Genomic DNA, 144,179 nt, shown 5'->3' on the forward strand with positions numbered 1-144,179 from the left:
AACATACAAGGTGCAATATAAGTTAGAACAGCACGGTAGCAGGAGTGGATAGCACTGTGGCTTCACAGTGCCAGGGTCCCAGGTTTGATTCCCCGCTGGGTCTCTGTCTGTGTGGAGTCTGCACATTCTCCCCGTGTCTGCGTGGGTTTCCTCCGGGTGCTCCGGTTTCCTCCCACAGTCCAAAGACGAGCAGGTTAGGTGGATTGGCCATGATAAATTGCCCTTGGTGACCAAAAAGGTTAGGAGGGGTTATTGGGTTATGGGGATGGGGTGAAAGTGAGGGATTAAGAGGGTCGGTGCAGACTCGATGGGCCGAATGGCCTCCTTCTGCTCTGTATGTTCTATGTTCTAACACAGAGTTTAGCGATTTGTACACTGGGTATAAAATATATAGAACAGTCATTTTTGTTCAGATGAGACAGTAACGTGAAACTCCATTTCCCCTCTCCGGTGGACCGAAAAAAACCTCATTGCGTTCTATTGAAGAATAGTTGGGAATTGCTCCCTGGCACAATATTTATCACTTAACTTAATTTTTATCCAAATTAGCTGCTGTGTCTTCTGAATCACGAGATTGACTCCTCCTCAGAAAATACTTCTTTGGTGGTGAACTGCTGAAGGCATTGGAAGCTGCAAAGGCTATGGGCCCTGACAATATTCCGCCAATAGTATTGAAGATTTGTGCTCCACAACTTGCCTTTCCCAAGTTGCCAGATCTAACAGTGAAAGAACGGCGATACAGTTCCAAGTCAGGATGGTGTGTGGCTTGGAGGGCAGTTTGCAGGTGGTGGTGTGTATGTCCTTTGAGATGATGCAGGTCACAGGCCCCTGGGATCTACCAGCCTCACTGAGGAACCCGACAACCGGGGACCAGTCAGAATCAGAACGGCACTTAGGGGGAGTCTCCTGGGAGATTGGAGCCCCGGGTGGTTGGAAACTGTTCGCGTGGCACCCTGGCACTGCTGATGCCACCCTGCCACTGCCAGGTGCCCAGGTGACAATGCCAGGGTGACAGGCTGGCAGTGCCAAGGTGCCCCGGTGCATTTTGCCCACACCGGGGAATGAGCTCGGGGGGTACCTTGCCTGTATGAGGTGGGGTGCGGGGGTGCTCGAGGACCCCCCCAACAGGTGAGTTGGCGCGTTGGGGGGAATCCGGGGTTCATATCGAGGGGTCGAGAGATTGGATGCCATTTTATCTCTCCCTGCACTGGCGAGCGGAGCTCCTCAGTGCAGGAAATACAACTGAGTGCAGCCTCAGCGGGGTGTTCCCCACTGAGGCCCGATAAAAATAACAGAGTGCCGTTCATTAGCGGCGTAGTTTCTGCCCATACATGTGCTGGGAACGAAGCCGCTAATCCCACCCAGAGCGGGACTCCTTTATTGTTAATACGCGCCTGGATCTACAGCAATGTGGTTGACTCTTACTTGCCCTCTGATGTGGCTGAGAAAGCCACTCGGTTCAAAGGAAATTAGGGATGGACAGCAAAGGCTCCTTTGACAGTGGCTTCCAAACAGGTGACCTGCACCATCTCGAAGGACACACACACCACCACCTGCAAACTGCCCTCCAAGCCACACACCATCCTGATTTGGAACTAAATCGCCGTTCTTTAACTGTGGCTGAGTCAAAATGCTGGAACCCTTTTCCTAACAGCATAGTGGGTGTACTTACACCCACATGCACTGCAATGGTTCAATGAAAATTAGGGATGGGCAATAAATATTGATCTCGCCAAAGATGTCACCATCCTGTGAACGAATAAATTTTTAAAAAGTCTGTACAGCATTGTGTGCACAGATTGTAGAAAGGAGATACTGTGCACAATTGTGGAAAACTCCAAGTCGGGCATCAATGTGTACCACAGTGGTTGTGAAGTACTGCACACTGGATAATGTATGGATTGGAATGCATTCCCAGAACAGAGTATTCACTTTATTTTAATAGTTCTTTAGTGGGTTGCACCACCCTATTATTTATGATTTAATTTATTTTGATTTGCATTAAAACTATATCAAGTTGAGCTGTAGACACTGCGGTGATGACTTTGCAAAATTGCACCGAGCCGAGTATGGTTGCTGTGGAGACAGAAGATGTTATTAGGTAATCAGTGCTGCAGTAGTCCAGCTTCTACTTTGTTTGCTGGGAAATAGTTGCACACAAACGCAGCGGATGTAGACTTGCAATGTTGCTCGGAGGGGGAAACATTTTCACATCCGAGTTATCAGTTTGCGCATTTAAATCCCACTCCAGACGCTCAAGAACATAGACTAACGCTGTACTGCAGTGGCGAGGGAGTGTGTATTGTTGGGAGGTGCCATGGGCAGCATGGTAGCACAGTGGTTAGCACAGTTGCTTCACAGATCCAGCGTCCCAGGCTCGATTCCCGGCTTGGGTCACTGTCTGTGCGGAGTCTGCACGTTCTCCCCGTGTCTGTATGGGTTTTCTCCGGGTGCTCCGGTTTCTTCCCACAGTCCAAAGATGTGCGGGCTATGCTAAATTGCCCTTAGTGTCCAAAAAGGTGGGGTTACTGGGTTAGGGAATAGGGTGGAAGTGTGGGCTTGGATAGGGTGCTCTTTTCAAGGGCCGTGCAGACTCGATGGGCCGAATGACCTCCTTCTGCACTGTAAATTGTGTGACCAGGCCATGTCTGCCCTCCCAGGTTCAAGATTCCACTGTACCATTTGAAGAGGGACAGGGGAGTCCCCCTTGATGATTTGACTAATATTCGTCACTCAACCAACATTACTAAAATAGGGGGCGGGATTCTCCCAGCCCTGCGCTGGAGAATCCTCGCGAACAGGCCCCGACGCCGGCATGCGATTCTCTGCAGTGCGGAGAATCGGCGTCGGCGTGGGTGGCACGGCGCCAGTCGCTGGCTGCTCTACACGGCTGGCCCGCCACTTCTCCGGCCCGGATGGGCTGAGCGGCCGTAGGTAAAGAGCCGAGTCCTGCCAGCGGCATTCTAACCTGCTCTGGGCCGGCGGCACCTCGGCGTGTACGGGTCGGGTGGCGGCCTGTTGGGGGGGGGGGGGGGGGGGGGGGGAGCCTCCGATGTGGCCTGGCCCGCGAACAGGACCCACCAATCGGCGGGCCGGCATCTGTGGCTGGTAGCCTCCTCTCCTTTCTTGCCGGCCCCTGTAGCCCTGCGCCATGTTGTGTCGGGGCCGGCGCGTTGAAGGAGGCCACTGTGCATGCGTGTGTTGGCGCTGGCGCCACTGCGCATGCGCAGATCCCACGGCGCCCAGTTCGCGCCGGGATCTGCAGCTGGAGCGGCACGAACCGCTCTAGTGCTGTGCTGGCCCCCTGTAGGGGCCAGAATTAGACGTGGGAGCGGCCCATTCAGGCCGTCGTAAAACACGACGGCGTTTACGACAGCGTGGACACTCTTCCGCGGGATGGGAGAATCCCGCCCAGGTTGTCTGGTTATTTATCACATTGCTATCTGCACGAGCTTGCTGTGTATCGTCTGCAGTTACTAATGATCCAAAAGCACTGTACTGGTTGGAAAACGGTGAGAGTTGTACTGAGGATATAAAAGGTGTTATATAAATACAAGTCTATTTTCTATTTTCTTGGAATAAATTATACGATTGTTACACTCATCATCACAATGATGCCATCAAATTACAAGGGGAAAACACACCTGCTGATTCTCAACAGGTAAAGGCACGATACAAACCCACAGAAAATTTCCATATCTGGTATTTGGCTTGATTAGAATTAGCTGATTTCAGCAGGGGTGACACTTTTGGGGAGAGGTGATCATGACGCCAGTGGGGGTCTGTAAGAGGACGGGGTCTGTAAGAGGACGGGGTCTATAATAACCGGGATCCTAACCACTAGGCAGCAGCAAAAAATGTTCCTGGTGCTGATCATTCAATTATTCATGGTAGGAAGTGGACATTATATGATGCCGCCTCTTGATATATAATCTGTTAAGTGCATGATCATGGCTCACAGGTAAATAATGAGCATGTGGATGAGGTACAACCATCTTGTATCTGACCCACATGCTGATTCTGTCCTCTGTGAGCCTGAACTGTGACAGCTGGCCATTTGACCATGGGAAGCATCACAACAAAGTCTACTTGTGTCTTCACTCAATGCCCACTCTCTGGCAGGAGTGATCAGAGGAGATTCGCTAAAGCTGTCTCCAGCACTCTTAAGAGGACATGATGGATAAAGATGAAAAACTCACTCCAAAACATCTGGAAATGTATTGGCCTGAATTTCAAGGTGGGCTCAGAAGCAAAGTGACTGCAGCTTCTTCTATCCAGGAGGGTCATTCCCTTCTGTAAACTCCCTTGCTTCCACAGCAGCTTCCAGCTCTATTCCAGCATTTACTGCTCACACCGAGGGCATTTGAGTCAACCACATTTTTGTGGATCTGGGGTCACATATAGGCCAAGGCGGGTGAGGACATTAGTGAACCAGGTGGGTATTTGCCAAAATCGACAATGGTTTCATGGTCCCCAAGAGACTTTTAATTCCATTTTTATTCAATTCAAATTTCATCAATTGTCATGGTGCGATTAGAACCCTGATCCCGAGAACATTGACCTGGTAACAATACCACTACTCCATGACCTCCCCTGTCCCAGGCCAGAGAGCAATATGAATGGCACAGATTGAAAATAGGCCCATTTGTGCTTCTCATGCCCCCGGAATGAGATGGTAAAACATGCCAAACCACTTAGCACAATTAATTAGTCAAAGAACAAAGAAAGGTACAGCACAGGAACAGGCCCTTCGGCCTTCCAAGCCTGTACCGACCATGCTGCCCGTCTAAACTAAAATCTTCTACACTTCCTGGGTCCGTATCCGTCTATTCCCATCCTATTCATGTATTTGTCAAGATGCCCCTTAAATGTCACTATCGTCCCTGCTTCCACCACCTTCTCCGGCAGCGAGTTCCAGGCACCCACTACCCTCTGTGTAAGAAACTTACCTCGTACATCTCCTCTAAACGTTGCCCCTCGCACCTTAAACCTATGCCCCCTAGTAATTGACCCCTCTACCCTGGGAAAAAGCCTCTGACAATTCACTCTGTCTATGCCCCTCATAATTTTGTAGACCTCTATCAGGTTGCCCCTCAACCTCCGTCGTTCCAGTGAGAACAAACCAAGTTTATTCAACCGCTCCTCATAGCTAATGTCCTCCATACCAGGCAACATCCTGGTAAATCTCTTCTGCGCCCTCTCTAAAGCCTTCACATCCTTCTGGTAGTGTGGCGAACAGAACTGAACACTATATTCCAAGTGTGGCCTAACTAAGGTTCTATACAGCTGCACCATGACTTGCCAATTCTTATACTCAATGCCCTGGCCAATGAAGGCAAGCATGCCGTATGCCTTCTTGACTATCTTCTCCACCTGTGTTGCCCCTTTCAGTGACCTGTGGACCTGTACACCTAGATTTCTCTGTCAATACTCTGGAGGGTTCTACCATTCACTGTATATTCCCTATCTGCATTAGATCTTCCAAAATGCATTACCTCACATTTGTCTGGATTAAACTCCATCTGCCATCTCTCCGCCCAAATCTCCAAACAATCTAAATCCATCTGTATCTTCTGACAGTCCTCATCGCTATCCGCAATTCCACCAATCTTTGTGTCGTCCGCAAACTTACTAATCAGACCAGTTACATTTTCCTCCAAATGATTTATATATACTACAAACAGCAAAGGTCCCAGCACTGATCCCTGCGGAACACCACTAGTCACAGCCCTCCAATCAGAAAAGCACCCTTCCATTGCTACTCTCTGCCTTCTATGACCTAGCCAGTTCTGTATCCACCTTGCCAGCTCACCCCTGATCCCGTGTGACTTCACCTTTTGTACCAGTCTGCCATGAGGGACCTTGTCAAAGGCCTTACTGAAGTCCATATCGACAACATCCACTGCCCTACTTGCATCAATCATCTTTGTGACCTCTTCGAAAAACTCTTATCAAGTTAGAGACACGACCTCCCCTTCACAAAACCATGCTGCCTCTCGCTAATACGTCCATTTGCTTCCAAATGGGAGTAGATCCTGTCTCGAAGAATTCTCTCCAGTAATGTTCCTACCACTGATGCAAGGCTCACCGGCCTGTAGTTCCCTGGATTATCCTTGCTACCCTTCTTAAACAAAGGAACAACATTGGCTATTCTCCAGTCCACCGGGACATCACCTGAAGACAATGAGGATCCAAAGATTTCTGTCAAGGCCTCAGCAATTTCCTCTCTAGCCTCCTTCAGTATTCTGGGGTAGATCCATCAGGCCCTGGGAACTTATCTACCTTAATATTTTTCAAGACGCCCAACACCTCGTCTTTATGGATCTCAATGTGACCCAGGCTATCTACACACCCTTCTCCAGACTCAACATCCACCAATGGAGCAGCTGGTTATATAGACAAAGCAAGGGGGAAGGATCTGGGGGCAGGGGAGGGTGGTGGTGTGGGGTTTCAGTCAATTTGTGACATAATTCAACTATATCAGTACGACGCAGTCTGCAGCCAAGATTATTGATCCAAGCCCAGTTGTGGGGCTCAAGGCCACAGCATCCCCTCACAGAGGTGGAAATGGGGGCACACCACAATAGCACCAGGACGTTAATGAGGTTAGAAGGGTGAAATTATCAGAACAGGTTGCGTAGAAGATGAGTAGAGAAGATTAAAGGGTGATCAGAGGGTTAAAGTGAGCTAAGAAAACTCCAGACTTTGATAGGGTAGGGTTGGAGAGAGAAGCCATTTCCTCTGGTGGGGGAGCCCAGAACAAGGGTGTATAACCTTAAATTGGAGCTAGGCTGTTCTGGGGTGATTTCAGGAAGAACTTCTTCACACAAAGGGCACTGAAAATCTGACGCACTCTGCCCAAAAAAGCTCCTGCAGCTGGGGATCAACTAAGCATTTCAAAACGGATATTGATATTGTTGTTAGGCAAGGGTATTGAGGGAAATGGGACCAAGGTGGGTAAATTGATTTGATACTTCATGATGTAATTGAGTAATGCAACAAACTTGACGGGCCACCTGGCCACCTCTGGGGCTGGTTTAGCACAGTGCTAAATAGCTGGCTTTTAAAGCTGACCAAGGCAGGCCAGCAGCACGGTTCAATTCCCGTACCAGCCTCCCCGAACAGGTGCCAGAATGTGGCGAGTAGGGGCTTTTCACAGCAGTTTCATTTGAAGCCTACGTGTGACAATGAGCGATTTTCATTTTCTCATTTCTTGTGCATATATTCCTAAAGGGTTGTGTGGGCTATCACAAGAACACAAGTTTATGTATTTTAAGAAAAGCCTATCGTACCAATATAATTGTTCAACATTGTGAAAGGAATTATCTGCATATTGTACGTGCCAATCAGCTGAAGTTATTACTTTGAATGACTGGTCCAGCCAATTTATGTGGTCTGATGCATCTCTGCAGAGAATGTGCACACAGTTCCACAGTGTTACAGCAGGGGGAGTCTGTACCCAGCTTGGCTCAGAGGACCAGCTCAACAGATTGTGGGTCATTCACCAGAGCATGCTGACCCTGTACGTAGGGCCAAAAGAACACATACTATTCATTCTCCATAAATGAAACTCCAGTTGAATTGAGCATACAGTGAAGTGACATTCGCACAATCAGTTACAGAAAGGAGTCTCAGAAATTTCACTGCTGTCATAGAATCATCAGGATTTCTCCTGGTAAGGGATGTCAGTGACTAATATTAACAGTTCACTGTCCAGATTTTTCTATAATTCAAAAGGAAATAGTTTGAATATTGGGGATGTGGTAACAGAGGAACTTGGAAATCAGACTCTCATGAAGTTAAATCATTGGTTGAAATAACAGCCACAAATCCAAGGATAACTCCGGCTCCATAGATACTTTGGGCTGGATTCGACGACCCTGCGGATATGTTCGCAGGATCCGTCTGGTCTTATGACCAGAAAGTCGGCTCCACCCCCGCACAGATCCTCTGTCTGGTGGGGGGCTAGCAGCAACACAGCGTGATGCCCCCAGGCTTTACCTGCGGAGACGGCCGGAGAATGGCCTGGTCTGTGGCCGCGTATGCGCACGGCGGCGGGCGCGCCATGAAACATGGCGCCGGCCTCGCGCAGACCCAGCCTGCAGAAAAACTGCCCTCCTGTAACCAGCCTCGCCACCCCCAGACCACCCCCCACTGAAGCCTCCCCCCTGCTAGCAGAACCCCCCCCCCCCCAAATGTGGCGGCGCTGGACTCAGGTCCACAGTCGCCACGCGAGGTCCCCGAACGGTGTGAGCACACGTGTCTCAAGCCGCCGGGGACTCGGCCCATTGGGGTTGAGCATTGGGGGGAGGGCCTCAGGTGAGTTCCTGAGGCTGTCCATACAGGTTGTGGCGTACTCCCCGAGTACGCTGTTTTTGAGGGGATGGAGCATCGCACAAACGGCGGCACCCCTGATTCCGGCATAAATGGGGATTCTCAGGCGATCGCCGAACGCGATTTCAGTGTCAGCAATTCTCGCATTGAGTTAGGGTTAATAACTCAAGCTATCAGACTGAAATGAAGGTGAACCAGAATAACGGAGCAGAACTCTTTGAAATCATTCAGTTTGGTGTAATCACACAGGACAATAAAAAAAAAATTCTATGCAAGCTTTCATGTTCAACAAGCTGGAGTGTTATTTTTTCCATGTGTGATCTGTGCTGAGTGAATCTTTCTCAGTATGGATGGCAATGGCACTGTTACAACTGGTTGCATGCTCTCCGGGTTGTGGAATGGGGGTGCGGGGAGACAGCATCAAGAGTCCTTGATGAAATGCTCGAGCCTGTGGATTGGAGGGCAAGATCAGGTTCAGCTGCAAAACTCGGTGGGGAGAGAAACGTTGACAGACCCAAAGGATCACAATGAAGAACTGCCATGAGGACTGTCAGCATCATTAGGAAATGAAATGAAATGAAAATCGCTTATTGGCACAAGTAGGCTTCAATGAAGTTACTGTGAAAAGCCCCTAGTCACCACATTCCGGCGCCTTTTCGTGGAGGCTGGTACGGGAATTGAACCGTGCTGCTGGCCTGCCTTGGTCTGCTTTAAAAGCCAGCGATTTAGCCCAGTGTGCTAAACCAGCCCCTATGAGGGAGTGGGGTAAGGACAAATCTGCAAGCAAAGTATAGAGCAAGAAAAGGATACATTTAAGACACAGCCCCTTTGCAGGACTGCTTGGTTTAAGTGTTTGGGGGACATTATTATCCAAAGTAAGCCCAAGAAGAACAAGGATTCAGGTATTGCGAAATTATGCCCAATGCTGAGAAAAAACACATCAAACATCACAATGTAACCAACTTTAATTGTCAGCAATCTTCAGTTCCATCTTACAGTAACAGTGAAATTACAACATACATTTGCTGTACACTAAATTTAAGTCAGTATTGCTTCAGACATTTCAATTCCAACATTCAAACCAAATATCCACCATCCTCACAATAATCAGGAAAAAAAAAAAACTTGTACTGTATCTGCTCTACATTTAATATTCCAGAAATATGGTATAAAGCCTTTAAATAACACCGCACCTTACATAGCAGTTACGTAAATCTCATGTTGATTGAATTATGTTATTTATAATCTATATAATAATTCCTGATCATGCACAAGTCCAAATGCAAGCACAAGAAATTCAGAACAGTTTTCTTTTTTGCAAATGCAACCCATGCAAACGAGGATAGGAAATGTACAGAATGAAACAAAATAGTGGCAAATATTATCAAGTTATCAGATGTCGTCAAACTGCAGTTCTACTCTATGATCTATACTGTACTATGAAGGGTTAAGTTTTGCCTGTGTTATTCTTCTAATGAGAGAGAGTTGTTAGAAGAATTCAGGTCAATGTCAAAGTCCAGAATTATGCATTCGTAACTTTGAAGTGAGACTGAAGAGACGTTTATATATTTGTGCAAAGCCAATCAGGTGATATGCTGGTTTAGGACAGGTGTGCGCCCCAATATACTAATCTGCATCCCTTCAAGTTTAACAGATGTTAGATAATTGAATTTTATAGATTTGCCAATTGTTGTAAGTATCGGCCTTCAGTTCAGTAGTACCCAACATTGAAGTAACTGGCTTTGTCTCTTTTTAAAAAATAAATACTACATTTGTATCTAGTCACACAAACGTAATGTTTGCTACTAGCCTTAAAGAATAAGCATGTTACAGGATTGTAATCAGCTAAAATTAAAACGCCTTTTTCAAAGTCACTGTTTTATTGCAGTCCATCATTGGATTTAGTCCCTCTGCAATCATTAAGCCACACATGCTATTCTCAAGTCCCGCCGCATGATTCAAGCAAAAGTTAGATTGGCAGAGATAGGACAGCAAGCTCCCTGCTCATCCTCCTTGACTATGTAATACTACTTGAGTGAACAGAGATAAGATTTGAATGAATAAAATAAAATAGAGAGCAAAAAATAAAATTAAATTCAAGCTGGAAAATGCTGCTACTTTAGTAGGAATCAAACTGGTTTGTTATTTGTCCCCTTCAGTCAAACTCCAAAAAATGAGACTCCACATGAGCTTGATAAACATTTTGTTTGTTGTCTGGGAAGTGTTTTTGGCACACAGGGCAATCGTAAACAAAGTGCTTCTGAACATGTTGCTCGAAGTCAAAATCGTCCAAGTTGAGTGGGAACAGCACTTCACATACTGGGCATTTTGGCTGCAAATATTGTTTAAATGCAAGCATGAGATTATGTGAATATACAGAGAACAGAGTTACATTTAATTTGACAAAATACTGGGTAATGCAACATTTTGTTTTAGAAAAAATGAGAAATGTCACAACAATGTGCTCTTACCACTCAGCAAGAATCCCCTCTACTGTGTTCTGTGAATTCTCCTGTGTATAGAAAAGAACAATTAGCCCTAAACGTGGGTTCTCTCCCCAGTACAAACCGCCACCATTTGCGCATATTCTCAGAATGGTTCCATGCTCTGAGATTTGGAGGATTTGATCCAGTTTCAAATGTGCAGATTCTCAACTCCCCCCCCCCCCCCCCCCCCCCACCCGCCCTCAAAACCACCATCACAAAACACTGCATGTCCAAAACTACTTTGTGCAAAAGAAACCCAGCTAGCTGAAGCATCACCGAAGTCATTTCTGCAATTGTGTCATTAGAACAGAGAAATTAAAGTGATTTGATTTTCCCCTTAAAGAATTACTAAACTGCAATGGTTGTGTCCATATCATACAACTGCTGAATTATTACTCCAGGAAGGATTCCAAGTGTGAACCCTGCCCTTGTTGGCAGATTGGAAAAGGGAGGCTTGGGCATGAATAAAACACAACCAAGGTTCCCCACTCCTGACTGCCAATGATCTATTGTGGGACAAGGGCTGGCTCAGATTTGGCAGTAATGGCCCTCCGTGGTCATTAAACTGTCACGACTCACTTGCACAGACCTGCAGATGTAGAATGGGATACAGAAGCATAATGATTATGTTACTGGACTAATAATCCAGAGGCCTGGATTTATGAATTCTTGACAGGAGTTCATATCTTATCCACAGCTACCGAGGAATTTAAATAGTTAAATAACTAAATCTGGAATAAAAAGCTAGTATTTGTAATGCAGACGGTGAAACTATCAGATTGTCATAAAAAGACAGCTGGTTCACCAATATCTTTTCGGCGTGAAATCTGATGTTATATCCGTCTGTCCTCTGTATTACTTTAGACCCATCGCAATGTGATTCACCCTTAAATGCTCTCTGAAATGGCCCAGAGAGAAAGAGAGGTGGACAGAGAAAGAGAGGGACAGAGAGACAGATTGATTGAGATAAACGAGAAAAAGGGCACCATATTATTGGTCCCAAAAATATAAAACCTAAAAGTCTGATGCACAATGAAGCAGCATTTTGGCTTAGTCTACATTCTCAGCATCCCAGCTTGATATACCGCTTTTTCAATGTCTATTCTAACAAACATGAGGAATTGGAATAGAAATTTACACCTTCAACTTCATCCCAGTCTATCAAAGATGGACTAAATACAGCATTTGAGCACCCTCATCCCTATCTTCCATGTGTGTGTATGCGTGCGTGCGTGTGTGTGTGCGCAAAAGAGGTCCAATGAAACTGTTCTACTAACAAATGATAGCACACCTGTGGCCAAGCCTGGTCTAAACCTGGCCAATGTAGTTTAGTGTCATGCTGACAATTTTAGGGAAGAAGCTGAGAAGATACAAATTTGTGTGCAGCCTCGATAAAAGCTGCATGCCAATCAGCTATTTGCCATGAAATCATGGACTTGCTCAACTTCCATGACATGGTGTGCTGTGCTACTTCAAAATGCTAGATCTGCAAGCCAAGGGCAAACTTGGTTGGCAGGTACAAATATCAGCGTGGACATCAATCCAGAGTCTCCTAGAAGAAAAACATGACCCCCCCCCCCACCCCACCCTGCTCTCACCATTGAAGCTATTGGACCAAATTCCCTTGCAGAACCTTTTTGATGTGCGTGTCGAATGAGCTTCCAGCATGCTGTGTTTCGAGTTAGATGAAACAGAAATTCACACCAAGTAGTGAGGCACAATCAATTTGGCTGGAGACGAAGTTGAATTCAAACTGAGGCTTCATTAGTATCTGAAGTGTGGCCTCCTACAGCAGCTGACAAAATGGCTGCTAGCTGAAGGCCACGCATATTTATAACCCGGCTCCTGGGCGGAGCTAGCATGCAGGGGCCCAGGTGAACCTGTAGTGCAGGTTCTACCGTACAACCCTCAATATAGGAACACAGTGGTTTACCACAAGTAGCTGCCACAAAATCAAATGTTCCGCCACAAGAGGAAATACATTTTAAAGATTTAGTTTAAGAATTAGATGTTTTACCGTGCCATCCGGGTTTTGTACAACATCAAGGAATTCATCACTCTCTGCTTTGTTGACACCTGGAGGATCAGAAAGAAAAAGACAATTCAAAAGAAATCAAAAGTATCATTTGTAATAGGCAACCAGACAGGTGGGATCTTTGGAACGGAGAGGCTGTTGCAGGATTAACATGAATCGGAGAAACTTGAATACATGGATTGCCTGGTTGTGACTAGTAGCTGCAGTTTCCTCTCTGCTTTAGATGTGCATTTTGTACAGACAAAAGACCAAATGAAAAAGTGACAAAAAAAGCTGACCCATCAATACTAAAACAAAAAAAAAATACATTTTGTGAAATTGGAATTGCAAAAGAACCTCCCCAAGCTAAATTCCAGGAACTGGCAGAAGTGATAATCAAAACTCTGCAGGAAGAAGAGCTGGTCAGTTGTACATCAATTGTGATGACGGGTTCTGCCTACAAACATACAATATTCAAATATCTTTGGTTTATTGCATGGTTTCTATACAGCTGGTGTTTCATTTCGAAGAGCAAAACTGCAACTTCTTCAGGAACTGCTGGGAATAGGCTTATCAGGACTCGCCCAGAATGGTCATTTGAGAGAGCTTCCAGTGGCTTGGAACAACCCTTCAAATTACAAGGTGACTCCATACCAGTCAGGGCTTTTCTATGCTGGGTTTTCAAAGAGAATGGGAGTGTATAGTTTTTTAAGCTATGAAGATTTACCTGAAAACCCATCAGAATATATTATAAGATTGTGATGTTCAGAAAACAGATTTCAACACCCTGAATGAAGACTGACATTTCGGAGACCATTGAGAAAATAGTCAAACTGTCCTGAGATTGATCAGGCATGACTGGGAGAGCAAGGTAGTTTGTAGGATGCAGCAGTGAGCCACTTCGTGAACAGCTGCAGTCTGTGTGTTTGGTACATATTTAGTGAGATAATGTGAAAGAGGGAGAGAAATAGAATGTGTGCACAATAAAATGAGTTGACACCTCACTGTAAGACTAATTCTTCAGCTGAATTGCTGTAACTATTTTGAGGGAGAACTACATTCAGGGGATGGAGTGAAATGAACATTTTCTGGTTACCAGAACACTCCTACTACCTGTGACTTGATGAGGAAGGATTAATAAGTTTAAAAACTCTGGAAACCGGCTGGTGGTGATGTCTATTAGCATGCTCACAAATGTTTTGGTGGGGTGCGTACTTCTTTCCGAAGTTATTTCAGGTGCAGAAAACCTCTCAAATATTTTGCAAGCACAGAGATAGGGAATGGGGGTGGTGCAAGATCAAAAGGGGAGGTCTATGATTGGGTGGATGGAAGACAGGAGAGATTAAATGACAAAAGGATGGATGATTTGTTGATATTCCATACACACACACATCTTCGAAGTTTAATTCCACCTGGTGTCCCCCCCCCCCCCACCCCCCGGTCTCTTACCCTCTCTACATCATTTCATTGAGAACTGTCATTGACATCTGCTGTCATCATTTCGCTGATCTCCTCACTCATTGTTATCTGTCTCCCTCTGAACTTGCAGCACACCATTCTCTCAGGGCCAATCCCAATATCATTATCAAACCTGCTAACAACAGCCCCAAGTGCTCCTATAGGTGAACAGAGATTTATTTGTATTTCAACTCGGCATACTGTATTTGGAGATCTTGTGGTCTCTTCAACATTGGGAAGATCAAACACAGATTGGGTAACCATTTTGCAGAACAAGTCTGTTCAGTCCACAAGTCTGACCCTGAGCTTCCGGTTATGTCATTTTAATTCTCTCCCACTGCCATTCTGATCTCTGTTCCTCCATCTACACTGTTCTTGTGAAGTTTTGTGTAAACTTTCAGTGTTCCCAACTCATTTGAGTTAAAAACTTCCAGATCATAATCTGTCCTCATTTTTTTTGGGGGGGGGGGGGGGGGATGACAGTTGTTGGTGGTATTCTATTCCCATTTACTTCGCCTCTCAACCCAATCTTTTATTATTTATTTGGCCCATTGCAACTCCCTTTGGCCCTGAACTATAATTCCTCTTGTTCTTTGCCCCTTTCCCCGTCTCTGAACATGCTCAAAACTGGTTCCATCTCTAACTTTTACCCGTTCTGATGAAAGGTCATTGACTTGAAACATTAACCTTGTTTCGCATTCCACAGATGCTGTCTGATTGGATTATGTTTTTAGCATTTTCAGTGTTTAATTCAGATTTCGAGCATCTACAGTATTTTAATTTAGACCTTTATTTTAGTATCTTTTAGCAGCAACACTACAGCTCCACAGTTTTAAATATTAATGGGCAGTTTCTTCACTTTGAAAATGATGTGTTTGTTGGGAGAAGTGAAACAGGAATAACAAGAGCGCAGAGACAGATATGTCAAACTTTGGACTCTTTATTGAAATAATCGCACAATGGGCTGTTTCCCCTCTCCTCACTGATCATGTTAACAACAGGATCTGCAGTTCCTTGTCATGTTGCGGCCTCTGTATGCGACTCCGCCATTATTTCAGCCATTTTTTCTCCCACCCTCTATCTTGCAGGAGAGCCCCATCTGCCTAACCCTGCTTGAGGAAGGAAAAAAAACACAAACACACACACATACACCACTCATTAATTTCAGATCACTAGAATTCAGATATCACATGAGTCAGGCACATGGATTTCCAAGTGCACTGGAACTTAATAGGAGAAGGCCATTCGGTCTGTTGGGTTTGCTCTACTATTCATTGAGATCATGTGAGACTCAGGTTCGATTGCCGGCTTGGGTCACTGTCTGTGCGGAGTACAAAGAAATGTACAGCACAGGAACAGGCCCTTCGGCCCTCCAAGCCTGTGCCGACCATGCTGCCCGACTAAACTACAATCTTCTACACTTCCGTGGTCTGTATCCCTCTATTCCCATCCTATTAATGTATTTGTCAAGATGCCCCTTAAATGTCACTATCGTCCCTGCTTCCACAACCTCCTCTGGCAGCGAGTTCCAGGCACCCACTACCCTCTGTGTAAGAAACTTGCCTCGTATATCTACTCTAAACCTTGCCCCTCTCACCTTAAACCTATGCCCCCTAGTAATTGACCCCTCTACCCTGGGGAAAAGCCTCTGACTATCCACGCTGTCTATGCCCCTCATAATTTTGTAGACCTCTATCAGGTCGCCCCTCAACCTCCGTCGTTCCAGTGAGAACAAACCGAGTTTATTCAACCGCTCCTCATAGCTAATGCCCTCCATACCAGGCAACATTCTGGTAAATCTCTTCTGCACCCTCTCTAAAGCCTCCACATCCTTCTGGTAGTGTGGCGACCAGAATTGAACACTGTACTCCAAGTGTGGCCTAACTAAGGTTCTATACATGTTATCCACCTATCTGCGTGGGTTTCCTCCGGGTGCTCCGGTTTCCTCCCACAAGTCCCGAACAACGTGCTTGTTAGGTGAATTGGACATTTCGGAATTCTCCTTCTGTGTACCTGAACAGGCGCCGGAGTGTGACGGCTAGGGGATTTTCACAGTAACTTCATTGCAGTGTTAGTGTAAGCATACTTGTGACACGAATAAAGGTTATTATTATTAGTGAGAAAATGCAGGACAGATGCAGTATAATGTGGATAAATGTGAGGTTATGCACTTGGTTGCAAAATCAGGAAGGCAGATTATCGGAATGGCTATAGATTGAGAAGGGGGAATGTGCAACGAGACCTGGATGTCCTTGTACATCAGTCGCTGAAGTAAGCTTGCAGGTGCAGACGGTAAAGAAGACAAATGGTATGCTGCCCTTCATAACGGGAGGATGAGAGTCCAGGAGCAGGGATCTCTTGTTGAAATTATACAGGGCCTTGGTGAGACCACACCTGGAATACAGTGAGCAGTTTTGGTCTCCTTATCTGAGGAGGATGTATTGCTACAGAGGGAGTGCAGCGAAGGTTTACCAGACTGATTCCTGGGATGGCAGGACTGACGAATGAAGAGCGAGTTGGTTAGGATGATATTTGCTGGAGTTTAGAAGAATAAAAAGTAAATAAATGGGGGGGGGGGGGGGGGGGGGGGGGGGGGGAGCTCGTAGAAATCTATAAAATTCTAACGGGACTGGACAGGGCAGATGCAGGAATCATGTTCCTGATGGATGGGGGAGTCCAGACCAGGGGTCATATCTAAGGATAAAGGGTAAACTGTTTAGGACTGAGATGAGGAGAAATATCTTTACTAAGAGAGTGGTGAGCCTGTGGAATTTACTACCATAGGAAGCAGTTGAGGCCAAAATATTCCATGTTTTCATATAGCTCTTGGGGCTAAAGGTATCTAAGGATATGGGGGAGGGGGTGGAAAGCAGTAACAGGTTACTGAGTTGGATGATCAGCTTTGATAATATTGAATGGTGGAGCAGGCTTGAAAGGGCCAAATGGCCTACTCCTGCTCCTATTTTCTGATCGGTACTTCAGATATTCTGCTTGTTTAAACCAATGGGTTTGTTCCCACATGGCCAGTGAAGTCCAGGAAACCTGATCTGCTTCTTCTTTTTGAACTTCATGGGCCTTGGAAGTTTGGAAGAGGCTGTTCAGTCAACCCATCGACAGATCCGTCCTAAACCAGAATCCCCAAATATGTTGTCACAAATTGAGATTTATGGAATTAATAGGAACAGGGATTTCAATAATGAGTGGTTGTCGAGGATATGGGTACATATCTATGCCGTCCATAAGACATTAAGCTTGGACACATATGGCCTGCATAGAAATTTTATTTAATATGTTTGTAAATGGGATCCTATTGAAGAGGTGTATTAATTACAGGGAATATTCCATGACAAGATAAATACTGGCATTCCCAAATTGTGATTTATAATCCTGAAGGCAACATCTCAACAGTGCAATTTAAAAAGATGATTACAGGAACGTTCCCAGAGTTCCCAGACCAATACTTACCCCAAATTTAAATCAGGTTTGCTGTGTGAAACTGGCCGCTGTATTTCCTATAATACGACAGTGACTATACTTTTAATTGGCTGTAAAATGCTTTGGGATGGCCGGAGGTGTGAATGATGCTCTCCAAGTGGATTTTTTTCTTTTTTCTTTCCTCCCATTGAACAGGAATTTTAATCTAACCAGACTGTTGTTATTTTCAAAGAAAAACTTGCAAAGGATCAGGATCCACATTACAGGACATTTCAACTTTTGAAAAAAGAAATTCGAGAAAACACATCCAAATTGTAAATTCCCTCTCTTAACACTTTCATCTTTCAAGATTATCAAAACCCACTTTTCAATCGAGGTTTCAGTCACCATTTTAATCACACGTCTTCCACTCGACGGTTCAGCACTGACCGGGTTATCTATTTCCACACTTGTAACATTGCCTTGTCCTCAGCCAGCTTGCTGCTAAAACCCACACGTCTGCTAACTCCACCCCACCATTCCACAAACTGCTGGCCAACCGCCTTCATCAAACTCATAAACCTGCACTCATTCAATGCTCTGCTGCCCATATTCTAGCCTACAGCAAGTCATGCTCAGTCAGGACATGTGTGTTTAACAACCTGTATTGCCTTTGCGGTTTTGATCCTCCTCCCTATCTGTAATCTCTTCCAAGCTGATAACCCTCCTGGAACATAGCGTTCCTTAAACTCGGGCCCGTCACGTATTTCCCTGCACCTGATTTTCTTCAACCTGTCACTGGTAGTTATACCTTCCGCAGCCGAGGCTCTAAGCTCTGGAATTCCCTCTTCAAACCTTTCTGCCTCTCCATTTTCAAGACCCTCATGAAAATCTTCCTCTTTGATCAAGCTTTTGATCTCTCCAGCTGATATCCTTCTTTAGCTTGAAGCTATTTTTTGTTTGATAAAGCTCTGTGAAGTTTAATTGGAATGTTTCCCATGTTAAAAGGTCCTAGTTATAAATACAAGTTGTTCTTGCGTGACAAGGTGAGTTTGAACCCATACCGGAATCAGACTGAAGCACAAACAGGAGCATGAGAGCATGTATGAAAGGACATGGAGTACGGAATTCTGGATCACCTACCGCACTCAGAGTATGGGTTACCGAACAGGAGTCCAGTGTGTCCGGAATGGACTTTTGGAACAGTCAAACTGTAGGGATTAGGGTGTTCCAGTTGAAATGAGCCGCTCCGGTGGTTTGAACCCACCCGCAAATCATCAATCTTCCTATTCAGCTTCTGTAAACAGAAGACAAATTATTGCAACTAACAGACACAGGAAAAGACCATAGACACATCTGCACGAGGGTGGATCAGAACTCGCAATTTAGCAGGATCATATTATCTGGGTTTGCTATTCTCCCCACCATCCCCGTGCTGCCGCTTAGAAAGAGCTATCTAATTGGTTCCACTGTCCCGCTCTTTCCCTGTAGGCCTGAAGACATTTCCCCCCTTCAAATATCTGATAGTACAGGGCTGCCAGTTGCTGTAATAATCCATATTGCTTATCCCTTAACCAACATCATTCAAAACAAACTTACCTAGACATTCGTGTGGTATTGTCACTGGACTAGTAATCCAGAGATCTGGGGACCCGTGTTCGAATCCCACCATGGCAGGTGGTGGAATTTAACCTCAATAAAGAATTGGAATTAAAAGTCTAATGATGATCAAGAAACCAATGTCGATTGTCGTAAAAACCCCTCTTGCTCACTAACATCCTTTAGGGGAGGAAACCGGTCATCCTTACCTGGGAATGGCCTACATGCGACTCCAGGCCCACAACAATATGGTTGTCTCTTAAATGCCCTCTGAAATGGCCTAGCCACTCAGTTGAATTCAACCGCTACAAAAAAGGAATGAAACCAGACGGACAGCCCAACATCAACTCAGGCACTGCAACTGGCAATGGCAAACCCAGCACTGTGGTCCCTGCAGCGTCCTCCTTAACATTTGGGGGCTTATGCTAAAATTGGGAGAGCTGTCTCACAGACCAGTCAAGCAACAGTCTGACATAGTCGTACTCAGAACGATACCTTACAGTGTCCCAGACATCACGATCACCATTCCATGATATGTCCTGTCTCACGGGCAAGACAGATCCAGCAGAGGTGGCAGTACAGTGGTATACAGTCGGGAGGGAGTTGCCCTGGAAGTCCTCAACATCGACTCTGGAGCCCATGAAGTCTTCAGGTTAAACATGGGCAATGAAACCTCCTGCTGATTACCGCGTACCGGCCACCATCAGCTGATGAATCAGTACTCCTCCATGTTGAACACCACTTGGAGGAAACACTGAGGGTGGCAATGGCGCAGAATATATTCATTTCTTTTCTTTATAAATTTAGAGTACCCAATTCATATTTTTTTTCCAATTAAGGGGCAATTTAGCGTGGCCAATCCACCTAACTTGCACACCTTTTGGGTTGTGGGGGCGAAACCCACGCAAACACAGAGAATGTGCAAACTCCAGACGGACAGTGACCCAGAGCCGGGATCGAACCTGGGACCTCGGCGCCGTGAGGCCGCAGTGCTAACCCACTGCGCCACCATGCTGCTTTACACAGAATATATTCTGAGTGGGGGACTTCCATGTGCATCATCAAGATTGGTTGAGTTGTATCACAGTCCGAGCTGGCCAGGTCCTATAGGGCACAGCTGCCAGAATGGAAGTCCAGCAGGTGGTGAGGGAACCAACAAGGGGGAATAACATATTTGATCTCATCCTCATCAATCTGCCTGGTGCAGATGCATCTGTCCATGTCACTATCGGTAGAAGTGGCCACTGCACAGTCCTTGTGGAGACAAAGTCCCGTCTTCACATTGAGCAGACCCTCAATTGTGTTGTGTGGCACTACCACCGTGCCAAATGAGATAGACTTCAAACAGATCTAGCTACTAAGGCTGGGCATCCATGAGTCGCTGTGGGCCATCAGCAGCAGCAGAATTGTACTCAATCTCAATCTGCAACCTCATGGCCCAGCATTTCCCCCACTCTATCATTACCTTCAAGCAAGGGGATCAACCCTGGTTCAATGAAGAGTGCAGGAGAGCATGCCAGGAGCAACACCAGGCGTACCTGGTGAAGCTACAACACAGGACTACTTGTGTGCCAAACAGTATAAGCAGCAAGTAATAGACAGAGCCAAGCGATTCCACAACCAACGCATCAGAACAAAGTCCTGCAGTCCTGCCACATCCAGCAGTAAATTACTTGCTTGGATAGAAGACTGGCTGATGGACAGAATACAGTCAGGAAAAATGTGTCTTTTTCTGGATGGCAAGATGTAACTAGTGGGGTGCCACAGGTTTCAGTCCTTGGGTCCCAACTATTTACAATCTATGTTAATGGCTTGGATCCAGGGATAGAAGGATCTATAGCCAAATTTGCAGATGACACTAAAATAGGTGGGACAGTAAGTTGCAATGAGGAAAGAAGAACCTTACAAATGGAATAGATCATAGCATTTACAGTGCAGAAGGAGGCCATTCGGCCCATCGAGTCCGCACCGGCTCTTGGAAAGGGCACCCTACCCAAGGTCAACACCTCCACCCTATCCCCATAACCCAGTAACCCCACCCAACACTAAGGGCAATTTTGGACACTAAGGGCAATTTATGACGGCCATAATCATCTAGAAAGGAATAATTTGATTAGAGATAGTCAGCACGGTTTTGTGAAGGGTAGGTCGTGCCTCACAAACCTTATTGAGTTCTTTGAGAAGGTGACCAAACAGGTGGACGAGGGTAAAGCAGTTGATGTGGTGTATATGGATTTCAGTAAAGCGTTTGATAAGGTTCCCCACGGTAGGTTATTGCAGAAAATACGGAGGCTGGGGATTCAGGGTGATTTAGCAGTTTGGATCAGAAATTGGCTAGCTGGAAGAAGACAAAGGGTGGTGGTTGATGGGAAATGTTCAGACTGGAGTCCAGTTACTAGTGGTGTACCACAACGATCTGTTTTGGGGGCACTGCGGTTTGTCATTTTCATAAATGACCTGGAGGAGGGCGTAGAAGGATGGGTGAGTAAATTTGCAGATGACACTAAAGTCGGTGGAGTTGTGGACAGTGTGGAAGGATGTTACAAGTTACAGCGGGACATAGATAAGCTGCAGAGAAGGGCTGAGAGGTGGCAAATGGAGTTTAATGCAGAAAAGTGTGAGGTGATTCATTTTGGAAGGATTAACAGGAAGACAGAGTACTGGGCTAATAGGAAGATTCTTGGTAGTGTGGATGAGCAGAGAGGTCTCGGTGTCCATGTACATAGATCCCTGAAAGTTGCCACCCAGGTTGAGAGGGTTGTTAAGAAGGCGTACGGTGTGTTAGCTTTTATTGGTAGAGGGATTGAGTTTCGGAGCCATGAGGTCATGTTGCAGCTGTACAAAACACTGGTGCGGCCGCATTTGGAGTATTGCGTGCAATTCTGGTCGCCGCATTATAGGAAGGATGTGGAAGCATTGGAAAGGGTGCAGAGGAGATTTACCAGGATGTTGCCTAGTATGGAGGGAAGATCTTATGAGGAAAGGCTGAGGGACTGGAGGCTGTTTTCATTAGAGAGAAGGTTAAGAGGTGACTTAATTGAGGCATACAAGATGATCAGATGTCTAGCACGAGAGGACATAGCTTTAAATTGAGGGGAGATAGATATAGGACAGATGTCAGAGGTAGGTTCTTTACTCAGAGAGTAGTAAGGGCGTGAATGCCCTGCCTGCAACTTGCCAACATTAAGGGCATTTAAATGGTCATTGGATAAACCTATGGATGATAAGGGAATAGTGTAAATGGGCTTTAGATTAGTTTCACAGGTCGGCGCAACATCGAGGGATGAAGGGCCTGTACTGCGCTGTAATGTTCTATGTCTATGTTAAAATGGAGAACTGTGACCAGTGATGTTCCACAGGGATCCGTGCTGGGACCACTGTTGTTTGTGATATACATAAATGATCTGGAGGACGGTATAGGTGGTCTGATTAGCAAGTTTGCAGATGACACTAAGATTGGTGGAGTAGCAGATAGTGAAGGGGACTGTCAGACAATACAGCAGAATATAGATAGATTGGAGAGTTGGGCGGAGAAATGGCAGATGGAGTTCAATCCGGGCAAATGCGAGGTGATGCATTTTGCAAGATCCAATTCAAGAGCGAACTATACGGTAAATGAAAAAGCCCTGGGGGAAATTGATGTACAGAGAGATCTGGGTGTTCAGGTCCATTGTACCCTGAAGGTGGCTGCGCAGGTCGATAAGAGTGGTCAAGAACGCATACGGCATGCTTTCCTTCATCGAAAGGGGTATTGAATACAAGAGTTGGCAGGTCATGTTACAGTTGTATGAGACTTTGGTTCGGCCACATTTGGAATACTGCGTACAGTTCTGGTCGCCACATTACCAAAAGGATGTGGATGCTTTGGCGAAGGTGCAGAGGAGGTTCACCAGGATGTTGCCTGGTATGGAGGGCGCTAGCTATGAAGAGAGGTTGAGTAGATTAGGATTATTTTCATTAGAAATGATGTGGAGATGCCGACGTTGGACTGGGGTGAGCAAAGTAAGAAGTCTTACACCAGGTTTATAGAATTTACAGTGCAGAAGGAGTCCATTCGGCCCATCGAGTCTGCACCGGCTCTTGGAAAGAGCACCCCACCCAAGGTCAACAACTCCACCCTATCCCCATAACCCAGTAACCCCACCCAACACTAAGGGCAATTTTGGACACTTAAGGGCAATTTATCATGGCCAATCCACCTACCTGCACATCTTTGGACAGTGGGAGGAAACAGGAGCACCCGGAGGAAACCCACGCACACACGGGGAGGATGTGCCGGCTCCGCACAGACAGTGACCCAAGCCGGAATCGAACCTGGGACCCTGGAGCTGTGAAACAATTGTGCTATCCACAATGCTACCGTGCTGGTAGCATGGAAATGGCAGATGGAGTTCAATCCGGGCAAATGCGAGGTGATGCATTTTGGAAGATCCAATTCAAGAGCGAACTATACGGTAAATGAAAAAGCCCTGGGGAAAATTGATGTACAGAGAGATCTGGGTGTTCAGGTCCATTGTACCCTGAAGGTGGCTGCGGAGGTCGATAGAGCAGGTCGATACCGTCCAACAGGTTTGTTTCAAACACTAGCATTCGGAGCACTGCTCCTTTCTCAGGTGAATGTTTCATTAGAAAGACGGAGGTTGAGGGGGGACAAATCATGAGAGGTATAGACAGGGTGGATAGCAAGAAGCTTTTTCCCCCAGAGTGGAGGACTCAATTACTAGGGATCATGAGTTCAAGGCGAGAGGGGAAAAGTTTAAGGGAGATATGCGTGGAAAGTTCTTTACGCAGAGGGTGATGGGTGCCTGGAATGCATTGCCGGCGGAGGTGGTAGAGGCGGGCACGATAGTGTCATTTAAGATGTATCTAGACAGATACATGAATAGGCAGGGAGCAGAGGGATACGGATCTTTAGAAAATAGGGACAGTTTTAGATAGAAGATCTGGATCGGCGCAGGCCTGGAGGGCCCAAGGGCCTGTTCCTGTGCTGTAATTTTTCTTTGTACTATCTAGAGGACAAGAGCAGCAGATATCGGGGAACCCACCACCTGGAGATTCCCCTCCGAAGTCACTCACCACCCTGACTTGGAAATATATCACCGCTCATTCACTGTCGCTGGATCAAAATCCTGGAACTCCCTCCCGAACTGCACTGTGGGCATACCTACACATGTACATCTCAGAGACTGCATTGGTTCAAGAAGGAAACTCACCAACACCTTCTGAAGGGCAACTAGGGCTGGGCAATAAATGCTGGCCTGACCAACAATGCCCACATCCCAAAAATGAATTTAAAAAATCACATTTCTGTTTGTGACAGCTTGCTGTGTGCAAACTGAATCTTGCATTTCCTACATTACAATAGTGATTATCCTTCAAACGTATTTAATTTCACCATGAAAGGTCTATCTCTTCACAGAAGTCAATGGGAATTTAGCAAATGGATCCTTCCCTTGCCTTGTGTAATGCAGTCAATTATCATGCTGACATCACTCAAACTGAGCACAGACAACTCAACACAGACGGGAGGTAGAACCCTTGAGCAACATGGCTCATTATCACACTTGGCAGCCTAGACACAGTGCATCACTCATTGTTTTATGCTGCATTTATACTGTCATGATTATGGAGCAAAACCAAGAATTATGTATACAAAGAAAGCCAATGGAATGTCACACCCTTTGTCAGACATAAATTTCAAAGGAGGAAGCCATGCAAGCATGAACTGCCATCTCCTGTGGAGTTAATGGGAGCTGATTAACATCTCAGCAGGAATTTCCTGTAAATTATGCCGTAGACCGGTTTTGTGCCCCCCCCCCCCCCCCCCCCCCGCTCTCCCCCAAGGAATACACAATGGTCTGGTATAAAAAGTCAGCTGCAAAACCTGGTCAGCATGGACTAGTGCTGGGTGTGTCAAGAGTGTGTGACACAGAAGCAAGGAAAGACAGTAGCAGTCACTCCTGCTCTGGCAGGTAAAATAACAGTCTCTCCCTCCCCCAAGTGCTGCAGTTTCCTCCGCAAACCTCTCCTTTCTTCTTTTAAGACACTCCTGAAAACTCAGCTCTTTGTCAAGCTTTTGGTCACCCCCTATTATCTTCTAATGTGGCTCAGTGTCATTTTTTAAAAGTACGCCTTGGTAGCTGCTGGAGATGTTTCACTGTATTGAAGTGGTTATATATGAGTTTTTTTGTTGTTAACACAAATACAACACTGAAAGCGAATTGCACAGCACCCACCTTGATCTCTTCTTGTAAATCAGCCACTTCCATAGTGCGAAGGTCGATGATATGGGTCTTGGTATCAAGTTCATGCTCGATATCTTTAAACCTAACCTAAAAGACACAAAAAAAAAGTATTTGGATTATTTACAAAAACTTACTTCTAGCTTATTGCTTTTCAATTCCTCATTCAGGTTGCCCTTTGCTGGTGAATATTTCGATTAGTGATCAGAGACGTGCATTCCATTCTAGTTTTTGCTCCCCTACCCTCTCATCTTTACCTTTCTCTCTTCCCTTAAGTTGCTATTTAAAACCTGCTTCTTTGAACAAGCTCTGGTCACCCGTCCAAATAGAGCTTCATTTTGTTTTCTAATTTAATTATGCTGTGAAACATTGCTACATGAATGCGAGTTGCTGTGGCGATGCTACACCATCTCAGCAGATTTTCGGAAATCCCTGAATAAACACAAAACAAAAGCAGTGAAATGCAACGCCTGTCGGGACTGAATTCAGCTTGAATGGATCCTCTAGCAGCAGCCAAAGGCAGCAACACATTTCAAAGAATATTGCACTTTGTAATGTCACATAATTAGGTTCTTTAAAAAAAACTATTGCAATGGTCGAATGCACCTTTGAAATCAGTCAGGTTGGTGTCAGAGTAAACACGTGAAACAACTTCCTACCCATTGGATAAACTCTTCAAATAATAAAGCGGTTCCAAATAGAAATAAATGTTTTTGAACATTTCTTCATTCATGGGTTTATGGACATTGGTGGTATTTCCAGTATTTATTGTCCATCCCGATTGCCCTTGAGGTGGAGGTAATGTACCACCTTCTTGAACTGCTGCAGTTTATGTGCTAATGGCACAATGGAGGTGCTCTTAGGAGTTTCAGAATTTTAATCCATCGACAATGAAGGAATAGCCAATATATGTCCAAGTCAGGACAGTGCAATTTGGAAGTGATGGTGCACCCATGCACTCTCTCCCCTCCATCCTTCTGGCTGGCTCATAACACAGGCGTCTCCCTCCGCACGCTCAATTTGTAATGCTTTCCACACAACTCTATACTCTTGTTGGCCAGATGCCGTGGTGGAACCTCATGTTTCAAGTGCAAATTTTTTTATTTAAAAAAAAAAACAAAAAATGTTTTTATGAAGAGTACCCAATTCTTTTTTTTCCAATTAAGGGACAATTTAGTGTGGCCAATTCACCCAATCTGCACATCATTTTGGGTGTAAGGCCCACGCCGACACAGGGAGAATGTGCAAACTCCACACAAACAGTTATCAGGGGCCGGGATCGAATCTGGGACCTCGGCGCCGTGAGGCAGGATTGCTAACCACTGAGCCACCGTGCTGCCCATGCTTCAAACTTTTATCCCTCTGTATCATCCTCAATATTCAAAATCACGAAGAGGTTTACAGGAAGATACTGTTTCCACTGGCGGGGGTCATTAGTAACTAGAGAACACTGCTTTGGAGGGAGTACAGAGAAGATTCAAAAGAATGATTCCAGAGATAAATAACTGCGGCTATGGGATAGATTGGAAAGGTTAGGTCTGCTTTTCTTGGAGAAATGAAGGCCAAGAGGAGACTTCTTAGAGCTTTCAAGATTCTGAGGGGTATGAACAAGGTAAATAGTGAGAATCTGTTCCCACTCAAGACTACATCAAGGACGAGAGGGGATTCAAAATAATGCACAAAAGGAGATAAGCAATGTAAGGAAGACTTTTTCACCCAGAGGGTGTTTTGAGTCTGGGTCAATACTCCGGAGAATGTGGTGGAGGCAGGTTCAATTGAGGTTTCAAAAGAGAATTGGATTGCTCTCTAAAATAAATGAACATGCAAGGTTAAGGGGATAATTCAGGAAAGTGGGATCAGATAGAATGCTCTTTCAGTGAGCCAGTGCAGACTCGATGGGCCAAAAGGCCTTCTTTTGCACTGCAAAGATTCTGTGAATTAATGTAATTGCCGAAAGGACCAGAGAGAAAGAAAGAAAGGATGAGAGTTTCCTTTTACACAGTGTTACAATCCTAGTTATTGTTATAACTGGACAGGAAGGTCCCAGATTAGAACCGGACTCAAAAGACTAACTTTTAATTCTTTTCAGAAAGTGTGGAAGAACAGTCACAGGGCTACCAGTTAGCTTAAGAAAAAAACATTCATTAAACATCAAAAGTTTGACTATAATACAATACTTCTTCACTCCCACTTACCTTTACAACTGTTCACAGATGTTAAGGATAACACAAGAGTACAAAAAATGTCTTATTCTATAATATGGTCAGTAAACACAAAGTCCCCGTAACCCATGAGGCCATCTGTGGTCAGACAACACCCCAATCGTAACCAAATGGCAGATGCCACTAAATCAATCTTCTGTGGATTTCTGCTCAAATCTCCGCCCCCCCGCCCCGGTTTCTGGAACCAACTTTCCTTTAGTTCCTCGAGAGCTTGCCTTCATGCACATTACACCATTGTATAACTCTCCCACTTCCAGCAAAGCGGAGAGCTATTCCCTCTCTAGGTTCCTATACCCACTGCCTAGATTCAGTTGAATGCGAAAATTCAAAAGACCTTCTCTCTAAAAGTGACCCGTGGTTGCTGAGCAACATCGCATTCTTTCTCCAAGCTCGTGTTCACTTTTCCCACCATAAACCCCTCAGCACAATAGAAACACAATTTGAACTGAAACCAACACCCCCATACATGAAAACACCTTTGTTTAACATGAATCTACCTAGATTTGCACCCTTTCTCACACAAAAATATTAAATTTAATCCACTGAAATTGATACCTTGGGCGTCATTCTCCGACCCCCCAGCGGGTCGGAGAATGGCCGTTGGCTGCCGTGAATCCCGCCCCCGCCGCCCACCGAAGTCTCCGGTACCGGAGATTGGGCGGGGGCGGGAATCGGGCCGCGCCGGTTGGCGGGACCCCCCGCTCAGTTCTCCGGCCTGGATGGGCCGAAGTCCCGCCCAGAAATTGCCTGTCCCGCCGGCGTAAATTAAAGTTGGTATTTACCGGCGGGACAAGGCGGCGCGGGGCGATCTGGCCCCGGGGGGTGCCCCCACGGTGGCCTGGCCCACGATCGGGGCTCACCGATCCGCGGGCGGGCCTGTGCCGTGGGGGCACTCTTTCCCTTCCGCCTCCGCCACGGCCTCCACCATGGCGGAGGCGGAAGTGACTCTCTCCACTGCGCATGCGCGGGAAACTGTCAGCGGCCGCTGACGGTCCCGCGCATGCGCCGCCCCGAATGTCATTTCCGTGCCAGCTGGCGGGGCAACAAACGCCATTTCCGCCAGCTGGCGGGGCGGAAATCCCGCTGGCGTCGGCCTAACCCCTCAATGTCGGGGCTCGGCCCCCAAAGATGCGGAGCATTCCACACCTTTGGGGCGGCACGATGGCCGTCTGATTGGCGCCTTTTGGGCGCCAGTCGGCGGACATCGCGCCGTTGGGGGAGAATTTCGCCCCTTATTTCTAATATTTAACAATACAAATAGAGATCACTTATACCTACCCCTGTTTCCTGACAATAAGAAGTTATTACAACCTGTAAAGCTCTGCCTAAAAGGACAGTGGGAGCAGATACTAGTAACTTTCAATGGGATTTGGATAAATATTTGGATAAGGAGAAATTTGCAAGGCTATGGGGAAAGAGCAGGAGTGGGGGAATGGGGTGGGGGGTGGGGGTGAGGGAGTAGTGGGATAATTGGATAGTTTTTTCACAGAGCTGGCACAGGCATCATGGACTGAATGGCCTATTTCACTGCTGTAAGATTATACTGGTCCTGTGAACCACTTGTGAGCAAATGGCACAAATGGACAAACCTGCAAACCAATGCAAAATCTGCAACATCTTTATAAACGCAGCAGTATGCAAGTCACTCACCATTGCCTTCTCTGCTCTGTCCCCAAGCTTTGACTTTATTTCTGCTAATTCAGTCCCAGGCTGCTGCACAGACACCCCCCCTGAATTGGCTGCTTTTTGTAGAGCAAAAAAACACACGGTAAGGAAACAGAAAAACAAGAAAACAGTCTGTATATAGCTGGACTCTATTTTAGTCTTATAATTCTAGCGATAGCCTCTGGTGTGTTAACCAAATGTACAGTGAAACTAAAACTGGTCAAATTCACATCTGTCTATCACAAACACGGAAAACATACAGTGGGGTAGTCAGCTTCAGGAAGGGAGAGATTCCTTACAGCAGCTTAATGTTTAGAATTGGACCTGCCATTAGATTTTATCCAATTCTTACTGACCAGCAGTACATTTCCAATATTTTCTGTTTCGGGTGAAAAATCCAGCATTCCTTTTCTGAAGAAAATAAATCCAATTAAAGTTCAGGAAATGCACCAGTTCAGATGGAAGAGGATTTATGCGCCAACTCATTTTAAAAAGCGTGCGAGGGAATGAGGAAGAAGTGGAGAGGAAGGGGAGAAGATTATGAGCTGAAATTCAATTCCAGAGAAATGGCGATGCACATCCCAGCAAGCAGGAATTGTTTTGTCCCCCCAGTATTGCTGCATTCATGAATTGGCTAAACATTCTCAATGAAATCTTCTCAAAGAAATCTCTCCACAATAAGAGGCATTGAAAATTTGAAGTCTTGAAAAACAAAAATTGTTGCCGTCCTTTTACCCAAACTTGCAAGCATTTTTGATTTAGCTAAAATAAATGTTTGGAAAACCCAAGAACTAAAATCCAAATAATTATTTAATACAGTATCCCCATGACCACAGCACATCATACTCTCTTATCACAGTTATTTTTATCCCCACTAAGAATCAAGCAGGTTTCGTACAATGGGACCAAGTCCTCAATTGAAGAACGCACACCACCAGACGGGACTCAGTGGGAGCACTCACACCTTGGTGTCAGAAGGCAATGCGTTCCTTCCAGAGTGCATTAGCTAGACTGGCATTCTAGTGCTGGAATGAGGGAGCATTGCATTGTTAAAGGTTTCCTCTTTCAGATGAGAACTTTGCCCCCTCAGCTGGATATAAAAGATCCTAAAGTAACGGAATTCTCCCGATAACCTGGTTCCTCAACCAAGATCACTAAAATAGATCAACAAAAGGGCAGCACGGTGGCGCAGTGGGTTAGCCCTGCAGCCTCACGGCGCCGAGGTCCCAGGTTCAATCCCAGCTCTGGGTCACTGTCCGTGTGGAGTTTGCACATTCTCCCCGTGTTTGCGTGGGTTTCGCCCCCACAACCAAAATCAAAAAAAAATGTGCAGGCTAGGTGGATTGGCCACGCTAAATTGCCCCTTAATTGGAAAAATGAATTGGGTACTCTAAACTTATTTTTAAAAAATAGATCAACAATGTTGTTTGTCGGAGCATGTCGGAGCGGAAATGCATGAATTGATTACTATGTCCCTACATTCCAACAGTGACTATATTTTAAAAGTACTTTATCGGCTGCAAAGTGCTTTGGGGTGTCGTGAGGTTATAAAAAACCCTATAAATAGAAGTCCTTTTAAAAAATAATTTTACAGTACGCAATTATTTTTTTTTCCAATTAAGGGGCAATTTAGCGTGACCAATTCACCTAACCTGCACATCTTTGGGTTGTGGGGGTGAAACCCACGCAGTCACGCGGAGAATGTGCAAACTCCACACGGACAGTGACCCTGGGCCGGGATTCGAACCTGGGTCCTCTGCTCCGTAGGCAGCAGTGCTAACCACTACGCCACGTGCCGCCCTCAAGTTTTTTTTAAAGAATCATGATGTACTGAATAAGACTTTGGCTGGGTTTCTCCGTCCCGTTGCACCAGATTTCTGGTGGGGCATGCCGTCGGGATTCTCCGTTTTACCGGTTGGTCAATGCGGTTTCCCATTGTGGGACAGCCCCACGCCGTCAGGAAACCCCGAGGCTGCCGGCAAAACGGAGAATCCCGACGGTGGAGAATTCTTTGCTGCACTGTTTCCAAACAATGAAAAATACAAGTTTACAAATAATGTTGCAGTTTACGTTTGTAGGCAGGCTGGCCCCAGTCATAACAGAACCAAGTATTTTATACAAGGTCCATTTTCTTTTGCAATGCCACAGTACCAGAGTTTTGCCATCAGAGGTACTCAGTGAGCTAAACAAATACTGGTGTGAGGGAAAGAACAGAGGTCACTACAACATTTCAACTTAGTTAACATTGCATCCACACAGTCAAATATTATAAAGATAGATCCAATGTTACTCAAAATCCTGGGAATGCTGCAATGTTGCAGCGCCCTAACTTGGAATATTTATATCTAAGATTTCTTTGAAAATGTCTTGAATTTTATAGATAGCTTTCCTGCTTACATGACAATGCATGCGGAATAATTGAAGACTATGGAGAGGAAATTTGTCTGATGGTGTAAAATGAGTGATATCAGGTTCCCGCCTATTCCACCCAGCATCTGATGCTATTCCACTGATTGCAATGTAACTCAGCAGCAGGTGCTGCGTATAGTGAGTGCGCAATCTGATACACCACCATCCAAGACAATTTTCTAATCCTATTTGTCCTGCTTTAAATTCCAGTTCTTTTTCTCTAATCATTCCACCCCTCTACCTGTCTCTGCATTTTCTGTGATCTCAACAATCTCCTTGATTGGAGAGTGGCATTTATTCTTGTCTTCCTGTTGCACAGAAAACAGTTATTGTTTATAACGACAATGAAGAGCACTTAACAAAAGCTACTCATGCATTCAAATATGTATCACCATAATCGGGGGGGGGGGGGCGCGCGCGTGTGGAACTGCTACTGGTGGGAGAAGCAGAGACTGAAATGGGTCTCATCACAGTCAACTGTCAAGACTGCCAGATAGATTTGGGGAGTGAGCCATGGTAACCAGCATCTGGATCAGCTGAAAATTTTAGCAATTTTATCCCTCTTTCCCTCACAAGAGGAGTGCAGAAGTGAAGCAGAACTGAAACAGAGTGGAACAATTGCATTGTTGAACTTGGGAGCAACAATGATGGACTCTACAAAAATGTGATAAGAGAATTGATCTTCCTTGCCCAGTTCACCTGTGTGTGTGGCTGGTGTCATCAGGAATCTTTAAAACAATTTTTTTTGATGAACAAAGGAGTTTTATCAACTTTCAGATTTCCCATTATTGATCAAGAAAAAGCTTCTTGCTCGGCATATTGTCAGAAAGACCCGCTATGGACTCCGTAATTAGTTCAGCCAATGGTGCATTTGTATTGTGTGGAGTGGTCAAGTGAATTAGGCAGACCCGTTTGATGCAGTTGGCCAGAATCTCAGCATTATCTTCACGAGGGAGCTGGATCAGAGCACAAATTCAGAAAATCTAACTCAACAGTCTTGATTATCTTATTTTAAAAAAGCTGTGGATAGGATGCTTATGTTCGTACAGAGAAATAGAACATTTTGCTACTTCAATTCAACGTCTCTTCCTGACTTTGATCCACAAATGAATCAGGTGCAGGGGCATGATCCTGGCACACGGTCCTGATTTGCCAACTTGAACAATAAATGCCCATGTACAGTGTGTACAGTTCCTCTTTGCTGTCCCCTGGACTCAGGTCTCCAAGCAAATGGCCCAATCACCCTTCGGACCATTAAACTGGAGACTGCGGGAGGGAGAGCGCAGTGTCGTATCTAATTCTGCATTCCACGTCTCACCTTCACTTCTTTAGGCCACTCTCAATGTTCTCCAGAAAACCTGAGCCAGGGCGGCACGGAAGCGCAGTGGCTAGCACCGCAGCCTCACGGCGCCGAGGACCCGGGTTCGATCCAGCCCTGGGTCACTGTCCGTGTGGAGTTTGCACATTCTCCCAGTGTTTGTGTGGGTCTCACCCCCACAACTGAAAAAGAGGCGCAGGGTAGGTGAATTGGGCATGCTAAATTGCCCCTTAACTGGGGAAAAAAATGGATACTCCAAATTAAAAAGAAAACCTAAACCAACAGAAAATTTCTGCTGATACAGAACATCTCCTGTGGAATGGCAGCTGTTCTTAAGCAAGGACCCTTCCCATGGGTGGAGACAAAACAAGCCTTTGCTTATTTCACCAATTGGTCCCAAATATACATTTATACACTTACATTAGTTCACTGAAACTAAAGGTGAGTCAGTCTCAGCCCAGTTATTAGTAGGCATGGATTCACACCACTAAGTGCCCTTGATTCAGCACTGGATTGGCAACAGGTTAGCTGGTGAGAAATGGGAAAATGTCACATTGGCACAGGGGGAACTGGTCAGTTCTGGCTGTGCCTCAATGCAAGACATTACTATTACATTTAATTATACCCCACCTGATCTGAACTTACGTGATTCTGATGTTAGGAGCCTGAAATGGAAAAAGTGTTCCATTTTCCTGTGGTAAATAACACTTTAGAACTTAAGTCAGGAGATTCTGAGACCTCAGAAACAATAATTATATCAACAAGCTCCAGAATAGGACACTATATTGAACAATTAATCTAATTTATAATGACAGCTACATCGTTGGGGTTTGGGAATAGTTCAGATGCATGTAAAAGTTTTGTCTTAAATAAAAATTTGGTGCCTTCATCCTATAATTCTCATACAAGGTGCTTATTTTCAGACAGAGGTCCTACAAACATACCAATAATGCTTTCAACTTTTCGATCTGTTTGTGCAGTCTCTGGCACTCCTTGTACTTTTGTACATAGCAAGACTTTCCTGTCAGTAGCTTAGTTTTTAAACTTGCAATCTCCTTCTGGAGTGGATGCTCTGTTGGGCTGCCCCCCTCAGTACAAGCCTATAAGGCACAATAGAAACACAAGGATATATTTCTACAATTTTAACCAGAGTTTCTATGTTAGTTCCGATTCAGCATATTGTCAGAAAGACCACTATGTTACAATGGGCTCCGTAAAGGTTCAGTCAATAGGTGCATTTTATTGTGTGGAGTCAAGTAGATCTGGCTGATGCAGTGGTCTAGAATCTCTGCATTATCTTCAAGAAGGAGCTGGATTAGTTCCTGAATGGAACCACGACCACATTCCCAGAGGACAAGTGTCTTTAACATTTGGCCCACGGGATCTAATGGCTCCATCACTTGAGGGGATCAAAGAGGGAATATCCAGAGTTGTTTTTCTCCCCTTTGACCCTAGGATTTTTCTGCCTTTCATAGGAGATTACATAGCTGCGGGAGGAGGGTGACAGAAGTAACGTTTAGTCACAAAGTTCCACCCATCAAGGTTTGGAGCGGGTATAATGGAAAGAACAGCTGTTCTCTTCGAGTGCATCAGTTTTGCATGATTGTATCCCTTTGCACTGTATGTGCTGAGTTGAGTTTTCAGTAGGAGAAATCTGGTTGACTTTTGTCTTGTAAAAGGGGGAATAGCGTGGGAGGGATGGATACCAAATTTGGTGCTCTTGATGATGATCCAGAGGCATTGTTGGGAAGTGCCTACATTGGGATTGTGGTGCAGAATAGGATTCAGCGGTGATATCCCAATGGATATTGCTTTAGTCTTGGGTCACCCAGTAACAAAGGCATGTACGAAGCAACAAATAAAGCTGGGAACAGTATGTCCTTAGCGGTCATTGACAAGAACAAAGAAATGTACAGCACAGGAACAGGCCCTTCGGCCCTCCAAGCCCGTGCCGACCATGCTGCCCGACTAAACTACAATCTTCTACACTTCTTGGGTCCGTATCCCTCTATTCCCATCCTATTCATGTATTTGTCAAGATGCCCCTTAAACGTCACTATCGTCCCTGCTTCCACAACCTCCTCTGGCAGCGAGTTCCAGGCACCCACTACCCTCTGTGTAAAAAAACTTGCCTCGTACATCTCCTCTAAACCTTGCCCCTCGCACCGTAAACCTATGCCCCCTAGTAATTGATCCCTCTACCCTTGGAAAAAGCCTCTTACTATCCACGAGCGGGATTCGCCCACTAACAGGGTGCTGCCATCGAGCCAAGGAGACACTCTGCCTACCACACAAATGAGCAATGTGGTATATGAATTTCAGAGCTGGTGTGATACCAAGTATGTATGCCTTACACCCCACTGATTAGTGGATCACATCAAACAGCGCTCAAATAGCCCGCCCTTGCAAAACTGAAAACAGTATCAAACATTAGATGTGATTCCGTGATTGGACGACACATATTAAACAATCCTGACTGTGCTTAGAATTACACTCACAAGCAATTTAAGATCAGCAGTTTGAAATGAAAATCGCTTATTGTCACAAGTAGGCTTCAAATGAAGTTACTGTGAAAAGCCCTTAGTCGCCACATTCCGGCGCCTGTTCGGGGAGGCTGATATGGGAATTGAACCGTGCTGCTGGCCTGCCTTGGTCTGCTTTCAAAGCCAGCGATTTAGCCCTGTGCTAAACAGCCATTGCAGTTTGGCTTGCAGTGTAACTCACTTACTGGTGTTAGAAGCAATACATATTCACGCACAGGACCCTGTCTTTTTCAAACAAAAAGGAGCCCATGCACTGCGCTTTTTTCAACTGAACAGAAGATTGGGGATAGCTATTCACTGTTTTATTTCCCATGGCAATGCTTCAACCAGAGTTGACTTGCGTGGTTTGAATTTAAACAAAAGATTGGTATTTAATCTCTGGTGTTGTTTCTCTTGGTACCAATCAGAATCCACTTGCCAATCTTCTCGTGAAATATAAATTGTTGTTCTCTTGAGATTTGATATTCTTACATCTGTCCTAGTGAGTGAAAGATGAAAAGCTTTGACAGCATGTCTCTTTTTTTAGCAACACGCAAGTTCTGTACTACCTTGCGTCTATGTGCATCTGATTTTTATGTGACTATACTATGTGAAGCCAGTCCTAACCAATCAAAATTCTTAAAAATAGACTACACAAAGATACAGAATCACATGCAGTGTAATATAGACCAAAAAATTCAAATTAGTTCATCATTGGAAAATTAGCTAATAAAGTTTCATCCCCTAAAGTAATAAAAGCAATCGACTCAACGCGAAGCAGATTCTGTTATGTGTAAATAATATTCAGTAACACCCTACGATCAAGGCTCAGGTTATTACACACCAAGATCTCTGCTGGAGTCAATACTACTGTGTCCACGGTGATTCACACAGAAATAAGAAATAAACGACTCCATCATGTGGCTTAATCGACTCATGGGTCACTCAGTATACAGACAGTCATCCTATAAAATCAACCATCCTCGGTGTTCTCCCAATTATACAATCTATAGACACTTCAGAAATATATACTGCATTTGCAATCTGAACTGATGAAGCAGAAGTCTTAAAATGGTGCGTTTTTGATTAATAAAAAGCCACTTAGTTCCAGTTCAGTGGCAGCACCATCGATAGTAGTGTTGCTGTGACTCCATCAGTGAAAGCATTGTCAGAAGGTTAGGGCAGGACAATTAACTTGCCAAGCTGGATCGGCCGACTATGTGTAGGAATTTATATCTCTGGTGGGGACATGCTATCGAAAGACTTGTAGTGAACACAGGAGACCTTTCTCTTCTCTTTGCTCTTCTGGGCTTTCCTCTATTTTTTAAAATTCTAGGCTGACATTCCAGTTCAGTACTGAGGGAATGCTGCACTGTCAGAGGTGCTATCTTTCAAATGAGGTTGTAAACGGAGGCACAGTCTGCCCTTTTAGGCCAATGTAAAACATTCCGTGACAATATTTGAAAGAGGAACTGGAGGGTTCGCCCCAGTGTCCTGGCTGATATATATCCTTTAATCAGGAGCACAAAACACACTAATTAGTCATTATCACATGGCTATTTGTGCGAGCTTGCTGTACACAAATTGGATTCTTGGGCGTCATTCTCCGACCCCCGCCGGGTCGGAGAATGGCCGTTGGCCGCCGTGAATCCCACCCCCGCCCCCGCCGAAGTCTCCGGTACTGGAGATTGGGCGGGGGCGGGAATCGGGCCGCGCCGGTTGGCGGGACCCCCCGCTCAATTCTCCGGCCCGGATGGGCCGAAGTCCCGCCCAGAAATTGCCTGTCCCGCTGGCGTAAATGAAACCTGGTATTTACCGGTGGGACCAGGTGGCGTGGGCGGGCTCCGGGGTCCTGGGGGGGGCACGGGGCGATCTGACCCCGGGGGGTGCCCCCACGGTGGCCTGGCCCGCGATCGGGGCCCACCGATCCACGGGCGGGCCTGTGCCGTGGGGGCATTCTTTCCCTTCCGCCTCCGCCACGGCCTCCACCATGGCGGAGGCGGAAGTGACTCTCCCCACTGCGCATGCGCGGGAAACTGTCAGCGGCCGCTGACGCTCCCGCGCATGCGCCGGGAAACTTAGCGGCCGCTGACGCTCCCGCGCATGCGCCGCATTTCCGCGCCAGCTGGCGGGGCAACAAACGCCATTTCCGCCAGCTGGCGGGGCGGAAATCCCTCCGGCGTCGGCCTAGCCCCTCAATGTTGGGGCTCGGCCCCCAAAGATGCGGAGCATTCCGCACCTTTGGGGCGGCGCGATGCCCGTCTGATTGGCGCCGATTTGGGCGGCAGTTGGCGGACATCGCGCCGTTGGGGCGAATTTCGCCCCTTGTGTTTCCTACATTGCAACGTTGAATATATTCCAAATGTATTTAATTGGCTGTGAAGCACTTTGGGAAATCCTGAGACCATGATGCTATATACACACTCAAGTATCTTTTAAATTCCTCCCGAGGCCAATGAATCTTATACCCTCTCATTCCCCTTCCTGCATTATCATGACAACAAACTGAAGACATTCAAACACCGAATTTCCCTCTGGCTTTAGTTCTTTCTCCAGGTAACCACTATTTTACCATGTAGCTGGTCCCTTCTTAAACTCATTTGAACTTCAGTATGTCTTGTACATTGACCCTTGGTCCTTAATCCAAGTTTCATGAATTTAAAAAACCCTTGCATGTATAGGCTTCCGGACGCGCACAGAGGTTGGAGTGGTCTCCTCCTGTGTTGTGTCGTTCTATGTATGACAGCCAGCCGCAGGGACTTTTATACTTGATGTACTCAGAAGAGTCACTAATATACGCACACTGATGATTAAGGACTTGCAACATTATTTTTTTCAGAGCTAGGGCCCTAGGTTCACAAGTCAAAATGTAGGCAATTCTGAACCTGCATAAGTTGTTAATTTGAAGCTGAGAGCGCTATCATGAGTGAGGCACCTTCACGCCAGAGACGGGGAAAAGTGTAAGTGTCACTTCCTTGCACCCGCCAGCCTAAACATTGAGGTTAGGCAGGATAGACCCTTATGTGGCCACTAAAGGGCCCCAATAGGTGAAAGGGCAGGTTTCTCACCTGAGGCCCTGTCAGTCCCAGCGTGAAATTGCACCTGGATTTGGGCGGATGAGTTCCCAGGGACAATCCCATCCATTTAATTTTTATGCTCCCCCACCCCACTGTGCCTCAGAACCCATCTTTTTTTTTGGGGGGGGGGGGGGGTGGGGAAAGGAGCGCAAAATTTGCCTATCATACCCTTTGCTTGGAGCTGATCAAGGAATCATACAGAACAGAACAGAAAAAGCCATTCAGCCCATTGTGTCTGTGTTGACCAACATGTTCCAATATGGACCGGTTGGTACGGAGGTCACAGCATCCTCTTGGTGTGAGATAGCAAAGGGAGAATTACACAAATACACGTCACTCCTTTGTTATTATCACACAATTAAATTAATCTTCTCTAACAGAGGAAGGCTCTCTGCAAAAGTGGAGATTTTTTCTACTACATAGTGCCTAGTTGTTGTTTGATAAAACAGAACTTTGTTTATACAACTGGATTACAAATCAAGCATAAAGACCTCAGATTTTTATCTTGTTTGGAGAAACAGGATCGAATTATTTATTTTTGCTTGCTGCGGTAGTCATACAATATGAAAGGATTCAACTTACACCTTTCATTCTCCTTAATTTGTTGACATTTTAAATGCTTGATTAACATGGATTGGGTATAATTAGATATTAAAAGAAATGATTTTTAAAAATTTAATTTAATATCTAATTGCAAGTGTGATCAGAGGTATGGGGACAGGTATAAATTTGACAAAAATTGTGCCACAGGCCGCTATCACAATTTAGCCTGATTATCTGCGGGATCGATCAGTGAACATTTCTGCATAACATTTCCTCAGGAGAGTCAATGGGTGGGATTCTCTGTCGGAATTGGGAAATGCGATTGGGCGGAGAATCGGTTCAGGTGCCAAATTCACAGTGGCCGCTGATTTCATGCCAAATCGCAATTCTCTGTCACCTCGACAGTGGCGTCAATACGTTCCAGAACACACGTACAGTAAACACTGTTGGCATATTAGCGGACGACCCGGTATTCTCCAGGGCCTCTGCGATTCTCCGCCTCCGATGGGCCAAGTTCCCAACGGCGAGGTTCACTTGTGCTTTTAAAAATCATGAAACAGGCGCCGTGGCTTCTGAGGGAGAGAGCGGGGGAAAGTGTCCCAACATCACCATAGTTTGCTGACAGTTGTGCTGCTGGCCAGGGGGATTCCGCCAGGTGGGCTGTGGGGTTGGGGTGGACAGGCACGGAACATCACTGCCATAGCCTGCAAGGCAGCCATGCAGCATCGCATGCCTTTGACTGCCCACTGTAAACTTAGGTCTGCGGGTCATATGGGTGTCCCCCAGAATAACGCCCCCCCCCCGGCGCCCTCTGACCCCAGCTCAGCCATATGGGCGCGGTCCAGCGCAACCAATGCCATCTTGTTGGCTGGGATGGTGTGTGTGGGGAGTGAAGTATATGCAGCTGTAGCTTGTCGGCCTCCCGAGTGTCAATCGCGAATCCGGCACCATTTTTCATTGGAATCGATTGTGTTCCACGTGGTGTCGGGGCTCGCCCCTTAACAGTTGCTGAATCAATCCAGATGTGGCGCCAGTTTTGCGGTCTTGGAAGACCATGAATCCTGACCCGGCATCAACACTTAACCTCAGGAATGGGGAATCCAGCTGAATGGCTTTCACATCCAAGATCTATTACATGCTGAACTGCATTAAAAAAGTGTGCTTAACAGGCCAAATGTACTTTGTCACTTTATTATATCAATAGCATTCCATTGGTTTATTGGAACATTTCATAGCAAATCATTGCTGCTTTTCTCCTGGTGTGAGGATCACTAGACAGGCCATGCGTAGGAAGTAGGGCATAGGGCTTGATGTCACAGCCCCAATTCCCTGGACCACAGACTTTACTAGAGAGGCATCAGCCATGGCTCAGTTGTTACCACTCTCCCCACTGTCAGAAAATTATGGTTTAATCCCACTCCAGAATCTGGAGCACAAAGTGGGTGGCACAGTGGTTAGCACTGCTACCTCACAGCGCCAGGGACCTGGGTTTGATTCCAACCTAGGGATGACTGTCTGCACATTCTGCCCATGTCTGCGTGGGTTTCCCCCAGGTGCTCCAGTTTCCACACACAGTCCAAAGATGTGCAGACTAGGTGGATTGGCCATGCTAAATTGTCCTTAGTGTCCAATGGTTAGATGGGGTTACGGGGTAATGGGGGTAGGACCTAGGTAGGGTGCTCTTTCGGAGGGTCGGTGCAGATTCGATGGACTGATTGACCTCCTTCTGTCCTGTATGGATTCTATGAGTCCAGGCTGACATTTCATTGCAGTCCTGAGGTGTGCTGCACTGCCAAAGATTCCACTTTTTTGGTTGAGACATTAAACAAAGGCCTGATCTGCCCTTTCAGGTGGATGTGTTCAATCCTGCGGTATGACCTGGGCCACATTTATCCCTAAACTGCAATCAACAACATAAAGAAATATCGCCATTATCACATTGCTGTTTTGTGAGACTTTGCAAATTGGCTGCAGCGTTTACTATAACAGTGACCTGCTAAGTATTTTGTTGGTTGGGAAGATTTAGGATGTCCCATGGTCAGAAAGTGTGTAACCCAGATGCAAGATATTTTCTCTTTATTGTTTCTCACTGGGATTGTAACTTCATCGATTTCCAAGTCATCTCATACCAAAGAGTACTGTGCGTTGTTTTAATGGAACTATTAAGCAATGTAAAATAAACAGGTATTCGATTAAAAGTAGTAAACGTTTTGTAACAGTCCAGAACATTTCCCCATCTTCTGCAATCTTTCTACCCACCTTTCCCCTCCCCACCCAGCTGAATGCTGAGAAACTGCCTCTCTTTCTCTCCAGTTGAAGAACAAGGGTACACACTCAACAAAGGGCAGACTTCAAACCTGGTTTGAAAATCCAAGAGTACAACCATGTGTTTAGCAAATAATTTCTCTTCTAACCAGTGTGGAACCTGAACTCTGAATTGCTTCCCAAAACCTCTCTACCTCCTTACTGCTCTCTTCCTTATGATGGTCCTCTGTAACCAAGCTTTTGGTCCTCTGTCCAAACACCTGCTGATGTAGCTTGGTTCCAAATTATAAATACATTTCCATGTTAAAAGGTGCAATATAAATGCAAGTTGTTGTGGAATATTTTACGATAATTTTCTGACCTCGCTCTTTGAAAACATTTGGTCCATCTTTTCAAATTTGCTTTTCCAATGCTGGATTTCTTGGTGAGCATCGTGGAGATTGGCGTCACTTCTCTCCCGGTCGGCCTCTGCAGCTCTCAGTTCCGCGGTGGTTTGAACGTGCCGTTGCTCTGCCTTCTGCACCTGCTCTTCTGTGGCTTTCAGACGATGGTGGAGGTTCTCTACCTGCTCCTGGAGCTGTCGGTATAAAACCAGAACCAGACACACAAGTTGATTTTCAAAAAGTAATGGCTGAATTGATTGAGTATACAATGTAGTGAAACACAGAGATATATTTACCAAGGGCGCCGTAAGGTACAATTCTACAGCGCAGAAAGAAGCTATTTCTTTCTTCGAAAGCGCTATCCTAATGGTCCTACTGCCCTGCTCTCTCCCCATAGAGAATTTCTCCTTTTCAAGTACTCATTCCAATTTGCTTTTGCAAGTTATTAGTGAATCTGCTTCCACCACCCTTCCTGGATTCCAGATACAACAATTTGCTGTATTCATTCCCTTCTGCTTCTCCTGTCAATTATTTTATATTCCTAATAAATATCAGCACTTTGGTCAGACACGAGGAGGAGAGAGAGAGAGAGAGAGAGAGAGAGAGAGAGAGAGAGAGAGAGAGAGAGAGAGAGAGGGAAGAAGAAGAACACTTAACAACTCAAATTGTATTTTAGGAGCTAGGCTGCATTGGGGTTCACATTACCTGTCTTTCAGTATTTGAATGGGAAGCCTTCAGCTTTTCAGAATGGGACAAGGCTTGCTGCAAGAGGTGAACCTTGGCTATTTGGTTCTGCAGCTCAGTCTCAGTTTCTGACATTTTCTTCAGCTCCTCTGTTAACTTTTCATTTTCTTTTTTTTGTTTGTTGAGGTCAGACTAGAAAGTTAAATTAGAAATATATCACAATAATTTTGTAGATGTAAAATACTGAGTTTGTTCCGCCTCTTCCCATCTTGTTAACTCCATGCGAGGCAACGTTACACAGGTAATACAGGCTAGGAAGGTTCGAGATTCAATCCCCAGGTTGTGCTGCATTCTGATTTCAGCTGCACTGGTGCTTCCTCCTAAAATTTGGTTTCATGGGGCAGAGAGAAAATTGATCACGTCGCCTGCGCTAGAGCTGCAAGTGCACTAGGACCAATCCCATGTGAAAGTGGCAATCAGGGTATCTGCTATCCTGTCACAATAGAGAGTTTTCTTGATGCTTGCTGTGAAGAGTCACATGTGCTGAAGGCCCACTTGTTGAGGCACACAAGGACATGCGGAATTCTACTCTAAGAAGAGGTTAATCATTTCTGGGTGTGGTTTTGGGGCGGGGGGGGGGGGGGAAGTAGGGATGGATGAAAGTAGAAAACCTAGTACAAAAAAAAGAGATGATGCCTTAATGGTTAACTACCATTATATGTAGAGTTAATCACAACCCAAAGGAACCATCAGGAAAAGCAGTTTTAATATTTTACTTGTTTTATCCTTTGCCAATCTTCCAGGCTGATGCAAAGACAATATTCCTATTTTTCCTAGAGCTGATGGAAGAAAATTTATTTGGACTGAGCATGTGGAGGAAATATGTTCGATTGGAGAGTTCAGCTGAAGACACTGCCACACACTCCCAGTCTGTTTTTTTCCTATGCAGCAATAATGATCAAACTTACCCAGAGTTACAATCTTATCAAGTGTTCCCACAAATTACCCTTACTCAGAAGAAGTCAACACAAGCTCTTACCTCAATTAAATCACCTTACCTGAATGTGCTGGAGGTTGTCCAGTGCAACTTTTAGCTCTCTTGCAATCTGGTCCTTTGTTTCTGACAGACTGCAAGTTAAAATACACAAGGAGTCATCAGAAGAAACATTCCAACATTTAATTTGCTTTAAAAAAAAGTAAAGCATTCAGTAATCTTGAACAAATATCTTATTAGAAAAGAATGATTCAATGAGCTATCATTGTGTAAAAACTGAAGATCAGATTTTATTCCACATTTGGATATTTGTCTGTGTGAACCCAACTTATCAAAAAATGAGGTACTCGGTCACACAGTCTACATCTTGCAACATTTTCAAGACTACAGGAATTGCTAAGGATTTGTAGGAGTTACTATATTTTCCTCCCAGGTAGTGTCTTTACTCGTCTAACACTGCTGGAATGGTAGGCACAATCCCTTTGGCCAGAAACTAGAAGACAATAAATGCACCGATCACTTGATCAATTTCCCTTCCTCTGATTGGCACAGTAACCCTCGTTTGGTGCAACACAAATCAGGAATTGAGCAGGCTCCAACAAGAATCTTTGATTGGCAACCAATGGCACTGGGGTTCTTTTCCAATAAGTCAATGGACTTGTCAATGACTCGCCGCATTTTAAGGCCTCACCCCTGCTACAATGGGGCTAAGTATCCACCCCGAACCATAAGGTCCTAGTGCAGAAGTGTTACACTGTTTTGGTCACGTGTTAATCAGAGGTTCCAGGTACCCTCTTAAGAAAAGAGTAAAGAAAATTGTCCCCATTACTCTATGGTGGACAATATTCAGCCCTCAACCAAAGTTCCTTAAAGACATGTTATATGGGCATTTATTTCATTGCTATTTGCAGAATCTTCCTGTGTGCAAATTGGCTGCCATTAGAACAATACCTAAAGGATTTTCTTTGCTCCAAAGTGCTTTGAGTTTTCCAAAAGGTGATATACAGGGTGGCATGGTAGCACAGTGGGTAGCACTGTTGCTTCACAGCTCCAGAGTCCCAGGTTCGATTCCTGGCTTGGGTCACTATCTTCTTTTAAAATAAATTTAGAGTACCCAATTTTATTTTTTTTATACAATTAAGGGCCATTTTAGTGTGGCCAATCCACCTAACCTGCACATCTTTGGGTCGTGGGGGTGAGACCCACGCTGACACAGGGAGACTGTGCAAACGGCACATGGGCCCAGGGCTGGGATCGAACCTGGGTCCTCAGCGCCATGAGACAGCAGTGCTAACCACTGCACCATCGTGCCACCTCTTAGGTCACTGTCTGTGTGGAGTCTGCACGTTCTCCCTGTGTCTGCGTGGGTTTCCTCTGGGTGCTCCGGTTTTCTCCCACAAGTCCCGAAAGATGTGCTGTTAGGTAATTTGGACATTCTAAATTCTCCCTCTGTGTACCCGAACAGGCGCGGGAGTGTGGTGACTAGGGGCTTTGCACAGTAACTTCATTGCAGTGTTAATGTAAGCCTACTTGTGACAATAAAGATTATTATTATATAAATACGAGTTCTTCTTTCCTTTACCTTGTAAGTTCAGTCTCCTTTGTGCTGATCTCCATTTTCAGTGCCGTAGTTTCTTGCTGGAGTTGTTTTCCTTTATCCGCAGCTTTGTCACGTTCCTGTTTTGATTGCTCAACAGAGGCCTGTGCTGATGTCATCTTTGCCTGCAAGTCCTTGTAAAAAGAAAATTGAAACAAACATAATAAAATACGATGTTAAAATTCAGCCTGACGCAGATGGTTCAGTTGTGTGATGTTGCAGTGAGATTTACAAACAAGGAATAGTGACACCAACCATAGGACAAGAAGTAGGTAGAGTTGGTGAGGAGTCTATAGGCATGGTCACAGAAATGGGCTATGAGGTGGCTTTCGGAACGAGTGGGGAAAGCAAATGAGTCACAGGTGACTGTGGGTGAGATGATGCGGAGATGCCGGCGTTGGACAGGGGTGGGCACAGTAAGAAGTCTTACAACACCAGGGTAAAGTCCAACAGGTTTGTTTCAAATCACTAGCTTTCGGAGCACTGCTCCTTCCTCAGGTGAATGAAGAGTTTGGTTCCAGAAGCATATATATATATATATATATATATATATATATATATAGACAAAGTCAAATATGCAAGACGATACTTTGAATGCGAACATTTGGAGGTAATTAAGTCTTTACAGATCCAGAGAGAGGGGTAACCCCAGGTTAAAGAGGTGTGAATTGTCTCAAGCCAGGACAGTTGGTAGGATTTCAGAGTGAAGCAGAGGAGTAGCAGGAGGATCAGCCACTGATGGTGAACTGGAGAAATGCAGTAGCCCAATGTCAGTAGATAAGAGGTTTAGCAAAGGAGTACAGGCCTTTCAAGAATGAAATTAGGAAACGCTTTGAACTCTGTTTGCAAATAACAATTGATGATAGATCCATCATTAATTTTAAAACAGGTATTGATAGATTTTTGTTAGCCAAAGGTATAGACGGATGTGAGGCAAAGACAGAAACACAGGATTAGGTCACAGATCAGCCATGATCTCTTTGAATGGCACACATGCTCAAGGGGCCGAATGGCCTCCTCCTGTTCCTGTGGTCTAGGCACCAAATGGAGTAGTTTGCTCAGGTCAGTTCACGCAAGGCCAGAGTGTTGAGAACGAGAACAGAGACCTTGAAATCGACTGTATGCAGTGACGAACTGTGTAGGATCAGGTTCTGCAGCAGCAGTACTGGTTTAGCTGCAGTTTGTGAAGGACAGAGATGTGAAGGCTAGTTAGGAGATCAGTAAATGAACAAATTTTGCTTTTAATGAAGGCATGGATTAGTGTTTGAGCTCAGACAGGGAAAACAGATGTGTAGACGAGCAAACCCGGGTTATTCTCTCTTCCAACCTCTTCCATTGGGCAGAAGATACAAAAGTTTGAGAACACGCATCAATAGATTCAAAAACAGCTTCTTCCCCGCTGTTACCAGACTCCTGAATGGCCCTCTGATGGACTGAACTGATCTCTCTAGGCATCTTTTCTACTGTGTAGCACTACACTCTGTATGCTTCACCCGATGTCGATATTTACGTATTTACAGCATGTATTTATAGTATGTTCAGTGTTATTATGTATGGAACAATCTGCCTGGACCGTACACAGAACAATACTTTTCCCTGTACCTCGGTACACGTGACAATAAATCTAAATCTCTGGAGGTGGAAGGATGTAGTCGTCACAACAAGTGATGCAATCGGCAACAAAATGGGGCTCTGGGATGCACTAATCCATGGAGCCACAGCTCAAACTGCAATCACAACTGGTGCGATTCAACTAAAAAGGCACAAAGTCCCATAGTAAGTGCGTTTAGCTGTGTGTTTCCTGGTGCTTGCAGCACCGAGAAACACATGGCTATAAAACGCAACCCATGTTAGATAAGGGGCCTCAGAAGGGAGCGTGCGGCCAAGGCCGCACCTAGCACCATTTTGTGCACAGAGGAGCTGCACTCGCCGGTACTCCTCAATGCAGCAAGAATTCTGAGGCCCAGATGCGACCCACACCAAGCCCTAGCGCACTGTGGGAGAGTCCCCAGCTCCCCCCCCCCCCCACCCCCCCCTCAAACATCCACGCAGGGCACCTCAGGCCCGATCGCCAGCGCACAAAAAAAGCCAACTTGGCACATCGGCAGTGCCAACCCTGTCAGTGCCACATGGGCTGGTACCCAGGTGACACTGTCAGGGTACCATGCTGGCAGTGCCAGGATGCCCAGGTGGCACCAGCAGTGCCAGAGTACCACCTGCCCAAAGGGTATGCACCTCGAGGCCTCCGATCCCCTGGAAGACCCATACAAGTGTCGTTCCATCTGGTCTCCATTTGTGGAGACCAGTGCTGAACGGCGCTCGCCCGAGGTCTCGGAGGCGAAGGGGACCCGTCCACAATGAGCGGAACTTGCATCGCAACGTTTGACTGACGAGATCCCGTTAGATCTCGTGAAGCATTGTGAGCTGGGTAAATTCTGGGAGCAGGGTCTTCCGGCTTCTATCGGCCACGCTGTGCCGTGCTGGGCTGCTTTTTGGGAGCATCATGGCTTTTGGATCGCGCCTAACATTTCAGTTATGAGAAACATCAAGTTTATATACTCTTGGTCTGTTTACAATCCTGTAAAGAATCTTGAACTATGTGTAGAATACTCACCTCTGGGTCAGAGCTTGTACGTTGAGAGTTTGGTAGCACAAAAGGGTGACCCTCTTGTGGTACCGAGTTGGCTGCACCCTTTCAGGAGGTACCATTTTTTGCATAAGACTTTGGAGAAGGGTCTCATCTTCCCTTTCAGCTTACCATAAAAGGAGCCAATATCTGAAGAGCTGTGAGATTCAGTTTCTCATGTGCCAGTGTGTGATCTTGATCTTTTATTATTCAAAACGCCTTTGGTAAATATTTTATACCAAGTTGAAGAACAATTCTGTAGCCAGTGACGTTTTATAAAGTCAGAAATAAAGTTACATTTACAAATAGCATCAACCGCAATCTACATTTACCTGGTTTTCCCTTTGTACACTTAAACACGCTGCCTCTTTTTCAGCCAATTCCTTTCGGAGTTGCTCTGCCTTTTCAATCTGTGCTTTCGTTTCCACCTTCTGCTCCAACATTTGTTTCTCCAACACCATCCTGTCCTTCTGTTGTGCACAAAAAACAAAAGGAGGGTGTTGGGGAGAGGGTAGAGAAATTATTCCAACGTCAAATTGCATCCATTGGATATTGAGCAGCGACAGGAAATAGCAAAACGTTCACTGGAAACACACAGCAAAGTCCATCAGCCTCTGTGAGGGGGCAAGGTTGTTTGGGTTGTATAGATTTTTTTTTTGTCCGAACTGCTGTAACAGAAAATCTAAACCCAAAACATTCACCAGCCTCGTCTTGGAAGCTGGTTGCGAATGCACACATATCATTCACATTTCCATTTATTAAAAACTATTTCTAATTGTTGAGAAATGATTCGTGTAAGATCTGCTATACATTGGATGGAGGAGTCTGTTAAACATTCTGGTTTGACACCAACTGTGCACTTTGCAATGAGAAGCTCATTATTTATTTACTTTATAAGTTGAAAGTATTTCACAAGCATGCAGATCTCAAGTTTCTGCTCTTTCGGGTAACATGATCAGGCCGTACAAGATTTAATAAAGATAGCCGGTGTAGGTTTCATTTTTTTGATGAGTTTTATGCTCACCGAGGTCATTTAATTCTCAACACTGCTCTCAAGTCAGTTTGGAGTTCCAAACGTTGGGACTCAAAACGTTAACTTAGTCTCTCTCTCCATAAATGCTGCCCGACCTGCTGAGTTTTTCTAGCTCTTTGTTTTTATTTTAGATCGCCACTATCTGCAGGGTTTTGTTTTTACATGAGGGTATTAAAGATTTCAAAAACCAAGGCGGGTTGATTGAGAATTACAGATCACCCATGTGGCAATTGAACGAAAGAACAGGCTTAACGGGCTGAATGGTCTGATGTTCCTATATCATTGACACTCACTGCCTGTTTCTTTTTGGAGACAAAGTGTGCAGATCTGAAGAGTGCTTAACTTCAGCCACATAATCAACACAGTGCAAAGCTTTTCAGTTATTCATGTTGTGGGCTTGGTCTTAGAAGGGTAAACCCAAGGGCAGCACGGTGACGCAGTGGTTAGCACTGCTGCCTCACGAGGTCCCAGGTTCGATCCCGGCTCTGGGTCACTGTCCGTGTGGAGTTTGCACATTCTCCCCGTGTTTGCGTGGGTTTCGCCCCCACGACCCAAAGACGTGCAAGCTAGGCGGATTGGCCACACTAAATTGCCTCTTAAATGGAAAAAGGAATTGGGTACGCTAAATTTATTTGAAAAAAAGAAGGGTAACCCAAGTCTGCTTCTTGCCCATATTTGCAGTTAGTTGGTATATGGCTAATTTCTTTGTGAATTAGTGCCCAGTGGATCCCAGCCTGGCAGTGACCAACACTCATGCAAAAAATTACCAAATGCAATGCCAACAGTAAATTACACATCAACATAATAATAATAATTTTTATTGTCACAAGTAGGTTTACATTAACACTGCAACAAAATTATTGTGAAAAGCCCCTAGTCACCACATTCCGGCGCCTGTTCGGGTACACGGAGGGAGAATTCAGAATGTCCAATTCACCTAACAGCACGTCTTTCGGGGCTTGTGGGAGGAAACCGGAGCATCCGGAGGAAACCCACGCAGACATGGGGAGAACGTGCAGACTCCGCACAGGCAGTGACCCAAGCCGGGAATAACGTGGGACCCTGGCACTGTAAAGCAACAGTGCTAACCACTGCGCTAGCGTGCCGCCCTATGTTGGCGTGATATTGTCAACACAGGGATCCGCATTCAGAACAACCCACTACTAGGAGCCAGGACGACTGTTGGCAGGCAGCCCGGTGTAGTTACTGGTCTGAACATATCCAGTGATTTTCATTAACAATTATCTCCAATAATAACAAGACCCACACTAGCCAGCAACTAAAGAGACAAATATAGTAAGTTCTCATTAAGTGTCCTCCCACCTCACCGCTCATCCCCTTAACGTAATTTTGCTTTAACGTTGTTTATTCTTTTGGGCTATTTTTTGATTTAAGCCACCATTTTTAGTTTTATTTTGTTTGCACTCTGGGCTCCCCCGCCCCCCCCCCCCCCCCTCGCGCACGCTGAACTCTGGACCAGCAGCTGCAGCAGAGGCCGAGGCTGCAAGAAGACAGTGAGGCCAGAGATATGAAAGCTGCATTGCGGGGCAGGGACGGGAAGCTGCTGGCCGCTAATCAAGTGATAAAATGTGAGGAATCAGGGGCTGGCAGGAGGGGGGGGGGGACCCATGAATTACTCACACTTTATCACCCCATGTGAGAAGGTGAGAAAGGAGAGAGAGAGAGGCAGAGAATGGGAAAGGAGGCAAGAGGCAGAGTGAGAAAAGAGAGAGAGAGAGAGAAAAAGAGAGAGAGCAAAAGGAAAGCAAGCAAAAAGTTGAGTGAGTTTGAAAAGTGCTGTGCATGAGTTACAACTGCTACTCATGGCTTGTTTGGGTAATTTAGTGTCATCTAATTTCAATGCACATGTTACTTCAGTGATTTATTTCATTTTGCAAGTTATTCCAGTTAGGGATGCACAGTACTGCACACGTATGGTACAGTATTGCAATTTGTGCATTGTTTTTCTTCCAGGCAAGACCTGTGTACAGGAATCCAACTCCAGTCGTATCATTGATTCTTATGGGAACCCACAATTCACTTACCGTTGCAAATTTTAAGTGAGGCGTTACCTGCTTGGCAGTGCTGTACATGGGCTGAGATCTGGGTGATGAAAGGAGCCACAAGCCTTAGCAAAGGGCTTCTGATTAAGCTTCTAAATAGTTTGCAAATGTCCACATCTTTTCAAGAAGAAAGGCTTTGAAGTTCAAATACATAGCTTGTTTAAAATTTAATTATTGGAAACTGAGCAACTCAGAATATTTAGCAGAGAAATTTTGATGCTTGGGCCCCAATAAGAGTGCCCAGGGTTATTCGCTACCCAGCCATTAACAGTGTTTTAACGTACCTTAATCATCTCCAATGCTGTAGAATGTTCTTCCTTATCTTGCTCTGCCTGTGTTTCAAACTCTTTGATCTTTTCCTTCAGGGCTGCATTTTCCAATACTAGTTTTAGATTGTTAGTCGTCAAAGCATCCTTCTCTCTTTCGGTTTCTTCAAGTTTGTCCTATTGCAAAAGCATTTTAGGGAAACAAGAGGCAAAACATGAAACATATTTGGAAAAGTTGGGATCACTGTAGAGTTCGGAACTACCAGCTCACCTCACTATGAAAATTGTATGTGCTAGAGGCAACCCTGTGACTCCAGGCTGGCACTGCACTGGAACGAAATATTTGGGAGTAAACGATTTCTGGAAAAGGCAACCAGGAATAATGTAACAGACAGGCTTTTATATTGTGGTAAGTCACGGCACAAGCAGTGCCATATCAACCGCCTGAAATTGCACCTGGAAATCTACCTCTCAATTTTCTCACTACCTATTGAAAGAACTGACATTTGATAAAGGTTTGTTTAAGGTGTGCCAGCAGTCATCAGGGGCAACATTCTCTGACCCCCCGCCGGGTCGGAGAATCGCCGGGGGCTGGCGTGAATCCCGCCCCCGCCGGTTGACGAAGTCTCCGGCACCTGAGATTCGGCGGTGGTGGGAATCGCGCCGCGCCGGTTGGCGGGCCCCCCCGCTCGATTCTCCGGGCCGGATGGGCCGAAGTCCCGCCGATAAATTGCCTGTCCCGCCGGCGTAAATTAAATCACCTACCTTACCGGCGGGACAAGGCGACGCGGGCAGGCTCCGGGGTCCTGGGGGGGGGGCGCGGGCCGATCTGGCCCCGGGGGGGTGCCCCCACGGTGGCCTGGCCCGTGATCGGGGCCCACCTATCCGCGGGCGGGCCTGTGCCGTGGGGGCACTCTTTCCCTTCCGCCTCCGCCACGGTCTCCACCATGGCGGAGGTGGAATAGACTCCCTCCACTGCGCATGCGTGGGAAACTGTCAGCGGCCGCTGACGCTCCCGTGCCGCCCGGAGATGTCATTTCCGCGCCAGCTGGCGGGGCAACAAAGGCCGTTTCCGCCAGCTGGCGGGGCGGAAATTCCTCCGGCGTCGGCCTAGCCCCTCAAAGTTGGGACTCGGCCCCCAAAGATGTGGAGCATTCCGCACCTTCGGGGCGGCGCGATGCCCGTCTGATTGGCGCCATTTTGGGCGCCAATCGGCGGACATCGCGCCGTTTCCGGAGAATTTCGCCCCAGGTGTCTCACCCAGGGAAACACCATCAGCTGAAACCGTCTGGTCAGTCATTTAATTTCAAGGTGCACTGGAGGCCAATAGTGTCCACCACCCATAATTTGCAATACTGTCTCTCCCCCTCCGCACCTAGAGATTAGAGACACTGAAATCACCAAGTTTATTATATTCAGACAGTAAAGCTTGTGCTTTGCTGAGAATAAGTGTTACAGGAAAGCACAAAATGAATGTGTACAAGAAAAGTTCAGTCAGCCCACCTTAGCTCCCCCAAAATTTACAATTACCTCTCCACCTCCAATCACAGCATTCAACAACTTCAAGGTTTTTATGGATGGCTGAGACAATTGTTTGAAGCCCACACTCCAGCACTAATGATTGTGATATAATCACTAGAAGCTACTGGAATGATAATGTGCAGCTAAAAAACAAGAACTAGAATGCACGAGGAATTGAAGTATAATATCCACTCATCTACTGTGCACAAAAGGCAACAGCCAATCCCCATCATTCCGCAGTGTTACTAACTACCCGTGTGCCACAATCCCATCCAAAGTCTCGATAGCTACTCTCCAGGAATTCTCCAGTGAAGGGACACGTATCTAATTTGTAAGTCAGGCCTAATTATTAACTCCTCACATGGTGAACTACCAAATTCCCTCATTCCACCATGACCAGTTGCCAAGTGGATGCTCAGTTGCTTTAAGGGTGGGATGCATAGGAGAAACAGTCCTATTTTAATGGAACCTTTTTGCTTGATGAATGGAAATTTCCGAAAAAACTTCCAGCATTCCCTTGGACTTGTTTTACGGGTCAGAAATAAAATGAGGGAACAGCACTGTTGATATTCCACAGCATAATCCATAAATGGAGGCCCAGAAACACATGGGAGCAGCAATCATGCTGAGGGTCGTAGATAAAGGAAATGCAGGCTGCAAGACACTTTTATGAGCATCACTGATCTAAAACATTTGCATCTTCAACTCCCAACAGATAAAAGAGCAGCCCTTGCTAACAGTCCTGCCGAGAAGCCTTGCAATCTAATCTAACTTTCAGCAAATGTCGACAAAAAATTCCCCAGCTCTTAAAACAACCAGTTTACAAAACATCAGCGATGTGATTGGGAAGATGGCGAGGGAATGCATTATACAGATCCTGACTCGAGGCCCCAGGTGACTTCAATTACTGCAATAAATTTGAGCCTCTCAAACACTGGTATTTCACAGTCCATAGATAGTGGGATTATTCAGTGCTGCCGCAGCCAACTCCTGATACCAATTAGTTTACTGAGCCACATCCCACTAAAATCAGGCGCTCTCTTGTATGGAAGAAAGCGAAGCCTGCTTATTCTTTTTTAAACAATTCACTCTGCCTGGGCTGGTCTTCACAGTAGCATAATCATTGCTCCTCAGAGCTTCTTTCCGCCATGCTTCAACTGCGCTGTGCTACAACATAAAAGCAAAAAACTGTTGCTGGAAATCTGAAATAAAACAGAAAGTACTGGATATAATCAGCATGTCTTGCAGCATCTGTGGAGAGGGATACAGTTAATATTTTAGTTTGATGTCTTTTGGGCAGAACAGGTAAAGGTGAGACATATAACAAGTTTTAAGGAAATATGTACGGTCAAGAGAAAAAGAGGGAGGGAGAGGGGAAGAACAAAGGGGAAGTTCTGTGATAGGGTGGAAGGCAGGAGAGATTAAATGACAGAAGCAATGGTGGTGTAATACAAAAGGAGTGGGTAATGGTGTCAACTGCTCAATCATCTGGCTAATGGCTCAGTTTAGTAGTGCCCTTGCCTCAGTCAGAAGGTTGTGGGATCAAGAGGCAAAACAGGCTCTTTCCTATTTAAAAAGCACCAGGGTGCTTCGCAGGAGTGTTATCAAGTGGGATCAGGAAAGTCACTTGCGACATGACCTTCACCCTCCGGCAAATACAAGAGAAATGCCATAAACTGATGGGACGCGTTTGTTGACCTGGTGTAGGCCTTTGTCATAGTAAATAGGGAGGCCTGTGGAAAGTTTAAGCCGAACTTGGATGGCTTGGTCAGAGCTGTAAATCTGAAAGAGCAAATTCACAATGGAATGATGGCCGCTATGGTGAATACATTGACCCCTTTGAGGTAACAAGTGGCATGAAGCAGGGATGCGTTATAGCTGCTGTGCTCTGCATTTTATTCTTTGGTTTCATGCTTTCTGCGCAGCTTGATGGAAATGTTGGTGGAACATCAACAAGGCAGAACAGGTGGCAATCATTTCAACCAGAGATGACAGAAAACTTCAACTAAGGCATCAGAGATGGTGACACGTGAATTGCTGTTTGCCAATGACTGTCTCTATGTCACATTGTGAAGCAGGCCTTCAGGATCAAGGATTGCTCATCAAAAGTCGATGACAACTCTGGGCTAACCACCAGTTTAAGGGAGGCAAAGGGCTGGTTTAGCACAGGGCTAAATAGCTGGCTTTTAAAGAAGACCCAGGCAGGCCAGCAGCACGGTTCAATTCCCGTACCAGCCTCCCCGAACAGGCGCTGTAATGTGGCGGTAATGGCTTTTCACAGTAACTTCATTTGAAGCTTACTTGTGACAAAAGTACTCCATAATCCACCAGCCACCACCAAATTCTGACTAAACCTCACCTACTGCAACTATCATTGACACAACCCTGGAGGTTATAGATAACTTTACCTGTCTCAGAAGCACAATCTCTAGAAATGTCTGCATTGACAACAGAGTGGCAAAAAGAATTTCCGGAGCAAGCTGAATATTTACCCCTTTACACAAGAGACTGTGGAGGAAGTGTTGCAAGTTTGATAGCTCAACACTTGCTGTGTTGTTATGATCCCAGCTGATGTTACCACTGGACAGTCAAGTGCAGCATGGTAGCACGGTGGTTAGCACAGTTGCTTCAAAGCTCCAGGGCTCCTGGTTCGATTCCCGGCTTGGGTGACTGTCTGTGTGGAGTCTGCACCTTCTCCCCGTGTATGCGTGGGTTTCCTCCGGGTGCTCCAGTTTGCTCCCACAGTCCAAAGATGTGCAGAGATTGGCTATGCTTAATTGCCCTTAGAATCCCCAAAAGATTAGGTGGAGATACGGGGATAGGGTGGAGATGTGGGCTTGGGTGGGGTGCTCTTTCTGGAGGCCGCAGACTTGATAGGCCGGGTGGCCTGCTTCTGCATTGTGAATTCTGCGATTCTGCGAAGTCCCAGAATGGAACCCCGGCTCAATACTGGGCGGGATTCTCTCATACCGGGGCCGGGCCAGAGAATCCCCGCGACCGGCACGAATCGCGCCACGCCGCCGGCACGTGATACTCCGCAGAGCGGAGAATCGGCACCATTGGCACCGGCGTGGTTGGCGCGGCGCCGGTCGAGGGCCACTCTACGCGGCCGGCCCGCCAATTCTCGACCCGGGATGGGCCGAGCGGCCGTCGTAAAAACGCCGAGTCCCACCGGCGCTGTCCACACCTGCTCTCAGCCGGCAGGAACTCGTCGTGGAAGGGTCGGGGGCGCGCCTCCGATGTGGCCTGGTCCGCGATCGGGTCCCACCAATCGGCGGGCCGGCCTCTCTGGCTGGCGGCCTCCTGTCTTCCATGCCAGCCCCTGTAGTGCTGCGCCATGTTGCATCGGGGCCGCGCATTGAAGGAAGCTACTGCGCATGCGTGCATTGGCGCCAGTGTCACTGCGCATGCGCGGATCCCGCGGCGCCCAGTTCACGCCGGGATCAGCAGCTGGAGTGGCGTGAACCGCTCCAGTGCCTTGCTGGCCCCCTGTAGGGGGGGGGAATTGCTGATCCTGAGGCCGTGTTGACGCCGTCGGGAAACGCGACGGAGTTTCCAACGGCATCAACACTTAGCCTAAGGATCACAGAATCCTGACCCATAACTTTTATTTTGTTGTTTAGAGACGTGGATGAACAGAGTTCGCAGGACTGTCAATTAACTTCTAACAAAGTAATAAAATATTTATTAAACTGAAAGGATCAACTATAATGCACTCTTCGTGTGTGGAATGCACTACCAGCAGAGGTGATGGAGTCAGAGTGATTCGGGACATTTAAGCGACTCTTAGACAAGCACATGGGACAGCAGTAAATTGAAGGGGTGTAGGTTAGGTTAATCTTCGATTAGGATAAATGGTCGGCACAACATCGTGGGCTGAAGGGCCTGTACTGTGCTGTATGTTCTATGTATTCAATAACCCCAACTATATCTTCTCAACACAAGTTGCAAAATAGATTGTATAATCTAATGTTTTCTAAGTACACAGTCCATGTAAACCAATTGGCAAACCATGGTCAGGCACACCATACTCTGAAACCCAATACAACCTCTGGTGAATTTCTCATCAAATCCCCCCAAATGCTCATCACACAGCCGACTGGTCTCGCTGGAACTCTTAACTTCCACACAATTGTTTCCAAACTCCATTCTCAAAAAACACTTGGGAGTCTTCTCCCAAAGAATGCTTTCTTCTGGAGGTCTTCACCAAGGATCCACTTCCAGAATTTTCAATATCTCCTTTCAGTATTCCTCAGCCATGTGCATTCAAGTTACCACATATTCTCTCAGGTAGACAGCTATGCCAACAGAACACTACTGCTTCACAGGTTGTATTAAGATGTCACCAAACTTTTGATTTACCTCGGATGTCTGGCTTCTCTCCTAGCCAACTTTAAATCTGGTTCTTGCACCCGTGTCTTTAACTCAGAACACTTTCTCTGCTTTTCACTTGAATTCTCCTGAACTTGTTCAATGTCTTGTTCTTTGTTCATTTAACTTCCTGAGACATTCTTTTTGTCCCTAATTTCCTGGGTTCTGATCATTCTTTTGGGAAATCTGCTTTCTTCAGCTCACTGGTCCTTGTCGAGCTTCTCCTGGGTCTAGCTTGCAACTAACTCAAGATATTGAAGTTTTCCTTCAAGCCCTATTTGCTTTCACATCGTAACCCTCATTCACTAGGCATAATTTAACCCTTTCATTAAAAAAATATATATATATATTTATTACAAGTTTTTTAACACAATTTTTCTCCCTTACAAACAATAACCCCCCCCGCCCCCCATCGTAACAGAAAAACCGAGAAATCGCACAGAGCAAGATATATACATGGCAAAATGCAAAATGATATATTTAACCCTTTCATTAACACTTTCAAATGCATAAACACATAATTAAACTACTTAAAACTATGCCTTATTTCTAATACCCACAAAATACAAATAAAACTACCTCTGTTTCTGGAGTTAATAACTACCTTCCTACATGCCTTTGAGACACAGACTACCTACTCCAGGCATATTAAGCAGTTGGACATGCTCAGAACATTATGGACACCAAATTGGAGGACTAAGTACCCAACACCGAGGAAACGTCTGAAATTGAAGCACTCATCATTAGAACATATAACATTACAGCGCAGTACAGGTCCTTCGGCCCTCGATGTTGCGCCGACCTGTGAAACCACTCTAAAGCCCATCTACACTATTAGAAACCAAGAACTACCTGCGGAGTGACCTTAAGTAATGGTACTGTTTCCTTCGAACAGCAAAACATATAGTTGACAAAAGGCAAGCTAGAAAGACTGGGCAGTCCCAACAAAATCAAACCATTCATCCTTGCCCGCACTGTGGAAATCCATGCAGGTCTGCAATCAGGCCCCATAGTCAGGTTATTGAATGCACGCAAAATATAGCCACCTTCAATAATGAAGGCAATACGATGACGATTGTGATATAGAAACATACACATAGAAAATTGAAGCAGGAGGAGCCTGCTCCATCATTTATGATCATGGCTGATCATAAGGGGCAGGATTCTCCGCCGGCGGGATTCTCTGTTTTGCCGGCACCCCGGGGGTTTCCCGAAGGCGTGGGGCTGCCCCACAATGGGAAACCCCATTGACTGGTCAGCTTAACGGAGAATCCCGCCGGTGGGTCGGGGCAGAAATGTGGCGCGACAGAGAATCCAGCCAAGAGGTCAATACCTTGGTCCTGCCTTCCCCCCGCCCCCCCAAAAATTTATCAAGATATGACACTGATCTACACAAAAGATATTAGGAAAGATGTCTAAAAGCTTGGTCAGAGGAGGAGGTTTTAAGGAGGAGAGCGGAAGAGAGGCAAAAGGGTTCAAGGAGAGAATTCCAGTGCTTAGAGTCTTGGTAGATAAAGGCACAGCCACCAATGGTGGAGTGATGAAAATCAAGGATGCACAACAGGACAGAACTGGAATATCTCAAGAGGTTTTGAAGAGATGAAATCCTTTGGACCAAGTGGAGATCCCTCAGATTAACCCTGCTTGAATGTGCTGAGCTTTGAAAACCAGACAACCGAGAAAACATGTGCGTTATAATAAAGGTGACTCACTTGGGTAGTGATGATGAGCATTTCTTGATTGTAATCGTTGTCCAGGTGGTCAGACATGTTAGAATTAACCGGTCTGAATCCAAAAGGTGTGCTTGCCCCACGAATCTCTCCCTTCTGAGTAACATAGCAGAACTGGTAAAAATCATTGTAGTCCTTTGGGAGATAATAAGCTAGAACAGAAGAAAATATAGACACTGATCCTCATACCACCTTTTCACAATGCTTCGACCTACTGTAACAGAATATCAACGCCCACTCTAGTTTTGGTTACAGACACCCCTGCCAGTGAAAGCAATTCCTCCCGTTACCTTTTCAAAGCTTACATACTAGTTCTCCCAAAGGGTAGTTCGTGTTGGGACAGCTGCATCCTGCAACGCTGGTCTTTTAGCGGTTGAGAGATGTTGGTTCCACTTGGGCATATAGGAGTGGGCTACATTTTGAGTCATAGGGATTTAAGTAGCAACCTTATATTGAGAGCAAGTGGAAGAGAAAGCTTTTGAAAAAACGCTTCTGATATTTACACAGGTCTGCAAATTTCTCTGAAGATTCCAGTCCAACAGGAATGGAGGCACAGCTAGATCCAGTTTTTGGAAACAAAGTGAGCCAATTGGATCAAGTATCAGCAGAAGAATATTTAGGGGAGAGTGATCATTGCATAATAAGGTTCAGGCCGACTATGGAAAAGGACACAGAATAATCCAAAGAAAGAATAATTAACTGGGGGAAATGAGGGCAAGAACAGCGAGGGCCAAATAAATTGGACTCACAGGTGGCAGGAAAAATGGTAGCTAAACAAAGGTATACCTTCAAAAAGAGAGACAGTTTGGACAGTCAAGGTATATTCCCTCAAAAGGGAAAGGTAAAGCAATGGAATTCCCTGGATTCTAAGATGTGAGGCAGAAAATACAACCGAGAACCAGCTGAGTATAGAAGAGGAGGTAAAAAAAAAAATCAAATAAAAGAAACAAAGAGAGAGTACGAGAAGAGACCGGCAGGCAACATAAACCCCACATTCTTCTACCAGGCACATAAATAGTAAAATGGTGGTAAAATGAATAGGGCCGATTAGGGATCAAAAAGGAGATTTACACAGAGGCAAAAATCATACCCGAGGTTCTAAATACTTTATATCTGTCTTTACAAAAGAAACTGCTATCCATGCCATGATGAAAGAGGTCATTCAGACACTAGAAGAGTTTAAAATTGTTAAGGAGGTGGTATTGGACAGGCCGCCTGTACTAAAAGCTGATAAGACTCTTAGGACTGGGTAAGATGTATCCAAACATATGGCGGGGAGAGAGAATGGAAATTGCAGATTCATGGGCCATAATTTTCTATTCTCCCGGAGGCTCGGAGCCATGCCAAAGGACTGGGAAATTTCAAACATTATGCCCTTGTTCAAAAAGGGTGTAAAATTTAAGCCCAGTGAGTTTAACTTTGGTCGTGCAGAAACTTCCAGAAGCAATAATTTAGGACAAATTTAATAGTCACATGGACAAATGCAGGTTAGTTAAGGAAAGCCAGCATGGATTTCTAAAGGGGAAATCATGTTTAACTAATTTGCTGGAGTTTATTTTTGAAGAGGATTGATGAGGGCAATGCTGTTGATGTGGTGTACAAAAGGCATTCGATACAGTGCCGCACAGCAGACTTGTGAGCAAGTTATAGCTCATGGAATAAAAGGGAATGGCAACATGGATACGGACTTAGCCGAGTGGCAGGAAACAGAGTGTAGTGGATAATGGATTTTTATTTGAGCTGAAGGAAGGTTTGTAGTGGAGTTTCCCAGGAGTCAGTGTTGGGACCCTTGCTTTTCCTGTTGTCCTGATGTATATTGACCACACTTTGGTGTACAGGCACATTTTCAAAACTTGCAGATAGGAAACTCAGAAGCATTGTGAACTAGGAACAAACAAAAAAGAAAATTACAGCACAGGAACAGGCCCTTCGGCCCTTCCAGCCTGCGCCGATCCAGATCCTTTATCTAAACCGGTCTTCTATTTTCCAAGGATCTACTTCCCTCTGTTCCCCGCCCATTCATATATCTGTCTAGATGCATCTTAAATGATGCTATCGTGCCCGCCTCTACCACCTCCGCTGGCAAGGCATTCCAGGCACCCACCACCCTCTGCGTAAAAAACTTTCCACGCACATCTCCATTAAACTTTCCCCCTCTCGCCTTGAAATCGTGACCCCCTTGTAATTGACACCCCCACTCTTGGAAAAAGCTTGTTGTGATCCACCCTGTCCATACCTCTCATAATTTTGTAGACCTCAATCAGGTCCCCCCTCAACCTCCGTCTTTCCAACGAAAACAATCCTAATCTACTCAGCCTTTCTTCATAGCTAGCACCCTCCATACCAGGCAACATCCTGGTGAACCTCCTCTGCACCCTCTCTAAAGCTTCCACATCCTTCTGGTAATGTGGCGACCAGAACTGCCCGCAGTATTCCAGGTGTGGCAGTTTGGAGGAGGGGGAGGATAGTACCGAATTCCAAAAGCACACAGCCAAATTGGTGGAATGGATACACAGACAGTCAGCAGAGGAAGTAACTGCAGAGAAATGTGAAGTGATTCATGTTGGTAGGAAATACATGGGGAGATATTATAAAACTAAAGGGTGCAACTAAAGGAAGTAGAGAGATTTAGGTGCATAAATCATTGAAGGTAAGAAAGAATAGGTAATAAAGCACGCAGTATCCTATGTTTAATTATTGCGGCATAGGGTACAAGAGCAAGAAAGTGATGTTGATCTTGCACAAGATGCTATTTTGGCCTCAGCTGGAGTATGGGGAGGTGGTGACATAGTGGTATTGTCACTGGACTAGTAAACCAGAGACCCAGAAAAATGTTCTGAGACCCAGATTCAAATCCCACCACTGCAGATGGTGAAATTTGAATTCAATAAAAATCTGGAATTAAAAGTCTAACAATGAATCGATTGTCATAAAAACCCATCTGGGTTTACTATTGTTCTTCAGGGAAGGAAATCTGCCGTCCTTACCTGGTCTGGCCGACATGTGACTCCAGAGGACAGCCATGTGGCTGACTCTTAACTGCCCCCTCCAGGGCCATTAGAGTTGGGCAATAAAGGGGCACAGCCGGCGACGCCCACATCCCATGAACGAATACAAAAAACATTTTAAAAATAAATAAATACATCCAGTTCTGGACACTGCACTTTAGGAAAGACGTGAAAGCTTCGGAGTGAGTGCAGAAAAGATTCACGAGAATGGTTCCAGCGATGAGAAACGGGATTCAGATAGACTTGAGGAAGTTAAGAGGCTGAAAGTAGAGACTTGATAAAGATATTCAAAATGATGAGGAAACTGGACAGAGTAGACAAGAACACACAATTCACATGCTTGAAAGGATCGAGAACGAGAGGTCAGAGATTTTCAATAATTGGCAAAAGAAGAAAAAGCAAAAAATGAGAAAAAAACGTTGTGACACAAGTGGTTAAAGACTGGAATGCACTGCATGAGAGTATGGTGAACACAGGTTCAATGAAGCTTCAAAAGAGAATTAGACAATTATCTAAAAAAGAAGAATGTGGAGGGTTACAGGGAGAAAGTGGGAAAATGGCTTATTGTATTGGATCCAGTTAAAGGGAATGGTTTATTTGAAGAGTCCGTGTGGACACAATGGGCCCAATGCTCTCCTCCCGCACTGTAATGAATCTGTGACTTCAACTTATGATCAAGGAACACAAGTTCAATTCTCACCACATGGCAGTTTGAGAACCAGAATTCAATTTTCAAAATCTGGAAATCAAAAGCCGCTGATAATAAAAGGGACAACAATGCTGAAGATTGTTGCAAACATCCAACTAATTCAAAGTTTAAAAAAAAACATTTTTTATTCTCCTCCCAAATTTACACCCACCAACAATAAACAATAATCAGTAACGAATGAAATTTCAATCCCCATATCAATAACAACAATCCCATCCTCCCACCAAACCAGCCCACATGTTATCAAAACAAATAACAAAAAGAATCTGGGGCGGGATTCTCCAACCCCCCGCCGGGGGGCGGCGTGAATCCCGCCCTCGCCGGCCGCCAAATTCTCCGGCACCGGAGATTCGGCGGGGGCGGGAATCGGGCCGGTCGGCAGGCTCCCCCCCCGGCGATTCTCCGGCCCGCAATCGGCCGAAGTACCGCTGCAGTAATGCCGGTCCCGCCAGCGTGAATTTAACCACCTCCCTTACCAGCGGGACCAGGTGGTGTGAGCGGGCTCTGGAGTCCTGGGGGGGGGGGATCTGCCCCCACGGTGGCCTGGCCTGCGATCGGGGTCCACCGGTCCGCGGGCGGGCCTGTGCCGTGGGGGCACTCTTTCCCCTCCGCGTCGGCCATAGCCTCCACAATGGCCAACGTGGAGGTGAACCCCCCCCCGCGCATGCGCGGGGATGACGTCAGTGGCCGCTGACAGAGTCCCTTCGGCCCCGGCTGGCGTGGCGCCAAAGGCCTTCCACGCCAGCCGGCGGGACGGCAACCACTCCGGCGCGGGCCTACCTTTAGGGCAGCCCAACGACGGAGTGGTTCATGCCACTCCATCCCGCCGGGACCCCCGACCCGCCAGGTAGGGGAGAATCCCGCCCCAGGAATCACCCATAGTCACCATTAACACACACCGCCACCCTCCCCCCAACTTTCCCAAACCCCAGTAATCCTCCTTCTAGTAATCCTCCAGCTTTGGATGGGACCAAAACACATGAATGTGGTTTGCAACCCCCCCCCACCCCCCCCACCCCCTCAAACATTCACACACATCTTCTACCCCCTCAAGGAGCCAGCTCATCCTCGCCCTTTGTGTGAGGTGTGCTTTATATACTACCTTCAGCTGTATCAGCCCCAACCTTGCGCACAAAGTGGAGGCGTTCACCCGCCGGAGCACCTCACACCAGAACCCCTCCTCCATATCTTCTCCCAACCCTTCCTCCCACTTTCCCTTGATCCCTTTCATCGGTGCCTTCTCCTCTTCCAAAATAGCCCCGTAAACCACCGACACTACCTCCTTCTCATCGTCCCCATCGTCAACACCTCCTCCAGCAATGTATAGGCCGGCTCTTACGGGAAGCTCTGTATCACCTTTCTGGCAAAGTCTCGAACCTGCATGTAGACTTCATGAAATTTACAGTGCAGAAGGAGGCCATTCGGCCCATCGATTCTGCACTGGCTCTTGGAAAGAGCACCCTACCCAAGGTCCACACATCCACCCTATCCCCATAACCCAGTAACCCCACCCAACACTAAGGGCAATTTTGGACACTAAGGGCAATTTGTCCTGGCCAATCCACCTAACCTGCACATCTTTGGACTGTGGGAGGAAACCGGAGCACCCGGAGGAAACCCACGCACACACGGGGAGGATGTGCAGACTCCGCACAGACAGTGACCCAAGCCGGGAATCGAACCTGGGACCCTGGAGCTCTGAAGCAGGCTTGGGTCACTGTCTGTACCTAAATATATGTATCTAAATATTTCCCCCTGCTCTGGCCCATACTTCGCCCCCATCTCCTTCAATCCGGCAAACTGACTCCCAAGAAACAAATCTTTTAGTGTCCTAATTACGTTCTCCTCCCATCTCCGAAAATTTCCATCCCACTTCCCTGGCTCAAATCTATGGCTCCCCCGAATCGGCATTTCACTTGACCCTGCTCCCAACCCAAAGTGCTGCCGAAACTGCCTCCAAATTCTCAACAAAGCTATACCACCGGACTCCCTGAGTATCTCCCGGGGCCGTCGAGAGTGGCGCTGTTGCTAGCGCCTTCAATCCCGACACAAACTCTCCTCCATTCTGACCCACTGGGAGTCAACCCGTCTGACTCAGCTCCGTACCTTCTCCACATTCGCCACCCGGCAATAATACATCAGGATTAACCGATTCAAAGTTGTCTGCTGAAAGGATATTACCTTCAAACGTCACCTGCTGCTGTCGCTCCACTTGGCTCTCCTCTTTAGGGAGAGGGGCCCAAACAAAAGTGTGGTAATCACGAGCTGTGCTCCAACCAACCTTGAATAAAAGAAGCATAATATTAAAATAATCTCACTGCAAACGGCCAAAGTCCATCGAGGGAAAGAAAAGAAGAATGGCAAATTTTATTGCCAAAAGGCGATTTTTTGCATAAAATATCCATAGAATAGAAGAATTCCTACAGTGCAGGAGGAGGTCATTTGGCCCATCAAGTCTGCACCGACCCTCTGAAAGGGCCCACACAGGCCCTCTCCCCTGCCCTGCCCCTTTAACCCCACCCAACCTACACATCTTTGGATACTAAGGGGAAATTTTGCATAGCCAGTCCACCTAACCTGCACATCTTTGAACTGTGGGAGGAAGCTGGAGCAACCGGAGGAAACCCACACAGACACAGGTAGAACGTGCAAACTCCACACACACACCCAAGGCTGGAATTGAACCCGGGTCCCTGGCGCTATGCAGCAGCAGTGCTAAGCACTGTGCCACCGTGCCGCCATTTGGTACCTCATCAAAAAAGACAGAAGTAGAAGAGGCAATTATAAATGGGCAGCAATTCAGAGAGGCTCGTTCTACCTCCCAAATAGATTACTGGTGATGATCACATTGATCTTTGTGGGGTCTTGCTGTGTGTAAATTCACTGCAGTGCTTCCTATGTTGCAAAAGCCACTAAACTTTAAAAGTACATCACTGATTGTAAGATATTCAGGGCCTCAATTTAACATTTCGTCTGAAAGATGGCATACCTGATAATACAGCATCCCTTACTATAGCCTAGATTCCATGCTCAAGGTAAATACATAATGATAGATACAAGATAGATCGTGTTGCTGACATGACAGGTAAATGCGGAGGTAGATACTAGTAATAAGACCATAAGACATAGGAGCGGAAGTAAGGCCATTCGGCCCATCGAGTCCACTCCACCATTCAATCATGGCTGATTTCAACTCCATTTACCCGCTCTCTCTCCATAGGCCTTAATTCCTCGAGAAATCAAGAATTTATCAACTTCTGTCTTAAAGACACTCAACGTCCCGACCTCCACCGCCCTCTGTGGCAATGAATTCCACAGACCCACCACTCTCTGGCTGAAGAAATTTCTCCTCATCTCTGTTCTAAAGTGACTCCCTTTTATTCCAAGGCTGTGCCCCCGGGTCCTAGTCTCCCTGCTAATGGAAACAACTTCCTTACGTCCACTTCCTTCCTAAGCCATTCATTATCTTGTAAGTTTCTATTAGATCTCCCCGCAACCTCCTAAACTCCAATGAATATAATCCCAGGATCCTCAGACGTTCATCGTATGTTAGGCCTACCATTCCTGGGATCATCCGTGTGAATCTCCGCTGGACCCGCTCCAGTGCCAGTATGTCCTTCCTGAGGTTTGGGGCCCAAAATTGCTCACAGTATTCTAAATGGGGCCTAACAAGTGCTTTATAAAGCTTCAGAAGTACATCCCTGCTTTTATATTCCAAGCCTCTTGAGATAAATGACAACATTGCATTTGCTTTCTTAATTACGGACTCAACCTGCAAGTTTACCTTTAGAGAATCCTGGACTAGGACTCCCAAGTCACTTTACACTTCAGCATTATGAATTTTGTCACCGTTTAGAAAATAGTCCATGCCTCTATTCTTTTTTCCTAAGTGCAAGACCTCGCACTTGCCCACGTTGAATTTCATCAGCCATTTCTTGGACCACTCTCCTAAACTGTCTAAATCTTTCTGCAGCCTCCCCACCTCCTCAATACTACCTGCCCCTCCACCTATCTTTGCATCATCGGCAAACTTAGCCAGAATGCCCCCAGTCCCGTCATCTAGATTATTAATATATAAAGAGAACAGCTGTGGCCCCAACACTGAACCCTGTAGGACACCACTCGTCACCGGTTGCCATTCCGAAAAATAACCTTTTATCCCAACTCTCTGCCTTCTGCCTGACAGCCAATCGTCAATCCATGTTAGTACCTTGACTCGAATACCATGGGCCCTTATTTTACTCAGCAGTCTCCCGTGAGGCACCTTATCAAAGGCCTTTTGGAAGTCAAGATAGATAACATCCATTGGCTCTCCTTGGTCTAACCAGTTTGTTATCTCTTCAAAGAACTCTAACAGGTTTGTCAGGCACGACCTCCCCTTACTAAATCCATGCTGACTTGTCCTAATCCGACTCTGCACTTCCAAGAATTTAGAAATCTCATGCTTAACGATGGATTCTAGAACCTTGCCAACAACAGAGGTTAGGCTAATTGGCCTATAATTTTCCATCTTTTTTCTTGTTCCCTTCTTGAACATGGGGTTACAACAGTGATTTTCCAATACTCTGGGACTAATGGATATATGATAGAGGGGGAAGGGAGAGAGAGTAAAAATAGGTTTACAAAGTGGCAATTGATAAAAGATATACAGAATGGGCGATGTGCTGGATAGGCTATGGGCACGATCCACCGGCCACACTGCGCCCGAAAAACAGCGCGCCACATTGCAACATAAGAATATAAGGAGTCGGCCATCTGGCCCCTTGAGCCTGCTCCACCATTCAATGAGATCATGGCTGATCTGTTGTGGACTCAGCTCCACTTTCCAGCTCCACACCATAACCCTTAACCCCTTTATTCTTCAAAATACTAGTTATCTATATTTTAAAAACATTTAATGAAGGAGCCTCAACTGCTTCACTGGGCAAGGAATTCCATAGATTCACAACCCTTTGGGTGAAGAAGTTCCTCCTCTCAGTCCTAAATCTACTTCTCCTTATTTTGAGGCTATGCCCCCTAGTTCTGCTTTCACCCACCAGTGAAAACAACCTGCCCGCATCTTTCCTATCTATTCCCTTCATAATTTTATATGTTTCTATAAGATCCCCCCGCATCCTTCTAAATTCCAACGAGTACAGTCCCAGTCTACTCAACCTCGCCTCGTAATCCAACCCCTTCAGCTCTGGGATTAACCTAGTGAATCTCCTCTGCACACCCTCCAGTGCCAGTACGTTCTTTCTCAGGTAAGGAGACCAAAACTGAACACAATACTCCAGGTGTGGCCTCACTAACACCTTATACAATTGCAGCATAACCTCCCTAGTCTTAAACTCCACCCCTCTAGCAATGAAGGACAAAACTCCATTTGCCTTCTTAATCACCTGTTAGCCAACTTTCTATGACTCATGCACTAGCACACCCAGGTCTCTCTGCAGGGCAGCATGTTTTAATATTTTATCATTTAAATAATAATCCCTTTTGCTGTTATTCCTACCAAAATGGATAACCTCACATTTGTCAACATTGTATTCCATCTGCCAGACCCTAGCCCATTCACTTAACCTCTCCAAATCCCTCTGCAGACTTCCGGTATCCTCTGCACTTTTTGCTTTACCACTCATCTTAGTGTCGTCTGCAAACTTGGACACATTGCCCTTGGTCCCCAACTCCGAATCATCTATGTAAATTGTGAACAATTGTGGACCCAACACTGATCCCTGAGGGACACCACTAGCTACTGATTGCCAACCAGAGAAACACCCATTAATCCCCCATTCTTTGCTTTCTATTAATTAACCAATCCTCTATCCATGCTACTACTTTACCCATAATGCCATGCATCTTTATCTTATGCAGCAACCTTTTGTGTGGCACCTTGTCAAAAGCTTTCTGGAAATCCAGATATACCACATTCATTGGCTCCCCGTTATCTACCGCACTGGTAATGTCCTCAAAAAATTCCACTAAACTAGTTAGGCACGACCTGTCCTTTATGAACCCATGCTGCATCTGCCCAATGGGACAATTTCCATCCAGATGCCTCGCTATTTCTTCCTTGATGATAAATTCCAGCATCTTTACTACTACCGAAGTTAAGCTAACTGGCCTATAATTACCCGCTTTCTGCCTACCTCCTTTTTTTTTTTACATGGCTGATAAATGACAGAACTTGCTCTCGGCATCTACCTGGCTCGCCACGATGTGAAGCCTGCCCATTGTGGGTAGGATAACTCTTTGGCAAAGGTGCATATTAGAGCGAGACAGCTAGTCTCACTTTAATGCGCAGTTCCCCGAGGTGACCAAGGTGTTGAGATTTATCCTCATCACCTTGAAAACCACGGGCGTGCGCCGTTCAATACTGGTCTCCACAAATGGGGACGATACGGAACGGCACTCGAGGGGGTCTCCGAGGCGATTGGAGGCCCCAGATGCATGCCATCTGGGCGAGATGGTACACTGGCACTGCCAGGCTGCCACTGCCAAGATAGCATTTCTGAGCAGCAGTGATCAGGTGGTGGGGTGCCCTGCGGGGCTGGCTCCAGGTTTGCTCCGGGGGGGGGGGGGGGTTCTCGAGGGATCCGGATGCCATTTAAGAATGACATCCCGATCTCTCACTGCACTGAGGAGTTTTAGCAAGTGGGGCTCCTTAGTGCAGGAAAGGAGACTGAGTGTGGCCACAGTGCACATTCCCCACTGAGGCCCCGTATCTAACCGGACTCATGTTATATAGCGTTGTGATTTTCGGCGCTGTGAACGCTAGGAAAAAACAGCTAAACGTGCTCGCTAAGAGACATAGTTCCCATTTGGTTAAATTGCGCTCTATATTTCAAATAGGCAGTTGCAGATTTCTGATGTTTGTGTGAACTGGATCAGGCATTCTGAATTACATCCAAACATTACAAAACACATTTTTGCAGGCTTCAAAATGGATAGTTAGACCCTATAATTCCAAAAGTAAACATTTTTGACTGTGTTGTACATAAAATATGTTCTTGCATCAGATATTAGATACATAGGAGTAAGTTATAGACTACATCGAAGTATTTCCTTTGGAAAGGAATGCCACAATCAGCCAGAGACTAGAATGTAACCAAGGTTAGGTTGGTTTATATTTAGAACAGATAGCTGTGAATTTTGCAAGATTACTTCCCTAATCTTTATAAAGGGGGTTTGAAAATGTTGATTGCTATATTCGGAAAACAATCCAAGTCTAGGAAGTGTAACAGACTGAGACATTATTACCTGGTGTGAAATAGCCACACCCTTATTTTACTTTAAGTAAATTAGCCTACTTGGACAAAACAGCGTTTTGTAACAAATTAATTTGGGGGTTCAAGGTTCCCTCCAATTAGTGGGAAATCTACGAGGGTTTTCATTCATTCCCAACAATATCTGGTGAGACTTCTAACAATTTGGATCAATAGTTTCATTGGGATGTTCTTACTCTGCGAAGTTCAGTCTTGGTTATTGAGTTGGATCCATTTTCAGTTTATCAGAGATATTCCATTACCTGAATCACTCATCCCTTAGTGGAAAGTCGATTTGATGTTAGTCATGAACAGAATGTTCAATGTCAGGTACAGGAATGTGAGCTGATATGAACAAGAGCTACCATAGGGATTGTACAATTGAGGTGGAGGTGAAAAAGCAGCCGAGATTTGCATCTTTGCTCCCCATTCAATTACTCCTTTTGGGAAGTGCACAATTGAAAGACAGGATTGAGGTTGGCTGTGAAGTCCCTCATCGACAACAGAGCCTGTTAGCACTGACTGACCTCGCCCATACACGTGCACTGGCTACTTGGGTGAAGTGCTAGAGGTCAGCCATTGGATGGATGTTCAACTGTAAGCCAACATGAATAACAATCCAATGCTCTAATTGTTCTAAAGCTGCCATTAACTCAATTACAAGACACTGTTTGAAATATTTGGAAAATCTAGGGAGTGTGTTGAGGAAAGGAAAGGAGGATGAGGGGAAGATTGCACTGAGCTAACTTTGCAGTGTGTAGCGACTCCTTGCCATTCAGTGGTAGCACTTTCCACCTCAAGAGTCAGAAAGTTATGAGTTCAAGGACTAAATTCTGCAGTCAGAATTGCCATCTTTCGGTTGAGATATTAGACCAAGGCCTGTGCAGTGAATGTGGTAGTCTGTTTTTTAAAAAAATTTAGAGTACCCAATTCATTTTTTCCAATTAAAGGGCAATTTAGCATGGCCAATCCACCTAGCCTGCACATTTTTGGGTTGTGGGGGTGAAACCCACGCAAACACGGGGAGAATGTGCAAACTCCACACGGACAGTGACCCAGGGCTGGGATCGAACCTGGGACCTCGGCGCCATGAGGCAGCAGTGCTAACCCACTACCCCACCGTGCTGCCCCGCAGTGAATGTGATAGATCCCATGGAATTATTCCAAAAAAGCACAGGGGGAAAACACCAGCCTCAGTGAGATAAATGAGACCCTTGGAGTTTGCGAGGAGATCTAAGAGTCATCAGATTTCAGTCCAGTCATTCATTTCTATGTGTTTGTTATTTTAATTTTTTTTTAAAAATTCGGCAACATTAATATAGTTTCATGGGGGGCTGCTGGCATAACTTTTGGAAGTTAAAACTGCAAGTTCCCCACGAAGGCACACCAATCCTGACTTGGAACTATATTGCCATTCCTTCACTGACACTGGATTAAAATCCTGGAACACCTGGAGTGTTCCTGTACCAGCTGGATTGCAGTGGTTCAAGAAAGCCAAACACCACCTTCTTAAGGGCAATAGGGATGGACAACAAATGCTGGCCTTGTTAGTGATGTTAGTGAATTAAAACAAAATGAAATTTCCACCAGTGTTACAGGATTTTGAGGGTGATCCCCCAGCAGTATGGCATTGGGAAGAAAGTTTTAAAACCAACTTAGTACACAGGGATGTGGGGTTTTAAAGTGATTCATTCAATTTTCACGTTGGATTCAAGAAATTTTACATGTGTTTTGAGGTTTGCATTTCATCACTCAGCCCAACTATAAATAGAACCATTGCTTTCTGGTGAATAAATCAACCTGAAAGCAGCCATCACTTCCTCCAAGGCAACTAAGGATAGACAATAAATTCCAATCCTAGGATACGCACATCCTGCAATTTAATTCAAAATTGTTTTTATTATACACAATTATTCAATTTTTCCTGGTGTTTCAGAGGGCGTATCCCAACATCCTGCCCATTTTCCATTGTAAAGCACTAAATAATGAGCTTGATAGATTGAAAACAAAACTTACCTTAAAAATTCCAATCCAGTCCTTCGGATGTGCAGTGATCCTGGGCGTTAGAGTGTAGTTGCATTTCACAGGAACATCCGTCATGTACACCTTTTCCACATTGGCAAAGATAACTAGGGCGAAGGTGCTGGAATACAGCGATGCAGTTTCAGTCTCTGGTTCTTCTTGATTTTCGTTCATGGTGTCTAGCCTGAAGGAATGCAGGAACAGAAAATGTGTTTATTGACAGTACATTACTAGTCTCGGGCTAGTGGCAGGATTCTGTGGTAAGGATCAGAACACAATAAAGTAACTTGTGGAATGTCCTTTTTTTAAAAAAATATATAAATTTAGAGTACCCAATTATTTTTTTTCCCAATTTAGCGTGGCCAATTCACCAACCCTGCACATCTTTGGGTTGTGGGGGTGAAACCCACACAGACATGGGGAGAATGTGCAAACTCCACACAGTGAACTTGTGGAATGTTCTTAAGCGGGTTCCATACGGGGCGGCATGTGGCGCAGTGGTTAGCACTGGGACTGCGGCACTGCGGACCTGGGTTCAAATCCCGGCCCGGGGTCACAGTCCGTGTGGAGTTTGCACATTCTCCCCATGTCTGCGTGGGTTTCACCTCCCACAACACAAAGATGTTCAGGTTAGGTAGATTGGCCATGCTAAATTGCCCCTAAATTGGAAAAAATAAATAATGGGGTACTCTAAATTTAAAAAAAAAAAAAGCTGGTTCCATACAGCATTCTGAAACTTTGAAGATCAGTCCCTAGCATCTGTGATAAACATACATAGGCCTTGGTCTTTATACCCACTGGTGTGTACCTATGAACTAAACGAGAAACATTGTGAGCCATTAATGAAATGAGTGCGAAATGGAATACTTCTGTAGTTAGTGAGATTTTAGCAACCTGATTGAGGATACGGAGGGAATCAAAGTCAGATACAAGAAAAAAATTGCAAACCCATTAAATTAACAGAATTAGATTTAATTTAGATATAAAAATGGGGAACTGCACATAGTATAAGTGGCCAATTGTTCTAGAGCATAGTTCACAAGAGTATCCAAATAACTGTATAAATGATGTTCACAATCATATCAGCATTTCCAAATGTTACTGAGCAAATTCTCATTTAACAAAAACTTGTATTTTTATAGCACCACTGACATAGTAAAATACCCCAAGATGCATCACTGGAGTGTGTCAGAAAAATAATTGATACAAGGCCACATGAGGAAATATTAGGCCAGATAACCAAACAGGTTTTAATGAGCATCTGAGAGGAGAGAGAAATGGAGAGGTTTAAGGGAGGGAATCTCAGAGTTTAAGGAATAAGCAGTTTACTGGTACAGGCTTGGAGGACCGAAGGGCCTGTTCCTGTGCTGTCTTGTTCTTTGTTCTAACGAATGGCAGAGTGATGGAAATTGGGAAGTGTAAGGGCCCAGAATCTGAGGAGTGCAGAGGAGTGTGGAGGGCGAGAGAGGTTTGTAGAGATAGGGAGGGTCAAGGTCATACAGGGATTTGAAAAGAAGGATGATTTTAAAATCAAGGTATTGATGGACTGGGAAGCAATGTAGCTCAGCGGGCACAGCAGAGGTGTAACTTACGTACAAACGCAAACAGGAGGGAACATTTTGCACAGAGGGGAAGCAAAAAGGTCAAACTTCAATTCTGGATCACCATCAGTGATTCTTGTGTGGAAGTATATCTTGATGCAGGAGGGCAGGGTTAGATGAGTACATGTCAAAGTCCCTACTGACACAAAGGATCATGGAAATCAAGGATTTCTCTCACCCATAAAATGGGCGGTCAATGATTCAGAGGCCGACAGATCCTTGTTAGGTAAGGATATCAAAGAGATTGGATTCAAGGTAGGTGAATAGAGTTGAGGTACAGGTCAGCCTATAGCTCCGAAAGCTAGTTATATCGAAACAAACCTGTTGGACTTTAACCTGGTGTTGCAAGACTTCTTACTGTGCTCACCCCCGTCCAACTCCGGCATCTCCACATCAATCCTAAACGGCCAACGTTCTTTTGATTTCATAGAATTTACAGTGCAGAAGGAGGCCATTCGGCCCATCGAGTCTGCACCGGCTCTTGGAAAGAGCAACCTACCCAAGGTCCACACCTCCACCCTATCCCCATAACCCAGCAACCCCACCCAACACTATGGGCAATTTTGGACACTAAGGGCAATTTAACATGGCCAATCCACCAAACCTGCACATCTTTGGACTGTGGGAGGAAACCGGAGCACCCGGAGGAAACCCACGCTGACACGGGGAGAACGTGCAGACTCTGCACAGACAGTGATCCCAGCCGGAATCGAACCTGGGACCCTGGAGCTCTGAAGCAGGATCCCAGGTTCCATTCCGGCTTGGGTCACTGTCTGTACCTAAATATATGTATCTAAATATTTCCCCCTGCTCTGGCCCATACTTCGCCCCCAGCTCCTTCAATCCTGCAAACTGACTCCCAAGAAACAAATCTTTTAGTGTCCTAATTACATTCTCCTCCCATCTCCGAAAATTTCCATCCCACTTCCCTGGCTCAAATCTATGGCTCCCCCAAATCGGCATTTCACTTGACCCTGCCCCCAACCCAAAGTGCTGCCGAAACTGCCTCCAAATTCTCAACAAAGCTATACTACCGGACTCCCTGAGTATCTCCCTGGGGCCGTCGAGAGTGGCGCTGTTGCTAGCGCCTTCAATCCCGACACAAACTCTCCTCCATTCTGACCCACTGCTATCCACAATGCAATCGTGCTGCCCGGTAGCAGTCTGGATGACTCTTTGCCAAAGCTTTGACAGAATTATCCCTTCTCTCTCCACAGATGCTGTCAGACCGCTGTTAAGGCAGCTCACCTCTACCTTCTAGGGATGGGCAATAACCAGCGACACCCATGCCCCACAAATTAATTTTTAACAAACCTGATGAGATTGTCCAGTATTTTCTATTTTGTTTCAGATTCCAGCATCCGCACTAATTTGCTTTCATCCCTTATTCGGAGATTATGATTAGTGTTCTAGATTCTAAAGTCAGGGGAAATATCCTTCCGTCAAGACCCTGAGAATTTTACATGTTTTAATAACATCACCTCTCACTCTTTCAAACTCCGAGGGAACAAATCCAGTCTACTCAATCTTTCCTCACAGGCCAATCCCTCATGTCCAGGTGTCAATACATGTGTCACACTCCTTCTAAGACAGGTACATCGTTCCAAATGTATGCAGTGCAAAATGGCACACAGTTCTCCAGGTACTCGTGTACCCCAATCCCTCAGTAACAAGAGCATCAGGAAAGATCCACTTGGCTGGAAACCAGAGGCTCTGTCAGCAGTGAAACTGTGCCCCCAGTAAATAGCCAACACCATCCAGGATGGGAATTAAGCAAAAAAATGGAACATTTTCAAATTTATCAACTTCTAATGACCAAATTGGAACTGATCCGTTTAAAAAGAATTCCCAAATCCCAGTTCTACCTGGGCAAGGACGGATTTAAAACTCATATTTACCTGCTGCCTCATTTCAATATATCCAAAGTTAGCACCAGTAACAATATCATCCAGATAATGAAGCTTGTATAACAAACTTACCGGAGTAAAGACTTCTAAACAGAGCTGACTGACACCAGGATTAAAAACTGAAAGTAAAAAGGGAGACTCTTTAACACGCAGCTACGCATTTACACATCACAAAGATACAAAAGTTGAACTAAACCTTTAAAAGGGAGGAAACATTTTTTTTTTAAAACACAAACTTCTCTGCCGCGGGCCCAGGATTTATTTTAATTTGTTTTTATAGTTGAAAAGGTTTTGTTTGATGAGGCACCGACTCCGTCATAAAACAACAGCTAGGGCGAAGTAAAAGCCGCTTGTTGTTCAGGTGCAGGCTGGGAGCTGTAGTCATTTCCGCCGCCACTTTCCTCCCGTTACTGCGCAAGCTCGGAAGCTGCGGACCACAACTCCCAGCGGTCCGCGCGGTGCCGTTGCCACTTGGCTTCTTCACTGAGTTCCAAGTGAAGCCTGAGCCTTGACTGGGAAATGAAACCAAAGGCAAATGGGCATGTTTGATCCTCTACCTCGCCTAACCTGTTTGATTTTAAGTTATGCAAAATAATTTAGAACACCTTTTAAAGTGAAATGTACTCAAATAAATTGAGTTATCTTGGTAAAAAAAAGTTTTTGAAAGAGTTTTGAAAGATAACAAATAGCAGGAGTGGATTAACGGCCACTCAACCCCCGTCATTTTCTGAAAAAACAGGAAAAACCTGTCTATCTCAGCTTTTAAATATATTCGGCACATCTAAAAGCTTTGGGGGTAGAGAACCCAGGTTAGCTGGATTGGGCATGCAAATTTATCCCTTGGTGTCCAAATTGTAATGATGTGGATATGCCGGCGTTGGACTGGGGTGAGCACAGTACGAAGTCTTACAACACCAGGTTAAAGTCCAACAGGTTTGTTTCAAACACTAGCTTTCGGAGCGCTGCTCCTTCCTCAGGTGAATGAAGAGGTATGTTCCAGAAACATATATATATAGACAAATTCAAAGATACAAGACAATGCTTTGAATGCGAGCATTTGCGGTTAATTACAAAATTCTAGCCAAGGTCATCGCCAATCGGGTCAGGTCTGCTCTGGAGTCGGTGATCCACCCTGACCAGACCTGTGCTGTACTCGGCAGGAAGATCTCTGATAGCTTCGCGCTACTCAGGGATACGATCGCCTACGTGCAGGACAGGAAGGTGGACACTTGCCTCATCATCCTTGACCAGAATATCGCACACCTACATGATGGATGTGCTCTCCAAAATGGGGTTTGGGGAGGGAAGTCGCAATTGGATCAAACTGCTCTACACCAATATTTATAGCGCAGTCTCAATCAATGGGTGGGAATCAGAAAAGTTCCAGATCAAATCCGGAGTCAGGCAGGGCTGCCCTCTCTCCTCTGCCCTTTTTGTGTGCTGCATAGAACCTTTTGCCGAGTCCATCAGGAAGGATCCGGGTATAAGGGGAGTGACGATCCCAGGCAGTGGAGGCATGCAAGTCAAGGCCTCCCTGTACATAGACGACGTTGCCGTCTTCTGCTCGGATCCTGCGTCTGTATGCAGGCTCTTGACCACCTGCGACCAGTTTGAACTGGCCTCGGGAGCCAAGGTAAACCGTGGCAAGAGCGAGGCCATGTTCTTTGGGAACTGGGCCGACCGGTCCTTTGTCCCCTTCACTGTCAGGTCAGATTACCTGAAGGTGTTGGGGATATGGGTCGGAGCTGCTGGGGCGTGCACCAAAACCTGGGAGGAGCGCTTAGCAAAGGCAGAAACTGGGCTGGTGGGAGCAATGCTCCCTCTCCATTGCGGGCAAAACCCTGGTCATCAGGTGTGAGGTACTCTTGGTGCTACTGCACGTGGCGAAGGTCTGGCCCATAACCCGACCCTACGCCGCAGCAGTCACCCGGGCCATCTTCAAATTCATCTGGAAATCCAAGATGGACCGTGTCCGAAGGGACACCATGTACAAACCTCTGGAAAAGGGAGGGCGGAACGTACCCAACGCCTCCCTCATCCTGTTGGCCACCTTTGTGTCCAGCTGCATCAAGCTGTGCGTGGACCCCCAGTATGCAAACACCAAGTGTCACTACATACTGAGGTTCTACCTGTCCCCGGTGTTACGAAGGATGGGCCTGGCCTCATTGCCGCGGAACGCTCCAAGTAGTTGGACCGTACTGTACCACCTGTCCTTCGTGGAAAAGTTTTTGAAGAAAAACACCTTTGACCACAAGGCAATGAAGCAGTGGTCAGCACATAATGTCCTCGAGGCCCTCAGGGAAAAGGAGACTGTGGAGGACGTTGGATGGTTCCCTGAGCAGAGTGCCAGAGTCATCTGGCAGAACGCCTCATCACCAGAACTTTCAAACAAGCACCAAGACCTAGCTTGACTGGTGGTGAGAAGGGCCCTCCCTGTCAGATTCTTCATGTACACCCGAAGGCTCTGCGCCAATGCACGCTGCCCTCGGAGTGGCTGTGGGGGAAATGAGATGGTCACACACCTCCTTGTGGAATGTGCCTTTGCAAAGAAGGTCTGGAGAGAGATGCAGTGGTAATTGTCAAGGTTTATCCCGAACAGATCTGTGACAATGTGCTCTACGGACTGTTTCCAGGGACCCACACACAGACAAATATCAACTGCTGCTGGAAGGTCATCAACTCGGTGAAAGACGCTCTTTGGTCTGCCCGAAACTTGCTGATCTTCCAGTGCAAAGAATTGTCCTCGACCGAGTGTTGCAGACTGACACATTTCAAGGTCCAGGACTACATGCTGAGGGATGCACTCAAGCTTGGGGCAGCTGCCGCCAAGGCGCAATGGGGAAAGACCACTGCGTAAGGTATTTCCAGCAAATGTACACCGAGGGGCGGGGAACAGTGTAAACCCCCCTCGGTCTGGGTCAGTAACACTCCAATGTATAAAACAAACATGACAATGTAAATATTTAAGAAGGAATTGTAATGTAAAGAGTGATATGTGGATAATAGTATCAAAATTGAATCTAATGGAAGAAAGTCAAGGCAATGTGTAACTCTGATGGAAATGTAGTCAAGACAATTCGAAATGCTCTGTAATGCTTATGATAAATTTTATGAATAAAGTATATTTTTTTGAATAAAAAAAAATAAAAAAATTTACAGATCCAGCTTCTCGGCCTTTTGGCTAAGATCAAGTGTAGCATCAGTTGATCCAGGGATGCTGAGGATTTCGATGTCGATCGTGGATTGGAGAACACGGAGGGATCGAAGTCGTCAAAGAGGAAACGTTTTGAGCTCGGCTGCTATTGGTGGATCTACATGCTGGTCTAAACCTCTGGGTTAGGCCTAACGCCGATACAGTTTAGACTCAACGTGTGAGCTATGGCTGCAGTGCGAAACACTGTCCGAGTCACAGTGAAGAAAGCGGAAGGGGAGTCACCTGTGGACCGGAAATTCTTCGTGAAGCGGGTGCTGCTCGAGTGTTGTGGGTTTAAAGCAACAGATATCTTCTGCTTGCAAAACTTCCCCAACAATGGATATTTTGATGTCACCTTCAAGAGTGTTGCAGCGTGCATCAAATTCTTGAACGTGTTCAAAGAAAAAGGTAACCAGAGTCCCCTGTCTATCCTGACTGCGGAGCCTCTGTTTACGCTACCGTCGCAGCAAAACCGGGTTGATACACTGCACCCGTACAACCCCCACGTCCCCGTGTCTGATGTGCTCACGTTCCTCGCCAGGTACGCTGAGCTGAAAAGTGACAGCGTGCAATTGAAAGACACCTTCGGCATCTGGACAAGTGAGCACCAGATCAATGTGACTCTGAGAACAGACGGCAATGGAACCATCCTGCATCCCCCCTCCAGTTTCACCATTGGAGGAAATCGTGGCTACCTCTACTACGTGGGACAGCCACGAGTATGCCACACCTGTGGCAAAACGGGGCATGTTGCCGCAAACTGCAGTGTGACCTTCTGCAAAAACGGCAGGCAGGAGGGACACATGACTAAGGGCTGCAAAGAAGACAAGTGCTGCAACCTGTGTGGGGAGGCCGGCCATCTTTACAGGGCCTGCCCGAAACGCGGGGCGACATATGCACAGATCATCAGCAGCGGAGTTAAAAAGGCGACCACAGAGGAGGTTCATACACCCTCCATCGACAAAGACACCACAGCACAGAATGCGGAAAAGCAACAGAAGGGCCCTCAACAAAAAGGGAAGGCGCCAGCACGCCCTGACAACCCAACCCCAGCCTCATCTGACGAGGAACACTCAATGGAAGAGGATGGGACAAAGAATAAAGAGCCCTGGGAAACAGTGAACAGGGACAAACGAAAGAGAAAACAAAAAAACAAACTGAAGACCCCCCTCGAGGGGGGAGTGGCCAAAAGCGGCACCTGTCAGCCAGCGGACTTAGCGCCGACACCTCCTCCGATGAGGGAAAACAAGACAAGAATCGGCCTCAAATAAAGAGGCAAAGCACCAATGTGGAACGGGAGGCACAGACCCCCCAGACCACAGACCGGGAAGAAAATAAAACACGCCTAGACAATCAACCTCTGGCTCATGGGAACAGCAATAGGACCAACGGCCACCAAACGCCGGACATTGAAAACAAGGTCACAGACCAACCCCCGAAATTAACAAGCAGCAACAACCCAGGCGAAAACCGGCCTGCAACCCCAACACCCACTGACTGCCACGACGGACGCCAGGGCTACACTACCCCCCCCATCGCATCCCCGTCGAGTTCACGGGCCCAGTGCGGACCAGGACAGCTTTCTCAGCCCTGCAACTGTGCAACAGTTTGCGAGCTCCACCGGCATGCTGGGGAACAGTCAACAGCTGGAACACCCAACTGCATAGACTCTGGACCTTTTTAAAATGGGGTTTAAAATTGCATCTATTAATGTGCGAAGCATTAAAGATACTTCGCGGTGTGTAGTCACACTCGGCTACTTAGCAAACGTGAAAGCCGACCTACTGTTCCTGCAGGAGTGTGGAATTCCTCACCTCAGCAACTACAGGCGCTGGTCGAGCTGGTGGTCCCACGGGCCATCCATCTGGTCAGGAGGAAACGACTGCCGCTCCTCCGGCCTGGGTATTCTGCTGCGGGGAGGCAACTTCACCATCTCCGACGTTAAGGAGGTGGTGGGCGGGCGCCTCCTCGTAGCAGACGTCAAATACAAAAACACCCCTCTCAGACTTATTAATGTGTACGCCCCGGCCGTAAAAAGTGAGCGGCTGGCAGTCCTTCAGCAACTCCCACTGCTGTTGGCCACCTCCAAGCCGGTCATCCTGGGCGGTGACTTCAACTGCATCATCGATGCGGCTGGACGATCCGGCAGAGCCGACAGCAAACTAGACGCTACGTCCAGACTCCTGATGGAAACGGTAAAAGACACCAAGCTGCTCGATGTCTGCAGCAACCCTGCAGACGGAGCGCAGCGTAGATACACATGGTCACGGCCAGACGGGTCCGTCCGCTCCAGGATAGACTTCTTTTTTGTGTCCCGTGCTTTCACGGTCAGGTCCACCGACGTAAGGCCGGTGTTCTTCTCTGACCACTGCCTCCTACTGGCCGACTGCCACCTGCAGGAAAACCAGGGGGTAGGCAGGGGGACATGGAAGCTAAATGTAAAACTGCTGACCCCTGAGAACCTCGAGGAACTCAGGAGGGATTACAAAGGTTGGAGAACCGTGAAACCCCTCTTTGAGGCCCCACATCTCTGGTAGGAAGCAATCAAGGGGAATATCAAAAGGTTTTTCATCCGCAAGGGCGTTCAAAAGGTGAGAGAGAGACGAGGGGTCATGTCCAGGCTCCAGAAAAGTATGCCGAATTTGCTCCAGCTGCAGTCGATGGGGGTGGATGTCAAGGAGGATCTCCAAGAGGTGAAGAGCCAGCAAGCCTCACTCTACACCTCGGAGGCCTCCAAGGTTATCTTCCGTTCCAGAGTCCGCTCCGTGGAGCAGGATGAAAAGTGCTCACGCTTCTTCTTCCAAAAGGTGCACAGAGAGACCTCTGTGATCACCAGCCTGAAGGAAGAAGATGGCTCTGTAAAGTCATCGCACTCTGACATCCTGAGGATCAGCCAATCCTTTTATGCCGGACTGTATGACCTGAAGCCAACAGATAGCACTGTTTCCCAGACCTTCCTGTCGACTATCACGGAGGTCATAGGCGACAATGAGCTGGAAAACCTGGACAAACCACTAACTCTGGATGAGCTGACAAAGGCCGTCAAGTCCTTCGAGATGAGTAAAACTCCCGGAAGCGACGGCTTACCGGTTGAGTTGTACTCGGCTCTGTGGGACTGGATCGGCCCAGACCTGCTGGAAGTGTACGAGAGTATGTTTCTGGAAGGCAACATGTCAGAGTCCATGAGGAAAGGCATCATCACCCTCATCTACAAGCAGAAGGGGGAAAGGGAAGAAATTCGAAATTGGCGACCCATTTCACTGTTGAATGTGGATTATAAAATTCTAGCCAAGGTCATCGCCAATCGGGTCAAGTCTGCTCTGGAGTCGGTGATCCACCCTGACCAGACCTGTGCTGTACCCGGCAGGAAGATCTCTGATAGCCTCGCGCTACTCAGGGATACGATCGCCTATGTGCAGGACAGGAGGGTGGACACCTGCCTCATCAGCCTTGACCAGGAAAAGGCTTTTGACAGAATATCGCACACCTACATGATGGATGTGCTCTCCAAAATGGGGTTTGGGGAGGGAATTCGCAATTGGATCAAACTGCTCTAAACCAATATTTATAGCGCAGTCTCAATCAATGGGTGGGAATCAGAAAAGTTCCAGATCAAATCCGGAGTCAGGCAGGGCTGCCCTCTCTCCTCTGCCCTTTTTGTGTGCTGCATAGAACCTTTTGCCGAGTCCATCAGGAAGGATCCGGGTATAAGAGGAGTGACGATCCCAGGCAGTGGAGGCATGCAACTCAAGGCCTCCCTGTACATGGACGACGTTGCCATCTTCTGCTCGGATCCTGCATCTGTACGCAGACTCTTGACCATCTGCGACCAGTTTGAACTGGCCTCGGGAGCCAAGGTAAACCGTGGCAAGAGCGAGGCCATGTTCTTTGGGAACTGGGCCGACCGGTCCTTTGTCCCCTTCACTGTCAGGTCAGATCACCTGAAGGTGCTGGGGATTTGGGTCGGAGCTGCTGGGACGTGCACCAAAAACTGGGAGGAGCGCATAGCAAAGGTAAGACAGAAACTGGGCTGGTGGGAGCAACGCTCCCTCTCCATTGCGGGCAAAACCCTGGTCATCAGGTGTGAGGTACTCTCGGTGTTACTGTGGCGAAGGTCTGGCCCATAACCCGACCCTACGCCGCAGCAGTCACCCGGGCCATCTTCAAATTTATCTGGAGATCCAAGATGGACCGTGTCCGAAGGGACACCATGTACAAACCTCTGCAGAAGGGAGGGCGGAATGTACCCAACGCCTCCCTCATCCTGTTGGCCACCTTTGTGTCCAGCTGCATCAAGCTGTGCGTGGACCCCCAGTATGCAAACACCAAGTGTCACTACATACTGAGGTTCTACCTGTCCCCGGTGTTACGAAGGATGGGCGTAGGCCTCATTGCTGCGGAACACTCCAAGTAGTTGGACCGTGCCGTACCACCTGTCCCTCGTGGAAAAGGTTTTGAAGAAAAACACCTTTGACCACAAGGCAATGAAGCAGTGGTCAGCACGTAATGTCCTCGAGGCCCTCAGGGAAAAGGAGACCGTGGAGGACGTTGGATGGTTCCCTGAGCAGACTGCCAGAGTCATCTGGCAGAACGCCTCATCACCAGAACTTTCAAACAAGCACCAAGACCTAGCTTGGCTGGTGGTGAGAAGGGCCCTCCATCAGATTCTTCATGTACACCCAAAGGCTCTGCGCCAATGCACGCTGCCCTCGGAGTGGCTGTGGGGGAAATGAGACGGTCACACACCTCCTTGTGGAATGTGCCTTTGCAAAGAAGGTCTGGAGAGAGATGCAGTGGTATTTGTCAAGGTTTATCCCGAACAGATCTGTGACACAGGACTCTGCTCTACGGACTGTTTCCAGGGACACACACCGAGACAAATATCAACTGCTGCTGGAAGGTCATTAACTCGGTGAAAGACGCTCTTTGGTCTGCCCGAAACTTGCTGATCCACACTACTTGCCTTCAAACAACTGCGCAACCTCAAACAAACCATTGTTTGCAGCAAACTACCCAGTCTTCAGAACAGTGACCACGACACCACACAACCCTGCCATGGCAATCTCTGCAAGTCGTGCCAGATCATCGACATGGGTACCACCATTACACCTGAGAACACCACCCACCAGGTACGTGGTACATAGTCGTGCGACTCGGCCAACGTTGTCTACCTCATACGCTGCAGGAAAGGATGTCCCGAAGTGTGGTACATTGGCGAGACCATGCAGACGCTGCGACAACGAATGAACGGACATCGCGCGACAATCACCAGGCAGGAATGTTCCCTTCCAGTCGGGGAACACTTCAGCAGTCAAGGGCATTCAGCCTCTGATCTCCGGGTAAGCGTTCTCCAAGGCGGCCTTCAGGACGTGCGACAACGCGGAATCGCCGAACAGAATCTTATAGCCAAGTTCCGCACACGAGAGCGGCCTCAACTGGGACCTGGGATTCATGTCGCATTACATTCATCCCCCACCATCTGACCTGGGCCTGCGAAATCCTACCAACTGTCCTGGCTTGACACAATTCATACCTTAACCTGGGGTTACCCCTATCTCTGGATCTGTAAACACTTGATCAACTGTAAATGCTCGCATTCAAAGCATTGTCTTGTATCTTTGAATTTGTCTATATATATGTTTCTGGAACATTCCTCTACATTCACCTGAGGAAGGAGCAGCGCTCCGAAAGCTAGTGTTTGAAACAAACCTGTTGGACTTTAACCTGGTTTTGTAAGACTTCTTACTGTCCAAATTGTAGGTTAGGTTAAAGGGTTATTGGGATAGGGCGGGGGAGTGGGCTTGGGTGCAGTGCGCTTTCAGAGGGTTGGTGCAGACTCGATGGGCCGAATGGCCCCCCTCTGCACTGTAGGGATTCTATGATTTTTTCAGTGAAGAAAGTTCTCCTCATCTCAATCCTTGGGCGGGATTCTCCGACCCCCGGCTGGGTCGGAGAATCACTGGGGGACGGCGTGAATCCCACCCCCGCCGGCCACTGAATTCTCCAGCACCGGAGATTCGGCGGGGGCGGGAATCTCGCCGGTCGGCGCCCCCCCACCCCCCACGGAAATTCTGGGATTTTCTGCACCCTCCGCGCTGTGTTTCGGAGCCGGCCTGCCATTGGATGGCGACGGGATCGTCTAGTCCTGCCACTGTCATTGGGGTTCCCTGTTGTATGCATTGCCCGCCCCTGGGAAACCCGCAGCAGGGGATCACCGTCGGCGGGAACAGAATATCCCGCTAGCGGGAACATACAGAAAGTTCCAGCCTGTTTCTTTCTCCACAGGTGTTGCCTGGTGTGCTGAGTGCTTTCACCATTTTCTATTTGTCTTTCAGATTTCCAGTGTCTGAGGTTTGGATTTTCACTGAGGGTAACTCCCTCGCCCCCCTTCCCCCATTCCCTCCCCCCCTTCCCACTCCCCCCCCTCCCCCCCTCCCCTCCCCCCCCCTCCTTCCCACCCCCCCCCGTTCTTCAATTCTGAGTGAGAAACTGTTCCTCAGTGGCGCAAATATTTCCGATGGCCGGCAATCGAACTCGGGTCAACAGCTTGGAAGGCAGCTATGCTCACCACTATAGCACCATCGCTCCCTGTTCTTCAAAATAGTGCCATGAGAGGGGATATAAGGTTCAGAACTTCATCTCAGTTGAATGACAGCAGCTCCAACAATGCAGCACTTTCCCAGTATTGCAGTGGGAATGCCAGCTTAGAGATTTTGCTCAGGTCTTTGCGGTGATGCTTAAATGGCCAAACTTCTGACTCGGGGCACAACTGCCCGGGGGAGAAATGAGCACAAGGATGCAAAATTTTAAACCAAGACGCCACCAGCTTGGGAGACAATGTCAGGGTGGTGGGTGAGCAGCAATGGGCATGAGTTTGGATCAGGGAGAATTAAACAAGTTCATGTTCATGGTGGTAGGTGGGTGGTCAGTCGGGACAGTATTTGAAAGTGGTTGGAAAATATTTTCCTGAGCGACACATTGAAGATATTTATGAGTTTTCATGGCCGCAGAATCTTCCTATTAAAAACCCAGATACTAGTGTATAGACTGTATCCAGGCCCGAACTGTCTCTCTGTGACCTTATCAAAGAGAAGACAGCAGCTTGTCTTTGAGTTAACCAGATTTACATAACAAATGTAATTAGATAGATGGGACAAGTCAGCAGCATGAGGGAAAAATGCTCATGGGTTGAGTCCGAAACAGCTGGATAGCATGTTTTGTGACTGTGGGCTACCCTTGGGAGTGTGTCAGCTGTTTCCAATAACCCTGCCAGCCAGCAGCTCTGACAGCCAGAGACCGTCACAGAGTGCACAGCCAGAAAAACAGGAGACTGCCAGAGGTCAAGGAACTGTCAGACAAATGATTTACAAAGAAAAATTTGAGAAGAAGATTTACATATCAGTGTTGTAGCCACCAGAGATTGCTCCATCTGTAGTCCACGGTGCCATCATATCCCCAACCCCCACTCTGTTCAGACCCCATGAGTATTCCCCAACAGATGTTGGGAAGGGCTTGAGAGGATCGGGGAATATGTGAAGTGTGGGACCACCATCAGATACCGAGAATATTTCCACATATTGTCGAGTATGGCAGGACCTACAGCACAGAAACAGGCCATTCCGTCCAAATGATCTATGATGGTGTGCTCCATAAAGGTCTCCCCCCCCCCCCCCCCTTCATCTCACGTTTTCTCATATCTTCCCATTCCTTTCCCCCCTCATACTTTCCCCTTAAAGGAATCTCATGCTGTTCACTTCAATCACTCATTGAAATGGAATGGTCACAGCAGAAAAGGAGCCTGTTCGGCCCTTTGAGTCTGTGCCTTCTCATGATCCTTCCACAGATCCATCCTCCATGAATGTTTCACATTCTGACCACTCTCTGAGTAAAGAATCTTCTCCTGAATTACTTCTTGGATTTATTAGTGACTGTCTTACATTTAAGGCACCAATGAAGGACACTCTGTGTTGCATGCAAAAGAAACATCTAATTTGAAGGATTTAAGAATGAACACACCAGTTCTGGGCAACCCCTTTCGTTTGCTCAATTTTAATGTTGGTATTTTGTTCCCTTTTTCCTGCCATTCCACTGTCACATATGGAACCTACTCAAGCTGTATTTGCTAAGTACTGTGGCCCAGTGCTGTGGAATCGTTACTTTCAACGCTGTGTAGCATCACGTGTATCCATCACAAGTAGAGCTTTTAAGAAGGTGAACTCTGCTTCTCTTTTGGCCAGCGGTCCTTCTACGATTGCCGGGGAAGCAACAGGAGGTGGCCATTCAGCCTTCAAATGTGTTCTGTTCTGCCATTCACTGCGATCATGGCTGATCTGTATGCCAAATCCATCCACTTGCCTTAGCTTCATGTTCTTTAGTACCCTTGGCTAACAAAAATCTATCAATCTTGGATTTAAAATTATTAATCAAGTTGGCCTCTCTTGCTTTTTGTGGGAGAGCGTTCCACATTTCTGCCATCATTTCTATGAAGAAGTGTTTCCTAACTTCACTCTTGAAGCACGGTAGCCTTGTGGATAGCACAATTGCTTCACAGCTCCAGGGTCCCAGGTTCGATTCCCGCTTGGGTCGCTGTCTGTGCGGAGTCTGCACATCCTCCCCGTGTGTGCGTGGGTTTCCTCCGGGTGCTCCGGTTTCCTCCCACAGTCCAAAGATGTGCAGGTTAGGTGGATTGGCCATGATAAATTGCCCTTAGTGTCCAAAATTGCCCTTAGTGTTGGGTGGGGTTACTGGGTTATGGGGATAGGGTGGCGGTGTTGACCTTGGGTGGGGTGCTCTTTCCAAGAGCCGGTGCAGACTCGATGGGCCGAATGGCCTCCTTCTGCACTGTAAATTCTATGATTCTATGATTCTATGAATGGCCTAGCTCTGAGCTTGATGTTATGTCCCCTTGTCCTTAACTCCCTCTGCAGCACGAACATGTTTCTCCCTCTCTGTCCTGCCAAGTTCTTTCAAAATCCTGAAAAGAATGAATTAAATCATCCATTAAACTTTTCATTCCAGAGACTACATGCCGACTTTACATTGGAACGTAGGACTTAGGGGCAAGACTAGGCTATTCAGCATTTCAAACCTGCTTCTCCATTCAATAAGATCATGGCTGAACTGGATGTGGTCTCAGCCCCACTTTGCCATTTACCCCCCCATATCCATTTACCCCCCCATATCCATTTACCCCCCCATATCCATTTACCCCCCCATATCCATTTACCCCCCCATATCCATTGACTCCCTTGTCTAGGAAAATTTCATTGAACTCCACTTTGAACAAATCAATGACCGCAGCTTCCACTGCTCTCTGGGGAAGAGAATCTCATAGACTAACAACCCTCTGAGAGAACAATGAATCGCCTCATCTCTGGCTTAAATGGTAGACCTCTTATTCTCAAACTGTATCCCCGGTTCAATTGGAAACATCCTTGTGATATTTATCCTATCAAATCCCCTCAGGATCTTATATGTTTGAACAAGATGACCTCTCATTCCTCAAAACTACGGTTACTGGCCCAACATTTGCAATCTGTCTTCATGAGATAAGCTCCTTATCCCAGGAATGAGTTGTGTTAACTGCTTCTAATGCAATTATGAGTGGCATTTCCCCCCAAAATGGCAAATGGCGTGAATAGCGGGAGAGGCGGAAAACGAGAACCGCACCAGGCGCCAAACTGTTGGTGGTGCAACCGGCCCACTCCCATCGGCGAAATCGGGCTCCTGCCGTAGTGTGGCGAGAAACCAATTATTACCACTGAAGCCCTATTTCCATACAATTAATGGGAGCCACCCCATATCCAACGGCCTCCCGTGATTCAGCGACCTCCCCAACAAGTGGTCACGTGCTTAGTACTCCTGTTGAAAAATGTAAACCAGGCAGATAGGCGGCTGTGGGGAGATGAGCAGCCATCTTTGCTCACAGGCAGTGTGCCAGGGGGCACTGGGCATCCTGTCCCTGTGCTTGGGACAGGGTGGGGGGAGCAACCGGGAGGGTGCAACCCCGGTTGGGGGTGGACTGCCATGAGGGACTGGGGTATCGGGGCTGGGGGAGCCCTGTGGGGTGGTAGGGTGGGTGGCGGACGTGTCCAGGTTTCCCATGCCAACCCCTGGACTATGTGTTCCCAGGGCAAGCCTCTGCCTGTCTGTCCCACCGACCACCCATAACTGCCACTGACTGTGGAGGCCTCTGGCTGTGCGGCTTAAAGCTATTGCAATCATGGTTAAGTGAGCATTTCACACATCCCAAGTGGATCCCCGTGGGTGGGTGGGCCATATAGCATGTGAGGCTCATTGCCTAGCATCCCAATCACACCTCAATGCATGGACACTGTGCTTGAACACTGTGGAGGCAGTACCGCAAATGCAGCAGCCAACCTTTGATCACCCAGGGGACGGGTCCCACAACAGGCACATGTCAGTGGCAAGGTGTGCCAGGGCAGGGCGTGACATGTGGGGGGGGGGGAAAGAGAGAACGGGGCTTGGCCATGTCTGGAGGGATTGGTGATCAGCCTGCATTGTGGAACAAAGAGCCAGAGGCCTCATACTGGCTGTGGTGAGGGTTATTTTAAAGTCCCTTGTACAAGTGTACATCACTGCCCCACTACCCCGATGGTGCCACCCCACAATCCCCAGTCTCCCTCCCTCTCCCCCGAAACCTCCCACAAGCCCCCTCCCCCCAACGCACACTCCACTTCTTACCTCCACACTACCCTTGCTCCTCCAGTGACCTCAGTGATCCGCGATGTGCTTGGCGTTCCTTCCTCTCCTGCGATGTCTAGGTGAATCCCCAGGATGCACATCAGAGGGGAAGGCAGCCAGTTTACCACGTCCCATTGCCTTTGATGCCCCTGGCGGGCTTCCTCTGGGGGCTCTAGGGCTGAAAGGCCCGGTTCACTTGTTGGCGGCCCGTGCACAGCCGTGCCGCCCTGTCCAGTGTGCTGGCAGCGAGACATGGTGTAGCCATCTGAGATGGCCACCTGCAAAGGACCATGGGAATTATGGCCAACCCAGGACTCAGACAGATACAGAGCTTCTGTGTATTTGAAATGCAGGTAGCTAGACCTGATCGAAACCCCTGCTCGTTTGCATTTTAATGGCCCGTTTCCCAGGACAATAGAACTCCAATCAAGCAACTGGTACAGCCGCAGACTGATCGCCGTCACTCCCTTTACTCAGAAAGCCCAACTGCCAAAGTCAATGACCGCTAAGGACCCGCCCAGCCTCCAAGGCAACCGCCCCTTTATTGGCCAAAACTGAAGGCAGTGATCAGAGCCCTGTCGAACTATTGGGTCCAAGATGAAGGACCGCCCCAAAGAGCACGAAATCCCAGAGAGATAAAAGGGGACACAGCCATGTGTTCTGCCTCTTTTGGACCCTGCCTGTGCCAGCCCAAGTGTCGCAGGAACAGCCAGCCAAGTTCAAGACCAACGATCGCTAGCTGACGGACGAGCCCAGCAGAGACAGAGCCATTTCTTCAAACCAGCCACGTGAGATCAAGATAAAGGCCTTAACCACTTGCACGGTGCCGGTCACCCTGAAGTTAAGTATAGGTTATTGTAGCTGATAGGTGTAGTTTAACTTGTAGTAGATATTGTGTTTGCATGTCAAAGTAATCCTAGTGTGTGTAAATAAACCATCTTTTGAACTGACTCATAGAATCATAGAAGTTTACAGCATGGAAACAGGCCCTTCGGCCCAACCAGTCCATGCTGCCCAGTTTTTACCATTAAGCTAGTCCCAGTTGCCCGCACTTGGCCCATAACCCTCTATACCCATCTTACCCATGTAACTATCTAAATGCTTTTTAAAAGACACAATTGTACCCGCCTCTACTACTACCTCTGGCAGCCCATTCCAGACACTCACTACCCTCTGAGTGAAGAAATTGCCCCTCTGGGCCCTTCTGAATCTCTCCCCTCACCTTAAACCTATGCCCTCTAGTTTTAGACTCCCCTACCTTTGGGAAAAGATGTTGACTATCTACCTTATCTATGCCCCTCATTATTTTATAGACCTCTATAAGATCACCCCTAAGCCTCCTACGCTCCAGGGAAAAAAGTCCCAGTCTATCCAGCCTCTCCTTATAACGCAAACCATCAAGTCCCGGCAACATCCTAGTAAATCTTTTCTGCACTCTTTCCAGTTTAATAATATCCTTTCTATAATAGGGTGACCAGAACTGCACACAGTATTCCAAGTGTGGCCGTACCAATGTCTTGTACAACTTCAACAAGATGTCCCAACTGGTTGTCTGGTCATTTGACCGATATAAGGGAAAGACTTGTGGCTCACCGAGATAAATAGAAATACCCACAGTATTGGCGACGCTGTTGGGACATAACATCATATCATAAGTAGAGCCTCAGTATTATAAAGAGCAACAGTGGTCTCATCAGAGGGTGGAACCCTGGGCAGCTGGTGGCCACCATCGCTAGTCCATTGGATGGATCCGACCCAGTGCCCCATCCTCCCGCTCGGTGCCCACTGGGCCCTGGAGTTCACCCGGGCGGAAGGGCGACTGGTTCAAGCCCTGGCTGCCCCTGCATCATCTGGCTCTGCCAGCTCTGGCGGCTCCCCAATGTCTGCACTATGGTGTCAATGCCCTCGGCGATGCTCCTCAGTGACTGGGCCATGCCCTGCTGCACCTTGGCAATGCCCACCTGAGAGCGGGACAAGCTCCGCAGCGCCTCAGTGACTTCCATCTCAGAGTGGGATATGTCCCACAGAACCTCATTAAGGTCAGCCTGGTACTGGGTCACGTCTCCCAGTGAGTCAGACATCCTAGCAAGACCCTCAGCCATGGCCGTCAACTACTGTGCGATGCCTTGGACACCTTCACTCATGATGCCGATGTCATGCACCAGGCTCTGCACTGCAGTCGCCACCCCAGCAGCGTTGCCCTTGGTGCCACACATTGCCACCGACATCTCCAGTCCCCTTAACATCTGGGATTCCTCCAATCGGCCATGGACCTGCTGGAATGTCGTTGACATCCTCCTCTGGATGTCCCGGCCGCTCCCTAACGTCGCCATCAGCTCCGGCTAAATATGTTCCAGAGGTTCAGCATCTGACTGGGACCCAGCTGGGTCCTGGGATCGTACAGTCCTCTGACTTCTGTCTCACCTGGGCGTTCCTGCCTCCACCTGATGTGCATCAATGATTGTGTGGTGCCCCAGAGAGGCCTGTCCACTAACGTTGCCCATAGAGGTGTGTGTATCTGCGCTGGTGAAGGGTGGGGATGATCGCTGAGAAGCAGTGACTATGGCATCCCCGGAGCTCTCCTCTGAGGTGGTCTCCTGGGAGGAGGGCGGTGTGGGGCCATTGCAGATGGGACGGCGCCATTGACTGGAGGACCTGGGGGTGAATAAACATGTGGTCAGTGGGAGGGATGGGTCAGTGTGTATGGCAGTACAACTTATGTGTGACAATTGAAAATGAAGTGAAATGAAATGAAAATCACTTATTGTCACAAGTAGGCTTCAAATGAAGTTACTGTGAAAAGCCCCTAGTCACCACATTCCGGCGCCTGTTCGGGGAGGCTGATACGGGAATTGAACCGTGCTGCTGGCCTGCCTTGGTCTGCTTTCAAAGCCAGCGATTTAGCCCTGTGCTAAACAGCCTAACGTTGAATAGCATTGCTCGGCTCGCCGGGCCGAGAGCAGGGAAGCTCGTGGCAGTTCCTGTTTGCTCCCACACTTAGACGTCTTTCCGGAGAATTGCGCCCATAGTGTCAGGTTCTGTCTAAAAATGTTTTCTCTCCAGGTTTGACACTTAGTCAAATAAAATCAGGGGTTGTGTGGGATGGGAAGGGGCTTCATCGAGCCAGCAAAACCGGCTCTAACAGAGATCAGGCAGTCATTTTTAAAGGGTGCCCCGATCTTAAAGGCCCCACAGCCGGCATTGGGGGGGGGGGGGGGGGGGGGACCTGAAGTCCCCACAACCAACAAGTGGTTGAAGCATTTTTAAGTGAATTTAAAATTTATCAGAATATGATTCACACTCTTTCTGGGTGTGAACCTGGTTATGTCAGCAAGGATGGCCCAGGAACATCATGTCCTGAGTTCTCAGTTAGGCTAACTGGCCTGGAGTTTCCTGCTTTCTGTCTCCCTCCTTTCTTGAATAAAGGTGATTCATTAACTATTTTCCAGTCCACTGGGACCCTTCCAGAATCCAAGGAATTTTAAAAGATTATAACCAATGCATCTACTATCTTTGTAGCCACTTATTTTAAAGCCTAGGTTGCGGGCCACCTGGTACTGGGGAATTATCAGCCTTTAAGTCTAATAATTTAATAATCTAACCATTGGAGACTGTGTCAGAGACCTGGGGCGAAATTCTCCGGTATCGGCGCGATGTCCGCTGACCGGCGCCAAAAACGGCGCAAATCATTCGGGCATCGCGCCGCCCCAAAGGTGCGGAATCCTCCGCATCTTGGGGGGCCCAGCCCTAACCTTGAGGGGCTAGGCCCGCACCGGACTGATTCCCGCCCCGCCAGCTGACATTGCCGGGCGGCGCATGCGCGGGAGCGTCAGCGGCCGCTGACGGCATTCCCGCGTATGCGCTGTGGAGGGAGTCTCTTCCGCCTCCGCCATGGTGGAGACCATGGCGAAGGCGGAAGGAAAAGAGTGCCCCCACGGCACAGGCCCGCTCGCGGATTGGTGGGCCCCGATCGCGGGCCAGGCCACCCGGTGGGCACCCCCCGGGGCCAGATCGCCCCGCGCCCCCCCAGGATCCCAGAGCCCGCCCGCACCGCCTTGCCCCGCCGGTAAGAGAGGTGGTTTAATCCACGCCGGCGGGACAGGCATCCTAGCAGTGGGACTTCGGCCAATCCGGGCCGGAGAATCGCGGGGGGGGGGGGGGGGGCGCCAACCGGCGCGGCGCGATTCCCGCCCGCCCAGAATCTCCGGTGCCGGAGAATTCGGCAACCGGCGGGGGCGGGATTCACGCCAGCCCTCGGCGATTCTCCGACCTGGCGGGGGGGGGGTCAGAGAATCTCGCCCCAGGTCACTGCCGGCGGGAACAGCGCGGGAACGCTGGGGGGGGGGCAGCCTGCGGGGGGGGGGGGGATCCTGCATCCTCAAATAGGGTGTGGCCCGCGATCGGTGTCCACCGATCGTCGGGCCGTCCTCTCTGAAGGAGGACCTCCTTTCTTCCGCAGCCCCGCAAGATCCGTCTGACATCTTCTTGCGGGGCGGACTCGGAGAGGACGGCAACCACGCATGCGCAGGTTGGCGCCGTCCAACCCGTGCATGCGCGGGTGATGCCAGTTATGCGGTGCCGGCCGCGTCATGTATGCGGCGCCGCCTTGACGCGGCTCCAAGGCCTGGCGCACGTAAATGACGCGGCGCCACTCCTAGCCCATTATCGGGCCCTGAATCGGTCAGGATAGGGGCCGTTTCGCGCCGTCGTGAACCTCAACGCCGTTCACGACGGCACGAACACTCTGCCTCCATTTCGGAGAATCCCGCCCAGTGTGTTTTATTCATGAGGGGCTGTTTCATGGTCAAGAATCATCCGGTTGGTTAATTTAGAGTTTTATTTGCTTTCTGATTGGTGTGGGAAGGTGATGCACCACAGGATGGATGGGTCAGGTGACCAATGACAAGAGTAAAAGGCGGGGTGATTGGAGGCAAGAGGCCATGTGATGAAATCTCCTGGAATATGTCCAATCAGACTCTTGGTCAAGTAGCAAAATATGCCCCAATATACAAAATCTCCCAGTGCATCACCAACCACATATTCAATTTTTCAAAGTTCCTGACCTTGGTGCTCCTTAATTGGTTTATCCAAAATAACTGACCCCTCATTCTGGGACTGTGACCCTTGGGTGTAGACTTGTCAGTCAGGGGAAACAGTCTCTCAGCATCTACCCCGTCACCGTTGCAGTGTATAAACTCCAGCAGTCATTTTCACACCGTAAGCAACCACAAATAGAAGCAGATGAATATGTTTTAGCTGGTGTTGGCCAGGAAATATTCTGAGCATGAGTGAAGTGTCACAAAATAGACCTTGCACAGTAAACTGAACACATTGCCACTGTTCATGACAAGTAAATCGCAACACAAGAATCATAATTAAAACAACTGATACAGGGCCTTAGTTACAAGTCAGTCAGCAAGGGCTTTTAGATAATATTATAAAGTGCTTTACAGGCAGCAGTTTAACTCTGAAATCAGTACAGCCCTTTGTTGTATAAACTTCTTTTTCCCTAAAGGTGTCTGAGGGTACTGCTTCCTTTTTGATGAAAATAAATCAAGCTTTTTCTTTCTTTACTAAAGGATCGCAATGCTGAAAAATGGAAATCTCCCGTAACGTTACACACATCTTCATGTCATGTCATGCGTGTGCTCTGTCCGAAAGCAAGTTCTTGACTCAGTCTCAGCTGATGCTTCATCCTAAGCTGTTTACTTGACAGTGTTATTCGTGTGGCGGTTTGCCACTGCCTTCCACTCTAAGGGGCAGGGTGAGGAGGCAGGTCCCGAGACTACCTCAGCCGCAACAGGACTCAAACTCAGACTGTTTGTATTATTCTGAACTATACACTAACACAGCATTATACATCCTCCATAATGTAACGCAGTCAGAACAGATCATGAATGATGTAAAACTGACATTATACGCCCCTCTGTGATACAATGCTGACAATATTGAACCTCTAGGGCAGCACGGTAGCATTGTGGATAGCACAATTGCTTCACAGCTCCAGGGTCCCAGGTTCAATTCCGGCTTGGGTCACTGTCTGTGCGGAGTCTGCACATCCTCCCTGTGTCTGCGTGGGTTTCTTCTGGGTGCTCCGGTTTCCTCTCACAATCCAAAGATGTGCAGGTTAGGTGGATTGGCCATGATAAATTGCCCTTAGTGGCCAAAATTGCCCTTAGTGTTGGGTGGGGTTACTGGGTTATGGGGATAGGGTGGAGGCGTTGACCTTGGGTAGGGTGCTCTTTCCAAGAGCCGGTGCAGACTCGATGGGCCAAATGGCTTCCTTCTGCACTGTAAATTCTATGATAATCTAGGAAGTACATTTTTAAAATCTTTAGTTTTGACCTCTTGAATGCCCCTTCCAGAAGGCATTGACTTTTTCAGGGTACAAGTGAGTATGTTTTACTAAAGCCTGTCATGTACTATCAGAAATCCACAAGCAGCACCTCTAGTACCTCTCCCACATCACCATTCCTTCCGTGCGAGCAAATACAGAGAGGGTTGGGTTATTATTTGACTGAAAGGTTGAGTTATTATTTGGATCCAACATGTATGCCTACAACAGTGGCAAATGGATAATGATTAGCGGGTGGGGGGAAGGGGTGCTGAGGCCATTTAATCTTTATTTATTAGCGTCACAAATAGGCTTACATTAACACTGCAATGAAGTTACTGTGAAAAGCCCCTAGTCGCCACACTCCGGCGCCTGTTCGGGTACACTGAGGGAGAATTCAGAATGTCCAATTCACCTAACAAGCACGTGTTTCGCGACTTGTGGGAGGAAACCGGAGCACCCGGAGGAAACCCACGCAGACACGGGGAGAACGTGCAGACTCTGCACGGACAGTGACCCAAGCCGGGAATCGAACCTGGGTCACTGGTGCTGTAAGCAACAGTGCTAACCACTGTGCTACCGTGCAGCTCAATTTCTTGGCCTGGGGAGTTGATGCCGCTGCAAAACTAATTCAGTCCCAGTCTGACTGAAATCAGCCAATTCTACAATTGGTTGTTCATTTGTGTTTTAATAGATGTAAAATCTTTCTGGATTAACAAATCAAACAAGAAACCATTGATCTCTGATAGCACATAACAGGCTTTAGTGAAATGTACTCACTTGACCTCACACCTCCTTACCTGCGGAAGTCTTGTCTTCCTCCTTCCTACCAGCTACAGACTTTTAAAACCCAGGATTAGTTCATTACTTACTGATTTACTCTATCCGACTCTTTTAGATCTGGTTTCTGCCTCCAATCCTTGACCTTTCACCCAGGACTCGGAACATAAAAAAGGGCAACAACTTTGCTTTAATCAGGATTTCCGCAAATGGGAATGGGTTTTCCCAACATTTTCACTGGGAAGATCGCCTTGCTTGGATTACAGTGAAATTTGCCCAGCCCTTCCTCATTCCAATTACACCCTCATGTTGCCAACTCTGCTTGAACGTATTCCTGGAGGTTTCTCAACAGCCCTATCCTGCAAGCACCCCTCTTTCACAGGGCCAATCAGAATGTAAACAGGTTCTTCATTACCCCACTAGATTAGGTTTGGGTTATTTTATCCCAACTCCAAAATGTTTTGCTAAACGTGAAAAGAACATGGAAAATGATCCCAATCGTTTTTTAAATTCTGATGATTTTTTTTCCTGGAAGTTGCCCGCAGCAGTGCTACTGGAGATTAACCTTTAATTCCTGAAAACTCCAGGGCAAGCTGGCAAGAGTTGGCAACCTTACTTCAGCCTGATGTTAGGATTGGATTTTTAGCATTGGTGTGACTGAGTGAATTGTGATGTTTCCACATTTGACCATTAAGATATGGAATTTCCTCTCCAGCTCTTGAACTCTGTGTATGGTTTCCATCATCCAACATCTGCAAAATAGATGTAGTTATAACTGAATTTTCCATTTTCTAAAATATATTATTTTGCCTTCTTCCACAGATCTCCCTCAGTGATTTGAATTTCCCCTGTGCTTTGACTGTGCTGTGCTGTAAATGCTTGGTTGAATATCCACACGTTCAATGAAATGGTTCTGTTATTCCTGTTGGGTCTTTCTGTTCTTTGTGGAAATATCTAGTCTGTGTTTAGTCCCTCCACCTCGTCTCAGGGTCCTGGGTCTGTATGGACCCCCGATCGCATAGTAAATCATAGGTTTCAATTGAAGAAGCTCCCATAATGGAGCACGTGTACAGTCTTGTGAAGGTTATCCCACAAATTAGGAAATGATTTGCATGCTAATATTGGGAAGATGGGGATGTTTTGCAAATTGACCAAGATAATTGTAATGAAAGTAACATCTTCTTGTCTTGTCTGTCCAGCTTGGTTAACCTTTCAAATCTTGTTATTTAGAAAGAGAAGTGCATGTATTTGTATGTGAACATGTGTGACAGTGCATGAGTGTCCTGTCTGAGAGTGAGTCGGAGTTCATGAATGTATATCTGTTTCTGTAAAGTGAGTGTATGGGTGCGTGTGACATTTTCACACACACAGGTGTGTGTGTATGTTTCTGTCATATCTGTGTGTCTCTGTTTCTGGAGTGTATGTGATGCTGTGGTGTGAGGGTGCACATGTGAATCTGTCTCTGTTTCTATTGAATACTTATATGCGTTCTTTAAAAAAAAATTGAGTGTACCCAATTCATTTTTTCTCAATTAAGGGGCAATTTAGCGTGACCAATCCACCTACCCTGCACATCTTTGGGTTGTGGGGGTGAAACCCACGCAAACAGGGGGAGAATGTGCAAACTCCACACGGACAGTGACCCAGAGCCGGGGTCGAACCTGGGACCTCGGCGACGTGAGGCTGCAGTGCTAACCACTGCGTCACCGTGCTGCCCTTTGTTCCAAAATATGAGTGAGTTGGAAGTGTGAGATGGTGTGTTTAGTATTGCTACCTTCGCAAGGCTGCAGAGTTCAATCAATTGCTGAATCTCAATTAACACACTCAGTTGTTATTCAATCATCCCTGCGATTGTGGCACACTTTGCTAATGATAATTTCACTCTCCCACAGTCGGCTTAATGAATATATAAACCTGAATTGCCAATTATAGCATTCACACATACTGATTAAACTAAAATAGATTTAAATGATCTGAAGGATGCTAATCAGAACTTGCTGTGATTGATTTACTTGAAAACACTGCTGGGAGTTTGTCTACGGTGTCAGCACACTTAAACCCTCAATCAAATTCCTTTCCATTGCCACGATTGGGAAGCACCAACAACACGTTCAAGAAATTCTACTACTCCGTTAAGAGGGCCCTGACAGTGACTTGTTTGTAATTTAGTCATTTTTGTCTAGGCAGGGTGTAACTTTACAAACATTTTCTCAGCCATTAATTCTCAGCCATTTCAAAACTGTGAGTTAATGAGTTCTCCAGGGTCTTTCTTAATAAAGCAAGGTTACATTAGCAGACTGGATATTAGTGAGCCTCTTGTTCCCAATTGAGAGATAAATTTTCTCCGGCTCCCCCTGCACATTGCGTACTCCTGACTTCTCAGAAAGGCAAGGAGATGTCAGCACACAAAGGAACCAATGTGCGCCAAAAGAATTGCACTCGTCGGGTTAACTTCGTTGGCAATACCTTTATTGTTACTCTCCACGGGCACTGAGTTTCAAACATGTTTTCAAAGTTTATTTCGATTCCGCTGCTTTCCACTGAGTGCTTTGTGTTGAAGTGTGGGACAGGGCTCAGTGTCACAGCTATGATTGGGAAGATGTTGCACTGGAAATAGAAAGCATCGTTCCAGCAACCTATGGCAATGGTTGGCCCCTTCCCTCCCCAGACTAAAGACTTTGAGGTCACGATCCCAGGCTTGGAGTTTGCTTGAATGGAGCTCCTGGCAGTACCCTCCATTTAGATTTTATTCGTCAAAAGAAGATAAGAAATGGGAGTGGGAGTGGGCCAGTTAGCCTGCTCCACCATTCAATGAGATGATAACTGATCTTCTACTTCAACACCATTTTCCTGCGCTAACCCCATATCCCTTGATGTATTTATTATGTAGAAATCTATTGATTTCAGTCTTGAACTGAGCCTCCACAGCTTCTGGGATTGAGAATCCCAAAGATTCCCCACCCACTGAGTGAAGAGACTCCTCCTCATCTCGATGCTAAAGGCCTGTCCTTATTCTGAGACTGGTCACTCGAGACTCGATGGGCCGATTGGCCTCCTTCTGCACTGTATGTTCTATGTCACTGATGTTCGACATCCCCCTACCCATAGCTGGAGGAAACATCCTCCCTGCACCTACCTTATCGAACCCTGGGGGAATGTAGTATGTTTGAATGTGAACCTCTAATCCTTCTAAACTCCAAAGAATGAAGGCCCAGTCTATTTAATCTATCCCCAAGGGACCTCATCCTTCAAGTTGATAAACAAATTTGCACTACAGTTTGCTGGGAGAGTGAGCTAGTGAAGGATAGGACCAACATTCTATCTCTTAAACCAATTAGATTTAAGATGGGAAAAAGAAACAGAGTGATGGAAAGGAGATGAATTAGAGTCAAATTAGGTGCAGACATTCAGTACCAGCCCTAGCTTTATGCTATGATCATGAGAACGCTGCCACCTTCAAGTCACACAGCATCATGACTGGGAAATATATCGCTGTTCCTGCAATGTCGCTGGGTCAAACTCCTGGAACTCCCTTCCGAACAGCACATTGGGTGGACCTTGACATCATGGGTGCAGCGGCTCAGGAAGGTGCCCCACCACCACCTTCTCAAGGGCAAATAGGGATGGGCTGTAATTGCTTAACGCCCACAATGTGTGAATTAATTATAAATAAATTGTTTAAACAGTGCAAATGCAGCAATTTGATGAAAATCAAGGGGAGGTTGAAGGCAAGCCCCAGTTTTCATGAGACTAAGGGTGAAGCAGTGAAAATCATCTTGCAATTTGTGGTGATTCACAACACACACCATTTCACTTACTCAGCATGAATCGCTGGATGTTTTATACACCAATAACAGTGAGTGCCAATAAACTCGCAGTTATTCCACCAGCAGGTTCTTGCCCCGGTTTCAGCTACTCTGAACAAAGCGGGGGGGGGGGGTCTCGGTCTCAGTACAGCAGGGGACAGAATGGAAAATACAGAACTGGATCCTGACTCCTGACCACTCCACAGCATCCCTTGCCGGTCGTGGGCTCATGAACATTGAATAAGACGGGATTGAGTTAAACCCTCAGCGTCCCTCTGGCCAAATAGTCTGCTAACACAGACTGCCAGGTGAATAAAGGTCATTCGTAGCAGACATTGGAGATTGATCAATGCACAGCATAAAAGCCAACATATTGAACAAGCAGAATTTTTTTTTTTAAAAACCAGGGGAACACAAAAACGTGAAATGGAGCAACATAATAAAAACAGTAGTACATTAAAGCTAATCCTAAATCATTTAACATGGGTGTTGATGGTGAGGAATGGGATCTGATGACCATATGTATTACATCAACTCTGAAAGGTTTATCAATAATAATACCCCATTTGGCTATACTCTGTGGTCAGTACCTGAAGCAACATTTATAGATAAAAAACCTTGAGCCCTTTTTAAATCCTATTTCTTTACCTATTTTTTACATTCACTGCTGATTAGCAGACTCTCCTGTGTCCTCATAGAAAGGAAATATGGTGTAATAAAGACTGACACTAACCATGATATATTGCCACATAATTTCCTTTTTTAACCAATACTGCCTATAAATCACCTTAATTAGATGCATGTGCACCATGTGCATGGAGTTTGGAATCGAGGAATTTAGGAAACTGTGGGAGTCTTGATTTCAAACGTTTATAAAAATTTATTTCATAGTATAACTGAAGAGCCAGATTGAAGGGAATTCCAAGTCCCAGATTCTATTAAACACTCTGAGTTTTGGGGCGGGATTCTCTGATCCTGAGGCTAAGTGTCGACGCCGTCGGAAACGCCGTCGCGTTTCCCGACGGCGTCAACTTGATTCCAGGATCAGCAATTCTGGCACCAACAGGGGGCCAGCACGGCGCTGGAGCGGTTCACGCTGCTGATCCGGCCGTGGAATGGGCACCGGGGGATGCGCGCATGTGCAGTGGGTCCGGCGCGAACCTGCGCATGCGCAGTCCCACCGACGCGATTTCCGCGCATGCGTGGTGCCTCCCTTGTCCATGCAAGCCCCGACCCAACATGGCGCAGGAGTACAGGCGCTGGCGCGTAGGAAAGGAGGCCAGGAGACAGAGAGGCCGGCCCGCCGATCAGTGGGTCCCGATCGCGGGCCAGGCCACATCGGAGGCCCCTCTGGGGTCGGACCTCCCCCCCCCCGCCACCCCACAATCCGCCACCCGACCCTTCAACGCTGAGTTCCCGCCGGCTGAGAACTGGTGTGGATGGCGGCGGAGGGACTCGGTGTTTGGCGTGGCGTGATTCGCGCCAGTCGTGGGGATTCTCCGGCCCGGCCCGGGCTGAGAGAATCCTGCCCCTAATTTCTAATGATGCAGCTGTACAAAACTTTGGTAAGGCCACATTTGGAGTACTGTGTACAGTTCTGGTCGCCTCATTTTAGGAAGGATGTGGAAGCTCTGGAAAAGGTGCAAAGAAGATTTACCAGGATGTTGCCTGGAATGGAGAGTAGGTCTTACGAGGAAAGGTTGAGGGTGCTAGGCCTTTTCTCATTAGAGCGGAGAAGGATGAGGGGCGACTTGATAGAGGTTTATAAGATGATCAGGGGAATAGATAGAGTAGACAGAGACTTTTTCCCCAGGTGGAACACACCATTACAAGGGGACATAAATTTAAGGTGAAAGGTGGAAGATATAGGAGGGATATCAGAGGTAGGTTCTTTACCCAGAGAGTAGTGGGGGCATGGAATGCACTGCCTGTGGAAGTAGTTGAGTCGGAAACATTAGGGAACATCATTCAAGCAGCTGTTGGATAGGTACATGGATTACGGGAAAATGATATAGTGTAGATTTATTTGTTCTTAAGGGCAGCACGGTAGCATTGTGGATAGCACAATTGCTTCACAGATCCATGGTCCCAGGTTCGATTCCGGCTTGGGTCATTGTGCGGAGTCTGCACGTCCTCCCCGTGTCTGCGTGGGTTTCCTCCGGGTGCTCCGGTTTCCTCCCACAGTCCAAAGATGTGCGGGTTAGGTGATTTGGCCAATGATAAATTGCCCTTAATGTCCAAATTGCCCTTGGTGTTGGGTGGAGGTGTTGAGTTTGGGTAGGGTGCTCTTTCCAAGAGCTGGTGCAGACTCAAAGGGCCGAATGGCCTCCTTCTGCACTGTAAATTCAATGATAATCTATGATTAATCTAGGACAAAGGTTCGGCACAACATCGTGGGCCGAAGGGCCTGTTCTGTGCTGTATTTTCTATGTTCTATGTTCTAGTTACCAGTAACTATTGTTTACCTCTCCTCTCCCCAACACATTCACCCTCTTCCCACCTCCTCTCTTGTATATATAGGTTGGTGTTGATCCAGCTTGCCAATCTTAGCAGCTGTCTGCTATAGCAACAAGCAGCCAATCTCCGCATTTGAGCCTTATGTTGGGGATCAACAAGTTGATTGACCATATCGACACATGGTCAAAGCCCAATTTTTCCCTTATCAATCCACGCACAACTAGCATAGTTTTAGAGTCCTTGCTTTAACCGTTATGGAGCACTGCCTTTTGTCTTGGTATTGCCTATTTGTCAAATGGGGTCCTGGATGTTGTGCTAAAACGTACAGAGAAGGTCACCCCCGAGCCTCATCTCTGCTCTGTGCTGAGTTGGAAAAGGAGAAAGAGTTATGAGACAGGAGGACCTCAGCCCATTGTGTAGGTGCCAGACAAAAAACGTTATCCAGCTTAATCCCATCTTCCAACTCTTGGCCCGTAGCCTGGTAAGGTATGGCAGATCACGGGCCTATCCAAGTGTTTTTAGATGCAACAAGGATTTCTGTCTCTACCACGCTTTCAGACAGTCAGATTCAGGCACCATGCAGCCTCTGGGTGAGAAAATTACTCCTCAACTCCCACCTAATCCTTCTATCACAAATAAAGATAGAAAATGCTGGAAATACTCAGCAGGTCAGACAGCATCTGTGGAGAGACAAATAAACTGTGATTCTCCAATCCGAGTTCGCCCCGCCACTGCTGTCAGCGAGAACGGAGAATCCCGCTGGAGTGAACGTATGTAGAATCCCGCTGGTGTGAACGGACGGAAAATCCCGCTGGTGTGAACGGACGGAGAATCCCACTGGTGTGAATGGACGGAGAATCCCGCTGGTGTGAACGGACGGAGAATCCCGCTGGTGTGAACGGACGGAGAATCCCACTGGTATGACCGGACGGAGAATCCCGCTGGTGTGAACGGACGGAGAATCCCGCTGGTGTGAACGGACGGAGAATGTTTCAGGCTCTGACCTCTAAGAACCATTTTGAGGAATCACTTCCCCTGGGAGTCTATACCACATAGATACTAATCCGTGGGAGAAAACCTCAAACCACTGAGGGTTGCCGAATTTATACTGCAATTCCATAACCACGGACGAATTTCTACCTCTGTTATCAATACCTATTGATATTTTTTAAAAGCCTGGATCAAGCACTCTCTTAATCTCCTGTGCGTCTATTATAATGAGAACATAGAAATAGGAGCAGAAGGAGTCAGTTTGCCCTCTGAAGCCCATTCTTCCATTCGCTAAGCTCAGGGATGATCTGATTGTGGCCTCAACTCCACTTTCCTTCCTGCTCCTAACTGAACCAAATGTCGGGCAGCACGGTGGCGCAGTAGTTAGCACTGGGACTGCGGTGCTGCGGACCCGAGTTCGAATCCCACCCCGGGGTCACTGCCCGAGTGGAGTTTGCACATTCTCCCCATGTTTGTGTGGGTTGCACCCCCACAACCCAAACGATGTGCAGGGTAGATGGATTGGCCACGCTAAATTGCCCCTTAATTGGAAAAAAAAATAATTGGGCACTCTGAATTTTAAAAAAACTGAACCAAATGTATTCAATGACTCAGACTCCACTGTTGCCTGGGGTAGTGCATTGCAACAGTTCACGGCTGTTTGAGAGGAGAGATTCCCCCTCATTTCCATCTTAATACGAGACCTCTTGGGCGTCATTCTCCGCCGGCGGGAGTCTCCGTTTTGCCGGCGCCCGGGGGTTTCCCGACGGCGTGGGGCTGCCCCACAATGGGAAACCCCATTGACCGGCCGGTGTTACGGAGACTCCCGCCGGCCGGTCGGGGCAGAAATGTGGCGGGGCGGGTAGGAGAATTTTGCCCCTTATTTTGAAATAGTATCCCCTAATTCTAGATCCCTCCCCACCTCCTCTCTTGTACATGTCGGTTGGTATTGATCTCAACTTGCCAATTCTGAGCAGCTGTCTGCTATAACAAGCAACCATTCTTTTTTTTACATTTTTTTTAAATTTGGAGAACCCAATTCATTTTTTCCAATTAAGGGGCAATTTAGCGTGGCCAATCCACCTACCCTGCACATCTTTGGGGTTGTGGGGGAGAGACCCACGCAGACACGGGGAGAATGTGCAAACTCCACACGGACAGTGACCCAGAGCCGGGATTGAACCTGGGACCTCGGCGCCGTAAGGCAGCAGTGCTAACCACTGTGCCACCGTGCTGCCCAGGAGCAGCCATTCTTTGCATTGGAGCTTTGCGTTGGGGTCAACAAGTTGGTCGACCATATAGCCAGATGGTCAAAGCCCATTCTTTCCTTTATCAATTCACTCGCAACCAGCATAGTTTTAGTCATTGATTCCCTTTGTTATTTAAAAAAATATTTTTTACTCTCCTCATTTTCCACATTTTCATCAAATACACAACAAAAGATAACCAACAATAACAAACACAGTATCAATCCACCAAACAGCATCCCCTTCAATATACAAAGTCAAACATCACCCAGACACTCCAAATAAAACAAAAGAAAAAGACCAAAAGAAAATGAACAGTCATCCCATAAATAATGTACTCACCCCCCCCCCCCCCATATAACCCCCCTTCCCCCCTCATGTTCGATGACATCCAATTCTTGAACGTTCATGATAAACAATGCCCATGAATTGTAGACCCCTCCATCTTCCCCCTCAGCTCAAACAGTTTTAATTATCTTTAACTGTTAATGAACACAGTCTTTTGTCTAGGTGTTTAGACAAGATGAGGATTTCTGTCTCTACTACACCTTCAGGCAGTCTGTTCTAGGAATCCTCATTTGATCTAAAACAATCTGTGTCCCCAAGTTCTAAATGCCCCCACAAAATGGAAACATCCTCTCAGCATCTGCCCTGTTAAGGCCCCTCAGAATTGTATATGCTTCAATAAGCTTACCTCCCATTCATCTAAACTCCAATGAGTATAGGCCCACTTGCTCAATCTTTCCTCACCTTTCCTTTGTCCCAGGAATCAACCTAATGAACCATCTCTGAACTGCCTCTAATGCAAATGTATCTTTCCTTAAATGAAGAGACCATGACAGTTGTAGCAAATATTCTACCTTCAAGGCAGAATAAGATTATCCCCACCTTTTGCCAAAGAACTGACATAAATTACCCCATCTCCATCGGTTCCTTTGCTTGTCAGTATTGGTAAAGTTGACAAGCGATACGCTTTCCATCATTGTCATTATATCTTTATTTATTCCTGGACGATATACCGTATGTCCTGCATTTCTCAATTCCAAGATGACCCCCATGAACCTTTTGCAGTAATTATTTGCGCAGACACTGTGGAATAACGATTCTCTGTTGTCTTATGACATAAAATGTTTCCATCTGCTGGACATTGCATAGGTTTCCACATCTTTTACACGTAATGGCTGCTTCTGGCAAGCGCTTAAAATGGCTGCCATTGCTGAGACCACGTTTTACTTTCGAGTGCCTTGCAACATCAATGACGTCGGCATCGCTCCTGATTTTCGTGCCAAAACCCCGTGCATTCAATGTGTTTATATGCTGCGCAGGTAATTCATTCCATGGCAAATTTTAATTGCGTCTTCTAACTGAAGCTCATTTTCCCGTAAGAGATGTTCACGCACCTTATCATTATTCATCCGGAAGACAATCTGATCTCGAATCATCGAGGATTTTAATGTCACGAAGTTACACGTTTGTGCTTTCAACTTGAGGTCGGTAAGAAAGCTATCAAAGGTCTCGTCTGTCTTCTCCATGCACGTTCTAATTATGTACCGCTCGAAAGTTTTGTTCTTTTTCGGAGTACAGTGATGTCTTAATGATGGCATCAAAGCTTTTATCATCTTCCTCCTGTTCAAAAATGTATTGTAAATCTCCATCACCTGGGGGCCTGCTACAGTTAACAATAATGCTATTTTTCGATCATCAGGCTCTGCTTGCAGACTTGGCACCCTGTGGCGGAGGAGGATACCCGCTCTCGGTGGCCGTCAAGGTCACCGCAGCCCTGAACATTTATGCCATCGGTTCATTCCAGGGCTTGACCGTGGACTTGTGTGGCATTTCCCAAGCCCACAAGTGCACCTGTGAGGTCATGGATGCCCTGTATGCCCGGGCATCGGACTTTATCAACTTTGAGTGGGACCAAGCCCATCAAGATTGCCGGGTTGCAGGATTCTCCGCCATCGCTGGGACGCCCCAGGTCCAGGGGGTAATTGATGACATGCATGTCATGTTGCCTGCACCGGCGCATCAGGGAGCGCCCTTCATTTCACTCCCTGAATGTTGAACTTGTGTGCGGGCGAACACCGCCTCAGGTTCATGCAGGTGTGTGCATCCCAGCTACATCCTGGGACACTCGGAGATCCCCGGCATCTTTGAGGACCACAGCAGGATGACAGGTTGGCTCTTGGGGGATAAGGGCCACTGAGGTTAGTTCCCGGAAAGCCATTGACAGGACGTCCTTCTCACTAATGAGATGGAGATTGCCCTTATTTGGTGACAATTGATGTCTTGCCACGTTTAGGCAGGATCCGGAAGCTGCCGGATGTGGATCCGGATCCGGATGTGGGCCGTTTAGATTGTGAACTGATCAGCACCTGGCACCAATCTGATTTCGGCCTCCCCCGCGGTTTATCCGGCACTCATGGATCCACGCTGGGCGTAACGCAGCCGTTAAATCGTGTCCTATATTTCCTTGTCAGGATAGTGTGTGAGTTGGAGGGGAACTTGCAAGTGGTGTTGTTCCCAGGCACCTGCTGCCCTTGTCCTTCTGGGTAGTAGGGTTATGGGCTAGGGAGATGCTGGCTGGCAAAGGAGCCTTGGCTGCAATCCATCTTTGCAGATGCTATTCGCTCCTGCCATTGTGTGCCGATGGTGGCGGGAATGATGCTTAAAGTGGTGGATGGGGTAGTGATCAAGCACATTGTTGCAGAGAGAAATATCAGCCAGTGTTTCTGCTCTGGATATATTATTGAGTATATCTAATGCAAAGGTAGATTTTTTATCTCTCAGGCAATCAAGGGAAATGGGGAGCAGACAGGAATGTGGAGCTGATGCAGACAAACTTTATTGAACAGGTTTGAAGGACTGTGTGGAGTCTGCATGTTCTCCCTCTGTATGCGTGGGATTCCTCCGGGTGCTCCGGTTTCCTCCCACAGTCCAAAGACGTGCCGGTTAGGTGGATTGGCCATGATAAATTGCCCTTAGTGACCAAAACGGTTTGGAGGGGTTATTGGGTTACGGGGATAGGCTGGAAGTGAGGGCTTAAGTGGGTCAGTGCAGACTCGATGGGCTGAATGGCCTCCTTCTGCACTGTATGTTCTATGTTCTATGGCTGGCTGGTCAATGCATACTCCTATTTCTTACAATCTTGGTATGAGACAAATAATTACAGCATTGAAACTCGTGGGGCGTCATTCTCCTCCAGCGGGAGTCTCCGTTTTGCCGGCGCCCGGGGGTTTCCCGACGGCGTAGGGCTGCCCCACAATGGGAAACCCCATTGACCGGCCGATGTAACGATGTAATGTGGCGGGGCGGGATGGAGAATTTCGCTCGTGATTGGCCCAACAGGTCCATGCCAGTGTTTATGCTCCACCTACCTGAATTCACCTCACCCTATACACTCCGAGCCTCCCCTTAAAGGAATCTGTGCTAGTCACCTCAGCCACTCCCCTTCAGCCACTCCGATTCTAATCCGTCTCTGGGCAAAAAAAACTTCTCCTGAACTCTTTACAGGAACATTTTCCAGAAAGTGTAGGTAAGTGAACAATGATGATGGCCAGAATCAGGCTTGATTGTGATGCTAGTCAGGATGGAATAGCAAACGGAGAAAATTGATGGAAAAAAATGTTATTAATTCCACTCACTTTCTTTTCAAAAAGAAACCTCACTTACAAAACTTCATCAAATATTTTCCAAAAACTGAAGTACCTTGTATTTCTCAAACTTCCCCTATCTAAAGCTGCAGCTTACCTCCTCAAAGAATTCCAGTAGATTCATGAGGCATGACGTACTGCTTTCAAATCCATGAGACTGTCCCTTCTGCTTTTTAGATGAATATTGGTGGCCTCATAAAGTTCTCTCGAGCATTTCCTTTACAATTGGTGTTAGACTAACTGGTCTGTAATTCTCTGATTCATGTCTCGCTGCTTTTTGAATATACACTGTCTTCCAGTTATTAGTGAGATAGAGCTTGGCGATTAATGAAACCCTGGAGTAATGTCCAGAGTCTTGTCCTTGCCTTGAGGGTTCGCGGTCTAGATATTTTGTAAATCTCTTTTTCTCTTTCCAATTTTCTTCCCCTCCTTTCCTGAAGGCTTTAACCCTTGATGGCATATAGGGTGTTTCATTCTACATGTCACCAGCTGCTCTGGAGGTGCCTAGTTCAATTTGGTCTTTCTTCATATGGATCAGACGAAGAATGAGATTGAAGAAACTATTTGACTGTGTAGGGCATTACACGGAGGCCAATGCACTCACATGATTCAGTGCCAACAAGAGTGGGTGTCCAGGTTGTTTATTTCACCTCCCCGAGCCCTGCGATCGGTAACATGCCTACTGCCTTCATGGGTTGAGATCAGTTAACTCAACACAAGCTGGTCTGTAGACTTGATTTCATGTGGGCGCAAACTCACCTGGTGAACTCTTGTGAAAGGATCAGTTTATTTGCACTTCAATTGCCCACTGTCCACATAAAGATGTTGAACAAACCTCGAGGTCGGGGGCTAGTCTGTCACAGTGACATCACACACCAAGAATCTGTCGACAGTGACATCATGGAGAACACAATGAGGTCACAACCAATAATCTGTCACTGGTGACCTCACATCCCGTTTGGACAGGGAGCTAAAAGATGCAATCGAGGCAACTCAAGAACATTGCGGGTAATTTTTAGCTTAGTGAAATCGATAGCCAGCACAAAATGTATTTGTTATTGGGTTTCAGTGGAATTGTGGGTTTATAATGGTCAGCGGATTTCTCCATTAGCTCATCACACAAGTGATGGAGGCAAAGGCTGCCTTTGTTTCCAATGTGCGGTTCCTCTCAATATGATGTTACACAGAGAACTGAAGGCTAAACCTTAAGTTAGAATTAGTGGAAAGCTAACAGTGATCAATATAATTTAAAATGTTATCATTTTAAGCATTCATTCTCCACTCCCCCCCGCCCCCCCTAATCTGGCCTAGTCTTTCATATGTTTACCTCTCCCAGAAGATTTCACGGCTGCTGGTGAATCACTCGGCATCACCACTGACTGGGACAGGCTCCCTTGGACCAGCTGCTCTTTTCCTGTCTGTCACCTTCTTCTGCCTCTATAATCTCTCTTGTGAAAACAAGTTATTTATAAAATCCTTGGATTTTGGGTTGGAAAAAAACAGCAAAGCAGATGAGTGACCTTTATCAATTCACCAAAATATTTCCACTGCGATTCCTCTCATTCTGCCGATGGTTTGGTTCAGACTGAGGTACAGGTCTCGGTTTCTTCCGTCACCAATGGCCATTCCAAATGTAATCAATCAGCAATGATAGGATTTATTATTGTAGACGGGGCAGAGACATTGGGCCTGATCTTGTTATCACATTCTACACACAAACACATATACACGCACACATGCACATTAACACGCACATGAATACAGATGCACAGACATGATTCAAGTTGCACACACAAACCTGTACCCTGCCACAATCAGTGTTATAGATACCCATCCACCCGCATGTACACAGACGCTCAAACACATGTACATTCATAAATGCACATATACCTGCCCATACATGTTACACACACACTCACACAGACATACCCAGTCCCACATCTACACACAAATAGAGATTATTCAGCAGGAGCCACTGGATAATAATTCAGAGCAGGATGCTGGGTGGTGGAGGACAGAGATCACTGGTAACTTGCCTCTGACTGGAAGTTATGATGTGTCAGGTTTTGTTTTGCTCAAAAGGTGCAGAGTCTGAATATCAACAGATGAAGAGGAGGTACATGAATTTTTGGAAATATTTAGGAATCTGCTTGAATTGAATTGGTGCATTGTTCAGTGTTTGCGCTCCACCAGGGGGCAGTGTAAAGTTACTTTTGCCACGTCTGAAGGAATTCTGCAGTGATCAGCCCAGAGTGGGAAATATTTACAACCCTATTTGTTCCCAAAAATTACTTTAATTTCCTATGGCTCCGTTAGTATAAATACACTGGAATGGAAAGCTTGAGAATGTGAGTGAGTGGGGAGAGAGAAGATGGTATGGGGTGGGGGGGAGTGAAGGGGGTAAGAGATGGGGGTGGTCAGGGTTAGGGAGGATCTAAGTGCTGGGGAGGAGGGGTGTTGGGGTAAGGGGGGAAAGGGGAAGTGGTTAGGGAAGGGGAGGGGATAGCAGAGGGTAGGGAGAAGCTCGGGGAGGGCAGAGATGAGGTGAGGGGGTAGGTGTAGGTGAGAGGGCAGAGCAGAGGGAAGGGGGGGGGGAGAGGGTGCAGGAGGGGTAAGGGAAAGGGTAAGGGGATAGTGGTGGTACGACTGGGAGAAGGGATGAAGGAGGGGGAAGGAGATAGAAGGTAGTCGCTGGGGATGGGTGAAGGGAGGAGTAAGGGTTGGGTGGGGGGGAAGAGTGGTGAGAGAGTAGTGCAGAAAGTAGAGGGTGGGGGAGTGACGGGTGGGTGGGGGAGTGGGAAGAAAGGGGAGGGGAATGGGGAATGGGTAGGCGTAAGTGTCGGGGAGAGGGAACTGGGGAAGGGGCTATGGGAAAGAGTAGGTGGTGGTGGGGATAGGGGAGAGGGTAGGGCTTGTGGGGGGGTGGCGGAGGGGAGGTGGAGAGCAGGAATCAGAAATGTGAGAAGAAATGGAGTGATCTCCATCCAGGTTCAGGCTTCTGAGAATTCGGCAAGAAGTTAAACACACAAAAATATTTATTTCACAAATTATATTCTGGATTAACTTTTCAGCATTTCAAGGCTAAGAGCAATTAAAATAGTAAAATATATATTCTTCATTATGCAAAGAAAGAGACCAGAATGTCACTAGGGATGAGGGACTGATTTTACAACAACAACAACTTGTATAGCACCTGTAATATTATGAAAGGTATCAAGGCAATTCACTGGAGTATTTTAAAAGAGTTTCTTGTGAAGAAGAAACTCTTCAGAAGAGCAGTGGGTGGCTTTGAAAAAGGAAATGGGGAGGGTACAGGCCGAACATGTTCCCTCTGGGGTGACAGAAGGAGTAACAAGCCCAGAGAACCTTGGATGACCAGGAAGAGTCAGAATATGATGAGAAGGAAAAGAGAGGCTTTTAGTAAGTACAAGGGGAGCAAATCAGTGGTGGCATTAGTGGAATACAGAAAGTACAGGATGGAGCTTAAGAAAGCAATTAGGGGGAAAGAGCTCTGGCTGGTAAAAATAGGGAAAAATCCCAAGATATTCTATTATTATACCAATGGGAAGAGGGTAACCAGGGAAAGAGTAGGGCCCGTTAGGGTCCAAGGGGGGGTGGAGCCAGAGGACATTGGTAGGTTGGATGCTTTCACATCTTCCCAAGAGAATGAGGATGTAGGTATGGAACTCAGGGAGAGAGACTGTGAGCTTTTTGAGCAAATTGACATAGTGAGTGACAAGGTATTGGAGGTGTTGACAGGCTTATAAGTGGAAAAATCTCCAGGTCCGGATGAATTATGTCCCAGACAGCTGTGGGAGGCGAGGGGGGATATTGCAGGGGCTCTGACCCAAATTCTTAATTCCTCTCTGGCCACCGGGGAGGTGCCAGAGGACTGGAGAACAGTTCATGTAATCCCACTATTTAAAACAAAATAGTTTGTCGGAGGTATTTTCAAATATATACCGACCAGAGACGAGCAAACAACAGCAGCAGCAGTAATCCGCACACGATTATTATTCTCCCTGACCACCCCCCTCCACCCCCTCTTTTTACCCCCAGTCTCCCCATAAAACACAAACAAGAGACAAAGAAGCCCCTCCCCAACATGTTAATGCCCCTTAAATGAACCGCCTCCACCTTGTGAGAGCCCCTCCCCCGCCCCTCTTCTTGCAGACTTGACTTTTTCTAGGTGGAGGAACTCTACCAAGTCGCTCACACGTCTTTCAACGACTCCGAGTCCAGCCAGCAGAGCAAGATCCACCTCGGGGCTATCAGCGAGGGAAAGGCCACCAAGTCAGCCTCTCTCCCACATGGACGATAAGGGAATAGTGTAGATGGGCTTTAGAGTGGTTTCACAGGTCGGCGCAACGTCGAGGGCAGAAGGGCCTGTACTGCGCTGCAATGTTCTATGTTCTATCACTTCCAGATCCTCCGACACCCCAAATATCGCCACCCCCCCCGGGCTCGGCACCACCTCCACTCCCAGAATCGTCGACGTTATGTTAGCAAACACTTTCCATATCCCCTCCAACATCGGACATGCCTAAAACATGTGGAGATGGTTCGCCAGTCCCCTGCACACCGCCCACACGTATCTTCCACCCCTGGAAAAAAAAACCCGTCATATGAGCCCTAGGCACCACTTTAAACTGTATGAGACTCAGGGTGCATTCTCCAGCCTCTTTGTCCTCTCGCTCAAGCGAAACGAGGCCGGTGAATAGCGGAAGAGACTAAAAACAAGAACCGCACCAGACACCAAACAGCTTGCGATGCAACCAGCCCGCTCCCGTAGGCGAAATCAGGATCTCGCCGTAGCGTGGCGAGAAACCAATTATCACCCTTAAGCCCCATTTCCATACAATTAACGAGAGGCACCCCTTATCCAACGGCCTTCCCATCATTAAGCAGCATCCCCAGCAAGTGCTCACACTGGCGCCGATTAGTACTCCTTCCGAAAAACGTGAACTTGGCGGAAGGGCTTCTGTGGGGAGCCGAGGAGGGGAGTAGCCATCTTTGCTCACAGGCGCTGGGCTTGCCACCCAAGTGCTCGATGTGGGGTGGGGTCCCCTCGGCTTGGGGTGGGAGACCATCCGTAGGAGTGGACTGTCATGGGAGGGTGGCAGGGTGCGCTGGGGGGGGCAACCAGGGGGCAACCGCTCGCGGCACCACCATGCCAACCTCTGGATCGTGTGTACCTGTTCCAGGGGCAACCCTTGTCCCTACCTGTCTGCCCCACCAACCACCAATAACTCTCACCAACTACCGAGGCCTCTGGCCGTGCGGCTGAAGGCTATCGCGGAGAAGGAATTGGCAATTGTAATTAAGTGAACACTTCACACACCCCAAGTGGATTTCCGTGTGTGGGCGGGCCATGTAGCATGTGGGAGGCATTGTCTAACATCCCAATCAGACCTTGATGTCGCGACACTGTGCTTGAACACTGCGGAAGGCAACACCACAGCCAACACCATGCAATAGCCAACATCCAAAAGCCCAGGCGATGTGGCACAGCTCCGGGGCCATGTCCACGGCCGGAGGGTGCCATGGGGAGGGGGAGATGCTGGGAGAGATTGGCCAAGGATTCGGGGGTCGGCCGCATTGCGGTAAAAGGTGGCACGCGCATCATACTAGTTGTCCACAAAGGTGTTCATTGTATTTGAAAACTCCCCACCCTCCTGATGGTGCTACCCCCTCCCCACCCCCTCCCCCGGTGCCCTCAGTGATCCTCGATGTGCTTTGCCCTCCTAGCTCTACCACTACGTCTCGGTGTGTCCACAGGATGCACATCAGAGGTGGAGGCTGCCAGCTGCTTAACTTGTCCCATGGCCTTCGATGCCTCTGGCAGGCTTCCTCTGGGGAGTCTGGGGCTGAAGGGCCCTGGCTCACTTGTCGGTGGCACACACACAGCCTTGCCGCCCTGGACCAGGTGCTGATTGTGAGGTGGGGCCTCACCAGAGGGATGGAATTTCGGGGGAGCTGTTGGCCACTGTTGCCACTCCAGGAGATGGGTCTGGATTGGCACAGCACCCCCCTGCTCCCGCTCAGTGCCCATAGGGCCCTTTAGTTCACCTTGGAGCCCTGGCTACACCTGCATCATCTGGCTCTGCCAGCCCTGGCGGCTCCCCCTGGTGTGCACCATCATGTCAACACCCTCGGTGATGCTCCTCAATGACAGGGACAGGCTCCACAGCACCTCGGCCATTCCCATCTGAGAGCGGACATGTCCCGCAAAACCTCATCAAGGTCAGCCTGGTACTGGGTGAGATCCCCCAGAGAGGGAGATTCTGAAACACAAACAAAAGCTTCGGGAACACCATCATCTTTACCGTCTGGACCCTTCCAGCCAATGACAAAGACAACACAACCCTCCTCCGAAAGTCCTCCTTCATTCCCTCCACAAGGTTCCACAGATTCAACTGGTGCAGTGTGTCCCAATATAGCGAAAGCTCATACCGACCAACCGAAATGGAAACCTACTTAAACTCCTCCCTGTCCCTGGGCATTGATCGGGAATACCTCACGTTTCCCCGTGATGAGCTTATACCCCGAAAAAAGACTGAAGTCCCCCCAGGATCCCATAATTCTGTCATAACTTTCAACCAGGTTCGCAATATATAACAAGAGTTATCAGGGAATGAAGCGATTCGGTGCTCCATCACCCCCCCCCCCCCCCCCTCCCCCCCATGCCCCAACGCCCCCTCAAAGCTCTAAATGTCATTGCCAATGGTTTAATTGCTCAGGCAAAGAGCAAAGGGAGAGCGGGCACCCCTGTCTCATCCCCTGGTGCAACCCAACATACACCGAATTGACACTATTGGTCCGCACACTTGCCTTCGGAGTCCTGAACAACAATCTCACCCAGTCAACAAACTCCTGCCCAAACCCGAACCATCCCAGCACCTTGAATAAGTCCAGCCACTCCACACAGTCTACTGCCTTCTCCGCATCCATAGACGCAACCACCTCTACCTCCCGGAATGTCGAGTGCATCATTATCACATTCAATAGCCTCTGAAAACTGGCTCATTGCTGCCGCTACTTCATGAACCCCGCCGGTCCCCCCCTATCACCCCCGGTACACAGTTCTCTATCCTCACCGCCAGCACCTTCGCCAATAGCTGTACATCCACATTTAACAACAATATTGTGTGGTACGGCCCACACTGTTCAGTGGCTTTGTCTTTCTTTGAAATGAGTGAGATAGATGTCTGCGATGGCATGGGAGAAAGCTGAACACTCCCCACCAACCCGTTGTACATCTCCTTGAGGCCCCAGCTCTGACCCAAACCTCTTATAAAACTCCACTTGGAACCTGTCTGGGCCTGGGGCCTTCTCCGACTGCCCCACACACTCCATCACCTCCCCTAGTCAAATCGTGGATCTCAGTCTCTGTACCCTCACCTTGTCCACCCTCGGGAACTCCAGCCCATCCAAAAACCGTCTCATGCCCTCATCCCCTGCCAGAGGCTCCAAACTATAGTTTCCAATAAAAAGCCTGAAACACCCCATCTACCTCCCCCGATTCCGTTACCAGCTCCTCCCCCAGTCAGGGGTCGGGGGTCCCATCACCCCATTCCCCTCTGGCCAGCCAAAACTCCGCTTTAACCAGCACCCCCAGATCCACGCCCAGCACCCCCCTAGGACCTTCCCAAGATGTCCGCTGCCATCACACCTTAAGCAACTGAGCCACACCAACTCCGTCCACATCAGCCGGCCCCCCCTCCCTCCCCCTGCCATCCCTCAGAGAGAAAAAGAGAAAGAAAATGACTCCCCCAACACCCCCCAAACAATGAGTTGGTTTCCATGATGCCTCAGTTTCACACTGGAGGCTTTGGTGTTTTTTTGGTGATTCTGGTTCTCGGATCAGACACATCAGATTGTGCCTTACCCGACGTAGCCTCTCACACGCTTCACTTGGGTTCTGGACATCCATTTGTGGAGGACAGCATTGCAGTGAGGCTGAACAAGGGCAGTTAGGAATAGGCAATAAATGCTGCCCCTGCCATCAACAATAAAGTCCCAGAAACATTTTTGATTCACTGGAACTGTCCTTTGATTACCCTGAGGCGTGAGTAGATAACAGAAGAAGCCACACGGGGACTTGAAAGGATACTGGGTGCACAATGTGGGAGGAGTGGGGACAGGATTGATTAAAGGTGTGATTTGTAGGTGGGTAGTTGATTGAAAGGATTTAGGAGAGGATTGCAGAAGAATAAATGGTACTGATTGAAGTTGGATCTTGGCTGCTGTTCATTACCTTCCATGAATTGAAACTTGGGTTTGAAGGGCCATGGGAGGGGCCTGGGAGGGAGGGGCGGGGCCATGGGACAGGGGCGGGGCCATGGGACAGGGACATGGGACAGGGTGATAATGGGGCGGGAAGGTGCAACAAGGTGGATGGGTGGGTCGCTGGATAGAAAACAGGCTGACAAGGCCAAAAAGGCAAATGGGGAGGAATGAGGAAATGGGAGGAATGCGGAAATGGGAGGATGGAGAGTGGCAACAAATATCCTGACTCATTGAAACACAAAATTCTTAGAGGGCTTTAAGGGGTAGATGCTGAGGGCCTTTAAACCCCTGACTGAAGAGCCGAGAGGAGTCAGTATTAGGATAAGGGCTTTGACAAAGGGTCACCTGGACTCGAAACATTAGCTCTTTTCTCTCCCTACAGATGCTGCCAGACCTGCTGAGATTTTCCAGCATTTTCTCTTTGGTTTCAGATTCCAGCATTCCGCAGTAATTTGTTTTTATTAGGCTAAGGGTTTAATCTTGAAGGATTCGGAAGAGGAAACATTTTTTTACTCAGAGGCTTGCGAGTGTTTGGAATTCTCTACCCAGAGGGATACGGACGTTCAGTTTAGAAGTACATTTAAGTCTGAGATCTATACAATCTTGGGCACTGAGGGAATCAAGTGGCAGTGCGGACAAATGGAGTTGAGTTTTAAAGTGAAAGGCAGAAGATTTAGAGGGCATTTGAGGAAAAACAAATTCACCCAGTGGTGGGAATCTGGGAGGGTAGGTGAGGCCGCAAACCTCACAATCTTTAAAAAGTACTTGGAGGACTTCCGGGTGCGGCGATGACCAGCTAAGTCGCACGTTTCGGCAGCTCCCGGTGGAACGGACTTTTGGGCTCTTGATAGGAGCCCCAACGGCAATTTTAACGGCTAAAAACACTGTGCGGTAAACCAGAAGGGAATTCCCCCTGGACACGGATGGAAAAAGGAGAGGAAAGTGGCCGGATTGCAGCGGATCCTTTGGAGCAGCGGCAAGGAAGGCAAGCAAAAACCAAGATGGCGTCGGAAGGTGGCGGTTTCACATGGGGCCCTGAACAACAAGAGTTCTTGAGATGCTGTGTGGAAGAGATAAAAAAGGAAATGAAGAAAGAGCTGTTGGCCCCGATACTACAGGCGATCGAAGGGCTAAAGGAGGAACAAAAGACCCAGGAGCGGGAGCTTCGGGTCGTGAAGGCGAAGGCAGCCGAGAATGAGGACGATATACAGGGCCTGGTGGTGAAGACGGAGATGCAGGAGGCACATCAGAAACGATGTGTGGAAAGGTTGGAGGCACTGGAAAACAACGCAAGGAGGAACAACCTGAGGATTCTTGGTCTTCCTGAAGGTGTGGAGGGAGCGGACGTCGGGGCATATGTGTGCACGATGCTGCACTCGTTAATGGGAGCGGAGGCCCCGGCGGGTCCGTTGGAGGTGGAGGGAGCATACCGAGTTATGGCGCGAGGACCGAGAGCAGGAGAAATTCCCAGAGCCATAGTGGTGAGATTCCTCCGTTTTAAGGATAGAGAAATGGTCCTTAGATGGGCGAAGAAAACTCGGAGCAGTAAATGGGAGAACGCGGTGATCCGCGTTTATCAAGACTGGAGTGCGGAGGTGGCGAGAAGGAGGGCGAGTTTTAATCGGGCCAAGGCGGTGCTTCATAAAAAGAAGATAAAATTCGGAATGCTGCAACCGGCAAGACTGTGGGTCACATATCGAGGGAGGCACCACTACTTTGAGACGGCGGATGAAGCGTGGACTTTTATTGTGGAAGAAAAACTGGAATGAGTGGGTTATTAAAAAGAACGTTCGAACAAAGTGGTGGGGCGAATGTGGGGGGCAAAGAGGGGTTTTATGTTCTAATCCTGCGGTGTGGTAACTTTTCTCTCTCCCACAGGTGGTGATGGGGGGAGGTGGGGAGGGAGAGGAGATGGGGCGTTGGCCATTGGGGGCGGGGCCAAGGGAGAAGCGCGGACTTGGTTCCCGCGCTATGATAATTATGGCGGGAATAGAGAGGCAGGAAGGAGGGGGCGTCGCACGGTGCGAGCCGTGGTCACGGGGGGAAGCCGAGGTCAGCCAGAGTTTGCTGACTTCTGGGAGCAACATGGGGGGAGTAATTACGCTAGCGGGGGGTCTAGCGGGGGGGGGTGGGAGGGGGGAATTACTGGGTTGCTGCTGCTGGGGAGAGGGGGGAGCGGGTACGGGAGAGGATGGGCGGGGGGGCACCGCCTGGGGGAGATACAGCTGCGTGGGAACTGGGTGAGGAGCTGGAAAAAGGTGATGGCTAATCGACAAGGGGGGGGTGTGGGAAGCCCCCCAACTCGGCTGATCACGTGGAACGTGAGAGGGCTGAACGGGCCGATAAAGAGGGCACGGGTACTCGCACACCTTAAGAAACTTAAGGCAGATGTGGTTATGTTACAGGAAACGCACCTGAAACTGATAGACCAGGTTAGGCTGCGCAAAGGATGGGTGGGGCAGGTGTTCCATTCGGGGCTAGATGCGAAAAACAGGGGGGTGGCTATATTAGTGGGGAAGCGGGTAATGTTCGAGGCAAAGACTATAGTGGCGGATAACGGGGGCAGATACGTGATGGTGAGTGGCAAACTACAGGGAGAGACGGTGGTTTTGGTAAACGTATATGCCCCGAACTGGGATGATGCCAATTTTATGAGGCGGATGCTAGGACGCATTCCGGACCTAGAGACGGGAAAGCTGATAATGGGGGGAGATTTTAATACGGTGTTGGAACCAGGGCTGGATAGGTCGAAGTCCAGGACTGGAAGGAGGCCGGCAGCAGCCAAGGTGCTTAAAGATTTTATGGAGCAGATGGGAGGTGTAGACCCGTGGAGATTTAGTAGACCTAGGAGTAAGGAGTTCTCGTTTTTCTCCTATGTCCATAAAGTCTACTCGCGCATAGACTTTTTTGTGCTGGGGAGGGCATTGATCCCGAAGGTGAGGGGAACGGAGTATACGGCTATAGCCATTTCGGATCACGCTCCACACTGGGTGGACTTGGAGATAGGGGAGGAAACAGGAGGGCGCCCACCCTGGAGAATGGACATGGGACTAATGGCGGATGAGGGGGTGTGTCTAAGGGTGAGGGACATGGGACTAATGGCGGATGAGGGGGGGTGTCTAAGGGTGAGGGGGTGCATTGAAAAGTACTTGGAACTCAATGATAATGGGGAGGTCCAGGTGGGAGTGGTCTGGGAGGCGTTGAAGGCGGTGGTTAGGGGGGAGCTGATATCAATAAGGGCACATAAAGGGAAGCGGGAGAGTAAGGAACGGGAGCGGTTGCTGCAAGAACTTTTGAGGGTGGACAGACAATATGCGGAAGCACCGGAGGAGGGACTGTACAGGGAAAGGCAAAGGCTGCATGTGGAATTTGACTTGCTGACTACAGGCACTGCAGAGGCACAATGGAGGAAGGCACAGGGTTTACAGTACGAATATGGGGAGAAGGCGAGCAGGTTGCTGGCACACCAATTGAGGAAAAGGGGAGCAGCGAGGGAAATAGGGGGAGTGAGGGATGAGGAAGGAGAGATGGAGCGGGGAGCGGAGAGAGTGAATGGAGTGTTCAAGACATTTTATAAAAAATTATATGAAGCTCAACCCCCGGAGGGGAGGGAGAGAATGATGGGCTTCTTGGATCGGCTGGAATTTCCCAAGGTGGAAGAGCAGGAAAGGGTGGGACTGGGAGCACAGATCGAGGTAGAAGAAGTGGTGAAAGGAATTAGGAGCATGCAGACGGGAAAGGCCCCGGGACCGGATGGATTCCCAGTCGAATTCTATAGAAAATATTTGGACTTGCTCGCCCCGGTACTGACGAGGACCTTTAATGAGGCAAAGGGAAGGGGACAACTGCCCCCGACTATGTCTGAAGCAACGATATCGCTTCTCTTAAAGAAGGAAAAGGACCCGCTACAATGCGGGTCCTACAGACCTATTTCCCTCCTAAATGTAGATGCCAAGGTCCTGGCCAAGGTAATGGCAATGAGAATAGAGGAATGTGTCCCGGGGGTGGTCCACGAGGACCAAACTGGGTTTGTGAAGGGGAGACAGCTGAACACGAATATACGGAGGTTGTTAGGGGTAATGATGATGGCTCCACCAGAGGGAGAAACGGAGATAGTAGTGGCGATGGATGCCGAGAAAGCATTTGATAGAGTGGAATGGGATTATTTGTGGGAGGTGTTGAGGAGATTTGGTTTTGGAGAGGGGCATGTTAGATGGGTGCAGCTGTTGTATAGGGCCCCAGTGGCGAGCGTGGTCATGAATGGACGGGGATCTGCATATTTTCGGCTCCATAGAGGGACAAGGCAGGGATGCCCTCTGTCCCCATTATTGTTTGCACTGGCGATTGAGCCCCTGGCGATAGCGTTGAGGGGTTCCAAGAAGTGGAGGGGAGTACTTAGGGGAGGAGAAGAACACCGGGTATCTTTGTATGCGGACGATTTGCTACTATACGTGGCGGATCCGGCGGAGGGGATGCCAGAAATAATGCGGATACTGGGGGAGTTTGGGGATTTTTCAGGGTATAAATTGAACATGGGGAAAAGTGAGTTGTTTGTGGTGCATCCAGGGGAGCAGAGTAGAGAAATAGAGGACCTACCGTTGAGGAAGGTAACAAGGGACTTTCGTTACCTGGGGATCCAGATAGCTAAGAATTGGGGCACATTGCACAGGTTAAATTTAACGCGGTTGGTGGAACAGATGGAGGAAGATTTCAAGAGATGGGATATGGTATCCCTGTCAATGGCAGGGAGGGTGCAGGCGGTTAAGATGGTGGTCCTCCCGAGATTCCTCTTTGTGTTTCAGTGCCTCCCGGTGGTGATCACGAAGGCTTTTTTTAAAAGGATTGAAAAGAACATCATGGGTTTTGTATGGGCCGGGAAGACCCCGAGAGTGAGGAAGGGATTCTTACAGCGTAGCAGGGATAGGGGGGGGCTGGCACTACCGAGCCTAAGTGAGTATTATTGGGCCGCTAATATTTCAATGGTGAGTAAGTGGATGGGAGAGGAGGAGGGAGCGGCGTGGAAGAGATTAGAGAGGGCGTCTTGTAGGGGGACTAGCCTACAGGCTATGGTGACAGCCCCATTGCCGTTCTCACCGAGGAACTACACCACAAGCCCGGTGGTGGTGGCTACACTGAAGATTTGGGGACAGTGGAGACGGCATAGGGGAAAGACTGGAGCCTTGGGGGGGTCCCCGATAAGAAACAACCATAGGTTTGCCCCGGGGGGAATGGATGGGGGATATGGAATGTGGCAAAGAGCAGGAATAACGCAACTGAAAGATCTATTTGTGGATGGGAAGTTCGCGAGTCTGGAAGCGCTGACCGAGAAATATGGCTTGCCCCAAGGGAATGCATTCAGGTATATGCAACTGAGGGCTTTTGCGAGGCAACAGGTGAGGGAATTTCCGCAGCTCCCGACACAAGAGGTGCAGGACAGAGTGATCTCAAAGACATGGGTGGGGGATGGTAAGGTGTCAGATATATATAGGGAAATGAGGGACGAAGGGGAGACTATGGTAGATGAACTAAAAGGGAAATGGGAAGAAGAGCTGGGGGAGGAGATCGAGGAGGGGCTGTGGGCAGATGCCCTAAGTAGGGTAAACTCGTCGTCCTCGTGTGCCAGGCTAAGCCTGATTCAGTTTAAGGTATTACACAGGGCGCATATGACTGGAGCACGGCTCAGTAAATTTTTTGGGGTGGAGGATAGGTGTGCGAGGTGCTCGAGAAGCCCAGCGAATCATACCCATATGTTTTGGTCATGCCCGGCACTACGGGGGTTTTGGATGGGGGTGACAAAGGTGCTTTCAAAAGTAGTGGGGGTCCGGGTCGAACCAAGCTGGGGGTTGGCTATATTTGGGGTTGCAGAAGAGCCGGGAGTGCAGGAGGCGAGAGAGGCCGATGTTTTGGCCTTTGCGTCCCTAGTAGCCCGGCGCAGGATATTGTTAATGTGGAAAGAAGCCAAGCCCCCGGGGGTGGAGACCTGGATAAATGACATGGCGGGGTTTATAAAGCTAGAGCGGATTAAGTTCGTCCTAAGGGGGTCGGCTCAAGGGTTCACCAGGCGGTGGCAACCGTTCGTCGAATACCTCGCGGATAGATAGATGGAATGGGAAAAAGAAGGCAGCAGCAGCAGCCCAGGATCGGGGGGGGGGGGGGGGGCGGGGGGGGGGGGGGGGGGGGGTGTAACTTGTGACAAGGCAGTTGCCAATTAGGGCTAGTTTTCATTTTTGTTATTTAATATTTATTCATTTTTTGTTTATATAAAATAGGTCATTGTTATTTGTGCTGTTATAATATTGTGTAAAGGATGCACAATGTACTGTGTTGGTTGACCAAAAATTTTCAATAAAATATTTAATAAAAAAAAAAAAAAGTACTTGGAGGAACACTTGAAATGTCATAACATTCAAGGTTGTGGGCCAAGTGCTGGGAAGTAGGATTAGTGTAGATTAGAGTCGGTTTTTGTTGTTGGTGCAGGCTTAATGGGCCAAAGAACCTCTTCTGTGCTGTATGATTCTATGAATGGTCGAATGGCAGGAAGACCGGTGGGATTCTCCCCTACCCGGCAGGGCGGGGGGTCCCAGCGGGATGGAGTGGCGTGTACCACTCTGGCGTCGGGCTGCCCCAAAGGTGCGGATTTCTCCGCACCTTTAGGGGCCAAGCCCTCACCTTTAGGGGCTAGGCCCGCGCCGGAGTGGTTGCCGTCCCGCTGGCTGGCGTGGAAGGCCTTTGGCACCATGCCAACCAGGGCCGAAGGGACTCCGCATGCGGCTCCTGACGTCATCCCCGCACATGCGCAGGTGGGGGGTCACCTCCGCGTCGGCCATCGCGGAGGCTATGGCCGACGTGGAGGGCAAAGAATGCCCCTACGGCACAGGCCTGCCCGCGGATCGGTGGGCCCCGATCACGGATCGGTGGGCCCCGATCGCGGGCTAGGCCACCGTGGAGGCACCCCCTGGGGCCAGATCGCCCCGCCCCCCCCCCCCCCCCCCCAGGACCCCGGAGCCCGCTCACGCCGCCTGGTCCCGCCGGTAATGGAGGTGGTTTAATTCACGCCGGCAGGACAGGCATTACAGCAGCGGGACTTCAGCCCATCGCGGACTGGAGAATCGCCGGGGGGGGGGGGGCCCGCCGGTGCCGGAGAATTCGGCGGCTGGCGGGAGCGGGATTCATGCCGCCCCCCCCCCCCCCCCCCCCCCCGGCGATTGTCCGACCCGGCAGGGGGTCGGGGAATCCCGCCCATGTGTAAACCTGCATCGCTGCGGAGTAGTAGGTACGTGGGTGGAAGTAAATGTTGTGCGATAACATTCGCCACTGCTCGCTGCAGATGACTATACTTAATGACAGCCGACCTCATCTCCAAGAACTTGTGCAAATCCATATTGTGACATAAATGTCCATTATTTATCAGCCTGACTGAGTGGTAGCACCCTCCCCGAGTAAAAGTTCACAGTTTCATTTCAGAGACTGCGGAGAAACTATTGCAGGGTCGTCGGGCATTCTGCTGCCTGCCCATTTAACCTCGCGCCACACCCACCATTCTCACTGGGTGGGTAGGAATAAAATCAGGTCTGATGTGATTGATTTATTCCTTCATGGAATTGGGTGTTGTTGGCAAGGCCAGTATTTGTTACCCATCACTAATTGCCCTGAAACTGAGCGGCTTGCGAGAGCATTTCAGAGGGTAGTTAAGAGTCAACCACATTTGCTATGGATCAGGAGTCATATGTGGCCCTGCTGTCCAGACCAGGTAAGGATGGCAGATTTCCTTCCCTAAAGTGCATAAATGATCAAGATCGTTTTTTTGCAACCAATGATAATAGTTTCATGATCATAGCTTTCAATTCCAGATGCAATGGTGGGATTTTAACCTGTGTCCCCAATTCATTGGCCTCGGCCTCTGGATTACTTGTTCAGTAGCATTACCACATCACCACTATTGATGGCAACATGGTGACACAGTGGTTAGCACTGCTGCCTGACAGTGCCAGGGACCCGGGTTCAATTCCAGCCTTGGGTGACTGCGTGGAGTTGGCACATTCTCCCGTGCCTGCGTGGGTTTCCTCCCACAGTCCAAAGATGTGCAGGTTAGGTGGATTAGCCATGCTAAACTGCCCCTTAGTGTCCAAAGATGTGCAGGTTAACTGGGATTATGGGGGAAGTGGACCTAGGTAGGTACTCTTTTGGTTGGTTGGTGCAGACTTGATGGGCCAAATGGCCTCCTTCTGCACTTTAGGGGCTCTGTGGAACAAAGGTTCTATGGATACATAGAAACATACATAGAAAATAGAAGCAGGAGGGGGCCAATCAGCTCTTCCAGCCTGCTCTGCCATTCATTATGATCATGGCTGATCATCAAGTTCAATACCCTGTTCCCGCCTTCCCCCCATAATCCCTTGATCCCTTTAGCCCCAAGAGCTGTATCTAATTCCTTCTTGAAATTACACAACGTTTTGGCCTCAACTACTTTCTGTGATAGTGAATTCCACAGATTCACCTCTCCCTGGGTGAAGAAATTTCTCTTCATCTCAGTCCTAAAGATTTACCCCTTATATTCAAACTATGACCCCTAGTTCTGGACCTTGCTCATTGTTTCAGTATTTCTCAGTGATCTCACTTTGGGTATTTCAATGGAAACTTGGTTATAGGAGTGGGCTTTGTACATGACATGCAGCTCATCAATTTACTTATATGTGTACATATAGTACATCTACCCATATGTACAATTGACATGCCCATGCACACATGCAGACGCTTATGCAGCCCATACACATACGGACACATAGGGTATCATTGTCCCTGATTCAACCTCACTTGAATCAAAAGTTCAAAGGGAGACGGAGAAAGAGGCTAAAATGAATTCTGTACTGGCCAATGAATGTGAATTGTTCAGCTGCTTCTGGTGTGTTTGTCTGCTTTGCATCTTTAATAAAGCTGTCCTGTGTCGACAGTTTCTGCAGCCTGGAATTTACAACATGGACGGTGCTCCCTGACTACCAAAGCTGCAGCTCCTCGAACTTTAAAGGGACTTGCAGCTTCTTTGGAACACACTGCTTGTGACACAGATAACAGATTTCACCCCCAACAAATCAGCAGCTTGGAAAAATGAGGGTGAAATTAGTGAACAAAAATGGACACTTTCCTGGTGTCTCTCTGATTCCCATGTGGAGCAACATGATCATCACTCAAGGACTATACTTAAAGATGTTCTGGTCTTTGCTTCCCTGGTAGCCCGGAGACGGATACTATTAGCTTGGAGGGACTCAAAGCCCCCGAAGTCGGAGGCCTGGCTAACTGACGTGGCTAGCTTTCTCTGTTTGGAGAAACTCAAGTTCGCCTCGAGAGGGTCACTGTTAGGGTTTGCCCGGAGGTGGCAACCATTCATCAAGTTCTTCGCAGAAAATTAATCGTCAGCAGAGGGGGGGTTTAGGTTAGCGTAGGCTAGGGGGTTGAATTCCACAGTGGAGGGAGGTGGTATTTGCACTATGTTTATATTCTCATGTACATTGTTTATATTGCTGCTGTTACAATGCCGAAAAAGTACCACAATAAAATGTTTATCAAAAAAAAAGGACTATACTTAAAAGTCCAACATCTATGCAGCCCAATACTCAATATAATAATTGTTCCTCTGAAGTTTGCTTATTCTGCACTCCTAAGCTTATAATCAATCACCCTTATACAGCTTTCACTTCCTCTATCCGATCCCGAACCCGCCTGAGATCTCTGTTCTCCTCCAATTTTGGCCTCTTGCAAATCGCCGCTTTTCATCACTCCACTGGCGATGACTGTGCCTTCAGCAGCCCTCCGCTCCGGAATTCCCTCCTTAAACCTCTCCGTCTTTCTGCATCTATCTGTTCTCCATCAAAGACGCGCCTAAAGCCTATGGGCGCGATTCTCCGAGCCCCGCAGCGGGCCCGAGAATCGCCGCAACTGTGCCACGACGTCCCAATGCCGGCGCGCGATTCTCCGAGGTGTGGAGAATCGCCGCCATTTGCGCCGGCGCGTTTGACGCGGCGCCGGCGGTGGGACGCTGGAATCGGCGGGACCGCCGATTCTCCGGCCCGGATGGCCCGACGGCCGCGCGGAAAAAGCAGAGTCCCATCGGCGCCGTTCACCCCTGGTCGCTGCCGGCGGAAACTCTGCGCGAAGGGTCGGGGGGGGGGGGGGGGGGGCGGGGGAAAGCACTCCTTCACCGGGGGGGGGGGGGCCTCCGATGGGGTTTGGCCCGCGATCGGGACCCCACCGATCAGCGGGCTGGTCTCTCCCCCCCCGGGCCTACTTTGTTGCGCGGCCAGCCCCTGAACCCCCGCGCCATGTTGCGTAGGGGCTGGCGCGCTGAAGAAGTCCCCCGCGCATGCTCAGATTGGGCACCGGGAAGGGAGGCTGGAGCGGCGCGAACCACTCCAGCGCCATGCTGGCCCCCTGTGGGGGACAGAATCGGTCGTCCCCGTGCCCGTTTCGCGCCGTCGTGAAACACGACAGCGTTCACGACGGTGCGAACAGTCTCCATTTTGGAGAAACGTCCCCTTTCTCTTTGGCCAAGCTTCTGGGTCCCTGGTGCTAATATCTCTTTATGTAGCTTGGTGTCAAATTCTTTTGATAATGCTTCTGTCAAGTGCTTTGGGGGCATATTAACGTGTTAAAGGTGCTATAATAATACAAATTGATGTATCATCTTTAATGTCTTTAGACATAGGGAGCAGTTCTATTGTAACACCAACTCTCAGTTTGCTGACTGATGCATAACAGGAAACAGTTGAAGTATTGGTGCTTGTGGGAGGCAGAGCCGAGTAAATCTACATATGCTACACATCAATTGATTTCTTTGTTTGAAGCCTCGGAGAAAACATTAGGATTAATGGCATTGAAAAGAACCTGCTGTGGATTTGATGATTTATACATCAGTTTCTGGAAAGAGAGAGAATGACATGTGTGCTGTTTCAAATCAGGCAAAAGCATTTCATGAATGTGGAGCGTATTTTGCCGTGCGCACCGTTTGAATGCAAAGCATACTGTATCCCGTTTCCCAATTGTGCCTCTTCAAACAGTGGTAGGTTTGACCTGCATCTTGCTGCAAAGCAACAGGCCATTATGGTGGTCGAGGACAGCACAAACCAGCTGACCTTGTCCTTCTCTGGAATATCCATTTTATTAGGTTGAGATCGGCAATTTGATGGGTGGGCAGGTGTGCTGGTTAAGAAAAAGACTTACCACTGTGTGGATGCTGGCATTCTGTCTACTGCAGGGAGATTGATGTGTCCTATTCAGAGGATAAACCACATTTAATATGCACATCAAACTTACGAGTTGCCCCCCCCCCCCCCCCCCTCAAGGACTGTCCTGGATTCTCCAGGAATTAATAATTAAGCTCGAGGCCATTGCTTGGAGTAAAGGCAGGCAGCGAAATCACAGGGGGAATAAAACATGTTTTTTTTAACACATTTTTTTCTCATTAGTTGTAAAAGTATCAAAAATATGGGAAATCAACTGGCTGGCTGACAGTCAAGAATCATCCAATTGTGTATAGAAGAATTTGTTCATTTTCTCATTGGTGTCTAGTGAATGTGGATGGGTTAGGATGGGTGGGAGCTTGTGGGCGAGATTGTTGGAGGTGAGAGGTGTTTTTTGATATGTCCTAGTAGAGCTGGTACTGGACCCTAATCAGAATCTATGGGATGTGGAGGATGCAAATCGTCATTTCAAGCTGAAGAGTAAGGAGAAAAATCTAATTATTGGACTATGGATGAATTACCTCACTCCAGCAAATTCTGGGCTCCTTTTTGATTAAACTCAATTCACCCTCACTTCACCCCTGTAACAACAGTAACTGTTCTCTGAAGGCATGTGAGTTTCAGGAGCTCTGATATATTTCAGCACTTCACCGAATAAATATTTATTTTATGCAATCATGTCTTTGGAAGACAGACATTGAAGAGTCAAAGTAAGTAATTTGCTGGGGACTCACTACAGCACTCGGCAGTAGAATTGCATTCACAACCTCGAGTTATGCAGCTAAATGACTGAAAAAAAAATCAAATCACACTAGTACCCATGGGCTATCTGCTGTGTTCAATACCTTGTACATATTTTCATTACACTGTTGAACATTATCATTACCACCTGAAGCAAAGTAAATTCACATTACACATTCCCTTCACTGAAGTGGTTCGCAAGAAGCCATTTGAAATGAGCCAAGTGTAAATGTAACATTAGTCACCCAAATGCAAGGGACCATGCCCAGATGGAAACCTTTCAGCTCTCGTTTCTTTCACATGGAACAGGCAAGTGTGGCTTTGTTGAGCAAATGGATTATTTTGATATAGTTTAGTGTTCATGTTTTTGTTTCCTTGGCCAATTTTTTCTCGGTCTCCCATTTCATTGCTTTGTTTAAAAAAATCATAATTTTTTGTAGCCCCTTTCACAGCATCTGCACCTCCCAAAGTGTTTTCAGCCAATTAGATACTTTAGAATTGTAGCCATTGTTGTGATTTGGATTTGATTTGTTTTATTGTCACATGGACCGAGGTACAGTGAAAAGTATTTTTCAGTGTGCAGCTCAAACAGATCATTTAGTACTTGAAAAATAAACAATGTAATTGGGCAACACAAGGTACACAATATAAATACATAGACACAGATATTGGATGAAGCATACAGGAGTGTAGTATTAATCAGATCGGTTCATAAGAGGGTTGTTTAGGAGTCTGGTAACAGTGGGGAAGAAGCTGTTTTTGAGTCTGTTCGTGCGTGTTCTCAGAATTTTGTATCTCCTGCTCGATGGAAGAAGTTGGAAGAGTGAGTAAGCCGGGTGGGAGGGGTCTTTGATTTTGCTGCCCGCTTTCCCCAGGCAGCTGGAAGTGTAGATGGAGTCAATGGATGCGAGATGGGTTCATGTGATGGACTGGGCAGTGTTCACGACTCTCTGAAGTTTCTGGCAATCTTGGGCCGAGTAGTTGCCGTACCAGGCTGTGATGCAGCCCGATAGGATGCTTTCTTTCTATGGTAGAAATGTAGAAAATGTAGAAAACGTGACAGCCATTTTGCACACCGCAAGCTCCCACAAACACCAATGCAATAGTAACAAGAGAACCTGTTTTTGTTTTTGAGATGTTGGTTGAGAGATGAATATTGTCCAGGATATCAAGGAAAACATCTCTGCTGGTCCTCGAGATAGTGCCATGCAACCGTTTAAGATCAGCTGAAAGGATCGACAAGACCTTGGTTTAACACTCATTCATGCCACACTCCCTAAGTATTACTTTGGGAATGTAGCCTGATAGGGGGTGAGTAGAAAGGGAGGTTGTAGGTTTACCACTGACCAGCAGGACTCATTATTTTCAATATTTAGAAATTTAGAAAACATATACTGGACTCTAGAAGTCTGGGGTTTGTCTTCCCAGACAGACACGGTGGGATTGGTGGCTGACTCCTGCACTGTAAATATAACAGGGATGAGTATTCTAACTATGTTGGTGCATTGAGGCTTCAATGGAATTGAATAGAAATGCTTAGACCAGGGACCAGTCATGATTTAATTGAATGGAAATGAAGCATGCTTGAGGGACTGAATGGCCTCTTCCCATTCTTTTACGAGTAGATTCAACTTTTGAAATTGTGGTTATGGAGCAGGAGCAGAAGATATTAACCTTAAGATACACCAAAGACATTTGTAGCACTCCTATAAAACTCTGTATGGACTAAGAATTCTACTAGTCTATGTGACTCAGTACTATACCATGCAGTGCATTAAACAAGCAAATATTTATGGGATATTTTCATTGTTCTTTCTGATTGAGAGACATCAGCAATGTGGGTGATTGATATTCTGGGACACTGTGGAATACACAGTGTATCCGATATATGAAACTAACCCAATAGTTCTCACACATTTTAGTTCCAATCAAACCTTCAACAGTAAGCTCAATGATCAATGGTGAATGTCACAAGGCAATGTTGTAATTCATCTTATTTTTATGGAAGTTATGTTAAGCTTAATCAGGAAGAATGTGACAATGGTCAGAAACTTTGTTTCAGTGAGGGATAAATATTGCAAAGAGCACCAGGGAGAACTTCCCATTCTTCTTTGAATAGTGGCCTGGGATCTTGAACCCAAGAAACCAGATGATGCCTTGGTTTAACATCATACCTGAAATATGGGACTTCAGAGAGTGCAGCACTCCCTCAGCATGGGTTGTGTCTTCAAGTCTCTGCCACAACATCCTGACTCAGGGCAAGAATTAATCCTGTTAGTGTTTCGCCATTACAGTGACCAGAGATTCATGCAGTGAGGAGCATTAATGTCCGTCCTCTGAGCTACCAAGATGCTGCTACGTTGAAGCTGCGTTTGGCGCAACTGCTTAAACGTTTTGTCAGCAAAGCTTTTTTTTTCCAGTTTGTTTGTACTGACATCATATCCTATTAATCATAATAGAACAATATAGTGTTTTACATTTAGATTTATGAGCAGAATTACTCAACTGAGGCTGTAAGTGATGGATTGAAGGTTTCAAATGTGGATCCATTCATAGCACTGACATTTCACATTTGCAAATTAATGCAGCATAAACTATTTAAATGCTGACAGGCTGATGCTGAATTGGCTGATCCATGTACTGTTCAGCAGGATGTTTCTGTGGGTTCATGACTTCACTTTGTATAGATTGTAACATTAGTCTTCAAATATTCCTTGTCTCCGGGAAAAGTGTCCAGGTTTCATTTCCACATACAGGAGTCACTTAGTGGAGTTAGAGAAAAGCACTCAACTCCATCCTCCTGGTTTATTTCTATCCTTCTTCCCTCTGCCCTCTGCCCCATTTATTTTGTTGTAACTGGTGCTGGTTCTCAGCTTAGATAGGCGAAGGAGTCTTATTTGGTCTTAAACAGTGAATGGTAGAACCCTCAAAAGTATTGACAGTCAGAAAGATCTAGGTGTACAGGTCCTCAGGTCACTGAAAGGGGCAACACAGGTGGAGAAGGTAGTCAAGAAGGCATACGGCATGCTTGCCTTCATTGGCCGGGGCATTGAGTATAAGAATTGGCAAGTCATGGTGCAGCTGTATAGAACCTTAGTTAGGCTACACTTGGAGTATAGCGTTCAATTCTGGTCGCCACACTACCAGAAGGATGTGGAGGCTTTAGAGAGGGTGCAGAAGAGATTTACCAGGATGTTGCCTAGTATAGAGGGCATTAGCTATGAGGAGAGGTTGAATAAACTCATTTTTTTCTCACTGGAACGACGGAGGTTGAGGGGCGACCTGATAGAGGTCTACAAAATTATGAGGGGCATAGACAGGGTGGATAGTCAGAGAATTTTTCCCAGGGTAGAGGGGTCAATTACTAAGGGGCGTAAATTTAAGGTGCGAGGGGCAAGGTTTAGAGGAGATGTACGAGGCAAGTTTTTTACACAGAGGGTAGTGGGTGCCTGGAACTCGCTGCCGGAGGAGGTGGTGGAAGCAGGGACGATAGTGACGTTTAAGGGGCATCTTGACAAATACATGAATAGAGGGATACGGACCCCGGAAATGTAGAAGGTTTTAGTTTAGACGGGCAGTATGGTCGGCGCAGGCTTGGAGGGCCAAAGGGCCTGTTCCTGTCATGTACAGAGGGCATAATCTCAGAGTAAGGAGTTGTCCATTTAAGCCCAGGATGAGGAGGAATTCCTTCTCTCAGAATGTAGTGAATCTGTGAAATTCGACCACAGAGAGCTGCAGAGGCTGGGCTGTTACGGATGTTCAAGGCTGGGATAGATAGATGCTCAATCAGTAAGGGAATCAACAGTTATGGGAATAAATTGGGAAAGAGGAGTTGAAGATTATATCAGATTATTTCCCTGGCCCTTCACTCATCCCTAGAGCATCTCGAAAACAAGGACTCCTACATTAGACTCCTATTTATTGACTACAGCTCCGCCTTCAAACCATAATCCCAGCCAAGCTCATATCAAAGCTCCAATAGCTAGGACTTGGCTCCCCACTCTGCAACTGGATCCTCGATTTTCTGACCAACAGACCACAATCAGTAAGAATGAACAACAACACCTCCTCCACAATAGTCCTCAATACCAGGGCCCCGCAAGGCTGCGTACTTAGCCCCCTACTCTACTCCCTGTACACACACAACTGCGTGGCAAAACTTGGTTCCAACTCCATCTACAAGTTTGCTGACGATACGACCATAGTGGGCCGGATCTCGAATAACGATGAGTCCGAATACAGGAGGGAGATAGAGAACCTAGTGGAGTGGTGTAGCGACAACAATCTCTCCCTCAATGCCAGCAAAACTAAAGAGCTGGTAATTGACTTCAGGAAGAAAAGTACTGTACACACCCCTGTCAGCATCAATGGGGCCGAGGTGGAGATGGTTAGCAGTTTCAAATTCCTGGGGGTGCACATCTCCAAAAATCTGTCCTGGTCCACCCACGTCAACGCTACCACCAAGAAAGCACAACAGCGCCTATACTTCCTCAGGAAACTAAGGAAATTCGACATGTCCACATTAACCCTTACCAACTTTTACAGATGCACCATAGAAAGCATCCTATCGGGCTGCATCACAGCCTGGTATGCCAACTGCTCGGCCCAGGACCGCAAGAAACTTCAGAGAGTCGTGAACACCGCCCAGTCCATCACACAAACCTGCCTCCCATCCACTGACTCCATCTATACCTCCCGCTGCCTGGGGAAAGCGGGCAGCATAATCAAAGATCCCTCCCACCTGGCTTACTCACTCTTCCAACTTCTTCCATCGGGCAGGAGATACAGGAGTCTGAGAACACGGACAAACAGACTCAAAAACAGCTTCTTCCCCACTGTCACCAGACTCCTAAATGACCCTCTTATGGACTGACCTCATTAACACTACACCCTGTATGCTTCATCCGATGCCAGTGCTTATGTAGTTACATTGTATATGTTGTGTTGCCCTATTATGTATTTTCTTTTATTCCCGATTCTTCTCATGTACTTAATGATCTGTTGAGCTGCTCGCAGAAAAATACTTTTCACTGTACCTCGGTACACGTGACAATAAACAAATCCAATCCAATCCAAGATCAGCAATGATATCATTGAAGGGTGGAGCAGACTCGATGGGCCAAATGGCCGACTTCTGCTCCTGCATCTTATGGTCTTTTGCTGTACTTAGGGAGCATTGCAGTGTTCGGTGGGGCTGTTTTTCAGATGAGAAATCATGTAAATCTCTGTCTCCCTTTCAGATAGACTTAAATGGCGTTATTTTAAAGAAGAGTGGGAAGTTCTTCCTGGTGTCCTGGTCAATATTTATTCTTCAACTAACATAGGCAAAAAGCAGATTACCTATTTATTGTTGTTTGTGGGATATTGCTGTGCACAAATTCGCTGCCAGATTGCTTAAGTGCATTTCAAATGTGCTTCATTGTCTTGGGACATCCAGAGTTCATGAAAGATGCTATATAAATGCAATTTCTCCTTTTAAAATTTATTCCACACCATTAAATCATCTAAAAGGGGAAATTTGCAGGTTTGTTTAGCCTGAGACCTTATCTGACCTGCAGTAAATGGCCTATCTGAGCTTGATAAGGGTCACTTAGGCTTACCAATGGTGAATGACCAACAGGGCAATAGCCAATGTACTTTTAAACATTTCACTCCAGGATAGCACAACAGGAATACGCTGCACTGGATAACTATCACAACCTACACCGTTCAGTTTAATTTGCTAACATTTAAAAGCATTTGAGATAGTTGAGTGAATTAAACCCTTCAGGCACCATAAAATAGTTTTGCTCCAGATCTTTGTCCAATTTCACCATTGTCTTCTCTCCATTTTTATTGCTATTCTGCATTAGCATTTTTATAGACTACAGTCAATGATACCACTGTGATTCTCAGCATTGCATTGTGCATTACTGATATATTATTACTCTGTTGACATATTTTATTCACAGAGTGGTCCAATATAAGGGAATTTTGCCGAGATGGGGTGGGGGAGGGGTGTGGGGGAAACCTTGTTGGTAAAATGTTATTGTCAGCTGGGCACATTCTGCTCCTGGCTTTTAAGGCAATTTGTTTGCTGAAAGGAGCATAGCTCAGATTTAAAGGCAGGTTACAAATCAGGTAGCAGCTCAGCCTTTGACAGTGATGAAGCATTATGGCTGTTTTTCTCAAAATTGATTGCAAAAGGGAGATGTACGCTTTGTGAAAAGGGTGGCTATTACACTGATCTACAGTTTCCAGCAATTAAAGGGCTGAAAGACAGAAGAGGACACAGTCATAGCCTGACACTGCAGGTACAGGCATTCCTCCTGTTAACTATTCCAGCAACTGCCACCCCATCTACCCGAGGGGCAAAAGTTGCATCAAGAACGAAGTATTGAGACATCCATTTGAAAAAAGCAGAGTGTAATGGTCCTGATTTTATCACTTCCTCCTGACATGCTGGACAAAGCATTTCTCATGAGTTGGCGTCAGTTAAAATACTCCACAGATTTTACAATGTTGCCCTTTTCTCATTATAAAACATGTTCCATATATCTTCAAAAAATGTTTTTTTTAATGAGGATAGCCGTGATGAGCTTTTGACATAAGGGTTTTAGAATAATCAGCTGACATTAGAAATGAGCTCAGAATTGATGGATGTATTTGAAAATAAACAACAACAATTTATGTAGCACCTTTCATGTAAGAAACCTTGCTAGGAACTTCACAGGGTCATTATCAGACAGAATTGTGAAGAAAGTACTGGAACAAGTGACCATACGTTAGCCAGAGGTAGGTGTTGAGCAGTAGCAAGGAAGTTAGAAAAGTTGAGGGAGGAATTCTGGTGCTTATTGCATAACGACCTGAAGGCAATTGGCCATCCATAAGACCCTAAAACGACCATAAGATGTAGGAGCAAATGTAGGCCATTCAGCCCATCGGGTCTGATCCACCGTTCAATGAGACCGTGACTGATCTGATCTGATAATTCTCAACTCCACTTTCCCACCTTATCCCCAAACCCTTGATTCCCGTAATGATCAAAAATCTGTTTATCTCAGCCTTGAACATGCTTTATGACACAGCCTCTTCAGCCCACTGAGGTAAAGAATTCTGCAAATCCATTGCCCTCTGCCCTATCGATGGGGCAATAAAAAGCGTGGATGCACAAATGGTCAGGGTTCCTCTCCTTGTTTCCAAATAAATTGTTCCATTGCTGCACTCTCATCTCTGTAACAACAGGTTGTGGTTTCATGTCCTGACCTAGGACTTGAACAAATATCTAGCAGACACTTCAGTTCTGCACGGCGCGAATGCGAACTGTTGAACCGAGGCATGTCTGTTCAGGTGGATCGAAAAGGGCACATGGCAGTAATTGTATGACATACAGGAGAGTTCTCCCTGGTGACCTGGTCAGCATTATTCCCTCAATCAATACCGGCAGAACAGGTTAACTGGTCATTATATCATTGCTGTTGGTGGGACCATGCTATGCACAAATTAGCAGTTGTGTTTCCTTCATTCCTTCAAGTGTTAAAGAACATATTAAGAAAAAATGCTTTTGTCCTCCTGGATATGGCTAACAGCAGTACATTAGAGATTAATCTTTAATTATTGGAGAGTCCTGGGCAATCCTACCTATATCCTTCCAATTAAACCATGAATCAGTATTATCCTACCCTCCATTGTCCGTTTAAATATATTATTGGAAGTGGAAGGGCTTCATGAGTAGTCTACTGGTAAATTGTTTGTAATCATTTGTGAACAAGAGGTGACTAAGAGATGCCAATGAGTAGACAGTTAAGACACCTTCGCTACCTGTTACCACCTAGAAGAACAAGGGTAGCTGGCACATGGATACACCATCCTTTGCAAGTTCCCTCCAAGACACACACCATCCTGACTTGGAATTATATTGCTGTTCCTTCACAGTGGCTGGGTCAAAATCAGGAGCCCTCTTCCTAATAACACTGTTGGTGTGCCTACATCACATGGAGTGTAGCGGTTAACCCTAACTCACCTTCTCAAGGGAAATTAGCAATGATTAATAAACCAGTGATGCCCACATTCACTGAAATAATAAAAACCAGCTCAGTAGGTTAAAAATCCCCAAAATGGTAGCAAACTTTCAAAATTCCAATGGGCAATTAACCCCTTTAAAGAATGATCTTGTTATAGATTTCTTCTCTCCCTTACTATTCATGGACTGCGTCACAGATGATGTCAGCCTGGCTCTTCATATTATCTGTTCAGTCAATGACATTTTCAACCAGAATAGTTCACTTAAGAGGGGAAGAGTATAATTTTAGCAATAATTGGGCTCATTTTCCAATTGCATATTATCGGTGCAGTCTCACCTGCTTCAAATGCATTTCAGGAAATCACATCCACACTTTCCATAAATTTTCATTGAGAACCTCTGGGAAACCAAAGGTTATGAAATGAAAATGAAAATGGCTTATTGTCACAAGTAGGCTTCAAATTAAGTTACTGTGAAAAGCCCCTAATTGCCACATTCCGGCACATGTTCAGGGAGGCTGTTACAGGAATCGAACCGTGCTGCTGGCCTGCCTCGGTCTGCTTTCAAAGCCAGCGTTTTAGCCCTGTGCTAAACAGCCCCACTTGATATGTTGATGATTTATTGGAAGAAGCTCTGAGCCATTGAGATTCAGGGTGGAGGGTGGGTAATTGGTAAACTCACTTAGTTTTGTACCTTGAACCTGCTAGAATATCTTGTGAAATAACTGGGCATGATTGAATGTCCTTGTCGCGCCCGACTCAATGACACGCAAGGCTGTTAAATCTCACAATAGGTCTCATGAGATTTGCGATGCTCGGAATGCGAATGAGATCTCATGAGATGTCGCAGTCTTCAAGATCTCTCGAGATGTTGCAATCTAGACCTTGCCCTCGCTGGACGAGATCCAGATGAACACATTTAAATGAGCTATTAGGCTCATTAAATATGTCTATGTTCGATTATCCCGAGGCCCGTGCCTGGGAGGCCTCGCATAGCGCCATTTAGCACTGGTCCACTCACAAATGTGGACCAGGTATAACGGCATCTGGGAGGGTCTCCCAGGCCATCGGAGGTCCCTGGGTGATCAGGGTCTGGGCAGAGTGCTACCCTGACACTCCCTCTACCACCCAGATACCTTGGCAGTGCCACCCAGTCCCACTGGGTGGCACCGCCAGGCTAGCAGGCACTGCCAGGGTCCCAGGCAGGCAGTGCCAAGGTGCCCAGATGCCAGGTTGGCCATGTCAAGAATCGGGCCTGGTGTGCCTGCCCTGAAGAGGTTGGGTGAGTGGGGGGGAGGGGCGGGGAGGGGGGGGGGGGGGGTGCTCGCGGACCTCCTAAGAGGTTAGTTGGGGGTTTTGGAGGCCACAGTGGGATGGCTAAGCGGGTTGAGAGATCAGAGCGGCATTTAAAAATGGAAGTGAGGTAAGTGTGACCTCAGCAGGGCATTCCTTGTCGAGGCCAAAAAAATAATCCAAAATCCTGTTTGAGAGTGGGGTCATTCTCAGAGGCACAGACACTGAGACACACCTGTTAATCGTGCGCAAAACGGGACTTTGGTTATTTTCTGTTAATTCTCGCTCACCATCTCCAAGATCAATCACTTTGACCCAGGTTCCATTATTCTGACACAGAGTAATGTTTATTTATATTTTTTCAATTAAAGGGCAATTTTGCGTGTCGGTTATTCTTCTTTGTGTAGATTCCCTTGTCCACAGAAAATGCTTTTCACTGAACTTCGGTATATGTGACAATCAATCAATCAATCAATCAGTCAAACCAATCCACCTACCCTGCACATCTTTGGGTTGTGGGGGCGAAACCCACACAGACACGGGAGGAATGTGCAAACTCTACACGGACAGTGACCCGGGGCCGGGATCGAACCTGGGTCCTCAGCACCGTGAGGCAGCAGTGCTAACCACTGCGCCACTGTGCCGCCCCGTAATGTTATAGTAATCGGGTCACAAGTGTCTCAGAGTTAGAAGGTTGCTGGTTCAGTTTCCAATTCACAACTTGGGCACAAAAACTAAGATGACGCTGCAAATGCAGTGCTACATGAGTGCTGTGCTCCTGCAGTGCAGCCTTTTGCGTGAGACGTTACACTAAGATCCCACTTGCCCTCTCCAGTGGGTGTAAAAGAACAGTATTTTGAAGAAGAGATGTTGGGGAGAGGGGGGGTGGGGTTGCTGTCCCAATATCCTTCCTCAATCCATATCACAAAAAAAACCTGGTCGTTATCATAGTTGTTCTGCACACATTGGCTGCCACTTTACCTAATTTATATTAGGACGGCTGGTTCATGATGCAGAGTGACGTCAACAACATGGGTTCAATTCCTGTACCAGCTGAGGCTATTCATGAAGGGCCACCTTCTTAACCTTGTCCCTCGCCTGAGATGTGGTGACCTTCAGGTTAAAGCACCTCCATAACTACTCAGTGAGAGAGTAGCCTGTGGTCCTCTGGGCCTGGGTGACATTAAGCATGATTACTTTGTTTTGTTCGCTGTCAAACCCATTTTTTTCAAGTTACTTTCTCTTTGAAAGTAACTAGTGAATCTGTTTCCACCACCTTAACGGACAGTCCATTCCAGATGATAACAACTCACTGTTAAAAGCTATCCTCATCTTCCTCTCATTCCTTTGCCAAGCACCTTAAATCTGTGCCCTCGACTTACTCTCCTACAACTGGATACAATTTTTCTTTATTCATCCTATCAAAATGTCTCATAATTCTAACGCCTCTATTAATTCTCCCTTTAACCTTATCTGTTCTAAAGAGCATAAACTGTTCTTTTTTTAGTCTCTGTACATAACTGAAGTTCTTCATCTTTGGACTGTTCAATGAGTTGGACAAATATCAGGAGCATTATCATGATACTATTAATCTTTTCCCTTCATTCATTTGCTTTCAACCAAGAAAGCACAACATCGCCTATACTTCCTCAGGAAACCAAGGAAATTCGGTATGTCCACATTGACTCTTACCAATTGTGCACGTGACAATAAATCTAAATCGCTTACCCTACCCGTACTCTACCCCTTCCCCCACTCTGTCTCCTGTCTATCTGTGTTGCTTTATATTTACTTTTCTTCTCCTGATTCCAAATTCTATTCCTGACTAATCTCACCCCCGGCTAAATGGTCATTGAGAGCAACTTTCCAAGCAATTGGTTTCAATTTTGCGGAAAACAGACAGAGGTTTTTTTCTGCATTTGAATACCAATCTGTGGAAATTGAGCATAAGCACACAGAAAACTGAGACCAGGCAGCAGACAATGGCCAGAGCCAATTGCTCCCAAAGCCTACGGGGACGAGTGAATAAGGTGCAGCATTGCGCGGGTTAAAACTGTAACAATAGGATTTTGAATAATTTTAAAAACTAATTTTCATCCTCCTCTTATGAACCCTTTGACTCCTCCTGGTTCCACCAAATGCCAGCCAGCTATTTACTCATTCTTCATCTGTGGGCTCAGACAGCCGAGGCAGGACTGCAGAATACATCACAGCTGAGGCAGTTGTCTGTGTCCCAACATCCATACGTGCATATGATCGCGGGATTCAGTGGACAGTGCAGTTCCTTTAAAAAAAAAATTTAGAGTACCCAATTAATGTTTTCCAATTAAGGGGCAATTTAGCGTGTTCAATCCACCTACCATGCACATCTTTGGGTTGTGGGGGCGAGACCCACTCAGACACGGGGAGAATGTGCAAACTCCACACGGACAGTGACCCAGAGCCGGGATCGGACCTGGGACCTCGGCACCGTGAGACAGCAGTGCTAACCACTGCACCACCGTGCTGCCCATGTTTTCTCCTGTCCAGTTGAAGATTTCAGAAGCCTATTGTGACAACATTAATTCCCCCTAGGAGGAACTCGCTAAATCAACACAGACAAGGACCGAGAAAAGATATGGGAAGAAAATGCAAAAACTTACCTGCACCTTTTACAACCTCAGGACATCCTGATTCGCGTTGAGTACTTTTTGAATTGTAGTCACTAGAAAATGGATCAGTCAATTTATGCACAGCAACCTCCCACATACAGCAGTGAGATAATGGCCAGTCAATCTGAATGAATGATGTTTGTCAGGACAGAGGGAAGAGCTCTTGCATTCGATACACCGTGGGATTCTTTTCCATCCGGTTGAGAGGCCGTACAGGCCTTAGATTAAAATATCTTCCAAAGGATGACACTTCCAACAATGCAGCACTCCCTCAGTGCTGCACTGGAGTGTCAGTCGGCATTATATGTTCAACACTCTGAACGACTTGAACTCACAACTTCATGTCTCAAGGCAAGGGTCCTGCCATTGACTCCCAGCTGTCAGCTTAGTACAGTCACACACTACTTTTACCAACTAAATCAGTGGTGTGAATCAACAGCTCTCTTAAAAGAGAAACTTTAAAGCTGTTGTCGATTTGGGGATTTTCTTTGAGATCAAATCTATTCCAAATATTGATTTTGCCTTTGATAAATTTCCATGAATTTAAATGTTAAAGGCAAACTTTTTTTTGTCAACTGCAATGTTTTCTTCACTGATCTAATGTGACTTTGTAACTTTTGTCCTGTGTGCAGTCTGTAAATTTCAGCCATCAAATAAAATCTGCTTTGGGTTAGATATAATTCACTGCTTGGCAATGCGCTGCGTTTCACAGCTTTTACAAGTCTCTGGTCTTAAAGGGATCATGTTGTTGCAATGAGGAGATCTGGAGCCATTTTGTGAAAGAACTTACAATACCTTATAATCCAAACATTTCTCAGAGTACATGCGCACCAGAAAGGCAATGTAAGTATTTAAATTAAAAGATAAGACTTGGATTTATATATCATCTGTAAGACCACAGACATCCCAAAGTCGTTCACAGCCATTGCTGTATTTTGAAGTGTACTCACTGTCAGGGCCCAGGAGATAAAGGCCCTGGTGTCCAGGTAACCCTGCTGCTTCTCCTGTTTCCAAGCTCCCTTTTACCCCCTACCCACCCCCTTAACTTTTCCCCTCAATCATGCATGCTATTCATACTGTCACACTAACAGCATTGGCGTCTCACATCTCTGCCATGTCCCAGTGCCACCTGCTCTCCACCCGCTTTCTCCCACTGACCTTGTTTTCTTTTTAATTCCCCCCCCCAATTAAGGGGCAATTTCGCGTGACCAATTCACCTACTCTGCACATCTTTGGGTTGTGGGGGGAGACCCACGCAGACACGGGGCGAATTTGTAAACTCCCTGATCTTGTTTTCCTAATGTTATTACCTTCCCTGGAGTTTGCCAGCACATGCCCATGCTCTGCTAGTGGCGGGGCTTTGGCGATTGGGCTCGAACTTGAGCTAGCACAAATCGGTGTGCAGACACGCGGGGGACAGTAGCTCCCTCCTCCACCCCCCAGGATGTGGAGCCCATTCGTTGACCAGCACGTGCCATTTGAGTAACATCTCAAAAACATAATTTCATGTCTTGAAATGAGCTTGAGCCCCGGCCCCCCCCTTAGGGCACGCCTAGGCCCTGGTGCTTTGCATCTTGTGCCAACCCCACTTCCAGGCGTTTAATGTAGGAAATTCTACAGCTAATTTACACACAGACAACTCCCAGAAGCTGCAATGAAGTAAATAACCAGATCGGCTGTTCTGATGATGTTTGCGTGGGATAAATATTGACCAGGCTACAATTCTACTGATTTTTTTTTTGAAATAGTACCATAATATAATTCACATTCACCAGAGTTAGTAGGCAGGACTTTAGTTTCACACCTCATCTGAATGGTTGCTGATTGGACAATGCAGAACTCCCTCAGTACCACTCTGGAAGAGGCAGCATGGATTTTGTGCAGGAAGTCTCTGGAGTGGAACTTCAACCTGAAATCTAATAAGGTGCAAGTGATACCCACTGAGCAACCTAATGTCAGATTTTTAAAAAACTATTTTTATTCTCCTCCTTTTTCACATTTTTATCCAAATTTACACCCACGAACAAACAATCAACGGTAACAAATACAATGTCAATCCCCTGGCCAACAATTCCTCCCTCCCACCAACCCCCAAACAACCCTCAACATTTTAAATACAAACATCAAAGAAAAGGATTCAGGAATCCACCATCCACCCATACATAGTCACCAACATGATACATATTCCAAGGCCCCTCCCCACAATGTTCAATGCCATCCAATTCTTGAAAGTGCATAATCAACAAAGCCCATGAATTGTAGAACCCTTCCATCTTGCCCCTCAACTCAATATCTTCACCTTCTTGAGTGTTAAAAACTCCAACAGATCCCCCCGCTACGCCAGGGCACAAGGTGGAGACACTGAGCTCTTTCCCAACAGGATCCGCCTTCGGGCGATCAGCGAGGCGAAGGCGACAACATCTGCCTCTGCACCTGCTTCCAACCCTGGCCAGTCCGTTTTCCAGAATATGGCCTCTAGAGGGCCTGGCTCAAGCCTCACATGTACCACCTTCGAAATTACCCTGAACGCCTCCCTCCAACACCCCTCCAGCTTTGGATAGGACCAAAACATGAACATGGTTTGCGGGCCCTCCTGCACAGCGTTCATAAACATCCTCTATCCCCTCAAAGGGTCGGCTCATCCTCGCCTTTGTGAGGTGCGCCCTATACACCACCTTCAGCTGTATCAGCCTCAACCTCGCGCACAAAGTTGAGGCATTTACCCTCTGGAGCACCTCACTCCACAACCCCTCCTCCATGCTCTCTCCCAAGTCTTCCTCCCACTTTGCCTTAATCTCCTCGAGCGGTGTCTTCTCTTTTCCCAAAATCGCCCCATAAATCGCCGACACCACCGCCTTCTCCATTCCCCCTGCCGTCAGCACCTCTTCCGACAGTGTGGAGGCCGGCACAACCAGAAAGCTCTGTATCTCCTTTTTAACGGCATCTCGGACCTGCATCGACCTAAACAATTCCCCCTGCCCAACCCATATTTCGCTCCCAGCTCCTTCAATCCCGCAAACCGGCCCCCTAGAAACAAATCCTTTAATGCCTTGTCTCCCTTCTCCTCCCATCTCCGAAAACTCCCATCCCACTTCCCTGACTCAAATCTGTGATTCCCTCGAATCGGCATTTCCCTAGACCCCGCCCCCAGCCTAAAGTGCTGCCGCGACTGCCTCCAGATTTTCAACGTCGTTACTACCACCGGACTCCCCGAGTATTTCCCTGGGATCATCGGGAGCGGTGCTGTTGCCAACGCTCTCAGCCCAGGTCCCTACACAGACTCTCCTCCATTCTAATCCCCTGGGAGTCCCCCCCTCTAACCTAGCCCCTCACCTTCTCTGCATTCGCCGCCCAGTAATAAAGTAAATTCGGAAGACCCAACCCCCCTGACTGCCGTCCTCTCTGTAACAGCACCTTCCTAATCCTAGCCACCTCCCCCCCCCTCCCCCCCCCCCAATATAAACAACCCCGCCCCCCAT

General features: G+C 47.2%; 1 protein-coding gene across 5 annotated transcripts; it reads right to left on the reverse strand.

Annotated features, from left to right (window-relative positions):
* Window positions 1–10,713: 10,713 nt before the first annotated feature.
* Window positions 10,714–108,607, reverse strand: LOC140398631 (uncharacterized). Of its 5 annotated transcripts, none has more exons than XM_072487520.1 (18): window positions 108,589–108,607; window positions 75,403–75,449; window positions 71,817–72,006; window positions 64,735–64,834; window positions 58,819–58,988; window positions 51,233–51,391; window positions 48,185–48,322; window positions 45,212–45,360; window positions 43,694–43,763; window positions 42,657–42,827; window positions 41,930–42,145; window positions 34,106–34,261; window positions 32,085–32,151; window positions 29,420–29,511; window positions 25,542–25,637; window positions 18,850–19,003; window positions 12,838–12,896; window positions 10,714–10,846 (listed from the first exon to the last, which is right to left on the reverse strand). In XM_072487520.1, exons 3-18 carry the CDS (start codon window positions 71,994–71,996, stop codon window positions 10,802–10,804), a joined length of 2,022 nt encoding a protein of 673 aa, XP_072343621.1. In that variant the 5' UTR covers window positions 71,997–72,006; window positions 75,403–75,449; window positions 108,589–108,607; the 3' UTR covers window positions 10,714–10,801. The 5 variants fall into 5 exon arrangements, with proteins under 5 accessions (XP_072343621.1, XP_072343620.1, XP_072343622.1 ...); XM_072487519.1 differs by lacking the exon at window positions 108,589–108,607 and adding an exon at window positions 75,567–75,714; XM_072487521.1 differs by lacking the exon at window positions 108,589–108,607 and having other exon boundaries at window positions 29,420–29,508; window positions 75,403–75,689.
* Window positions 108,608–144,179: the final 35,572 nt, after the last annotated feature.

Source organism: Scyliorhinus torazame, chromosome 21 (assembly GCF_047496885.1).
Source record: "Scyliorhinus torazame isolate Kashiwa2021f chromosome 21, sScyTor2.1, whole genome shotgun sequence".
NCBI lineage: Eukaryota > Metazoa > Chordata > Chondrichthyes > Carcharhiniformes > Scyliorhinidae > Scyliorhinus > Scyliorhinus torazame.

Coding starts and splice junctions, on each gene's coding strand:
- LOC140398631 (XM_072487520.1), bottom strand. CDS start 71,996: ATGAACGAAAATCAAGAAGAACCAGAGACTGAAACTGCATCGCTGTAT. Junction 64,835..71,816: donor ACTGGATTGGAATTTTTAAG/GTAAGTTTTGTT, acceptor CTTTTATTCAAG/GTTGGTTGGAGCACAGCTCG. Junction 29,512..32,084: donor CACAGAAAATGCAGAGACAG/GTAGAGGGGTGG, acceptor CTCTACAAAAAG/CAGCCAATTCAGGGGGGGTG.